Below are 137006 nucleotides of genomic sequence, written 5' to 3'. Positions count from 1 at the left end.
AGAAGATACCATTTTGTATCCATCTCCCTGCTTGGTCTTCTGTGTATTCTCGTTTTTTGTTGTCGTCAGCGATGTAGAAACGGGATGTTCTTGATGATGGGATGTGTAATGTAGCTCCACCTCTTACCTTTCCCTTTATTAAACACCAGGAGATACGTGAAACAGACAAGGGATGGAGGGAATCTTTGTGAAACAGGGATGGGTTCTTTTGATAACCCTCCAACCTGGCTTAGTGTGAGCAGGAGATGAGTACTGGGACCTGTTTTAAATCTGTAGACCCAACCGAGGAACCTGCTTGTTGGAATAACACAAAGGTGTCTTTGGTTCCCTGCTCAAAATGGCCATCATGACCACAAAGTGTGAAGGCTTCAGGGAATCCTATCCCTCCCATAGCGGGATGCAAAGAAGCAGAAAAACAATAAGAGTTCTTGCCAAGTACAGTGGTACTTCTGGTTACGAACTTAATTCATTCCAGAGGTCTGTTCTTAACCAGAAACCGTTCTTAACCTGAGGTACCACTTTAGCTAATGGGGCCTCCTGCTGCCTCCACGCCGTCGGCACACGATTTCTGTTCTCATCCTGAGGTCAAGTTCTTAACCCGAGGTACTACTTCCGGGTTAGCAGAGTTTGTAACCCGAGGTCTTTGTAACCCAAGGTACCAGTTTATTGAATATTCACAGAGAGAGGCAAAGGAAAGTGGTCTCTCTTAGATAATGGCATTTCCCCAAGTAAAGTCCCACATCCTCAGTCTCTCCTATACTACATCGTCACCCCTGCGTCGGTTGATCTGTGTTTTCTGCCTCTGAGCTTTCTGTTCTACTAGTCTCAGTGCATGCTGGGTCCTGGGAGAGGGGGGTCAGGAATTCTTTCAAGAGACACTGTGTCTGTCAGCTGTCTCTCCCCTGGTGCTTTTTCTTCCTGCTCTTGCTCACCCCCCAATATTTCCCAGCTTCTCCCCTCTGCAGCCTCTGAACTATGACCTTCTGCAAACCACAGTTCTAAATCTATACTGTCTCCCTCTTCTCTGGGAAGTGCAGGAGGAGGTGCAAGGGGCAGACTCCACCATTCCTCCTTTTCGGACCAGTCCCTGACATCAAGATTCTTGGAGAATGCTAGTACGAACTGCTTGCTTTAGGGCTGAAGTATGCAATACATTTATAGTATATTCCATGGGCATTTATAGTGCATGATGTCCCCCAAAGAATCCTGGGAACTGTTAGTTCCCCTTTACAAAGCTACCAGTTGCAGCACCTTTAGCGAACTACCATTTACAACAACTTACAATCACAAAAAAGCAGAGACATCACCTTGCCGACAAAGGTCCGTATAGTTAAAGCTATGGTTTTCCCAGTAGTAATGTATGGAAGTGAGAGCTGGACCATAAAGAAGACTGATCGCCAAATAATTGATGCTTTTGAATTATGGTGCTGGAGGAGACTCTTGAGAGTCCCATGGACTGCAAGTAGATCAAACCTATCCATTACGAAGGAAATCAGCCCCCCTGAGTGCTCACTGGAAGGACAGATGCTGAAGCTGAGGCTCCAATACTTTGGCCACCTCATGAGAAGAGAAGACTCCCTGGAAAAGACCCTGATGTTGGGAAAGATGGAGGGCACAAGGAGAAGGGGGCGACAGAGGATGAGATGGTTGGACAGTGTTCTCGAAGCTACCAACATGAATCTGACCAAACTGCGAGAGGCAGTGGGAGACAGGAGTGCCTGGCGTGCTCTGGTCCGTGGGGTCACAAAGAGTTGGACACGACTGAACGACTAAACAACAACAACAACAATCACAAAAATAAAGTGGGTCCTAAAAATATACACCCAGTGTCAAAAGGTCAAAGGGATGCTGTATAATGAAGACGCCAGACATAGCTCTGTGGGGAAGGAGGTTCCGCAATTTAGGGACTGCCACGGAGGGGGCTCTTTCCTGGGCTGCCACCCCCGAGTCTCTGTGGGTAGAGGAATCACCAAGAGGGCTCCCTCTGCCAATCTCAGCACCCAATAAAATCTGTAGGGAAGGAGGTATTTGCAGCCTATCAGGTATTTGGAGCTTATCAATTATGGCTTTAAACACAAACGTGAGCGGACTTCCGGCGGCGACGCCATCGCCGGGTGGTCGAAGGCTGCCTCGGTTCCGAGGCGCCTTGTCCATCCCGGGGGTTAGGAGCCGCGCTACCGCAGCGCGCGGCTCCGTTTGGGGTGCGGGAAGAGCGTCCCGCACCCTGGGCTCCCCGGCTGTGCCCGCGGAGGCTCCGAACCCTTCCCCTGCCCCCCCTGTAAAGGGGGAGTGGGGGTGAAGGGACAACCGGAGCCGGGCTTCAGGGGACATGCCCCAACCGGGATGCAAATGCGGCGACAAAGCCCGCGGTGAGCGTCCAAGTTCTACCTGCGAAGAATGGAGCTAAAAACCCGGTGGTCGTGAGTAAAGATTTGGATTAAAAATCGCGCTTTTGGAACGATCCGGGGGGAAGGGGAAAGGTAGCCTGCCTCCCTCCCTTCGAGCCGAAGAATGTAACCAAATGAGGGTTTACTGCTACAGAACTGGTTTCAATGTAGCTAAAATTGACACATGAGACTGGCAAACTCTTTTTTCGGGCAGTTAACTAGAGGAAAATATCTCCATTTAAAGTTGCGGTGTTTGCGCTTCAGCACAGAAAAATGGCGTTGAACAAAGAGGAGAGCAGAAATACAACACCCACTTCCTCCTCCTCTGCCAGTATGCTGGGTTTTGTCCTTGAACTGGTATTGAACTCTGGACTAACAGATGAACAGAGACTCACTGCCTTGAAGGTGGAACTTGTTTATAGAAAAGTCAAAGTCTTGTGTGGGGATCTGAAAGGGAACCAATTGCCCACAGAGGAGGCTTTTAAAACTTTTGACACTTATGAAGAATGTCTTGCTAATGAGCTGAGAGAGTGGATGGAAAGATGGAGAGAACTGAGTGAGCAACTTCGGAGAAGAAATTCGCTTTTTGGGGGTGGCAGCCCCAAGGCGACGTTAAGATTTGTTATATCCAGTCCCCGGGGTGTGAGCTCGGGGGCCAGGGACAGAGAATTAAGGTATTTACAAGAAGAAAAGGAACGTTACAAAGAACCGAAGAAGCAGGGAGATGATGAGATGGACACCTCTGAACTCGTGGCAAGAAGAGACATGGACTGTGCCTGGATCTGTGGACGTTGGGAGAGAGAAGTTACACGGATGTTCAGTGCCGATGCCACCAGGAGAAGAATAATGGACAGAGGGGGTGTGGGGTGAAGTCTTAAACAAAATTTAAAGTAGTCTAACACGGCAAATCGAAAGTGGAGGGTGAATACTGTCAACAATATTCTGTTATATTTTTATTTGTATATGAAAGGAGATATTTCAAGTTTTTATGTTATTAGCAGTAATCTTAAGGATAGAAGAATTAGATTTGATGCGAGGAGCAAGATTAAGACTTAGATTAAGTTAAGAAATTGATAAGATTGAATTAAGAAGAACTAGGATGAGGTATTATTATGGTGATGTATTTACTAGTAAGGTGTTGAAAAGATAATTTGATGTAAATATATAATTGAACCAATTTTTTTTTTTTTTTTTTTTTTTTCCAGAAGAAATGGTTATAAAATAGATTAAGGATATAAAATCGAAGGTGAAAAGGCAGGGGAAGTCAATGGTCAAGATATGGAAAAAGAAATTTTTCTTTTTAGAAAGATGCTATAAGAATCTTGATACCGTTTGTATTTGTCATATTTGTTTTGTATTTGTGGGTGTGGGTGAGGGTATATGTTGTTTGGAAAAATGCCAATAAATTCTTATAAAAAAAAAAAAAAAAAATAAACACAAACGTGAGCACATTGAATTAGGCCCAGAGACAAATTGGCAACTGGTATATTCTGTAGGTCTGATGAATCAATTTCAGATGGCCACCTAAATTCAGAATTTGTTAAAACAACAACAACAACAACAACAACAACAACAACAACAACAACAACAACAACAAGAAAAGGGAGAAATAGCCATCACTCATAAATTGCTGGTTTCTGCATTTTCAGAAGAGAACACCTTGGCCAACTTAAATATTGTTCCAAAACTCTTTTTAGTGACTTGATTATTTATGGAATTTTTAAACCATCATTTCACATTTCATCGGTGGTGAAAGCTAGAAATAAATATGCCATATGCTTACTTGCAGTTCCAGAGAATACTGGGTTTGATGCCACCATCGTCAGAGGCAGCAATGCTTATGAATCCCAGTTCTGGAAGCTGCAAGAGGGGAGAGGGCTCCTCTGCTCAGGTCCCGCTTGTGGGTTTCCTGCAGGCATCTGGTTGGCCACTGTGAGAACAGGACTAGATGGGCCACTGCCCTCATTCTGCAGGTTAATTTGGCTTTCATTTAAAAGAATAATAGATAAATAACAAAGAGAATTCCGTAGATGCCTAAGATCCAGGTTTAGGGCAAGTACTCTTTGGTGAGAGAACCCCAGCAGAGATTTAAAATCACAAAATATTCAGAAAAGTAAATCATGGAAATATAGGCTGTTAGACTTTTACAATATACCCCTTCCACCTTCCAAGTTGCTTTCAAAGTTCCCCTGTTCCCTTAGCATAGAAAAGGACCACACATTTGGAAAGTTAAAAATGGTTTACTTACAAACACTTCAAAGGTCAGGTTCATGTGCTTTTCCATACAGCAGTTAAAAAAACACAGGCAGTACAATTCTGTATCTATTTTTTATGGCTTCCCCCAAATAATATTGGGAACTGCGGCTCATTATCAGAGTGGCCAGATGGAAAGAAAGGAGAGGGCTTCTGAAACTTTAATAGCTGGAGGATTTAAGCAATGACAAAGTTCACTTGCTGAAGTCCCCTCTGAGAAGTGTAGTTCAGTGCAGGGAATAGGGGCATCCTAACAACTCTCAGCATCCTTAACAAACTACAGCTCCCATAATGCTTTGGGGTTAGCCATGTCTGTTTAAAGCGCTACCGTAGTGCTTTGAATGGAATCACAGTGCTTTAAACATGAATGTGGCCTTAGAGTCCCATAAGATCTGGGGGCCAGCATGTCAACCACCCCGGCCTCAGATTGCTCAGCAGTGATTTTTGAAACATATACACATACACCCCTCTGCCTTTAAGGCTGCAGGAGTGTGCGTGCATAAGCACTGCTACATCGCTATCATAAACACTGGCTGGGTGGTGGTGGGAAATAATTAAGTACCAATAATGGAAATGCTGACATCAGACCTTACCGTAACAGTACAAACAGAAGTGGCTGTCATTCAGTTGTAGCCTGCAAACTGCTTTCTTTGGAACGTAAAACATTTTACGGTGCCTAGGTTTAATCGGCTAAAGGTTCACCGGAAAGGCTTCGGAATCAGTCGCCTTGGTCCACCTAAATACTCAGAATTCTGTGCTGTTTCAGATGCTTCAGTGGTTCCCAAACTTTTTTGGACACGCCCTCCCATTTGTTCCATAAACTCATCCCCAGCACCCCCTTTCCCAACCCTATAAACAGCTTTATTCAGAACAGTGCTTTATACAACCCACTAAGGGGGACAACAACATTCAATTTATTGCGCATTTATTCAAAACCCTGTTAAAACTATTTAGTTTAATTAATTCAACAAAATCCATGAACTCGATTCTGTGATGCCAGCTTTTCAAAGCCTGATAGTTATTTAAATCTCGAACAGCCCCCTATTGCCCCCTTACCTCTTATTGCCCCTCTAGGTAATCCCACCCCCAGGGGGCACTACTGCTCCCATTGGGAAGCCCTGCCTTAGTCCATGTCTGGTTGTTCTACCTTCAAAGGAAGAATACTTCCTGATTCGCCTCTTTATTTATCCGTATCTACTCATTGGGTTGTCACAAAACAAGAGTTTAACAAAGGAATCTACATATCCATTTAAACTAAAGGTGCGGATATTCCGCCCCCCCCCCCCCAATTTGTCCCATTCAACTTTAGCTGAATTGAGGCCAAGGTGTTAAGTGCCTTCCCCTCCTCTGCAGCGGATAACTGCATCACCCAAAGTGATACCAAACGCAGGGGGACCAATGGATGAATGAATGGACTAATTCATACCAAAGGTTAAACAATGCTCCATGGAGAATAAACAAAACTTGAATCGGAAGAGGGTACATTGTCTTACAAAGATTTTTTTATTTTTTTATTTTTTTGAAGCGCAGCAAAAAGGCAAATGCTCCAATTAAAATGAAAGAGGAAATTTCCAGAGAGAGAAACACTTTTTGCAATCAAAGCATTGCACATCTGGAACCAATCGTCAAGTGTTTAGAAACCATCAAAGCGAATGTTATTAATAAATGCAAGGAGACATTAGCAGACAGGCAAGGAGGAGAGGCAGACTAAGGACAGAGGTGGGGCTGACATGAACCCTCAACACAAGCAGACTCATTAGCCTAAAAGGACTTTGTCTCCTGCCTTCGCAACTCCACATTCCTTTTCATCACGTCCGTGCGGTACTTACAAAGATTTTTTTGGCATCCAGACTACTTTAGGTAGGAGACAGCCCATCCAGACGGCACCTCCCATATGCTCAGCTCTCCCCCTAAGAAATCAATGCAAGCAGAAAATGCATAGGCAATTATTGGGCAAGAGATTGAAAAGAAAAATAGACAGCGCCGTAATGACTTTTTGTCCATTTAGGGTGTAGCCCAAGGGGAGCCAAAGTGGTGCCTTCCATCAGCCACAGCCAGCAGAGGTGGAAGTCCAATGACATGTGGAGGGATGCAGCTCCCCCACCTCTGCTTTGGAGCCTTCCGGAGGGTCCCGAAGTGATACTTTTGGGGAGGCGGAAGCAGAGAGAGCAGTAATGAAATGCTGAAAAAGAGTGACCTGAACACAGTGAAAACAGTGAAACAAAATGAAGACAGAGCGAAACAAAGTGAAGACAGAGTGACCTGAACAGTGTGAAAACAGGGTGAAGACAGTGTGAAACAAAGCGACCTGAAGTAATATTTCTAGGGAGCAGGGGAGCAGAGAGAACAGTTTCCTTAACAAAATGCTGACATGGAAAGTATGCTGCAGTGCAGAAATTGAGAGGGTCTTGTTCACCCCCTATTTTCTTTGGCCTCTGTTGCCCCGTATCCTGCCTCTTTTTAATAGGATAATTTAATTAACTTCTCAAGTTTGGTATCATTTGCTTGGTCCACCTTTTTTCTTCTTCTTAAAACCAGCTGAATAGATGGAGAGAGTATACATTTCAAAGCTTTCCTGCATTAAGATAATGAAATAAAATATACTGCAGCCTCCTGGATTTTGTTCTCTCTTTCTGTGTGTATTGGATGGAGGAATGGATGGTTGACTTATACAACTGAAACTTGGGGATGGGAAAACAACCTCTTCACTCAGATGTGCCCCCCCCCCACCTTCCAAGTATGTCTTAACCTTGAAAAAACAAACAGCCCAAAAAACATACACACAGAGGTTGGAACATAGGAAGCTGCCATACTTATAAGTAGAAATAGAAATGTTTTTTTCTCCCACTCTCGTAACATCCAATGAAACTGAGTGTTAGAAGATTCAGAACAGAGAAAATAAAGTACTTATTCACACACAGCTGAAAAGTTGTAAAAGGTGATACGATGTTATAATATTGTCAATTTTTTGGAAAATTAATAAAAAAATATTAGCTCAACATAAAAAACTAAGATTATGGCCACTGGTCCCATCACCTCCTGGCAAATAGAAGGGGAAGAAATGGAGGCAGTGAGAGATTTCACTTTCTTGGGTTCCATGATCACTGCAGATGGTGACAGCAGTCACGAAATTAGAAGACGCCTGCTTCTTGGGAGAAAAGCAATGACAAACCTAGACAGCATCTTAAAAAGCAAAGACATCACCCTGCCGACAAAGGTCCGTATAGTTAAAGCTATGGTTTTCCCAGTAGTGATGTATGGAAGTGAGAGCTGGACCATAAAGAAGACTGATCACCGAAGAATTGTTGCTTTTGAATTATGGTGCTGGAGGAGACTCTTGAGCAGTGTTTTTCAACCTTTTTTGGGCAAAGGCACACTTGTTTCATGAAAAAAATCACGAGGCACACCACCATTAGAAAATGTTAAAAAATTTAACTCTGTGCCTATATTGACTATATATAAAGTAATTCTTTTGAATTTTTGAATTTTTCCCACGGCACACCAGGCAACATCTCGCGGCACACTAGTGTGCCGCGGAACAGTGGTTGAAAAACACTGCTCTTGAGAGTCCCATGGACTGCAAGAAGATCAAACGTATCCATTCTTAAAGAAATCAGCTCTGAGTGCTCACTAAAAGGACAGATCCTGAAATTGAGGCTCCAGTACTTTGGCCACCTCATGAGAAGAGAAGACTCGCTGGAAAAGACCCTGATGTTGGGAAAGATGGAGGGCACAAGGAGAAGGGGAGGACAGAGGATGAGATGGTTGGACAGTGTTCTCGAAGCTACTAACATGAGTTTGGCCAAACTGCAAGAGGCAGTGAAGGATAGGCGTGCCTGGCGTGCTCTGGTCCATGGGGTCACGAAGAGTCGGACACGACTGAACGACTGAACAACAACAATTTATTCACACACAGCACATGGCTAAACTGTGGCGCTTGCTCCCACAGTTTGGAGGCAGTATTGCTTCTGAATACCAAATGCTAGAAACTGCAGGATGGGCTAGTGATCTCCGCATAATAAATGCTTATTTCCTATCTTCTCTGCTTTTGGCAAGGCATGCTCCCAATAGCTGACAGCCCTGGTGAAATAAAATACAAAATATTTATTTTATCAACAATTACTTTGATAAAATACATATTTTGTTATGTGCAAATGGCTTTAGATATCTATCAGGTCCATAAATTACCATATAGCATATAGGTAAAGGGACCCCTGACCATTAGGTCTAGTCATGTCCGTCTCTGGGGTTGCGGCGCTCATCTCGCTTTACTGGCCGAGGGAGCTGGCATACAGCTTCCGGGTCATGTGGCCAGCATGAGTAAGCTGCTTCTGGCGAACCAGAGCAGTGCACAGAAATGCCGTTTACCTTCCCGCCGGAGTGGTACCTATTTATCTACTTGCACTTTGACGTGTTTTCAAACTGCTAGGTGGGCAGTAGCTGGGACCAAGGAATGGGAGATCACCCCGTCGCAGGGATTCGAACCGCTGACCTTCTGATCAGCAAGCCCTAGGCTCTGTGGTTTAACCCAGTGTTCCTCAACCTTGGGTCCCCAGATGTTTTTGGCCTACAACTCCCATCATCCATAGCTAGCAGGACCAGTGGTCATGGATGATGGGAGGTGTAGGCCAAAAACATCTGGGGACCCAAGGTTGAGGAACACTGGTTTAACCCATAGCGCCACCCGCGTCCCATAATATAATATAATATAATATAATATAATATAATATAATATAATATAATATAATATAATATAATATAATATAATATAATATAATATAATATAATATAATATAATATAATATAATATAATATAATATAATATATAGAGAGTGAGTCCCATTATATATATAGTATATATTCAACACAAAAAACAGCGACAATTTGTTGTTGAGAAAGCACAGCAGGACATATAAAAGGCCCCATTACCTTCAGTAGCTTAGGGCCTCATCAAACCTAAATCCAGCCCTAAGTACATCAGAACGTTCTCAATCAAGCTGTTTAAGCTTTGCCCCTACCTAGCCGTTGTGCCCAGAATCCGTGATACACATCTAAAGATACACAGTCTGAGTTTTTGCAGGAAACTGGCAAGATCTCCATTTTCAGCTTAAGCCATCTCCGTGTGATTTACAGCCAAGGCATTTCTGTAGGTGTGGCTAATCTTCTTTTGGCATGGCTAGACTAGAGTGCCATGGCTGAGTGCCACGCAAATAAGGCTTGGACCTGGGTTAACGGTGGGTCAAGGAGACAGTGGGAAGAATTTGATTTTGGGGAAACTTTCCCAGACGTGAAAAAAGACAGCTTCTGCGGTTGATGTCTTCAGCTTTCCTGTTAAGAGTCCCATAGCTGTAGTCTTCACTCTTTTTAAAAATAAAAATAAAGATGTTTTATTGAAGTTTTCCAGTTTATTGAACAGTGAAGTCCATGCAACACACACAATACTATAAAACAAAAACTTTGCAAAGAAAAGGAAGAAGTCTACAAAATAATACCATACAATGGACAATGGTTATCACTCCTCACATTAATATGATAATAGTCGGTGCAATCTTAGGTAAAAGAGCTGAACTTGTCCCTGACAACCAGTTATGCTCCCTGTAGTTTGGGTGGGGCTAGGGTTAGACTACCCCACCCCATCGACTACACAAGATCTTTGGCTTTCAGGAAACTCTTGGATAAATCTTGAAAGTTGTGCTCCCAGCTGAAACAGTCGCTTTTGATGCAAAGCTTCCGGCAATCTCTGATTTCCAAATCATCAGCATAAATCACCAGTCCTCAAATTATTTCCTCTTGAATTGTGCCAGAATTGGTTTTGCAAGAGCTATTTCTGGTTTCACCCGGTTCAAGTAATGTTTACGGGTCAAGAATCGTAATCTCAGCAAGATAGACCACCGGCTAGATAGCGGATTGGCCAGATTTGCTGTCCTCACCAGCTGCCCATTTCCTTCGCAGAGTAGCTAGTTAAACGGGTTGTGCCTTGACCTTCACAAATACTTCCCTTTATCATGTCTTGGCTCAAGGTATTTAGGGCTAGATATTGTCATACACTACCCCAAATCTGAACGGTGAGAGATGCCAAGGGTTCCAGGAGCTTACACAGGGTTCAGTTTCCTTGGAATGAGGGACAGCAGAGACTGTCGTGTCTTGGGATATATGCTTTATTTACACGTATATACAAGCTGATCCTACGATGGAGGTGCTCACAGCATCGACACCCCAGAAGGCCCTGCTTCTCCATCGGTCGCAGCCTTGGTTTCTAGCAGAAATCAAGCACGTCTCTCTCCCAGCTTCTGCCTGCTGCCTCTGAAGACAGTTCAGAAACTTCAGCTAGTGTAGAATTCAGCAGCCAGGTTGCCCACTGGGTTTGAGCGTATTACACCATACCTGGTCCAACTGCACTGGCTACCAATCAGTTTCTGGGCCCAATTCAAAGTGCTGGTTTTGATCTATAAAGCCTTAAATGGCTCAGGTCCACAATACCTCAAGGACCGCCTCTTTCCATACGAATCTACCCTGACCCTGAGATCATCTTCTGAGGCCTACTTCATGGGCTTCCTCCATGAGAGGTCCGGTGGGCGGCAACACAAGAATGGGCCTTTTCTGCAGTGGTTCTCCATTTGTGGAATGCTCTTCCCAGGGAGGTTTGGCTGGCGCCTTCGTTATACACCTTTAGGTGCCAGGCAAAAACATTCCTCTTTAACCAGGCCTTTGGCTGATTGGCATCCAATACCCTTTTTAAATGTGTTGAGCAGGCACCCCCAAACTCAGCCCTCCAGATGTTTTGGGACTACAACTCCCATCATCCCTAGCTAACAGGACCAGGGATGATGGGAACTGTAGTCCCAAAACATCTGGAGGGCCGAGTTTGAGGGATGCCTGGTGTTGAGGGTAGGGATATTGAGTAGGTTGTTTTTTTAAAAAAAAATATTATGTATTTTGTGTTTTTATATTGTGATTTTATGTTGTAATCACCCTGAGCCATATTGCAGTATATGAAATAATAATTTGCCCTCTGGCACAGAGCAACTTCTTTTGCTACATTAATGATGGTACTTAGGTGGCAACTATGGCCATTATCACACAGAGAAACGTGCCAAATAGTCCAGCAATTGAACCCTCCATCAGACATTAACCATTAACCGGGACCCCAGGAATTAGAAGGGACTCAGACATCATGTAGACTGACACCCTGGCCAAGCTCACAACTATATATTCTGCGCCAGGGACAAGAACATCATACCTTCTTCCATCCCTGATATGTAAAGTCTGTCCAGGCCTTTGCATAAGGACCACACAACCATTGTCTCCTGTCTAACATCTGGAATGCTGAAGATGATTAAATAGTTGCTCTCTTGAAATTAACCAGCTGCGATGTACATACTGGAAATGCCTCCCTCTCAAATCCCATTAAATTGCCCATCCGGAGGGGTTTTGTATTCAATAATGATCTTCTGCTGGAATATCGCTGTCATCTTCATCACGGACCATTTAATTTCTTTAGATGATTTGACAAGTAGTCCCTGACCTTTAGGTGACAGTGGCTCTGGGGCATTTGACCTTTCAGGAAAGAGCTAGTTGGCATGTTCATAATGAGGTCATGCGTCCCATAGGTTCTGGCTGTACTTCCAGTAACCTGGACACTTGCAAATGCACACACACACACACACACACACACACACACCCCTCTACCTCCTCAGTCCAGAAGAGCAGGTATTTGGCACCCTCTGTTGATCTCTTTAGTAGCTAGTGCAAGCATGCAGTCCAAATGTCCTTACAGAATAAAAAAGAATAGAATCACAGAGTTGGAAGGGACCCTGAGGATCATCTAGTCCAACCCCCTGCAACCTTGGCATTATCAGCACCGTGCTCTAACCGACTGAGCTATCCAGCTGATATCGGGGTCAGTTTTTGCCTGTTCGTGTTCATCTCTTTGTTGGAATAACCAGTTTCTCCTAATGAAAGTTTCTGGCAATGTGTTTTAGGAATGTCCTTCCTGTAAACCAGTGTTTTTCAACCTTTTTTGGGCAAAGGCACACTTGTTTCATGAAAAAAATCACGAGGCACACCACCATTAGAAAATGTTAAAAAATTTAACTTTGTGCCTATATTGATTATATATAAAGTAATTCTCTTGAATTTTTCAATTTTTCCTGCGGCACACCAGGCAACATCTCGCGGCACACTAGTGTGCCGCGGAACAGTGGTTGAAAAACACTGCTGTAAACTGATGGAAATGTACCAGTGCCGCTCTCCAACACACCCTATGGAACCACAGTGAGACTTACTGCCAAGTAGATGTTCACAGGATTGGATTGCACCACACAGTGTGTAAGGACTGGGTGCTTTCAGAATGGGCTTCTCCCTGATGAACATGTCAAAATGCTGAGATCAGTATCAGGGGCTCTGGCTGGTGTTCCTGACAGAGCGTGGCAGGTGGGAGTGCGGGACAAGCACTCCCTCCCCCCCCCCCCGTGGCTCCAAGTCTCTTCCAAAGGAGGTACATACCTGGTCTACCCAAAGGCAGTCCATAGCTGGTCTCCTAGCCATGGTCTCTATGCTCTGCCTCCATGACTGGAGGCAGCAATGCTTCTGGGTACCAGTTGCTGGAAACCTCAGGAGGTGAGACTGCTCTTGTCGCTTGGGTCTTGCTTGCAGGTTCCCCACAGAACAAGTGAGCTCTGTTAACCACAGAAGCAAAGAGATGGGTCTTTTCACTCTTCCTGCTTCACCTGGCTGGATGCCGCTTCATCTAGGATGAAGGAAAACAGAAAATATGGTGGTGTACATGAGTTTTGGCTGATGCTAGAGACACGGAGGCTGGTCTTGCTCAGTGCCGGACACTGTTATACAGTGGTTCCGCTCCTTCCTCCTGGGCCGTGTCCAGAAAGTGGTGGTGGGGGATGAGTGCTCAGACCCCTGGGCCCTCACTTGTGGGGTGCCTCAGGGTTCCGTCCTCTCCCCCATGCTTTTTAACATCAACATGAAGCCACTGGGAGAGATCATCACAGGGTTTGGGCTGGGTGTCCATCAATATGCAGATGATACCCAGCTCTACCTCTCTTTCAAATCAGAACCAGTGAAGGCAGTGAAGTCCTGTGTGAGTGCCTGGAGGCAGTTGGAGGATGGATGGTGGCTAATGGATTGAGGTTGAATCCTGATAAGACAGAAGTACTGTTCTTGGGGCACAGGGGGAAGGCAGGTGTGGAGGATTCCCTGGTCCTGAATGGGGTAACTGTGCCCCTGAAGGACCAGGTGCGCAGCCTGGGAGTCATTTTGGACTCACAGCTGTCCATGGAGGCACAGGTCAATTCTGTGTCCAGGGCAGCTGTCTACCAGCTCCATCTGGTACGCAGGCTGAGACCCTACCTGCTCGTGGACTGTCTGGCCAGAGTGGTGCATGCTCTAGTTATCTTCCGCTTGGACTACTGCAATGCGCTTTACGTGGGGCTACCTTTGAAGGTGACCCGGAAACTACAACTAATCCAGAATGCAGCAGATAGACTGGTGACTGGGGGCGGCCGCCAAGACCATATAACACTGGTCCTGAAAGACCTACATTGGCTCCCAGTATGTTTCTGAGCACAATTAAAAGTGTTGGTGTTGACCTTTAAAGCGCTAAACGGCCTTGGCCCAGTATACCTGAAGGAGCGTCTAAACCCCCATCGTTCTGCCCGGACACTGAGGTCCAACGCTGAGGGCCTTCTGGTGGTTTCCTCACTTCAAGAAGCAAAGCTACAGGGAACCAGGCAGAGGGCCTTCTTGGCAGTGGCGTGCACCCTGTGGAACACCCTCCCATCAGATGTCAAAGAGATAAACAACTACCTGACATTTAGAAGACATCTGAAGGCAGCCCTGTTTAGGGAAATTTTTAATGTGTGACATTTTAATGTATTTTTAATATTTGTTGGAAGCCACCCAGAGTGGCTGGGGATACCCAACCAGATGGGCGGGGTACAAATAATAAATTATTATTATATTATTACTATTATTATAATGTCAGACTGCTGCCAGCAACTCTCACGGCCGGTTGCCCAGGAATGTACAAAGACAAGGAATGTTCTTACCGTCCACTTTTTATTCAGTATTTACAGAGAGAGGCTGTAGAACCCAGCCTCTTGGATAATGGCATTGTCCCGAGTGAATCTCCACCCCACCCCGTCTCTCCCATTTCCTTATCTCCTCTACATGTGCTGATAAGAGCCCTCTGCCTTTGAGGTCTTTGCTCTCCTACTTTTAAGGCTTGCCGGGTTCTGGGAGGGGGGTCTGGAATGCTTTCTAAAGACATTGTGTCCATCAACTTTTCCCCTCATCTGCCTCTGAGCTGTGACCTCCCTCAAACCCCTGTTGTAATTCTGAACTGTCTTATTCTTCTTCTGTGGAAGGGTCAAGCTGAGGAGGCAGTCTCCACCATTCCTCCTCTGCCCAGGCCCTGACACCCAAGAGCTGTGAGTCTAGGGCTTCCCTGGAACACAATGGAAAGCAAGATCTATCAGAATGGTGATGATTTGAGCCCCTTCCATCCTATGCTCAAGTTGTAAATATGTGTCAGTAAAACCATCGATCCTAAGGGTACCACGGTCTCCACCAACCTTCATTCTAAGGAAACCAAAGTCCTGATAAGCACAGGCACTCTTGGAATCTCTTGTCGTCCAGGATGCAAAAATATGAGCATTATTAGTTTGGGTGTTTTTAAAATAAGTAAATGTTTTAACCTAAAGAGCAAGCTTGCTCTCGATTTTTAAATCAGTAGGGACAGGTTATTGCAAAGGAAGTGAATGTGGAAGATCGCGAGAAGGGAAGAATCTTTAACCTTTTATTAGCAACAGAGGAGGGCTCAGTGCAGATCAGTTGATGTGTGATTGCGGATGTTTCAGGTATGCAAGTGTCCCTGTTTCCCCCTGCAAAATGTTGGGGGAATGCACAGGAACACAGAGAGCCAGCTCTCAGAGACCAGACCTGTGAGGTGCCCCTAAATGGATGTGTCCCACAGAGAGCCCAGATCCGAAGCTTTTAAAGGTATGTGCATTATTGATTTTGCAAAATGGGAACTTCGTGTTCTGCTGTGAATGCTCTTTATTTATTCATCCGGGTGCCAGTGTCCATCTTGCAACAGCGCCCCCAAGGGGCCCACCATGGGAATAGTTCACTTGTAATGTATTTATTAATGACCTCGAACAAAGAGGTGCATGTACGTGGGGTGGAAGAGAGCGTGGTGTCAAGTAATTATAGATGGCATAGAATTTGTTCACCCTAATGGAAATCACATAGGAAAGAGCTTTAAGAGAGAACGAGACCGCCAACATCAGGGCCTCTGCTAAGTAATCCATGATGTTGATTCATCTGATTACTGAACCCCCGGGGCTGGTTGACACATTCGCGTTCCCAACCAGTATCCTCTTCCCGTAGTCCGGTTAGCTCCCGCTTTGATTACTGCAATGTATCTTCTGTAGGACTGCCCTTGAAGATTGTTCAGAATCTTCAGCTAGTGCAGAAAATGGTAGCCTGTCTGCTGGGACTATATTTGAGCATATCTTAGGTCCAAACTAGGGACGCGGGTGGCGCTGTGGGTTAAACCACAGAGCCTAGGGCTTGCTGATCAGAAGGTTGGCGGTTCGAATCCCCGCAACAGGGTGAGCTCCCGTTGCTCGGTCCCAACTCCTGCCCACCTAGCAGTTCGAAAGCATGTCAAAGTTCAAGTAGATAAATAGTTACCACTCTGGCGGGAAGGTAAAATGGTGTTTCTGTGCACTGCTCTGGTTCAGCAGAAGCAGCTTAGTCATGCTGACCATATGACCCGGAAGCTGTCTGCAGATAAACGCCGGCTCCCTCAGCCTATAGAGCGAGATGAGCGCCGCAACCCCAGAGCCGGACACGACTGGACCTAATGGTTAGGGGTCCCTTTACCTTCACTCAGCTCCAAACTAGACATAGAATCCTAGAACTGCAGAGCTGGAAGGGACCCCAGCCTCATTTAGTCCCCCATCCCACCCCGCAATCCTTTATGTTAATTTCATCACTGCAATCACTAGGTCCAGTTTTAAATCTTTGAATAGCAGCTGTAAGTCCATTTGGGACCAAGAACACAATGTGCAGGATGCCAGGTTTAACAGTTTCCCTCTATATGAGTTTCTCTCCATGTGACCCCAGTGTAATAAATGAAGTTATTAGTCCTGGTAGCTATAGGGGAGGGGCTGTAACTCAGGGGAAGAGCATCTGTTTTGCATGCAGAAGATCCCAGGCTCAATTCCCGGCACCTCCAGATAGGACTAAGAAATATTCCCAGCCTGAAACCCTGGAATGCTGCAGCTAGTCAGTGGTCTGACTCTGTGTTCCGGTGCTTGGGGGGAAAGGGGTGAACCCCACTTAACACATGGCGCCCTGGTGAAATTCCAGCCTTTGGGGAAATAGCTCGCTGGTGTTTTTTTTTACCCCCTTTCCTTCTTCAATTTGAAAATTGTTGGATTGGAGAGTGGCTGCTCCCTGGTTTACCGACACTGCCGTGTAATTGTCGAAAATGTTTTGAAATACGTCTCTCAAGAAGAGACGTTTAGTGCAGTAATTAATAGTTTGTCTCTTGGAATCGCCCGGAGAAAAGTAACTAATGCATTTGACAGCAAACATGAATAAGCTTGTAAAAATTTAGGGGGAATTACTGAGCCTGTGCAAACTTGATCAGCGCAAGACGAACCTCAGGGAGGGAATGTTTGCCCACAGAGTCCCAGGGAAAGGACTTTTCTCCAGCTGGTTTTTCCGACCCTAATCATCCAAGAGGCCTTTGAGAATCAGAATCAGGGGGTACAACCCCAGTGTGGCTGTAGGGTGGCCTGCACCATGCAGGTGGGGCCTGCCACGTCTGAATTGTTGCATAGGAATGAGTGCATTTTTATTTTTTAAAAAGCACCCCCTCTCCCTCCTGTGTTAATGTTACCCTTCCAGGGGTTTTTGCTTCGTTGCTTTTGATGAAATTCTTTGCTTTTAATGCAGTGACAGATCTAGAGGCAGTAGTAGCTCAGTGACAGAGGGTCTTCTTTGGGCGCAGAAGGTCTCAAGTCCAACCCTCAACATCTCCAGGTGAGGCTGGGAGAGCCCCTCACCTGGGCTTCATAGAATTGGAAGGGACCCCCAAGGGTCATCCAGTCCAACCCCCTGCAATGTTCCAGATAGGGAATGTCTCCTGGATATACCATTGGGGATTGAACCTGGGGCCTTCTGCATGCAAGGTAGAAGCTCTACCTCTGAGCTATGGCCCTTTTCCACTTCACACTGCAGGGAAGACTGTGAGCCTACAGTTCACATGCTAAGCGTGGATGGACTTTGGGGTGTCTCTTGCTTTCTCTTTTGATGGCTCTTTATCTTGAAATCGGACTTGGACTGGACAGCCCTTCGGATTAGGGTTGCCAGACCTCCAGGGTTTACCTGAAGGCTCTAGGATTGCCTGGCTCACCTCAGAATTTCCACCTTGACAAAACTGCCTTAAAAAAATTAAGAAGGCTATGCATGCAGCTTGCAACCTTCAGCCCAGCAGGAGCCAGCTGTACGTTATTGCATAGCCTCTGCTCTCTCCTCCCCTCTCCCAATTAACCTCCATCTCCAGGTCTTAGTGATAGGAGCGCAGAAGAAGAATCACCAGGCACCGCCCCTGGGTCTCAGGTTTGGGCCCTGAAATATCAACTTCAGATAGAAGCTCTCCTTGGACACGTCAAATAAAGAGCTGCCCTCTGTAATGGATGACACATGGCCAACATACTGGAACCTAGGCTGTTTCACCAATTGCCAGGGCCCAGAATACTTCACTATGCAAACATCCCTTTCACAAATTATGACTTTTTGTGACTTTGAACTGTAAGATGCTCTGGGATCCAAACCTGGCTGAAAAGCGGGTTATTAAGCATAGCAAATCAGCCAATAAATAAAATCCACCTTGAGCAACAAGCTGTTGTTCAGTGGCTGTGGAAGACCAACCAGTCCCAGGATGGTTGCAAAATCCTGCCAAGCTGTGATCATTTTTTCCATCGGGCAAATGCCAACGACGTCTCTGTAATTATGCACCAGCAATTAAGCGGAGGCTTACACAAAACACAAGGTGTGAATAGTGAAAGATGAGATCTCCCCCTCCAGTTAACTCTTCTCAGAAGCTATAACCAATTCTCTGTGCTCGCCTTTGATATTTAATTAAGATTGCTGGAGATGCAATCCTGGTGCAGAGTCCCAGGCGGGGTGAAAGTGCTCTTGTGTTGCTCTTCCATGGATGGGGTAACACCAAGCAGGACTCTCTTGGTATGCGTTGAGGGGAGTGCCATAATCGCCAAAGACAGCCGCCAGCATCTTCAGGCCTGGAGTTGACTCAGGTCAGCGCAAAAGATCCAGGGCTCCGTTGTCAGTGAAGTTAACTCTATTCAAGGAAATGGCATACAACACAACAACACTTCCCATCAGGTCTTGTCCCTATGGGGCAGTTGCCAGGAATGAAGGTCACTGCCTTCCACGCTTTCTAAGGCTCCTCCTCGACCAGATGTTTCCCCAGCAGTCTCAAACTGCATCTGCACACCACTGGTCTCTCTTCTGCCCTCCTCATTATTCTCTGCGATCTTGGGGACAGGGAGGAGAGGAGTTTGTCTCAGCAGGAGAGGGAGATTCTCTGGGTTCTTCAGCAGCCTTTGAACCCTCCCCTCCGCTTCAGCCTCGGAGACTGTCCCTGTTCATCCTGCTCACTAAACCCTGCTGCCCCTTCAGCATCCAGCCCCTCCTCCCAATCTTCTCCCTCTGATCTCTCCTCAGTGTCCCGCCACTGATCCCCTGGCTCTGAGCCTTCCTCCTCTGGGGTTTCCTTTGGGGGGTTCCCCTGCTGGTGCCTCCCAGCATTCCTCTTCGTCCAGCCAGTCCCTGGGAAGCATGGACATGGTTTTGTGGATCTCTCAAGGGACCGTGGTAGTTAAGATGCAACCTCCACACTCATCCACTTCACCCGATTGAAGGGGACTGGATGAAATCGCAGAGCAGGGCAAAATCCAAGCAACACATGGATATCTTTGAATATCAATAGTTGGAATATGGACAGGAAGGCGTGTCGACTTCCTGTCTTGCTCATAGGCTTCCTGAAAATATCAGACTAGCCGCTGTTGGGAACAGGATGCTCGGCTGGCTAGACCCTTGGTCTGATCCTGCAGGATTCTACTTAAGTTGGGAGCTGCCCATTAGATTTTGCAAGCACCAGCACCTGAACTTTCAGGTTCTGATTCGGGGAGGTGAGCAGTCTTTTGCTATCGAAAGCTGACTCTAAAAAAGAGGAGACGAGACCAACTTTTCTTTCAAATTGTAACTTACAAACTACTTCTGGGGGAAAGCCACGAAACAAAACAAAACAATTGTGATGTCCCGTGATGAAAGAAGGTGACCAAACATTTTGAGTAGAGTCTTCACTTGGAGGGGAAATCTCTGGGAACAAGAGACCACCTGTGGTTCTGAGGACTCCTGAGGCAGGAATAAGAACAGAAGAAGAGGAGAAGAGTTTGCAGGGTCAAGCCAATGGCCCACCTAGTCCAGCATCCTCGTCTCACAGTGGCCAGCCAGATGCCTCCTTGGGAAACCTTGCAAGCAGGAACCAAACGCAGGAGCCTTCTCTCCTCCTGTGGCTTCCAGCAACTGGTATTCAGAAGCATTGCTGCCTCCAGCTGTGGAGACAGAGCAAAGTCACCAATAGACCTGCATGCACGTACCCTTCATATATGTTTGAGTGTGAGCATGTGATAATTAATTAACTCCAGATTAGTGCTTGGTAGCCTATTGAGAAACCACCCCAGACAAAATGTACCGTTCATATCCATCGTATCTCCAAAGCTGCAGAGCTATTGGCCCCCTGCCTTCCCCCACGCTCCCACTAACCCCGCAGACATAAATGCCACCTTATCTCATGGCATAGTCTGCAGTGACGCCAGAGAGCCTGAAAAAACCTGTCTGGCTCTCCCGTCGGAGACAGAGAAGTTGGAGCTCATTTGGCCTTGAGTTACCTGCCTGCTAGCGAATGGGCGTTGAGGGAAGTGAGGCTTTTAATCATTTTTAAGCACCAGGCAGATCAGCCAACTACCAAACCACAACTCTGGAAAACCTGTTTGCTTCTTGTCAAGTTCTCCATCTCCACCCCCTCGCTGTATTCCCTTCCTGGACCTCCTCCTTTTCATACGGCCTTCCCCCCCCCCCCAAGCCCCCGGCCCAGCCTTCACATGCTATCATTGCGCCCTGCAAACTGGCACGACGAAGAGGAGACGCTGCTTTATTGCAAGCCAAAGCATCAATCTAGCTCAAGGTTGTCTACGCTGAATGCCAACAGAACTCCAGGCATTCGGTCAGGAGCCACGACTGAGCTGCGCTTGCCAGAGTGGTTTAACAATCAATCCCTCTTCGCAGGGAACTCTGGGAATTGTAGCTCTCTGAGGGGAACAGGAGTCTCCTCATATACAACTCTCAGGACCCATAACGAACCACAGCTCCCAGAATTCTTTGCAGGAAGGCATGGCTGCTTAAAGTGGTACCACAGTGTCTTAAAGGTATGGTTACAGGTGGGTAGCCGTGTTGGTCTGCCATAGTCGAAACAAAATAGAAAATTCTTTTCAGTAGCACCTTAGAGACCAACTGTGTTTGTTCTTGGTATGAGCTTTCGTGTGCATGCACACTTCTTCAGATACACTGAATAATGCACTGAAGATACCACTGAAGATACACTGAATAAAGGTATGGTGTGAATGAGGCCCTAGTCCAGGATTTCACAAGTAAATAAATAAAAGTTTATTAGGTTTTCCATACTTTGGTATCCAGCTGTTTTTGGACTACAACTCCCATCATCCCTAGCAGGAGTGCCAACTTGGCCCCGCAACTGTGGGTGCCCAGGGCTGTGGGTGCCCTGGCACCAAAATTTGTGGGTGCCTGGCCCCTTCATGGGGAATTTTGTGGGTACTCAGGCACCCAGGGCCCCAGAGAGTTGGCACATATGATCCCTAGCTAGCAGGGCCAGTGGTGAGGGATGATGGGAGCTGTAATCCAAAAGCAGCTGGACTCCAGCTGTTTTTAGACTACAATTCCCATCATCCCTGGCTAGCAGGACCAATAGTCAGGAATGATGGGAATTGCCGTCCAAAAAAACTGCTGCAGACCCAAGTTTGGGAAACCTCGCCTTGTGAGAAGCAGGATGATGGAGTGGATGGGCCATTGGCTCGATCCAGCAGGGTTCATCTGACCCCCTTACGGATTGCATTCATTATCGATTTACGCACGCTGCCTGCCAACATCTCCACCAACTCCCCTCTGAGCATTGGACCAAAACGTCGCTGAGAATGATTTGCGCTTATCCAAACATCCACTCATCAAAAGGTTTTACAAGGCTCTGCGTGGGCAACTGCCCTGTTTTTCCATGCGGGTAACGCCTGGAAAAGACTCTGCAGGAACGGCACGATTCTTGAATAGCTCCCCTTGTTCTTCCCAAGCCTCCGGAGCGTCACGGCAAGTTGAAAGTGATGGCCGCATCATAAAATATGTACAGCAGCAACTGTAAAACCAACGATGGTGTAACCTTGCTGAGAGGTTCTGCCTTTTCCAGGTTCTTGTGTGCACATGTGCCAGAAAGGATTTTTGTGCCATGCTCAGGGGAATAGTACAAATTTTTTGTGTGTGTTTTGTTTTAAAAAGTTGGCATCTAGTCTGGCTGCCGGCTAAACGCAGAAACCCTGCACCTACAGCATCCTTGGCAAATGGCCACTCAAGACTCTTCCTCCAGCGAAAGCAGAGTCCAACACCACCTGAGGCAGCCTCTTCTGCTATCGTACATCTCTTCCCATTGTGAAGTTCCTCCCGAGGCTTCGCTGAAATCTTCTCCCATGCAAATTCCACCCACTGGATCTAGTCTTGGAGCCTTCTGAAGCCGCAGAGAGCAATTCTGCTCCATTGTCTGGGTGACAGCCCTTCAGTTATTTGAAGGCCCTTTTTGCACCTCGCCTTAATTTTAGCAAAACGGATGAATCCTCATACTTAGCGTTGCCAGGCCAGCAGCATCGCAGCTCCGGAGTCTTCGGGGCCTAAATCGAAGACATGGGGAGGCCCCTGGAGATTTCATGGAGGTGGGACCTGGAGACGGAAGTTAATTGGGAGAGGGGGTGAAGGAGCGCAGACTCCCACAGTTTCTATGCTATAATTTGCAGCCAGCTCCTGGGAGGCTGAAGCTTGCAAGCTGCACGCACAGTCTTCTTAATATTTTTATACTGTATTATTATTATTATCATTATTGTTGTTGTTGTTGTTACTTCAGATCAGATTTGGAGGTCTGGCAACCCTATACTTCTGGCCTAGTTGCACTGTCATATCTACCAAGTGCCCCGGGAAAAACAAGACATTGGGTGCGAGATTGCAGCAGCCATTTTCTGTGCCACAACCTCAAACTTCTGCTCTCAGTCTTGTGCAGCTCCCCAAAACGTGTGTTTTTTGGGGGCACAGCACATGATCTTGCTCAGAAAAATAGCTCTCTTTTTTTAGGGCAAAAAGGCAAGATGTGGGTCTTGTGACTCACCCGGGAGCAAATCCCAGAAAGAATTCTTTGGGGGTGGGTGGGCATGACTGTTTAAAGTAAGGTTGCCATATTTCAAAAAGTGACAATCCGGACACAAAGTTGTTGAGCTTTTTTCCTGCAAAATCTCTCTCCCATATGGGCTGCCATATGCCTGGGTTTTCCTGGACATTCTGTCTGCTTTCCGCAACTTCCACCCGGATGTCATTTTCGACGGCACTGTCCGCGAAAATCCAGACTCATGGCAGCCCTAGTTTAAAGTGGAACCATGGTGCTTAAAATGTAGGTCTTAAAACCCAAGCAGATTGGCAAGAAGGGGGAGGCGTTGTTTTGGATGTCTGGGGCCTACGTAGTTCAGCGCCCCCAAAAGTCAAGATTAGCACCTTCCATTGGGGCCAGAAGATAATTTATTATCATAATGCCGGTTAGTAGACCAGCTGCCATATTCTGCACGAACGGCTGTTTCTGGAGGCGGCACCATACAGAGCACATCGCAGCAGCCTAGTCTGGAAATTCACCAGTGCGCAGATTGACCTCCCCCCCCCCCAACTCAGAGCTTGGGTACCCAATGCATGTGCCATATTTATTTAAAAGTGACAGCCATCTTTAAAAGTGCCCATTGATCCAGTGTTTAGTTTCCGCATGCATAGCGCCCTAAGCTGGTGATCACGGAGCCGAGCAGAAGTGCGGCGATGGCGATTAGCACCATAGATCAAACACCATGGCCAGCCTATCAGGTGCAAGCAATTGAGCAACGCAGGCTTGAAGAGTTCCCCTGCTCCGAAGAATGAACCGCTGCCGCCCCCTGGTGGTGGAAGACTGAATTCCTCCCTGGTGGTGGAAAACTGAATGGCATCAATTGTTGCCAAGTAGTTAATTCAATCGAGAGTAGAAGTAGTGTCCATCGGATATAGGACTCCTACATGCATGCAGCTTGAGCGCAAAGACTTCAGGTGGACACTGGGTTTACCTGGCCAGCCTATGCGCAGTCCTAAAGCAATCTGCCCTTCCCATTTGCCTTATCTTGTAATCTGCGGCAAGCTCTATAACCTGTATGATTTGGCATTCAAATGGGAGGGGGACAGATGGTGATACGATTCAAACAAAGAGCAAAGGAGTGATGTGGGGGCTGATTAAAAGAGCATCCCACATCAGGGTTTGATGCCTGCTGGCCAGTGGCCAAATTGAAGTATTATTACTCCCCAGGAGCAAGGCTGAGAGGCAAGAAACTTGAGCTCCGACGTCTGCTCAATGTTGTGCCCGTCAAATGACTCACACATTTATAGCCTCAGACCAGATAGGTAAGTGTCCTTAAGGGCAGATTCCCACCTTCCACAAATCCGATCCACAAGTCCGATCCCATTTTAAAGCTCTCCAACTTGGTTACCATCGTTGCTGCCTGTGGGAGCAAGTTCAACATTTCTCTATCCACTTTAAGCATGCCGTGTGTAGTTTTGTAAATTTCTATCCTGTCACCTATCCTTACATGCCTTTTCTCTCTAGACTTAAAAAGTCCAGTCCCCCCCTCCCCCGCCGGGCAGCAAGCTTCATTCGAAGGGGAGTCACGCCAACCCGTTGATCGTCTTGGTAGCCTTAAACAAAATACCCAAGGCATAGTCTCTCCCTCCACCCCATGCAGGATGCTTTCAGCAGAGGAATTTGGTCTTGTCTTAAGTGACTCATAGGGGATTTTTTTTTGCTATAACGAAGAAGAAGAAGAAGAAGAGGAGGAGGAGGAGGAGGAGGAGGAGGAGGAGGAGTTTGGATTTGATATCCCGCTTTATCACTACCCGAAGGAGTCTCAAAGCGGCTAACATTCTCCTTTCCCTTCCTCCCCTACAACAAACACTCTGTGAGGTGAGTGGGGCTGAGAGACTTCAGAGAAGTGTGACTAGCCCAAGGTCACCCAGCAGCTGCATGTGGAGGAGTGGAGACGCGAACCCGGTTCACCAGATTACAAGTCTACCGCTCTTAACCACTACACCACACTGGCATTAAGCTTTAAGCTAAACCTAATAAAAACCTATGGCATGTCTAGTCCAGCATCCTATTCTCACAGCGCCTGCAGGAAACTCTCAAGTAGGATCCAAGCACAAGAAGAGCATCTCTCTCCTGTAGTTTCCAGCGACTGGTAGTCAGAAGCATTGCCGCCTTCGAATGTGGAGGCAGGCCTCATGGCTAGCAGCCATCGAAAGCCTCCTCCTCCTCCTCCTCCTCCTCCATGAATTAGTCTAATCCTCTTTTGAAGTCATCTAGGTTGGTGGCCATCACTGCCTCCTGTGGGAGCGAGTTCCATGGTTTAGCTGTGTGCTACGGAGCAAATGAAATTAGGAGCAACAGCTCTCCCAGCTGGCTTCCGTGCGAGATGCTTCCCTCTCCCTCCCGCCCTGCCGCCAGTGTCTCCCCACCCCACCCCACCCCCCAAAAAATGTTCCTTGAAACCCAGGTCCTAGTCAAGGAAACAGGAGCCACGTCAAGTATTTTGGCACTCGATGAGCAACACACCTATATTACCAGCTAATTATCTGATCAATCATTAGAGCTGTCAGATCTGTCTGAGATAAGAAAGGCTGCCTGCCAAGGTACTGAATCGAGGACGACTGTTTGATGTTATCATGCTACAATTAGGCTACAAGCACAGTTTCGTGGTGGAGGCCAAGAGAAAGACATTTACGAAGGGGGGGGGGCTTCCTAGGCCCAGAAGCAGCCAGGATTGGTCAGATCAGCAGGAATAAAACACTCCACCTCTTTACCAAGGACAGTTCCTATTGTTATAAAGGTAAAGGGACCCCTGGCCATTAGGTCCAGTCATGTCCGACTCTGGGGTTGCGGCGCTCATCTCGTGTTACTGGCCGAGGGAGCTGGCGTACAGCTTCCGGGTCATGTGTGGCCAGCATGACAAAGCCGCTTCTGGCGAACCAGAGCAGCGCACGGAAATGCCGTTTACCTTCCCACCAGAGCGGTACCTATTTATCTACTTGCACTTTGACGTGCTTTCGAACTGCTAGGTGGGCAGGAGCTGGGACCGAGCAATGGGAGCTCACCCCGTCGCGGGGATTCGAACCGCCGACCTTCTGATAAGCAACCCCTAGGCTCTGTGGTTTAACCCACAGCGCCACCTGCGCCCCTTCCTATTGTTATACACCACCACAATCTCTTAGTGGGTAGAGACCTCAGGGGTTCCAAGCGCTTAGCCCGGTTTGTTTTTCTTGGAACGATGATCAGCGGAGACCGTGGCGTCCTTAGGATGTATGGTTTTATTTACACATATATAGGACCTGAGCACAAGATGGAGGGGCTGACAGCATCAGCACCCCAACAGGTCTTGCTTCTTCATTAGTCACAGCTTTGGATCCAGCACAGAGCAAGCAGGTCTATGTGTCTCCAGCTCCCGGCCTGTTTCTAGCACACCTCTCACTCGCTCACAAACACGCTATCATAGGGTGCCAACTCCTAGGGGCCCCAGGTCACTTCGGGCCCCCCAATTTTGTTTTGATGGGCTGGGCTCCCCCCCCCCAATGGATGGGCATTGCTGCCTTCCTTTCTTTTCCACATTTGGACTTCATTTCCCAGCACGCCCTGTAAAGGAACTTGTAAAAGGGTTGCTGGGATTGGATAAAAACCTCTGGCATCATTTCTTACGGCCCTTGCAATTGGAACTATAAGGGGTATGTGAACTGCCCTGAGACCTCCAGGTATCTATAAATTCAATGAAGAAGAAGAAGGAGGAGGAGGAGGAGGAGGAGGAGGAGGAGGAGGAGGAGGTGTGCACAGGGGTAGCAGCAGAGTGGGCAGAAGAAATCCCGACCCCTCAATGTTCCAAACAAGAAGAGGAAACTGAGATTTGCATTCTCTGGCTACTTCTGCAGCATGTATGTGTGTTGGTTGCAAAGGCCGTGGGCCACACGTACTTCCAACAGCAAGAGAAGCTCCCATTGTCAGTCCCAGCTGCAGGCAGGCGCCTCTCAGCTAAATCCCTCCCAGACTAGCAACTGCAACTACAGAAGGTGCGCTGTAATTGGAGAGGGAGAAGGGGAGTGACATGGTCCAGAGCTTTGTCATTTACAGCGGTACGTTGGTTCTCGAACGTAATCCATTCCGGAAGTCCCTTCAACTTCCGAAACATTCGAAACCCAAGGCACAGCTTCCGATTGGCGCAAGTGCCCCGGAAACAATAGCCGACAGCCGCATTGGATGTTTGGCTTCTGAAAAACGTTGGAAAACCGGAACACTGTACTTCCAGGTTTTCGCAGTTCAGGAGCCGATTTGTTCATCAGCCGTTCGAGAACCAAGGTTCCACTGTACTTTCAAGTTTCTTTTCTGCCGTCCCTTCTCCCTCCCTCCCTCCTTCTCTCCCATATCACTATCCTTGTCTGTCCCCACCCCCAATATTTTCTTCAGGTTGGTGCCTCTGCTCAGTATTGTTTTCCCACCTAATAGCTACAGGTGAGGGGGATGGAGGAAAGACCCCAGCCATTAGTGTCTCCAGCTTCCAGCCTCCAATGAAGGAGAGCCCACCACTTTCCGTGAGAGTCCCTTCCACTGTCAAACAGCTTTTGCGGCCATATAGTTCTTCCCAAAGTTTAGTCAGAATCTCCTCTCTTGCCATTTGGGCCCAACACTCTGAAGCAGTAGAAAACAAACTTGCTCCGTCTTCCACATGACGACGCTTTAAGACAACTGAAGGTAGCTATTTGCACCGCTCCTCTGTTCAGGGCAGAGGGGAGGAAATTCAACAAATTCACTAGTCACAATGGCTATCTTCTGCCTCAAGTTTCAGAGGACTTTGAACAGCGGTTGCAGAGAATCACAAGTCGGAAGAGTTGCACTCAGATCCTCCGGAGGGGTATTTTTAACGAGGAATACAAACTGCATACCCCACAAGTGTCCCAGAAAAAAATGGGACATCCCGTTTTTTTCTCGTGAGAGAATGGCGGCCATTTTGGACACCATGATCTCATGCCATTTCACACTGCAATTTCCTTTCCCTCAAAAGCCTATTTCGGGGCCTCGATCTTGTGCGGTGCACCAAAATGGATGTTTTGAGGTGCCGTGCCTGAAAAGTTGCTTTTTTGAGGAAGAATTGCACGAGATCATAGCGTTGAGAATGGCTGCCATGATTTCGCTCAAGAAACATGGGGAAATGGCATCCCAGATTATGTCCCGGATTTTGCCGTTGATGTCTTGGAGAGTTTGAAAGTGTGCAGATCTTGATAGGACTATATTCTTCTATCCAAACTTTTTCTCTAACTGCTATATTATATAAAAAAATATTATGTGTATTTATTTCCATCAGTTAAATGATGGAGCACACAGAGACCAAGGGCATGTGTGTGCATTGGGATAGATTTAAACCTGTGCATTATATTTATTTATTGTTCCTCACAGACACACCCCTTTAGACGTTAGATAAGAGAGAGAAAGAGAAGATTATCTGAGCCCTCGGGGGCTTATTTTGGGGTGTACGAAAAAGAAGAAAGCTAAAGAAACTGTTATTCTCCAGCTGAATAAAATGCCAGGTGTAACATTTCACTAATTACGGCACTGGTTTTTTACAGCAGGGATCTTAAAAGCTTTTTTTTTAATTTTTCCAGAAAGGGGAGGGGAAGCGAATAGGGGGGAAATCAAAGGGGAAAGATTGACAAAAACACAGAGGAGAAGGTATAAAACAAGATTTATATCTACATAATTTCCTGTAATTGCTGATAGAAGATGTTAATATTCCTTTTGATGCTCTGTACTTAACGCCTGGGGTCTTTGGCGTAACTGCCAGGAATGGCAAGGAGTCAATGGGGATTAAATCAGAGGTTCCTTGGCGCTGTAGCCAAAAACTAAAAAAACTAAAAAAAACTTTAGGAATTGTTTGAGGAAAGAGTAAGAGGTGTTTAACTCAAAGTCAGATTATGTCCTCATGCCCCACTTCCTCCCATCCTCAGAAAAACTACAGAAGCATATTGAGTAAGACAAGAATCACATTCTGATTAAGAACATAAGAAGGACTGCTGGATCAGGCCAATGGCCCATCTAGTCCTGCATCCTGTTCTTACAGTGACCAGTCAGGTGCCTCTAGGAAACCTGAGCTTTCCCCCAAAGTTTCCACATTGCACCCCCACTTCTGTCTTGGAGCGCTACCTTCACATATCCGACACACTGCAACCTGGCCTGGTCCAACAAGCAATTCTCATGTTCTTAAACCCCCTCAGATTAATGGGCCTATGTTAGTTAGGTCCGTCAATTTCCAGGGATGTACTACGAGCAAGACTAATGTTGTGTGTTTTTTCAGCTTGAGCGTACCATAGCACAGTTCTGGCACCTCTCAGGTGGGCACCATTGTGGGCCAGCACTCCCCTTGCCCGCTTCATGCCTCCACGTACTTCCGAGAAGCCCAAAACAAACATTTCAAGTCAAAATGGAAGCTGGCTAGCGTGTGCAATACTCCTTTTCTTCAATCCATCTCCCATGTAGCAGTGAGGGCCTTTAAGCTTTCCAGCCAGGTGTCTACTGTTACATGCATGAACACTTGTGTGAGGGCCCTTCCAAGCTGCCCTAGACATCTGCCTGGATCTAAGAGAACAAGGAAGAAGAAGAAGAAGAAGAAAAAGAAGAAGAGGAGGAGGAGTTTGGATTTGATATCCCGCTTTATCACCACCCGAAGGAGTCTCAAAGCGGCTAACATTCTCCTTTCCCTTCCTCCCCCACAACAAACACTCTGTGAGGTAAGTGGGGCTGAGAGTCTTTAAAGAAGTGTGACTAGCCCAAGGTCACCCAGCAGCTGCATGTGGAGGAGCGGAGACGCGAACCCGGTTCCCCAGATTACAAGTCTACCGCTCTTAACCTCTACACCACACTGGCCTAATGGGAAGGCAGAGATGCATTTATTTGACCTATACCAGAACCTGGGGCAACCCCCAAACCACATAGGAAGGCAGCTTGCCATAGTTCTTACTCTGCAGGCAGTGAATGCAACTGTTGTCCAACCGAAATCTGGGCTGCCCTGAGTCGCCTGGCAACTTACTGTAACAACTTCCTGGTGAGTTCCTGCACCTATTTTTCTTGGGGGGGAAAGCACTTGCTATGACTAATATGGGGGAGGAGGATGGATTTTGACGATGATGTGAGAGTTAACAGGCTAAGAGGGGCAGCAGTGGAGTAAAATGCCACTTGCAGCACCCCTGAATTGTTGGTACTGTTACACACTGCCCCAGTCTCCAAGCGAAGACCCCAGGGGTTCCAGGCACTTACCCAGGGTTTAGTTTCATTGGGATTAAGGTCAGTGGAAACTCTGGTATATGAAGGATATATGGCTTCATTTATACGTATCTACAACCTGAGCATAGGATGTAGAGGCTCACAGCATTAACTCCCCCAACAGATCTTGGTTCTCAATTAGTCACAGTTTTGGATCCAGCACAGAGCAAGCAGGTCCCTGTGTGTCCGGCTCCCAGGCTGCTTCAAGCTCAGCTTGCTAACACACCACGGGCTATTGCTCTCCTTTCTTGCAGCTAGGTGTGAGGGTGAAAGAAAGGCTCACTCATGAGCACAGAGGGCGCCTTCACTTTGTTGCAACCTGACTCGTTCTTTTGGGGGGTGCTGATGAGGACACTGAAGTGGCCAGCTCAGGTCGCCGCCTTGCAAAGAAAGTTCTCTGACCTGGTTCAGCAACCTCCTCTTCTCTTAGATTCTAACCCTTACTGGGTACCGGACTATAAGAATTGGAAGCAACTCGGGGCAACATCCAGATGGACCCACAACAATGTCGTAGCAGCACGAAACCACAGTGCGAAGCAAACAAGCCCTCCAGGGAGCAGTGCTGCGCTGATGACTAATCTGCAAACGCTATCCGCACAAATTGACAGCCGTAAAATAAAACCCAACCACAATGAACACGCTATATGCTTAGAATGATTAAGTATGAATTACGCACCGAAGCTTCCAAAATGAATCAGCGGAGAGAGAGAGAGAGAGAGAGAGAAAGAGGAAGACCTGCATGCGGGTGAAAAAACATGAATGGCTGTGCTTGCACAGGGTAGAGATGGGGAAGAAATTCAGCTCACTTTGTTTTAGATGGTAAACTCCTGCACTTTCTAAAACAATAGCACTGAAACAGAACCCACCTTTGAAATCCAGATTTTCCTGAATTTTGCAATGCAGTTCTACAGCTGAGTAATGTGCACAATAATGATGTAAGGCAGGGGTCAGCAAACTATTTCAGCAGGGGGCTGGCCCACTGTCCCTCAGACCTTGGGGGGGGGCGGCGGACTATATTTTGAAAAAAATAATGAACGAATTCCTATGCCCCACAAATAACCCAGGGATGCATTTTAAATGAAAGCACACATTCTACTCATGTAAAAACACACTGATTCCCGGACCGTCCACGGGCTGGATTTAGAAGGCGATTGGGCCACAATATTAGTGAAAACATGCTAAACTCCATTATATCAAGGGAAATTGCCTTCAAAAATTGCTTTGCGTCTGGCAAAATTGCATCTAAACGTGTGCATTCACACCAAAATGATGAAGGAAGACTTAAAGAAAATAATAATACAATAGAATCACAAATTATGCGGTGGTTCAGTTCCAAGGGATCCACATATACTAAAAAATGTGTATACTTAAACCCAGGCATAGGCAAACTTGGCCCTCCAGATGTTTTTGGCCTACAACTCCCATGATCCCTAGCTAGCAGGACCAGTGGTCAGGGATGATGGGAATTGTAGTCTCAAAACATCTGGAGGGCCGAGGTTGAGGAAGCCTGGCTTAAAAGCTCTCTTTTGCAAGGTTTATCCATTCCCCTCACAGAGCTACAATTCCAGACAGGCTCAACAACCGATCCCTCTTTCCCATCGAACTCTGGCAATTGTAGCTCTGCTTGGGAGATATAGGGGTCTCTTAAGAACTCTCAGCACCCTTAAGGAACTACACATCCCAGGATTCTTTGGGGGAAGCAGTTAAAAATGTTTAAAGTGGCATAGCGCTGCTTAAAATGTATGCTGCAGATGTGGCCCAAATCTTTCCTGGCATTTCTCGATGACCTGGTGTTTCTATAGTGAATCTTTCACCAACTTGCAGGGACACACAAATATTTAAAGTGGGACATTGTATGTAAGACCATTCCATTCTTTCTATTCCCGAGTCAAATATTCCACGCTAAAACATTCGCACCCACAACACGAGGCGGGTGGCAAGGCAAAATGTTCAGGCTTTTAACTCCTTTCATAATTAAGGGCCATTTTAAATCCCCGGTGTTTTTTAGTAATGGCTTATTTTAGGCGTGTTGTGCCGATGAATGATTGTGGGGATGTATTATTCACGGAGCCCATGTCTAGTGAGAAATATTTTGACGGGTTAATGACTTTTGGTGGGGGAGACATTTGCGCTTTTATTAACTTTGGATACGATACCCCAAGGATACAAAGCGGCCAATTTTGTAGTTAAAAGTGTTTGGGTTTCTTTTCTTAATGACAATTTAATTGAAGTCACAATGCATTAAATACAATTGTGTTCATCCAGGTGCAGAAAGGAAGCAGGGGGGTCTAGTTAGATGAACAGATAAGTCCAACCAGATCCAGTGGCAGATTTGTGGCCTGTGGTCTGCAGAGTCCTTTTTGGGGGGGCGCACACACACACACACTCCCCCAAATACAGTGGTACCTCGGGTTGTTGTTGTTGTTGTTGTTGTTGTTGTTGTTGTTGTTGTTGTTAGGTTTACTTCTGTATCAACATATTCCTTCTCTTCATGTCCTTGGTGCTAGCAGTTGTGGACCCTGACTTCATTGTACTAAACCAGGCATAGGCAAACTCGGCCCTCCAGATGTTTCAGGACTACAACTCCCATCATCCCTGACTACTGGTCCTGTTAGCTAGGGATGATGGGAGTTGTAGTCCCAAAACATTTGGAGGGCCGAGTTTGCCTATGCCTGTACTAAGCATTGGTCGGGGCATATCCCTGCCGCCTTGCAACTCAACACTAGTCTCCTACCCCTGTGAAATCTGGTGGATAAGTTTGAATCCTTTTTTTTAGTGAATCCTTACCTGGGACCCTTTCCTATGTCTTCTTAGTTGGGCAGAAGGGAAGTGCAAAAAAATCCCAGACCAGGATAGTGGTCTGCAATAGTACTTTTTTTCATATTTCTTTTTCTTTTGTTTCAAGAGTCGAAGTTACATTTTATCACTCAAAAGTTATAATCCTTACTCTACAATCCTAACGACTTCCTGCTCATGCATCTTCAGTGTTTTTATGATCACGACTGCATACACTCGCCTCTCCAAAGCCCATCGATCGTACCCAATTTCATCCTCTTTAACAGGCTTCTTAAGATGTGCTGCTATTTTTTCTTGAAATTCAAACCTTGCTGTGGACTTTGCGTATAGGAAATTATTTCTTAAATAGATTCAAAGAAGTTTCCAGTCCTCCTTGAAAGTTTCTAAATTTGTGTCTCTTATCAGCGCCATCAGTTTTGCCGTCTCTGCATATTCCGTGATTTTCACCAGCCCATTCTTGCTTTGAGGGTATGCTTTCCTCCTTCCGCTTCTGTGCATAAATATTCCTTGCCATTGTGGTTCCACGCATAAACACAGTTAAAGCTTTGGAATTTCACTGTCCAGTATCCCCAGCAGGAAGACTTATGACTTCTTGGGGGGGGGGAAGGGCTGCAAGAGTACTTTGACACGGAACCTGCAGTCCAAAATTTGCTGCCCCCAGCTCTCATCCTGCCTCCCAACGAGGCCACTAGGCTTTGGGAAGGAGCCACGAGTCTCTGGCAGGGTCCTAGAGCTCCCCCATCTCCTTCCCAAAGCTGGGAAAGAGAAAACTAGGCTTTGGGAAGGAGGATGTAGGACTCTAGGACCCTGTCAGAGCCCTCATGCCTCCTTCCCAAAGCCCAGCACCTCTCCTACCTGGCATTACGAAGACAGCATGGGAGCATGGGGGCAGGTCATCAAATGTTGTCGAGGGCTGCCAAAATGGCCTTGATGGCCACATGTTGAACTATCCTGCCCCAGGCCCCCAGAAACCTGTTGCTAAGATACCTCTTATACTGAATAACCTATAGTCAAAATGATTTGGGAGGTGTCTATTAGGGCTGGGCGATATCTGTTTTTCAACTTTGTGATACATCATCAGCTAAACATCGCAATATACTGATATATCACAGCGTCTGAATTAAGGATGGAGCTATGTTGAGGCGTTGGCTGGCTTCACAGTTTTCCCCGCATTGTGATTTTTGCATAACACACACACACACACACACACACACACACACACACACAAAATGATTTGCAATATATTGCCAGGTCAAAAATTATGAAACCAATATTATGATAAGGACTTGAAACTGGTTTTGGACGATATATCACTCAGCCTCAACACAAACCATGATTTGCGATATACTGCTGAATCAAAAACTACTACACGGATATCACAATATGGACTTCAAACCGGTTTTGGTTGGTCTATCGATATATCAACCAGCCCTAGTGTCTATATGAACACGCGTCCCTGAATCGCTGCCTCTTCAAATTACTAACAGTAAGTTCTAATGGCAAGCACTGCCAACTGCCAACTGCCAACTGGCACTTCTTGCTGGGGCTTTCAGAGTGTGTTCTTGTTTAATATGGGGGTGAGCTGTTGAATAAAGGAAGTTGCATTGGGCTTCTGACTTTTCCTGAATATTTAATATACGTTTGTGTTTCATGCTATCGCTTGAGTGATAATTGCTTGAGTACCCGGTAATTTGTGAAAAAACTTGAGAAAAAATTTCCTTTCCTTTCACCGTAGTTTTTAATTGTCATTTTCAAGAACCACCATGAAAAACGTATGAGAAGAGTGCCGCTCTATAGAAGATTTAGCTATAGAAATACCAGAAGCCGCTCCTGATTTAGGTTCCCTGCTTAATACTGGAGTGTGAAATAATTGTTTCTTTCCTTCGTCCTTTAGGCAGTAGCTGCAGTTAAAGGAGCAAAGTCAATATAATTAGAAGGCGTTGCCGTTTGGATTGAGTTGGAGCCTGCCTGGGTGGGGAGAAAGCAGCCCTGTTAAATCCAGGCGCATCCATTGTTCCCGGAGATTACAGCTACAGTAATGCTTCCTGTTACCACCCATCTTGAAGAAATTAGCAGGTGGGCAAGTTCGGTATTGTAGGATGAGCGGCTGCGGTGCACTTTGCCTGCTTCTCAAAGTGTGCGACACATGCCGGAAAATGGTTGCTTGCAGGAATGTGTTGTAAAGGGAAGACATACCTATTGTACTTCTCTCTCATCCTGGAGAGAAGTGACTAGTGGGGTGCCACAGGGTTCTGTCTTGGGCCCAGTCTTATTCAACATCTTCATCAATGACTTGGATGATGGGCTTGAGGGCATCCTGATCAAGTTTGCAGATGACACCAAATTGGGAGGGGTGGCTAATACCCCAGAGGACAGGATCACAGATTAGACAACTGGGCCAAAGCAAAAAAGATGAATTTTAACAGGGAGAAATGTAAAGTACTATACTTGGGCAAAAAAAATGAAAGGCACAAATACAGGATGGGTGACACCTGGCTTGAGAGCAGTACATGTGAAAAGGATCTAGGAGTCTTGGTAGACCATAAACTTGACATGAGTCAACAGTGTGATGCAGCAGCTAAAAAACCCAATGCAATTCTGGGCTGCATCAATAGGAGTATAGCATCTAGATCAAGGGAAGTAATAGTACCACTGTATTCCGCTCTGGTCAGACCTCACCTGGAGTACTGTGTCCAGTTCTGGGCACCACAGTTCAAGAAGGATACTGACAAGCTGGAACGTGTCCAGAGGAGGGCAACCAAAATGGTCAAAGGCCTGGAAACAATGCCTTATGAGGAACGGCTTAGGGAGCTGGGTATGTTTAGCCTGGAGAAGAGAAGGTTAAGGGGTGATATGATAGCCATGTTGAAATATATAAAAGGATGTCGTATAGAGGAGGGATAAAGGTTGTTTTCTGCTGCTCCAGAGAAGCGGACACAGGGCAATGCAGGGGCGTCGCTAGGGGGGGCGCTGGGGGCGGTACGCCCCCGGGCGACAGGGGCCACAAGCGGCGGGTGGGGGCGACAAGCGGCGGGTGGGGACGACAAGCGGCGCCCCTCCCGCCACTCCCCAGGCAACGCCGGTCACCCCGGGAGCAGCAGCGCTGCACGGATGGGGTGCTCCCTCGGCCGTGCGCTGTTGCTCCTGGGGCGACCGGAGCGAGCGGCGGCGCATGGGGGTGACAAGCGGCAGCCCCTCCCGCCATTCCCAAGCGCTGCCGCTCCCTCCGTCACCCCAGGAGCAACAGCGCACGGCCGAGGGAGCACCCCGTCCGTGCAGCGCTGCTGCTCCCGGGGTGACCGGCAGCGTGGGGAGTGGCAGGAGGGGCCGGCGCTTGTCAGCCCCACGCGCTGCCGCTGGCTCCGTCCCCCCGGGAGCAGCAGCGCACGGTGTGTGCGGTGCTGCTGCTCCTGGGGCAACGGAGCGAACGGCGGCACGTGGGGGTGGCAGGAGGCAGCCCCTCCCACCATTCCCACGCGCTGCCGCTCCCTCCGTCACCCTGGGAGCGGCAGCGCACGGCCCGACGACGGAGTGCGCCTGCGCGCGCAGGCGCACTCTGTCATCGGATCGCCGCTTCCACAGCCTCCTTTTGAGCCGGAGAGCTTAAAAGCGAGCTCTTCGGCTTAAAAGAGGGCTGCAGAAGCGGCGCCGGCACCCCCGGAAACGCCCTGGGGGCGGAGCGTCATGACGTCACAATGTGATGTCACGACGCCCCGCCCCCGGGGCGTTTCCTTTGCCGCCCCGGGTACCGCGGAGCCTTACTCCGCCACTGGGGCAATGGATTCAAACTACAAGAAAGAAGATTCCACCTAAACATTAGGAAGAACTTCCTGACAGTAAGAGCTGTTCGGCAGTGGAATTTGCTGCCAAGGAGTGTGGTGGAGTCTCCTTCTTTGGAGGTCTTTAAGCAGAGGCTTGACAGCCATCTGTCAGGAATGCTTTGATGGTGTTTCCTGCTTGGCAGGGGGTTGGACTGGATGGCCCTTGTGGTCTCTTCCAACTCTAGGATTCTATGTTTCAGCAACCGGTACAAATCTGGGCAAAAAATACTGAATCACACCGAAGGCAATTTGTGGGTTTCTGCTTGAAGACAGAAAGGTGAATCTTGATAAGACTGTCACGATTTCTCCCAGGAGAGGGCAGTTCTCAAGCCAAAACCTTGTAGGTGAGTGGTCTGCAAGTATGTGAATTCCCTGTTCTGAACAGGGTTGCGTTCACTCTGAAGGAACGATTAAGTAACCTGGAGGTGTTCTTGGGGCTGCGGAGTCTGCTGTAGTTCAAGTGGGCTTGTTAGTGCCATCTAGTGGTTCCCGGTTTTTGGTTTCTGACAGCACAAAGCTGAAAATTCCCAAAGTTCAGGGAGCTTCAACGGTATTTGCCGGTGTCTGTGCTTTTCTTTCCTTGGAAAAATGTACATTGGCATGAGAGCCAGGCATTCTAGACCAGGGGTCAACAACCTTTTTAAGCCGTGGGCCGGTCCACTGTCCCTCAGACCTTGTGGGAGGCTGGACTATCTATCTATCTATCTATCTATCTATCTATCTATCTATCTATCTATCTATCTTTTAAATGAACGAATTCCTATACCCCACAAATAACCCAGAGATGCATTTTAAATAAAAGCAAAACATTCTACTCATGTAAAAACACGCTTATTCCTGGACCATCCACGGGCCGGATTTAGAAGGCGATTGGGACGCATCTGGCCCCTGGGCCTTAGGTTGCCTACCCCTGTTTTGGACTCCCAGGTGAAAAGAGACACATTGCTATCTTGATGATCGGAGCAGCGAGGAGCATAAAAGGGCAGTTTGGGCCAACTCACACCCACCCTTGCAAAAAAGTGAACAATATCAGAGTCGGAGGATCTCAACCCTCTTGACAGCAACGTTGGATGTGGCCATGACTCTGCTGCAGAAGGAACAGCGTCAAGAACTTCCCTGCTTTTCCTCCAAGCTTCTGGGATCACGACCAGTTCTCCACAAGCCCTCCGAAGCTTGCGGCTGCCATGGTGTGCTTTGCTTTTCAAAACAATTACAGGCCGAGGAAAGCAAATGAGATCAGAGCGGTGTTGTCAGAAGGCATCGAGGCAGAGGACATCTCCAAGGGGACCGAGCTTGACAGAGACTTTTTCTCTCCCCCCCCCCATATCATCGGCTGCTGAGGCATGAGCGCTCTCCTTGTTCCCATTGCCCTGAATCAAGTGTTGTCAGTGTCAGACCTCCTTCCTGAAAAAGGGAATTGAAAGGGAGGGAAGAGGGCAAGATTGGAGAATGGGGGAAACACTGGTTTGGAAAGCCATTTTTGACTCCAAGACCTGCCAGGCTAAGTTCTCCTTATTCGTGGAAATATCTTCTTCCTATCTACTGAATGTCACAAGTGTCAACCAGCTGTCCATGTCTTATTTCTTTCTTTTTTGGCAATGTTCTCCCCTATCCCATGATAGGTCCTGTAACACCCACAGACAGACCAGATTCAACATGGAACATGTAGGAAAACTCTACCTGGTAAGCGGGGTTCATATCATACAATGGGTCCATTGCCAATTATACTGATGTCCAATTCAGTCAATGCAGGTTTTCATGGCACTCACTAGACTGGGGGGGGGGGAGGACACCTCCAAACTGCAGGCCCATCTTGTCCCCCCAGTTTGGCCCACGAGGCCATTTCCCCCAAGCCATGACTCTCTGTCAATCAGCTGACACCATTGTGATGTCAGCTGATGGGTGGGACTGAATTCTAGGTCACTTGTCAAATTTGACCCACGGGGCCAATCCTGCTAAGGGCTAGATGGCCCTTGGGGTCCTTCCCAATGCTACAGTTCCATGCCCTCCAACATTTCTCTGGTGAAAATAGGGACATCCTATTCCATAATTGGGACGCGGGTGGTGCTGTGGTCTAAACCACAGAGCCTAGGGCTTGCCGATCTGAAGGTCGGTGGTTTGAATCCCCGCGACGGGGTGAACTCTCGTTGCTCGGGCCCTGCTCCTGCCAACCTAGCAGTTCGAAAGCACGTCAAAGTGCAAGTAGATAAATAGGTACCTCTCTGGCGGGAAGGTAAACGGCGTTTCCGTGCGCTGCTCTGGTTCGTCAGAGGTGGCTTAGTCATGCTGGCCACATGACCTGGAAGCTGTACGCCGTCTCCCTCGGCCAATAAAGCAAGATGAATGCCACAACCCCAGAGTCATCCACAACTGGACCTAATGGTCAGGGGTCCCTTTACCTTTTTATTCAATAATAATAATAATAATAATTCTAGTATTTATACCCTGCCCATTTGATTGAGCTGCCCCAGCCACTCTAGGCAGCTAGCAACATATATAAAAACACAAAACATTAAACATTTTAAAACTTCCCTATATTCGTCTCTGTCCAAGCAGTCCATGACAAGAGAGAACGCCCCTGGTTCAACCTCCAGTATCTGCAAGCTGGGCTTGCAATGTTCCTTGACTGCAACCCTGGAGAGCAACTGCAGATCAGTGTTGGCAATACTAAGCTTGATGGACAATGCCCGGGATCAGTATTTATTTACTATTTCAGGAAATTCATATGCCTCTTGATCGTAACAAACCTCCTAGCAGTATAGTGCTTCCTAGTTTGATCCAGCAGGACTCTGTGCTAAGAAACCCCCACATTGTGTAGTTTATATTTTGGGATGCAACTTTTGGCCAAAAAGCCGGACTTAATAGAGAAACAAAGGACAGAAGGCTCCACTTTTCGCTTACAGTATGTTTTATTTCTCAGTGCATTAAATAAGAAAGTTTTGGTATCTATGGGTTCTTTAATAGTGTCTCCAATAGTACAAAACATTTCATACACAGTAATGAAACCCATAGCAAATTGGGAGGGTGGGAGAAGATACAATTAACAGCTGGCAGGTCTGAACAGTAATGATGCACGATCTGTAGGCAAAAGCTTTCTTTTCCCTTTAGGGGAACTATTTCCCTTTAGGGGGTCAGCATATGGAAGCCTCCAGGCTGAACCAGGTTTCAAAACTGCCCTGCCCACATCTCAGACCCAAAGCGAGGTATGCAGGAAGCTGCAACACGAAGTTTTGAAAGCAAACGGCTTTGAGATGGGCAGACCCAAGCTGGTCTCCATGTCTGCCTGAAATCTACCTGCCAACCGGGGCTCACTGCTCTACAGCCTGATAGACCAATGGAGCTCATGAAATGGGGCAAAAGCTCGATGAAGCTTGGTAGCTGAACATCAGCGAGACCACACAACCAGTTGCGAAGGAAAGGGGTTTATAACAAGACGAGATATTTGCGAACATTTAAAACCACACAGAGATCCGGCCTAAACCGTCTTGCATAGCTCAAGACAGCTCAGAATGAGCTTTGCGGAAATTAATAGCACCTTTCCCGTTCGTTTGATTCCACAGCAAACGGCGGGTTTTGTGGACGTCCCTGTAAACACTAAAGCAGAAGGGGCGGGCACCTGCCTCTCCTCGAAAAGGATATTGCGGAGATGGAAACGTTTGTGAAAATGTTGAGAAAAACGACCAAGGGGCTGGAACAAGAAGAAGAAGAAGAGTTTGGATTTGATATTCCGCTTTTCACTACCCGAAGGAGTCTCAAAGCGGCTAACATTCTCCTTTCCCTTCCTCCCCCACAACAAACACTCTGTGAGGTGAGTGGGGCTGAGAGACTTCAGAGAAGTGTGACTAGCCCAAGGTCACCCAGCAGCTGCATGTGGAGGAGCGGAGACGCGAACCCGGTTCACCAGATAACGAGTCTACAGCTCTTAACCACTACACCACACAACTCCCCGATATGAGGAAAGCTCACCATATTTATGACTTTTAGTTTAGGGAGAAAGGCGAGTACGAAGCGAGGTTATAGAGATGTTTTTTTAAAAAGTATACATGGTGTGGAGACGTATTAATGCGGTGTAGTGTTTAGTCCGTTGAACATGGGAGAGCCGGGTTCAAATTTTCACTCATCCATGTAGCTCACTGGTGTAACCTAGGACCAGTCACTGCCTCTCAGCCCAAACTATCTTATGGTGGGTGGGGATTATATGAGAGGGAGAACCATGTGCACCATCTTGAGCTCCTGGAGAATCAGCTAGGATCTGAATGCAACAAATGCAAGTGTTAGGACAGGCATAAACATAAAGAATGGTATTGACAACCACAAGAGATGAGATGGCCGCCATCTTGGCTGGCTTTGAAAGAGGATTAAACCCTTAAAAGGCCTTTCTGATGTTCTTCTTGCACGCTGGAAGCAAGCCTATATACGTACTTGCAGAGGCAAAGAAGAGTGTAGGAATCCCCCGTTATTACTTCTCTCCTACAAAGTGGCATGAGATGGGGGAGGATTTCTGATTTATAGCAGAGATCAGGCTTTTCAACCCCTGTCCTGGGACTTATCTTAGGGGTTGGAATGCGGCTTTGAGTTCTCAGCTCAAAGAAAGGACCCAAATGTTTAAAATAACCACATTTCTAACGGGGTAGTCAGTCTTTTAACAGGGTGTGGGTAAACTCTGGCAGAACCAGTTCCTTACTGGCTTTGCATCCTGAGAGAGTGCACTTAGGATCATAGAACTGTAGCATTGGGAGGGTCCTGGAGGGTCCACCATTCCAACTGCCCGCAATCACTTTTATTGGTTGTGGACTAGTAAATACTGCTGGTTTATAAGCCTAGCTGAAACCGATGAACCAGAATTCCCCTGGTACACTCTTTTCACCAGTGCATGCGTTTGTAGGTGCGCTTTCTCCCAAGAGATGCATATATATATTTTTGTAAACACTGGTGGATGAGAGAACTGCCCTGCAGAGTATGGATAAGTGTGAATTTTGTAGGATGTCTGTGTTTCGCTTCTCATGCTGTGTGACGTCGATAAATTCGGCTTGAAATGCATGCCGTGTGCAATTTCTCCTGCATCCCGAGTGGAGAGAGAGAAAGAGAACTGTGCAAGAAGGAATACAGCAGTCTGCTTGGTGCGCATGAATTCTCTGGGAGCATACCCTTCCTCATATGTGAAATGTGATGATCTGGGACTCCAATCCCCACCACTGCTCTCCTGGAAAAGCTGAAATGTCTCCTTCCTTTGTTTCTTCATATACTTACATGGCTGTGTTTCATTCCCCCACCCCCACCCTTTCGAGTTTGCAGGAAGCTGCTGGGCTGCCTTTCAAACAAACTTTCTGCTAGATCTGTGATTTGTTCTGAAGTCTGTCTTGTACTAGTTCCCCGATCAAACATTTTGGTACCTAATAAAAAAACCCGCCTAAAATTAAATTGGTACAACAGCCACATCCAGCCATGAATTCACAGAGCCATAGGGTGGGGAGGAACTTGCAAACCCCTACAATGCAGGAACCACAGCTAAATATTCCATAATGCAGGCGGATTCCACCGCAGACACAGAAGGGTACCTCAGTAAGCAGGGGTCGATGCAAAGGCGTCCATGAAGGTGGGAAATTTGGGCAGCTCTTGCATCAATAGCACCCTCTAAGAAGTGTCTTTATCACACGTGGCCTTGGGGGTTTCTGGCCATGATTGTGGTCATCTGAGATGGACACTGACACAGGGGCAGAGATAGGGCAATGTAGTAACTGTGAAGTATACATTTTAAAGATCAAAGAGAGTTCAAGGAATGCCTTCCTATTCCGACGGGTTGATCCATCCTCCTGTCCTGCAGGGACCTCTGTGCCTAAATCTCTGGAAGATCTTCAGCCCTCGCTGTTGGACCTATCAATAAAAGGGCTCATTACAGTGGGACGCCTCCCAGATGCGGGGGAAAAATACACATATTGCAATTTTCTCTGACCTCGGCCCCTGCACAATTTTATTTCAAAAGAGGAAACTTTCCTCCTTGAGATGCAGCATCTCCTTGAGATTCAGCCTGGACACCAAAAATCCACCTCTGAGGGCCTTCTGGCAGTTCCCTCACTGCAAGAAATAAGGTTACAGGGAAGCAGGCAGAGGGCCTTCTTGGTGGTGGCACCCGCCCTGTAGAACTATTTGACTTTTTGTCTATGCTGGAAGCCGCCCAGAGTGGTTGGGGCAACCCAGACAGATGGGTGGGTGTCATTTGAAGCAAAAGGGTGATGAAAGCTGTACTGATCCAATCAGTGCAAAGAAAGCCTTCTGTGAAAAGCAGACCCACAAAATCAAGGAGGAAAAGGGTTTGAATAAACGGAAACTTTAAACTAGCAGGGCCCATCCTGATCTAGCAGCAGATCTCCAGGGATCCAGGACAGAGTCCTTCCCAGCCCTCACTGGAGCTGCTGGGGTGTGAGCCTGGGGCATTCTGCATATAAAACAACAGGAGTTAAGTTAAGGCACGACCAACTTGTCCCCTTGATTTCTATAGGCTCAAGGCATGGCCAGCCGAAGCTCAATGAGCACATGACGCAACTCAGTTCCCTTATAACCTGGCAATGGAGACGTCGCAGTCTTTCCCAGCGGTGCCACTGAGGATCGAACCTGCAGCCTTCTGCAGGGCAAACCAGATGCTCAACCCCTGAGCTATGAGCCCTTCCCCAGCACAGCCTCTGCATGCAATTTGTCATAGTGCTTAGACGGGTAGAGGATCAGGGCCCTTACTGGTGTCCTATTTCCTTCGGCTCCTTTTCCCTTTGCTCTCGCTGCCGTCCAAAAGCGAGGAAAGAATCTGGTTGGAGTGATGCCGCTTGGTTTTCACGTTTGCGCGGAGAGGGGCGCCCAGGATCACGTCTTGTCCCGAGCCTGGTTCAACGGAAGACAAAGAATCTGAAAACAAAGGAAAGCCAGGGACAGGGAGAGGCAGTCAGGCCTGGGGGCCAGATGTGGCCCTCAGGATCTCTCGATGCGGCCCTTGGGGTTCTCCCCTGTGCCACACCCCTCACTGGCCTCAATCTATCCCTTCCACAGGCGCTAATGCCTGGCTGGAACTCATCTCTGAACTGTGGCAATGCCTCGATGGAGAGAGATGTGATGTGGCAGGAATTGTGAGAAAGAAACCTCGTTTGCACAGTTGCAGAAGCTTACTGTACTGAAGGTAAGCATCATAGCCTTTGCATATCATCCACTTTTGCTTCTAGCCCTGCCTACCCTCTGCATGCAGTTTCCCCACGTCCAGCAAGGGAATTATTATTATTATTATTATTATTATTATTATTATTATTATTATTATTATTATTATACTATTTATTACTTACATTTCTATACTGCCCTTCACCCAATGATTGGAAATATGTATTTATTTCCCTTCTTTTTTCCTGGCCTGGGACTCAAGGCAGCTTACACAAATTAAAACAAGGCAGAAAGCTAAAAACATATCAAAGATCATGCTTAAAAAAGTGATTAAGCTGTAACAGGATTAAAACAATAGAAAAACAAATTTATTAAAATACAGATAACAAAAAGGAAAGCCCTTTCCTTAAAAAACAGTCCAATCCCAAAGCCTGTCGGAATAAAACAGTCTTCACTTGTCGGTGGAAGAATAAGGAGGGAGCCTGTCTGGTGTCTCTAGGGAGGGAGTTGCAGAGTCTGGGAGCAGCCACCGAGAAGTCTTGCTTACCGTGATTTGTAGGCTACTCAGGGAGCCTTTTCTGATGGAAGAGCTGCATAAATATTATTCAATAAAAGGAGCCTCCTCTCTCCCCGTAAGGGAAAGCTGAGCAGAACATTTCCCCATCACTCACCATGGATTCCAATCATATGCTCTAAAATTAACACCCTCTCTGCTAAAATCTTCAGGGCCTCCCGAAGCTGTTGGACACCTTCGCCCTACAAAAGAGAGGAGGTCTGGGTTTCTGGAGGCAAGGCATAGGTTCATGCATTCAAGGGACCCCCGTTACTTAGGGAAATTGCAACCACCCTGCTTAGGCTTCTTCCTCCCTTACTAAAACAGCCAACTTGTATCTGGACTGTACCACTGCAGACAGGAGGGGGAGGCGTCACATGGTAGAATATATATAGATGGTTGATGATAATTTATATATCCACGCACACTAGGGAGAAGGGAAGGCTGCCTTCGGTATAGGTCTCTAGAATATGTCCTTAGCACTCACTCGTTCCCATGTGCACAACTCTCAGTTAACAATGGTTAATTAACAACTAGCAGCCTGAAACCAGGAATTGCACGGAAATTGCAGTTTTGAAAGGTTCTGTGGGTCATCTTGACTCAAAATGGCACTCAAATGCGTCCAAGCATTGCTGAAAACCTGTTCAAAATTTGGTCATGATATCTTAAGAAGCATCCAAATGCATAGAGAACAAAGGACTTTCCAAAATATACAGCAGATTATTGGGTGGTTGTTGTGTGTGTGTTGTTTTTTTTAACATTGCCATTTTGGGAGAGTTTAGTGTTGCCTGGCCATTCTAGATTCTTATGTTTTCAGCCATTAAAACGTATCTCTTCTGGGGTCTACTTTAGCTGCAAGGCACTTCGCAGGGACTTTGCATACACAATACATAAAGGACCACAAGGCAAATCTTACGATATTAAGGAGCCTTCGCCAATGTGATACCCCTCTGGAGGTCGGCTCCCATTGGCGACAGCCAGCACAGCGCAGTTGCGCAGCCTGATGGAAGTTGTAGTCTGGAGAGCATCAGGCTGGCGAAGGCAGGTCTTAAATACCTACTAGCAAGGGAAGGGGGAAGAGTGTAGCAACAATAAAGAACTGGTTGTGCTCTTACATCTGCGCCTTTGTCTCCTTCGTCACCTTTTTTACCAGGTTCCCCCTAAAAAAATAAAGAACAGCGGGAAAGAATGAGGTACAGAAGCAGAAGAAGAATCCCAGTCGCTAACTAGGGGTGTTTCAAACCATCTGTTTACTGGACATTTAGCCTGATTTGTTTGCAAGGGGAACTGATGGTGTTGGCTGTTTGGGCGAGTTTTTACTTTGATTTGTTGGTGGGGAGGCTAGCAAGAGTTATCCTGCACTCCCAAACCAGCTTTCGTTCCAACTGGATCCCACTGGAAAACAGTGTTAGCTTACATGCATTGCCACAAGGGAACCCCTTGATTTTCACAGAACTTCCGTTGGAGCAAGTGGTTGTGGATGGCAGATTTTGCACAGGGATAGCTGACCCTAACTTGTTCCCCCAGGAGGCAGTGATGACCACCAACTTGGATGGGTTTAAAAGAGGACTGGACAAATTCTGAGGTGGAGGGTGGGGGATAAGGCTATCTGTGGCTACTAGCCATGATGGCTATGCTCTGCCTCCATGGTTGGAATATATTAGAAGTATGCTGGAGATATAATGAGGTAGAGGGTACGTTTTATCATATGTGGTGGACTTATAAAAGGGTAAAAGTATTGGGAAATGATATATAATGAATTGAAAAAAATGTTTTAAAGTACCTTTCCCAAAAAAAAAACCCAGAGTCCTTCCTGTTGGGGATAATTCAAAGGGAAATTCCCCAAAAAAGACTATTTATGTATGCTACTACTGCGGCCCGTGTTTCGCTAGCTCAAAAATGGAATATGAGCGAGGATGTGAGGGCAATCTGGCTTGCGACATCTGTCACCCCATTGATCGCCAGGGTTGATTCGGCTGATCTGACTGGCTAGGCGGGTGTCCCCTCCCTCCCTCACCGCTCCATGTGCGTCCCTCCTGAAGCTGCGCGCTCGGTGGAAGAGGACGACCATCCCAGATAGAAGGAGTGTGCTGTTCTTCGGTCAAGGGTATACGACAGCTGCGCTCCCCTGCTAGAACCTCCAAACAAGCTCAAAAATGGAATATGAGAGAAGTCCCAACCAAAGAAGAATGGCAACTTAAACTAATGGAATAAGCGCAGCTTGCAGATTTAACATATAGAATAAGAGAAAAAAGAAGAATATAGGTTTAAAGAAGACTGGAAAATGTTTACTGATTATATGGGTGAAAATTGTGTAGTGTTAAGATAAATTCAACAGTGCAAATAAGTTTTGATGGTGTAACAATGGATTACTGAATGGCTTAGTTCATTTAAAATATGTGCGATCAGGATGTTGGACTAGATGGACCACTGACCTGATCCAGCAGCGATCTTCTTAGGTGCTTATCATCCCTGATCATTGGTCATGCTGGCCGAGGCTGATGGGAGCGACAACTGGAGGGCCCAAAGTTCCCCATCTATGATTTCCTTGCAGTTGCCAAGCAAGGCCACCCAAATACATGAATGAAAGGAGCACCAGGTGATTTGCCATGCATGGACTTGAAGGTGAACTCACCCTTTCTCCTCGATCTCCTTTGGAGCCTTTTGATCCGGGCTGTCCAGGAGAACCAGGCATGCCCTGTAGGGAAGAAAGAGAAGGGGGTAGCCGCCAAGTGTAGGAATGCTTTGCCCCCATACAATATCTTGTGCGGTGGAATGAGACCTTGATCTGGGAGCGGTTAGAACTTCAGAAAAAGCAGCCCTCTCTTGAAAGGTATCTTCTGTTTATTAGGCAAACCTGCCCCACATCTGATGTGTGGGATATCAACGAGGGGCAGGTGGGTGTGGTTCAGCCTGGTGGGCCAAAGGAGGGGAGAGAACCATGGGCTGGAGGTTCCCAAGCCCTGAGATACACGGGGAGCCTTGGGCCTTTGGGAATGGGGGGAAGGTGTGAGTAGGGTTGAGGCAGGAGAAATAAGGCGGTTAAAAGATTGCCACTGTTTTCATCTGTGAGAGAGCTGGTTTGCTTACCTGCGGCCCAGGTGCGCCAATGGGTCCCAGGGCCCCTTTGGGACCTGAAGATCCAGGTGGCCCTAGTTGGGGGGTGAAAATAGATCATCAGCTGAGAATATTAGGAGCTAGTCTGGATTATTGGCACAAGAAAGTATAGGATATGGCCTTACTTGAACAACCAGCATTCGGATTAAGAGTCCTTAGAGGCCAAAGCAAAAAAAGATAAATTCTATTATGGTGTGGCATGGCTCTCCTTTTGTTCTTAAAAGACATTGGGTTATAGCCAATGCTAGTTGTACTCAGAGCAGACCCACTGAAATTGATGGCTACAACTATCTTAGGTCTATTAATCTCAGCGAATGAAATCTACTCTGAATGGAACATACAGTGGTACCTCGGGTTACAGACTCCGCTAACCCGGAAGCAGTACCTCAGGTTAAGAACTTTACCTCAGGATGAGAACAGGAATCGCGCGGCGGCGCCACGGCGGCAGCAGGAGGTCCCATTAGCTAAAGTGGTACATCAGGTTAAGAATGGTTTCAGGTTAAGAACGGACCTCTGGAACAAATTAAGTTCATAACCAGAGGCACCACTGTAGTTAGATAGAACCCAAAGCGCTCTAAGAAGAGGAGAACAGCCAATGGCCTATCTAGCCCAGCATCCTCTTCTCACAGTGGACAAGCAGATGCCTCCATGGCAAACCCTCAGGCAGGACTTGAGCGCAAGAGGCCTCTCCCCTCCTGTAGTTCCCAGCAACTGGTATTCAGAAGCATTGCGGCCTCCAGCTGTGAAGTCAGAGCATAGCCATCATGACTAGTAGCCATTGAAGAAAGCCAGCTTCCTGGATATTGTCCGCTAACACTTTACACGTGGACAACAACACCCAGCTAACCCGCTCGCATTCATCCCCAGAGATCTGCACAACCCACCAATTTTTATTTTTTGCTACGACCCTTGACCTTTTCCCAGCTCCAGAATCGGAAGTTTGCAACTCTGGAGGAGAAATTCTCTCCGTGTGTCTTTTTCTAACAAGGAAGCGTTTTATTTTTTTTAAGAGCATCTTCCTGGCATGGAGCTGAAGTGCTTGGCAGAATGAGAACACTCATTTGAACATATCTACTTGTTATGCTGCATTGTTAAGGAGATGTCTCCTAATGGCTTTATCCCACTTAGGGAGCGTGTGGGTGGGTGGGGGGATTATAATTTCTTCCAGACGCTGACTATTAATTACACTTGCAGTTCGTCGGGGAGAGGAGGGGACGGACGGATGAGGACTCCTTCCAAACTCAGCTTTTAATTGTTTCGGATGAAACCCCCACAAGCATCAGGCACCCACCAGGGCAATGGAATCAGCCTCCATAATTAATGCAGCCCTCATATATCAAAGTCAGGGATGAAATGAAATGAAGTCTAAATGGATGAACGTGGTAATAAGAACCGGGGGGGGGGGAGGGGGGAAGAGAGAGAGAGAGAGAGACGGGGGACCTCTTGCGCTGTTGACGGGAGGTCATTTCTGAGTGCCTCTCATGCAAAACCACTTAAGACTTTTCCCCTCTTCTTTAAATCAACATTTTTTTAAAAATGGAAGTGCACACTCAAGTCTAATAGCTGGGATTCTTCGTAGAATTGTAGAGTTGGAAGGTATCCCAAAGAGTAATCTAGCCCAACCTCCTGCAAAGCAGGAATCTCGGCTAAAGAATCCATGACAGAAGAAGAGAAGAAGAAGAGGAGTTTGGATTTGATATCCCGCTTTATCACTACCCGAAGGAGTCTCAAAGCGGCTAACATTCTCCTTTCCCTTCCTTCCCCACAACAAACACTCTGTGAGGTGAGTGGGGCTGAGAGACTTCAGAGAGAAGTGTGACTAGCCCAAGGTCACCCGGCAGCTGCATGTGGAGGAGCGGAGACACGAACCCGGTTCACCAGATTACGAGTCTACCGCTCTTAACCACTACACCACACTGACTCTCAGTGCCTGGTTTCATTGTTCCGGCTGCTGTCCCTGTTGCTTCCCACTCCCTGAGCCCACCTCTTTCAACCAGATCTATTTACCTGGAAGTCCAACGGGGCCAGGTGCGCCACGAGGTCCGGGCAAACCCGCCAGGATGGTGTCAATCACGGTGGATGCCAGCTGCGGCTCCCCATCTGCGTTAGAGAGAATCAAGGAGAGGAAACCGCTGTAACTGAGGAGCACGGGAATATGGTGAACGTTTCCCGACATCATGGTGAATGTTTGGTGACATTGTGGTGATTTGGGGCTAGTCCCCGCTTCCACTAGCCCCATGGGGAGGGTGTGTGTGTTTCCCAGCAGTTTTCTCCTTGTCTCGTTCCTTTCCCAGGAAAAACCTGGCCTTTAGCGAGAAATTGGAAAAAAAAACAGCAATCTGCGGGGAAAACCCCGAATTGCCATTTGCTCCAACTGAGTGCTAAATAGAGGCTTCCCCCCTGGGAAAAGCAGAGGAACAAGAGGTAAACCCTTTGTTAGCTGCCTTGAGCAAGTCAGTGAAAAATTATTACAGTGGTTACCTTGGTTCTCAAACGCCTTGGTACTCAAACAACTTGAAACCCAAACACAGCGAACCCGGAAGTAAGTGTTCCGGTTTATGAACTTTTTTCAGAAGCCGAACGTGCTCCATTTTGAGTGTTATGCTGAGGTCTGTCCGTTTTTGCTGTTTATTTTGCGTTTTTGCGGCTCTTTTTGTTTTGTTTTTGCGACTGTTTGGAACAACCCAGTTCAGCTACTGCTTGCTTGCTTGCTTGTGTGTGTGACTGTAGTACATTGTTTATGGCTTTCATTTTATGGATCAGTGGTCTCGTTAGATAGTAAAATCAATGTTAAATTGCTGTTTCAGGGGTTGTTTTTAAAAGTCTGGAACAGATTAATTCATTTTGCATTACTTTCTATGGGAAAGCACGCCTTGGTTTTGGAATACTTTGGTTTTGGAACGGACTTCCGGAACGGGTTAAGTTTGAGAACCAAGGTACCACTGTACGGAAGACTAACAATAATAATAATAGCAGCTGGAAAGTAATATACAAAAACAGGTCTCTTAAAACAGATATAACAGTACAGCACTATTTAAAAGTGGGACCTAATCTAACTGCTTCAGTAACTGCTTCCGCACCCTTATTCTGGAAGGTCCATCATTTGGATCCATGTGAGGCTAAGAGATCATAGTTGCGGCTTGCTCCAGAATGGAGCCTGCTTTCTTTACCACGGATGGCTGAAAAAGTGACAGGCGATTGCTGACAGCAGGAAGCTCTGGTGCATTGAAAGCATGCTGGATAGTCATAATCAGGCACGCCCACACCCCAAAATACCCCAAATAGGTCTGTTCCTCCCATAATTGTTTTGGGAGCGTGTGTCGTCCGTAAGCAGGGGTCTACTTCCCTCTGCTGTTGGCAGTTTGGAATCCCATGTCATCAGTTTTTGGGTGTGCTGCATTATGCAAAGGAATCTTTTATGCATTAGGTCTCCACAGCTTGAAGAACCGGCCTTTCCAGCCAGCCTCAGGCGAAGGGAACTTGTGCAAAAGCCAATAAACAAAACTGGCCAAGCTCCGATGTTTGCAAGTGCAAGGCCAGCTTTGATACAAGGCAGCATAGATCCCTGCAGGATCTGAACCAAGGACCATCTAGCCCAGTGTTTCCCGAACTCGGGTCTCCTGCTGTTTTGAACTAAAACTCCCATTATCTAGCAAGACCAGTGGTCAGGGATGATGGGAACTGTGGTCCCAAAACAGCTGGAGACCCAAGTTTGGGAAACCCTGATCTAGTCCAACATCCTGTTCCCCAAAGTGGCCAAGCGGATACTTATTGTGAAGCGCATGAGCAGGATGTGAGTGCAACAGCATTTCTCCACATTGCTGGTGTTCCAGCAAGTGGAATTCAAAGGTACCGTATCTCATCTGGAGGCAGCAACGCTTCTGAATACCAGTTGCTGAAAACCACAGGAAGGGAGAGGACTCCTGTGTCCGGATCCTGTTTGAGGGTTTGCCATGGGGGTCATTTGGTTGGCCACTGTGAGAACAGGATGCTGGACTGGCCATTGGCCTGATCCAGCAGGCTCTTAAGTTCTTATGAGAGCAAGCTATGTAGAGCCTGCTTGATGTGTCACACTTGCTTTATATATTTATTCTAAAAATGCACATTCCCGAGTTCTCAAAAGAAACCCAAGGCAGCTAGCAAGCCCAAACATCACACTCTGTTGAACCATATTGCTATCCCTGTGCCAAGTCCCAATCATATTGTCACCAAACACCAAGCTAAGAATTAGTGCCTGAGCGTGCTTCCCCCCTCTCCTCCCTCCCAGGGTTGTGCCTCTTAGATTTGTGAGCCTGAGAACAGGAGACCTCGCAGGGTCTTCTCACCGATCATTGTAAACCACTCTGGGAACCTTTTGGGGATGATCAGTTCCAGCCAGCATGACCAGTGGCCAAGCACGTTGTCCTAAAACATCTGGATGCAGCCAGATTCACCGCTGCCCAAGGATGGAGAAATGTGTCAGACTTGTCCCCTTCACGTTTGGTTTAAGAAGGCCTTACATATCACAATTTCAGAAAAGTTTGCTCATTTGATGCGTTTTCCATGAATGAACCACAGCCACGAGTTCTTCCGAAAACTATTTTGATATGGTGAAGTGATCAGGAGCTACTCTCTATTAAAGCGGTTCTCAAAAGGTGTGGCGTGCCTCGCTGGGGTAGCAGGAAAGGATGACAAGCGTGACAGGAAGATTTGAGGACAATCAAAGAAACATTGAAACATTTCAGTGTAGTATAGTCGTCTTGGACTGCGGGGACTGTGGGAGGTACCAGCTGGGGAAACCCCAAGGGAAGAAGGCTTAGAGCCTGGGGAGTGGTGGGAGGCCAACAGTGAGTGGTCCGAGGGAGAAGACGGGGGAAAGGAGGTGTCAGAAGATGAGGAGGCAACAGGATTTAGCGAGCTGGGAGAGTCTGTGGCAGAGAGAAATCCAGAAGCAGAAGAAGAAGCTGAAGCAGGAGAGGAGGAAGACCAAGAAGCAGAGATGAGTCAGGCTGGGGAAGAAGCTAGGGTGTCTCCCAATCCTATGGCGACATCCTATCCCCTCCCCCACTGGTCTCCTAAGACCAGAAGAGGTATTAAGAGGGAGGAGCAGAGACAGGCACGCCAGCGGAGTCTCAGATTGCTTGGGAAGGACCTGGGGGGAGGAGATATAGGCAGCGGTGGGAAGGCGGGCTTCTTCAACCTCTGCAACTGCCTCATAGGAGGAAGACCTACTGAGAAGAGTTGCTATGCTCATTAGGCCTGGCTCCCCTGCTAATAACAGGTTAACTTCGTGTTCTCTGTGTGATTTATTGCTGGCTTCCTGGCAATAGTACAGTATAGTATAAAAATAAAAGGGACGTGGGTGGCGCAGTGTTCTAAACCACTAAGCCTCCGGGGCTTGCCAATCAGAAGGTCAGCAGTTTGAGTCCGTGTAACAGGGTGAACGCCCATTGACCTGTCCCAACTCCTGCCAACTTGGCAGTTTGAAAACACACTAGTGCAAGTAGATAAATAGGTACTGCTGTGGGGGGGGGAGGTAAATGGTGTTTCCGTGCACTCTGGCTTCCGTCACGGTGTTCCATTGCACCAGAATCGGTCTAGTCATGCTGGCCACATGACACGGAAAGCTGTCTGTGGACAAACGCCGGCTCCCTCGGCCTGAAGCAAGATGAGCGCTGTACCCCATAGTCAAGTTTGACTGAACTTAACCATCCAGGGGTCCTTTACCTTTTTATACTATACAATTTTTTCATACATATAATTAAGATTACCCAGCAATAGCAAGCTCACACCTCTCACTGAGTTTGCATATAAACTTAAGGTACATATGTAAGAGGCTCATTTATCATTATATTTTGGGAATGATTCATGTTCTTACGTAGCTGCATGGTTTTTATACTTTCTGGATGTCCCATGATCATATTATAAAGTACAGGGGTACCTCTGGTTGCGAACGGGATCCGTTCTGGAGCCCCGTTCACAACATGAGCAGAGCGCAACCTGAAGCGCCACGTCTGCGCATGTGCGTGGCACGATTTGGTGCTTCTGTGCATGCACAAAGCGCCGAACCCGGAAGTACGTCCAGGTTTGGCGCGTTCGTATCCCATGACGAACGCAACCTGCAGCGAACATAACCAGAGGTATGACTGTAGTTTTGTTTTATAAATCAAGCACTGCTAGGGGTGGTTTCCTTTTGTTTTCCAATGTATTTCCTAGCAATACAAAAAAGATTGGCATGAGCAAGTTTTTATTCTGAAAGCGTGGCCCAGAGAAAAAGGTTTGAGGGCCACTGGGTTAAGCAGATGACAGGCTCTTGTGACTCCTCTTCAAAATGGAAGGAGACCTACTTTCTTTCTCAGGGTTGGGCTGCAGCGAGTACAGAACTCCTTGCTGGAAGGTTAACGGGAAGCCAGGAGATGCTGGTGGTCCTGGGGGTCCCGGAGGGCCAGGAATGCCGGTTTCACCTGGATATCCCCTGGGTCCCGGAGGTCCAAGCAGCCCTGCAAACCGGAACAAAGAAAAGTCAAGGATTACCCAGGTGTTTGTGAGAATCCTAGCACTGCATGCGCTTGAGATAGCAAGGTCCTGTTCCGGATGCCAAGGCATCACCCTGGAACACGAGGAGCGCTGATGGAGAGCCTCTCCCCCAGCACTAAAGCCTGGCTGGACATGCGCTGCTGTTCCATCGCCAAGTCACAGCCGCGCCACAGCTGGAACATCAAGCACCATGTGTTTACATTCAAGTTCCAGATGTTCCAGGAGGCAATCGTGGAGAATTAGGGAGCAAGAGATCCTCAGTATGTCAGCTTTGAGCCTCGGACGGGAGTCTGAGTTGAGCTGGGGACCAGGAAGAGTGACTACGAAGCCAGAAGTCAAGACCAGCGAGCAAGGGGAGAGCCACACCATAAATTTAAAGCACATCGAACACACATTTAAAGCACATGGTTTCTACCAAAGAATCCTGGGAAGCCGTTGTTTGTTAAGGGTTCTTGGGAATGGTTGTTGTTGTTGATGATGATTTCTACCCCACCCATCTGGCTGGCTTGCCCCAGCCACTCTTGGGCGGCTTCCAACAAAATATACAAAGACACAACAGAGCATTGCACATTAAAAACTTCCTGATACAGGGCTGCCTTCAGGTGTCTTCTAAAAGTTGTGTGGTTCTTTATCTCCTTGACATCTGATGGGAGGGCGTTCCACAGTGTGGGCACCACTACCAAAAAGGCCCTCTTCTTGGTTCCCTGTAACTTCCCTTCTTGCTGTGAGGAAACTGCCAGACGGCCATCAGAGCAGGACCTCAGTGTCTGGGCTGAACGATGGGGGTGGAGACACACCTTCAGGTAACCAGGGCCAAGGCTGGTTAGGGCTTTAAAAGTCAGCACCTGTCAGGGGCTGGGCAGAGGAGGAGGAGGAGGAATGTTGGAGACCGCCTCCTGATCCTGACCCTTCCAGGGAGGAGGAAGAGGAAGATAGTATAGACTTATAACAGTGGTTTGCGGGAGGTCAGGGGCAGATTAGGGGGAAAATTGGGAAATAATGGGATAGGAGGAGCAGACAGAGCCGGAGCAGCAGCTGGCTGACATGTTGTCACTAGAAAGCATTCCAGGCCCACCATCTCCCAGAACCTGGCGAGCCTCAAAAGTAGGAGAGCAAAGAGCTCAAAGACAGAGGGCACGTAGCAGCACCCCTAGAGGAGGTGATGATGACGATGAATGAGGAAGTGGGAGAGAATGGGATGGAGATTCACTTGGGACAACACCATTATCCAAGAGGCTGGGTTCTATAGCCTCTCTCTGTAACGTTTGAAATAAAGAAGGACTGCAAGAAACTTTTCCTTGTCTTTATACTTTCCTGGGCAACCAGCCCGGGGGGCCGCTGACAGCATCCTGACAGCACCAACACTTTGAATTGTGCTCGGAAATGTACTGGAAGCCAATGGAGATCTTTCAGGAATGGTGTTATATGGTCCCGACAGCAGCTCCCTGTCACCAGTGTGACAGTTGTGTTCTGGATTAGTTGTAGTTTCCGAGTCACCTTCAAGGGTAGCCCCACACAGAGCGCATTGCAGTAGTCCAAGCGGGAGATAACCAGGGCATGTCCCACTCTGGTGAGACAGCGCACAGGCAAGTAGGGTCTCAGCTGGCGTACCAGATGGAGCTGGTAGACAGCCACCTATAGGTCTGTGAGGGGGAAACTACATCCCTGCCTGGAAAAGCTGGGGATTGAACCCGGGATGTTCTGCTTGCAAGGAAGACACTCTACTACTGAGCTGTGGCCCTTCCTCCGGAGACTCACCTGGTGGTCCAGATGGGCCCCTCTCACCAGTCTCTCCCTTTTCACCTTTCGGGCCTTGTGGTCCTGGTTTCCCAGCTGGCCCCGGTAATCCTGAAAACATTGAGGGCACAAACAGTTTGGCAGAAAAGACGAGAAGCCGCACCCCTTTGCAGAGAAGATGTACTGTACGTGTGAAGCTGGAAACAAATATGCAACATGGAAGAGAGCACCTTGAGCAACAGATGAGTGCAATTCTCTCAGCTCAACCCAAGCGGTGGGCTTGGGTGGGAGTATTCCCAAAACAAAGGCTGCAGCCTTGTCAAGCGCTGCCTGGGCGAGGTGCAGGAAACTGCAACCATTTCAAGGCCTTCCCGTGTGGAGTGAGCCCATCAGGATCATCAGCTGGAGCATCAGGCGCTGCAGGTGACTGCAGTTAAGTACAGTGGTACCTTCCTTCCCAAACTCAATCTGTTGTGAAAGTCTGTTTGACTTCCAAAACGTCCGCAAACAAATGTGCAGCTTCTGATTGGATGATTGGCCCCGGAAACAATGCCGACAGCCGAAACGGACGTTTGGCTTCCAAAAAACGTTCGCAAACCGGGACACTTATGGTTTGTGGCATTCGGGAGCTGATTTGTTCAGAAGCCAAGCCGTTCAGGAACCAAGGTACCACTGCACTGCCATTTACATGTCTAAGGGGTAGCAATAGAGAAATAGCGAGTCTCCCCATGCAAATAATGTAATTTGCATTGAGAAGTTATTGTTTGCCACTGTCGTTTGGTTGCAAAAATCTTACCTAACGTCTTCTCGAGGTGCCTTGTTTTTCCAAAATTGCAATGTTTGCTTCTAAGACCTGGGGCATTGTGTCTTAAATGTAAAGAGGGAAAGAAAGGCTAGGGTATGAGGAGAGATGAGCCAGTAGGATTCAAAATGAAAACACACACAAACACACACTGGCAGACTCTGCAAGAAAATGCCTTCTGGATGAATGAATGAAAATGTCATCAAGCACCATCAAAAATGGGAAGAGGCTCTCTCCTGTCTCTGGAGAAGGAAGGTGATCTCCAATGCTAGTCATACCAGGGATTCAACTAAACAGCTGCAAATATAACATTTTAAGTGTGTTTTAAGTGCATTATACAGATGTAACACCAGATGGCGCTGATGAGCTAATGACAAATTCCATATATATTTTACAACTTAAAAAAAAACCACAATCACAGTGTTTTTTATATCTGTTTAGATTCAGCTGAGGGCTGTATGCTGCCTTTGTAACTTCCTGGTTCATCACTACAGTAAACAATATACTAAACTCAAAGGTCCTCTGTTGGTTTATCAGAGCTTTCCCTATGGTCTAACTCGGGCGACAACCCTATAAGCGAAATGTCAACCAATTAAATGAATCTATTGAACTAAGAGCGGCTTTTGCAAAACATCCGGGTATAAATGCTGCAAGTGAATAAATGAAATGCAGATAATCGCATGCAAAAGTGACACAGATCAGCTGCAGTCTGATCGGGTCCTCCTTCGCACAGCATGATGGGCAGGAAAAGGATTCTCTGCAGTTTGCTCACCGATGGGTCCTGTTGCTTTCCTCAGGATGGTCCCTGGATTAGCCAGGGGAATGGCATCTGGCACCAAGTCATCGTACCACGAGGGGACCGTCGTCTTTGCCATCGGCAGGTCGTTTTCTGACGGTGGAGCCTGCTCTGCAGCCTCGAGCAGAAGGATCTGGATTCAAGTCACAACAATCAATGCGGAGCCCCCAAACAGCTTGAGAGACCGGTTTAACCGTGAGGCAGCCTTACCCTGCAAACACCTGCTCCAACATATCTGATCTGCAGAACTGGGACTGTTACAGAGTCCACACGATACTCGCTCAGCCAAACCCCTCTGCTCCTCACAGCAACCCTATCACTACTTTATTTCAAACCTCTGCTGCTGTTTAAAACTACCATTTAAAAACCTGCCTTCTCTTTTTGCTCCCAACTTCAGAAGCACCAGCTTCTGAAAAAAGGTTGCAGGAGCCCAACACAACGTCCTGACATGACCACCATCATCATATATTACCTGTACTTATACCCCACCTATCCGGCCAGGCCTCCCCAGCCACTCTGGGCGGCTCCCCACAGAATATAAAAAATACGATAAAACATCAAACATTAAAAACTTCCTTAAACACGGCTGACTTCAGATGTCTTCTAAAAGTCAGATAGTTGTTTATTTCCTTGACATCTGATGGGAGGGCGTTCCACAGGGCGGGCGCCACCACCGAGAAGGCCCTCTGCCTGGTTCCCCATAACCTCACTTCTCACAGTGAGGGAACCGCCAGAAGGCCCTCCTTGGAGCTGGACCTAAGTGTCCAGGCAGAATGATGGGGGTGGAGACGCTCTTTCACAACATCGCGAGGAGCCAGGCGTGGACCCGAACACAGCAGCAGCATGGCCCCACAGGCCAGCGGCCTCCACTCTCCAACTCCCCCTGCCTCACAAGTGAAAGATGGGGGAAGTCACTGTTGGTCAGTGGTGGCGGCAGCAGCAGCAGGAGCCGCCAGCCACCGAAGCCAAGCCGCACTCGGCTCTGTGTTCGCCCTCTTCCACCCTCTGAATAATGGGGATGGCGGCCCCCTCCTAAAATAACATTGGAAGGCCCCAAAGTGCCTCGGCCTTAGGAGTTGTTGCCTATGCCTATGCAAATCAAGGATTGTGGTGAGCCAATCCTCCAATGAGGGCTGTGTGATGACAGCCTTACATTTGTATGTATATAGGAAGAAAAGAATTCATTTTTTCCATTTTGGAACCCATTGGAAGGGTGGGACCGAGTTATAGGAAACTGCAGCCATGCAGAAATGATGTGGGTCATTCTATCAATCCCTTGCGGAATCAAACGTATCTATGATTTGTGTCATGTTATTTTGTGACGTTCCGATCATCCTGGCCTGCTTCTTCCACTGGACTGGGTGACACCAGCTCCGAGTCAAATACTGCAAGGTCTGAGAAGGAGTGCCTGGAAGCTGGGATTTATAGCAGACATCTAATCCACACTCTGGAGGGTTTTTGTTAAAAGATGTGGGCGGGTTTCACAATAACAGGCTAGGGAATGTGGTCGTGCGAGGAATCTAGTCATTAAATGGGGCTTCAAAGAGTGTGTGTGGATCAGGGCTGTCCTCACAGCCAGATGAAGGACACCCGCTGCCTGCATGCAAAGCCACGGAGAAGGATGGATCAGGTGCAGAGGGGCAAAAACAGAGGAGATGCATCACCAAAAGGAAGAGGTGAAAGAGGACCCGGTTTGCACATGTGTTAATTTGTAGGAATGGGTGCAAATTTACAAAAAAATAAAATAAAAAATACTAGAACTGCCTATCTCACTAAACACAGAATCTTCAGATATCTTGGCTCACTCTGCCCAACAAGATGATTCTGGGGACCCCACAAGCAGGACCCGAGTCCAGTAGCCCTTGCCTCCTTGTGTTCCTCAGAAACTGGGCCTCTGGGTGGACACTGTACAGCAGGGATGGGGATTGCCTGCAGCCCTCCAGATGACGATGGACTCCCCCAATGCCCATCAGCCTCACCTGACATAGGGAGGGAGGATGGAAGTTGCAGTCCAATAACATCTGGAAAGCTACCAGGTTTGGGGGAAGCTGGTCTAAGAAATAGGAAGCCCACCCCACAGTCTCCCATTGAACAAAATCTTGCTGGCTGTATGGAGCAAGCTTTGAATGTTCAGCCTGCAAAAGAGGAGACTAAGAGGAGGTATGATAGCCAGCTTCAGATATCTACAGAGCTGTTGAATGGAAGAGAGAGCAAGCTTGTTTTACCCTTCTCCAGAGGGTAGGACATGAACCAATGGCTTCAAGTGAGAAGAAAGGAGATTCTGACTAAACATTTGAAAGAACTTTCTGACAGGAAGAGCTGTTCGATAATGGAATGGAGGTGGTGGACTCTCCTTCACTGCAGATATTTAAACAGGGGTTGGATGGCCATTCTTTGGCTGTGACTCCATCATTGCAGGGGTTTGGACTCGATGACCCCCCTGGGGTCCCTTCCAATTCTAAGATTCTATATTCTAGGGCATAAGAGCTCTTAGCCATTCCAACTCTTCCTTGAGAAGCTTATTGTTTTAAACTGTTTGAAATATAGTGTAATATTGTATTTTAATATTAATGAGTTTTAATTGTTGTAGCCCACCCTGGGACCTTGGGGTGAAGGGCAGGTAATAGAGAGTAGTAGTAGTAGTAGTAGTAGTAGTAGTAGTAGTAAAGGAAAGAGTAATAATACTTTACCTTGGCTTCAAGGGTGTTCAGCCTCTCAGTCATTTCTGTGAGTCTCGTACAATTCATACATTCTAAAAAAGGGGACAGGGGAAACACAGTTAAAAACAAATTAACATCATTTGGAAATATTTGCTATTATTTTCATTTTCATGTATTTATTAACATTTATTGTTTGCTTCTGCCCTGCTGTTCAGCCAAAAAAGACTTTCTGTGTGGCAGATTCTAACAAGTTATTTGTATTTGGCGCAACTAAATGTCAAGAGGCGCAAGTGGCGCTGTGGTCTAAACCACAGGGCCTAGGGCTTGCCGATCAGAAGGTCGGCAGTTTGAATCCCTGAGACGGGGTGAGCTCCCGTTGCTTGGTTCCTGCTCCTGCCCACCTAGCAGTTCAAAAGCACGCCAAAGTGCAAGTAGATAAATAGGTACCGCTCCGGCGGGATGGTAAACGGCGTTTCCGTGCGCTGCTCTGGTTCGCCAGAAGCGGCTTTGTCATGCTGGCCACACGACCCGGAAGCTGTACATGGCTCCCTTGGTCAGTAAAGCGAGATGAGCGCTGCAACCCCAGAGTCATCCGCGACTGGACCTAACAGTCAGGGGTCCCTTTACCTTTTACCTTTAAATGTCAAGAAATACCCTCTTTCCTAGGTTGAATATGAAAATAAATAAGTAGTTGGCTTCTAGATGCTATTCCCTTCCCCTCAGGGGGAATTGTAACGGCCGGGGGGGGGGCAGGGAACATGGCTGCCTCCAGTGTTTACATGGGGCTGCCATGTTTCTTCTCTATACAGTTCCCCCTGACAGCAACAGAATGTCATTAAGGCTACATTTGCACCATAAATTTAAAGCACTATGGCACAACTTTAAACAGTCATGACTTCCCCCAAAGAATTCTGCGAACTGTAGTTCATTCGCCGGCTCGCAGCAGCGCCGGCCGGATCCACTACGCATGCCCGGAAATTCCTGGCATGCGCAGTGCATTCGTGACGCCCCGCTCCCAGGGGGGTGCCTCCACGCTGCCGCCCTGGGCGGCGAAAAGGCTTCCTACGCCACTGCAGTAAGGGCCACTGCTTGCGGACTCACACGTGTTATGATATCATCCACTTGGACCAAGGCAATAGCAACGATACTATATATCACGCCACTAGATGGCAGCATTGGCAAAGCTATGGCCACAGCATAGACCATCCTTCTCCATCCTTCTCCTAACAACAATCTTACTATTATTAGCTGTTCTCTCTACCCTGATTTTTTTTTTTTGGGGGGGGGTGATCAGGACTAAAGGCTGATGGGAACTGTAGTGCAAAGGAGCCGGGGGGGAGGACAACAGGTTGGAGGAGAGTCCACCAGAGAAGAAAAAGAGGACAGGGTTAACGTGAGCCTCCTACTGCAGGTTCTTCAGCAGCAATATTTTAAACGGCAGCAACAAATCATTCCCTCTCCCTCCTTAATGCCAAAACTCATGGACATTCATTGAAGAGGAATGGAGGAAGATTCAGCAAACTAGAACAAATAATTCCTTCAGGGCAGTGCATGGTTAATCTACGGAACTACCTCCCACAGGATTGTCACTGTTGCCGGAGCATGCCAGCCAGTAATCACACTGTTCAAAGTTGAACTCTTTATTAGCAAAAACATGAACCCCACAGATTCATTTCCAGTGGTCTTATGCCATGAAAATCAGTTGCCAGTACTGAAAGTCCCTTCCTCTCCAGGGCTTTCCCCAAGCAATCAGTCATGTTACGCAGGGCCAGGAGAACCTTCCCAGCCCCCCGGGACCACTTGAAAATTGTTTGGTGTCTTGGCAGACCACTTAATGATTTTTCTGAATGCCTGCAGCCATCATAACACACTGTGCTAGGGGCTGTATGATATCAAGCTGTGTTTTTACACCAAGTTTCCTTTTATTGTAGTGTTTTTATCGAGGTGTGTTTCGTGCCCATCAGGACTTCAGTGGGAGGAAAATGTGAATGAACTGTAAACTGAAGAAATGACTGCAAACTTCTATGACTGCAAACTGAAGAAATACGGGCCAATTGGGGGGGGGGGTTTCCTAAGGCATTGGTTTCACTCTGGAAAAAGTCAGGTAATTCCATATGTCAAAACAATCACACGTTTAAAAGCAGTTCTTCCAAAATTCTCTTCATTGCAAATTTCAGAAAGATTCTGAGAGAATCCCTGCAAGTAGAAAACCAGGTCTTCAGGGAAAGAGCTACTAATCCAGTCATTTGGCTGGTTTTCTACTAGCAGGGATTTTTTAAAAATGAAAGGCATTCCAATGCGCCATCGATTCAGCTGCCTCATTCTTATATCTGTGTTGGCCAGATTTCAGGACAGAGAACTTCCCAGAGAGTTCCCCTTTTGTGCATCTTAACAGCCTTTGCAAAAACCCCAACAGCATCCCCCAAGGAGTTCATCTAGCTGCTAGCAACCAGAGGATCTATCACTTATGGTTTCTTTCTGCCTACCCATTCCTTGGTGACGGCTATCATTGTTGCCATTTCCAAGCTTACCATTTCAAGATAAATACAGTGATACCTTGGTTCTCAAACTTAATCCGTTCCAGAAGTCCGTTCCAAAACCAAAGTGTTCCAATACCAAGGTGTGCTTTCCCATAGAAAGTCATGCAAAACGGATTAATCTGTTCCAGACTTTTTTTAAAAAACAACAACCCCTAAAACAGCAATTTAGCATGAATTTTACTATCTAACGAGACCATTGATCCATAAAACGAAAGCAATAAGTATTGTAGATGATAAAAATCAAAATTAAAAAAAAATTCCGCAGTCACATAATCAATCAGTAGCTGAACTGGGTTCCACACAGTCACACACACACAAAAATGAACCGAAAAAGCCTCAAAAACAAAAACGCAAAATAAATAGCAAAAACAAAAAGTGCCAAACTTAATCCATTCCGGAAGTCCGTTTGACTTCTGAAATGTTTGAAAATCAAGGCGCAGCTTCCGATTGGTGCAGGCACCCCAGAAACAATAGCCAACAGCCACATCGGACGTTCGGCTTCTAAAACCCGGAACACTTACTTCTGGGTTTTCGGCGTTTGAGAACCAAGGCATTTGAGTACCAAGGCACCACTGAATCTTCTTTGTGGAGGCAGGTCCGTCCCAAGGAGCCCAGCCCTTGAGCCTCTACTTTCTTTCAGCACCGCAACCCATCTGCAGCTGTGGGACTCCTCTGGAGTAAATGGCATGTGTGCACACCGCAGCTGGATTTCAGTTCCTTCCAAGCCTGCTTTATCCCTTCTCTCTCTCCCCCCCACCCCCGGCGCTTTTCTTTTTTCCAAGGGTGGCAAAAGGCAGGCATCGAAGCCTCCCTCTCCCCAGATGTGCCATTCACAAAAGCCCCTCTTGTGTGCGCGCTTTTAGGTAGCTCATCTGCCAAGCAGATGTGCGGCTCCCAAGGCTTTCCCTTACAACAAATCTGCAGATGTTAATCGAGGTACAAAGCTGCTTCCTAAGCAACCTTTTACCTCCTCTGGAAATCCCCGGAGCTTCCTGATTAGCCTTCGCAGGAGACCTGAAATCTATTTTCAAATCTGAGCTCAGATTCTTTTCTTTCTTTCTTTCTTTCTTTCTTTCTTTCTTTCTTTCTTTCTTTCTTCTTTTTCTTTTTTTTTAGTGTGTGCACACCGAAGCAATTTCCAACCGCATGCATTTACCAGCTTGGGAAAAGCAAGTGTTTCACAGTCCAGGGGGAAGAGGGACAGAATGCTACAGCTTTGGTATTATGGGTTGGCGGTGTTATAAGAATTTAAGGCAGGGGTCAGCAAACTTTTTCAGCAAGGGGCCGGTCCACTGTCCCTCAAGACCTTGTGGGGGGGCCGGACTATATTTTGAAAAAATATATATGAACGAATTCCTATGACCCACAAATAACCCAGAGATGCATTTTAAATAAAAGCACACATTCTACTCATGTAAAAATACCAAGCAGGCCCCACAAATAACCCAGAAATGCATTTTAAATAAAAGGACATTCTACTCATGTAAAAACACACTGATTCCCGGACCATCTGCGGGCTGGATTTAGAAGGTGATTGGGCCGGATCTGGCCCCTGGGCCTTAGTATGCCTACCCATGATTTAAGGTCTCAAATATATAAATTAAATGTTCAAAAATGTACAAGGCGAACACATACATACATATAAACCATGTGTCTGAAATAGTATAGGAGAACAAGCCAGAAATCATTTTGACTCTCTCAGTGACCTCAAATATCCCTCTGCAGTTTTGATGGAAATTGGAAAACCCTCCCCCATTGGTTTGGGTTCTTCCCTCCAGAGCAGGAGAAAACAAGCATGTTCCCTCTTCCATGCAACAACCCTTAAGATATTTTAAGAAGGCTATCATATCTGTTCTCAGTCTCCTCTTTTGCAGGCTAAACATACTCAGCTCCTTCAAGCGCTGCTCATATGGCTTAGTTTCCCCGATCCTCGATCATCTTGGTTGCCCTCCTCTGCAGGAGGAGTTTTCTTGCAGGAAAACTGGTCCCAAGTTCTAGTTACAGGTAGGTAGCTGTGTTGGTCTGCCGTAGTCGAAACAAAATAAAAAATAAAATTCCTTCCAGTAGCACCTTAGATGCCAACTAAGTTTGTTATTGCACAAAGTTGTTAAACTGGTCCCAAGTTATTTTAATTGCGATGACTTGTTCTGGAATATACTCCTCTGCCTTTGGCTCCCCCCCCTTTTTTTTTACATTGACATTTTTACTTTTCTCATGTGGCCCCTGTAAGCCTGCCCAGAAGGGAACGTGGCCCCCAAGCTGGAAAAGAGCAGCAAAAAGTTCTTACTCTCCCCATTGGGGACTGTGCTGTAATGTAAGCAATGTGTATTCCACAAGGAGGACATTTCTGCAAAGGAAAACCCTCTCCGTCCAGCTTCCTATGGCTCAGAGAAAACTAGGCTTGGCAAGGAATCTAGAAAGCTGGTTGGAAAGAAGGACTTATGTTTTATATGTTTCATAAATATTTCCTTCTTTGAAAAAAGAAAAAGAGCCCTGGATTATGAGAGAATCCTGTAGGGCAAGTGCCAAAGTAGAAATATGTTTTTACATGGAAACAGAGGTTCCACCTGCTTGGGACGAGGACTTTTTAAATCCTTGATTTATATGACTTTCTGGGCCAAATACAATATATTTAGAGGCAGACAATTAATGCAGGTTGATCTAATTTAACCTGAAGGATTCATGCAGAGCTGCTTCCAGGGAGTATGTCTCGGGGCCGGGGAAGGATAGCAATATTTATCCGTTTATTTTTCTATCTGTCCATGTTGCTCAGGGGTGACATATTGGGCGTCACCCCCATTTTAACCTCGCAAATGACCCTGCTGTTCCCTCCAAGGAGCTCAAGGTGGGGTACATGGCTCTGTTCCCATTTCCGCTCACAGCAGCCCACAGACAGTTTATTTTTTTATTTCGCGACTGCGTTTATAGCCATCTTCCTCCTGGCTAAGGAGCTCAAGGTGGGGTGCACAACTCTCCCTCTCCTGGTTTTATCCACACAACAACCCCCAGAACTTCCAAGGGTCCCTATTTTCTGGATTTACAGAAGCTGTCCCGGTTTCTGATTTGATCCCGGAATGTCCCCCTTTCCCTTAGGTAAAGGGACCCCTGACCATTAGGTCCAGTCGCGGATGACTCTGGGGTTGCGGTGCTCATCTCGCTTTATTGGCCGAGGGAGCCGGCGTACAGCTTCCAGGTCATGTGGCCAGCATGGCTAAGCCGCTTCTGGCAAACCAGAGCAGCGCACGGAAACGCTGTTTACCTTCCCGCCAGAGCAGTACCTATTCATCTACTTGCACTGTGTGCTTTCGAACTGCTAGGTGGGCAAGAGCAGGGACCGAGCAACGGGAGCTCACCCCGTCGCAGGGATTCGAACCGCTGGACCTTCTGTCGGCAAGCCCTAGGCTCTGTGTTTTAACCCACAGCGCCACCCACGTCCCTCCTCTTTCCCTTAGGACGTCCCTATTTTCATCAGAGAAATGTTGGAGGGTATCTTCCCCAAGCCAAGCTTTAGAATACATCTGAAGGCAGTCCTGTAAGGGAAAGTTGTTTTTCTTTTAATGTCAAATGGTTTATTATGTTTTTATATATGTTGGAAGCTGCCAAGATTGGCCAGGGCAATCCAGTCAGATTGGCGAATTATTATTATTATTATTATTATTATTATTATTATTATTATTATTATTATTATTAAAAAGGACGTCCCTATTTTAATTGGAGAAATGTTGGAGGCTATGCAACCCTGTGAAGGTGGGTTAGGGTTGGGAGTTTGTAACTGGCTCAGTCTCACCCAGTAAGTTTCGTGGCAGAACAAAGTCTTAGCCCGATGCTCCATCCACTAAAACTCTTCACCACAGTGGTTAATAGAGGTTTCCACTCATTATAAGGCCTGAATTGATGACACAACAGTCTGTGCCCTCTTGTTTGTTTCTTGCATTTACACCCCACCCCAAGGAGCTCATAGTTCTCCCCCTCTTCATATAACCCCCAGAACAGCAACCTTGTGAGTCTGGGCTGAGAGGCAGTGATGGGCCTCCAAGATCACCCAGTGAGCTTCATGGCTGAGTGTGGGATTTGAACCCTGGTCTCCCAGGTCCTAGTCCAAAACACTAACCACTGTACCACATTGGTAGTCAGAGCACCTTCAGAGTATAAATCCTTCCATTCTGGACAATGATTTGTCAAGAGATTACCCAAACATCCTGTTCCAATTTCACAACAGTTTTGTTTACTAAATCTATGGGACAATCAGCTGAAAGGTTTCAGCTCTCGGGAACTCTTGACGGGGACGGTGGTGGCTGCCAGAACCTCAAAATTGACCCAAAATGGAAAACCTTACAGAACTTGAAACTTTCACTTTTGTATTTTATTTTTTCCCAAAGTGGAGTTTAGCATTGGCTTGGCGGCGGGGGGGGGGGGGGGGGGGGGACTCGTAAATTACGTGTTGCCAAAAGCTTGGAATACCCTGAAAAATTATATGCTTTTTGGTAGGGTTTTGTTGTGTATACAACAAATGCAGACCCACAGGACTCCCTCTGTACAGCAAAACATGACATTTGGCTTTCCTCGTGGTCTAAAGTTGTCTACCAACCTAATATTAAGTTTTTTTCTGGGTATACCGCACTGCTTTTTTGTACCTCCCTTATTTTTATTGCATCAATTTGTTTGAATTACTGCAATGGAATGTTTTTTAAAAAAACAAAATCCAAACCCGTCCCCAGCATAGATGCAGGTTGCCAAGCCCAATTTCACATTTGTAACCCCTTGCTCAAGTCTAGAGGCATTAGCAAAACAACAACAACAACAACAACCCCAAAACAAATGCAAATAAATAAAATGAAAATTCAGTTCTGTGTGAAGCCATATAGGTTGCATCTTCAGGTCAATGAGAGGTTGACTCCATTGGGCCCCTGGTTTGGCCCTTCTGCCAAACCTCGCTGCCTGCAGGCCTTTCTGCAGCCTCTCCTCTTCCTCCTGGATGCAGTTGCCTGTTCAACCAGACCTCTCTGCTAGGAGCCCCTAGCAATTGGCTTCTATGTTTGGAACAAACCTGAACTTTTTTTGCACCCCATGGCTACTGCTGGAAACACAATACTGGGGTGGACTAGTAGACTAGAGATTCAGTTTGATCTGGCCAGGCAGTTCTTATTGCGCTCCTCTCGCTACTAAGCACACAGAGGTGAGATGCAATGCTAGCACAAGTGGGTTTTTTTTTTTTTAATTTAAAAACAAAACCAAACCAGAATATCGCCTTCCTCCGCTTTAGTCATTGAGAGTTGTCTTATAATCCTCACTCAGGCAACTGATCTCTCTCTTTTTGCTTCTGTGCTGCTGCCAGTTCGGATCCTGCTGTCAGCCTGCATCACTCCTAGCAGGCTAACAAGCTTGCAAGAGGCAGCTAGATAAGCCTTAGCCAAATGCTTGGGAAAAGATGCACGAAGATAGGGATCAAATGCCACCTGCTAAAATGCAGAGGGAGGCTGCCTAATCTAATCTCCCATTGCCAAACGCCACTTCTTAAGTAACGCGGCTAAATCTAAGAATCTCTGCGAAATAAAACTGCTCGCTTCTTTGTCCGAAAGACTGATGGGCTCGTTCCACAAACTGTTGCGCCCACAATGCTTTCCTACCCTAGCTAATGCAGATCCACAGCACCAGATATCTATCTGCTTCTGATAAAATATTAGCTGCTCGCTATCGCCCTCCAATCTTACAGGAAGCCATGTTCGAGAAGACGTATTGTCTGCGTTCGGGGGTTGTTGTTGTTTCATTGAAACCATATGAGCACAGAGTCTCAGGTCCTGGCCTGCAGCCAAAACACATCAGCAGAAAATTACGAGAGTGTAAAATGGTGAACTGGGTTAAAGAAATGAAGGAGGGGGTGTTACCTTTAAATAGGAGCCCAGAAATCTGCCTTATGCCATCAGATCACTGGTGCTTCTAGCTCGGTATTGTCTATACCAGGCATAGGCAAACTCGGCCCTCCAGATGTTTTGGGATTACAAATTCCATGATCCCTAGCTAACAGGACCAGTGGTCAGGGATGATGGGAATTGTAGTCCCAAAACATCTGGAGGGCCGAGTTTGCCTATGCCTGGTCTACACACTGACTGGCATTGGCTCCCCAAGGTTTCAGGCATTCTCAGCACCGCCTGGGGATTCCAGGAATTGAACTCAGGGCCTTCTACATGCAAGCCAGATGTTCTATCACAGCCCTTCTCCAGTAGAATTTTAATCGACGAGTGGATTAAAATTAAACCTGGGATAGCTGGGATAGCCCAGTCAGTAGAGCATGAGAGTCTTAATCTTGGGGTCATGTGTTCAAGCCCCACTTTGGGCAAAAGATTCTTGCATTGCAGGGGGATGACCCCCAGGGTCCCTTCCAGCTCTACAGTTTTATGATTCTATGAAAATATTTCTACCTTACCACCCAACCAAAGACTGGCCCAAAGACGGCTCATGGGAACTCGTGGATTGTCTCACAATTGTGCATCCTAGAGTCGGGCTTGTCCCCAGCAAGCAAGCTCTTCCCATGGCAGGTAACCCCCAAGCAGACATGGCGCAAAAAAAAAACCCAGGTTTTAAATTCTCTTGCATTTATCTTGCACAATTTGAACCAGCCTCCCTTCGACGGAATGCAGTCAAAACCGCACAAGTTTAATGTTTATTATTATTAAAATGTGTGTTTAAGAATGTAGGTTAAATTCTGTAATTACAGTCGTACCTTGGATCCTCAATGCCTTGCGAGCCGAACGTTTTGGAACCCCAACATCCGACACTGCTTCCGCAGCTTCCGATTGGCAGCCAATCGGAAGCCGCGCTTTGGTTTCTGAACGTTTTGGAAGTCGAGCGGACTTCCGGAACAGATTCCGCTCGACTTCCGAGGTACCACTGTATTAAGCACAAAGGAAGCGGCCTTTTCTAAGTCAGGCCAGTGGTCCATTGAGCTCAGCAGTGTCAATGAATGGCAGTGGCTTCCCAGGGCTTCAGATAAGGAATTACCGTATTTTTTGCTCCATAAGACACACTTTTTTCCTTCTAAAAAGTAAGGGGAAATGTCTGTGCGTCTTATGGAGCGAATGCATGGTCCATGGAGCCCAGGGGGGAAAGGCAGATCCTGCTTTTTCTGTTTTAGAAAGAGCTAAAGGCTAACAAGAGGGAAAGAGAGTGTTGAAAGGAACCCGCTCAACAGCTGATTGCAGGAGATCGGGAGGAAGATAAGGGAGCTAGCTCCCTTCCTGCCCCGCCCAGGCCCCTTGCACAGTAGGATCCTGGGAAATTGAGGATCCTGGGAAATTGAGTTTTTCAGCCATTTGGGGCTGTTACTTTTCCTCTTGCTTTCTATTACTTGCTGGTGCTTACTGATTTGCTTTCTTCTTGCTTCCTATTACCTACTGGTGCTTACTGGTTTGTACTGGTTTGCTTTCCTTTTGCTTTCTATTACTTGCTGGTGCCTACTGGTCTGTACTGGTTTGTACTGGTGCTTACTGGTTTGTACTGGTTCGCTTTCCTCTTGCTTCCTATTACTTGCTGGTGCGTACTGGTTTCTACTGGTGCTTACTGGTCTGTACTGGTTTGTACTGGTGCTTACTGGTTTGTACTGGTTTACTTTCCTCTTGCTTCCTATTACCTGCTGGTGCTTACTGGTCTGTACTGGTGCGTACTGGTTTGTACTGGTGCTTACTGGTTTGTATTGGTTCGTTTTCCTCTTGCTTCCTATTACTTGCTGGTGCGTACTGGTTTGTACTGGTGCTTACTGGTCTGTACTGGTTTGTACTGGTGCTTACTGGTTTGTAAGCAATGCTTTTCCCCCTTTACAATAGCTGCACAAATCTGAACTAATCCTCAAAAAGCAGGGCTTTTCCCTTTGCAAAAAAGCTGCAAAACTTTGAGCTGATTCTAAAAAAAACAAACAACCATGCGTTTTAGAGGAGGGAAACCAGAAAAATATTTTTTCCCTGGTTTCCTTCTCTGAAAACGAGGTGCGCCCTATGGTCCGGAGCGTCCTATGGAGCGAAAAATACGGTACATCCAGCCCTATATGTAGAGATGCCAGGGATTTAACCCGAGACCGTCTCTGTACAAATCAGCTTCTCTGCCCACTGAGTCACATTGTACAACAGGCAGTGAGCTGAATGCAGAACATCTGCGAAAGCAGAGCCCTTAGGTTTCAAACTGTCCCCAGGGAAAAGTAGCCAAGATTGCTTTCTAAAAATAAAACGAAAGACTGTCTAGAGGAACTACCACAGCACAACCCGCCGTTTGCTTTAAACTTTTACGGATGCCCGAGTCCCCCATTTCCCTTCCCAGGGCCTATAATTTTTTTTTACGGGCAAGCTGGAATTACTGAAGTGCTTTGCACTTAACTATGTCATTCCGGGAGGAGCTGGTGAGCCTCGGCTCAAAGTACACACAGCCACATTCTCTCGGGATGTGCCTGCCCTTTGCAACAAGAAAGGGAAAGGAAAGGAAAGAAGTGCACTGAGGAGGATCACGCTGCAGACCGGAGAGTGGAGGGGCTGCCTTGACGTTGAGTGACTAAGATAAATTACAACCTTTGTGTTATTGCTCAGCCTTCAAACAGGAAACTCCAAAGTCGGTGAACCCTAGGAAAGAACAACACACGCAAGATGTGCTCTGTAATTTGCTCTGGATGCTACCCGCTCCCAAATCCCACTCCCCTCCCCAATTGTTTTTGGAAGGACAACTGCATTTCCGCCCACGTTCAACCCTTCTCCCCAACACGGAGCCCGGCACTCTAATCACAGAATCGCAATGTTGGAAGGTACCCCCAAGGGTCGTCTAGTCCAACCCCCTGCGATGATGGACTCACAGCCAAAGAATCCCTGGCATACCTAGGTTATATGTGCTTCTCAAATCCAGCTTGGTGAATAATGCTGGAGGTGCTGCTTCGTGAGTCCTGGCATCAGAGGGAATGGGTAGTGGTTGGGCACAGTGATGAGGTTGAGATCACAGAAGGCAAGTTAAGTCGGCCGAGATTTCAATGTTTAGAAGACATCTGAAGGCTGCCCTCTTTAGGGAAGTTTGTAATGACTGATGTTTTAATGTATTTTTAATCTTTTGTTGGAAGCTGCCCAGAGTGGCTGGGAAAATCCAGCCAGATGGGCGGAGTATAAATAAATATTAACAACAACAACAACAACAACAACAACAACTGTTGTTGTTGTTGTTGTTGTTGTTGTTGTTGTTGTTGTTGTTATTCAGAGCCTCCTCATTAGTTATGTGAATGATCCCAGCCAACCAGGGATGACAAATGAATGCTAGGCAGCCAATCAATGAAGGCAAATGTTGGAGAGAGAGAGAGAGAGAGAGAGAGAGAGAGAGAGAGAGAGAGAGAGAGAAAGAAAGGGAAATGCAAATAGACTGGCAAATGCTTCTGGAAAGCAAACAATCGTTGAAAACCTTGGGGTGGATTTTAGACACGCCTGAAAATGTTCCCAGTGAACAGCAGGTGATTTTGTCTCAGTCGTGATCAGAACAGTGTATCAAATGATAACTGAAGATTAATAGCATGAAACAAGAACCACCAGCCCAAGTGGAGTAACATATGTGAAGTTAATCTCCTTTCTCCCTCCCACTGCCCCCCTCCCACCTGCAATGGCGGCATCTGAAAGGGGATGCCATCTTTCTCCTCTAGCAAAATTCCCCAGAATTCCCACTGGCTAACTCTGGAAGGATGGCAATCCCTTAAGCGGAGCTAAAACGTTTACACATTTTCCTTTGACTGAACTTCCAGATCTCAGCTGTGGCAGCAGAGCCATCCCCGGGAACAGTTTTCAACAGGATACTGTTTTAACTCAAAACTTTGCAAGTTGCCCAAAAATGATTTCCCCTGCTGGTTTCTTTGCTTGTCAAGAGCAAAATAAACTTACTGCATTTGTTGTCTTGCTAGAAAACAAAGAGGTGCATCTTCAGCGTTCGCTGACAGCTGAAGACACCAGATGCACCTTTGCAAGGAGGGAGCTCCACAACTTAGGGGCTTTTAAGGATGGTGGAACAACCAAGAGCCCCCCCCCCCCCCAGCACATATCTTAGCACCCAAGTGGACCTGTAGGAAAGGAGGCAGTCTTTCAGGTATTAGGGGCACGAATCACTTAAGAGTTTAAACATTAACGTGAGCAACTTGGAACAGGCCTGGAAACAAACTGGCAGCCTGTGGGTGCAAGATCTCTGCTCTATATGCCTATAATCCTTGTTTCTTCATGTGTCAGTCGCTGGGAGGGCAAACAGCCTGTCATGAGCCCAGAGTCTAGCAGCAACCAAGATTCAGCATGAGAGACAGCAGAATCCCCAGCTATAAATCCAGATCAAGTTCAGGAGCTGAGCATCGAGTTTGGGAGGTTCCTGAGCTCGAGGTTGACAAGAGCCCATGGAGCAATCTCCTATACTGCCAGGCCTGTAGGGGCAGAGCTGGGATCACCTTTATCTGTTTGGTTGTTGATACTCTCAAATAACTTTTGATAGGTCAGTGAGACAGGGCTCACCTTTGCTGAAGCCATGCTGGCTCAGCTTCAGCAAGGCTTGTTCTTCCTTAAGACACACCTTCCTGTAAGCCTGGGGAACCCAATGCCTCCCAAGGCACCCGGTGGTACAGGGAGCATACCAGGCTATGGGACAGAGGAGGAGTGCCTGTCTTCTTCAGGCCACAGGGTTGGCCTTTTAGGACTCTAAAGTTATCCACAAGAGGGCAGAGCCTGGGAAAGGCAATCTGCAAGCAGAGACTTTTCAAAGGCTCAGTTGGCTCTCTGCCTTCATTAGAGCAAGTTGCTCACTTGGAGCTATCCATGGTCCTGACCACTACTAGCACCCTGGATCCCCATGGGAGCCAGAATCAGATCTGAACACAACACAGCCAGTGGTAACCCCAGACATTTTGGGTAGTAGTTAACGCTAATCCTGCTCAGAGTAGGCCCACCGAAATCAATGAAGCTAAGTTAGTTATGTCCATTAATTCCAATAGGTCTACTCTGAGTAGGACTAGAGTTGACTGTCACCCTTTGCTTTGAAGCAGGCGCTCAAATGGTGACCCAACAAAGTCTTATGGCATGTCTCAGGCATCTTTTTGTGTGCACACAATGTTGAGGTTTTGTAACAATCAAGCACTATATGAATTTTGTAAAATAGAAAAATAAAATAAAATAAAATAAATCCTTGCTCCTACCTACCACCGACACCTGTCAGAAGGAAGTCACTTCACCCTGCCATAGCAGGCTCAATATTCTTTAAGTGTTTAAATCTATTGGGTATGGCTCATTTAAAAACTGTTTGCTTTTCCAGCCAAATATAGAGGAGTTAAAAATAGGGGGGACGGGACACAACCTGCTATATATTATTTGAACACCACTTCAGATATCATAGCCAAATTTTACATTATGGTTTTCATCTGTGATTCGATAGATGCCATCTTGATTCAGACTGATTTTTTCAAAACTGCACTGGCTTCAACTAAATTTCTCATGCTACTTTCTGAGATCAAGGAGCAGTCCCACCCCATCCCACCCCACCCCCCCAAGTTTGGAAACAACTGAATACCATTTTGGATCAAGATTGTGGATTGAACCTTTCACAACTGCACTGATTTTAACCACTACTTTCAAAACTGATTTTGTTTCTTGGAATACCCAAGCAAAGCCGGGCAACGATGAAAAACTGAACAGCTGTTTAAAATCCAGGGCATCGTTATGCGCCTTCAAGTCGATGCTCGGCATCCCCAATGAAAGCCACGGGTGGTGCAAAACGCCAGCCAGTTAATGCAACTTGCTTCTCATTCCCCACTTCTGACACCATGTAACGTTTCTGGGTCCAATAACAGGTACCAAGAATGAGGAATAGTTTATTCAAAGCTTTATAACTCAAAACTAAAAGCCTATGGAACTGCCCAGGTCATGTGACTCAGTGTATAACACTAAAGGAATATCAATAAATGACAGACTTGGTCTTTACAGATGGTGCCCTCTGTTTAAAAAAAAAATGAAACATTTTCCATTTCAAAATCTGGGAAAACACACTCACACACACACACTCCAATTGTTTTCCCACCCACCGGACCTCAAGCACACAAAATCATATTCTAGCCAGCAACTGCAAGGAATAATATTTGCCTGGTGTATCGGATTTCCAGCTGACAAACATATAGCCATGGAAGAGGAAGTAAAGATTTAATTCCCTTTTTATGCTCCCCACCGTAGAACATTATTTTAAGCAGATGTTTATGACTTGGGCCATGAACTAGACCTTATGAACCATCTGGGTGTATCTGTTTTGTCTCAGCGAATGCCCCCCCCCCAGACTCATGTTGTATCCCAACACATTTGAAGTATAAGGTAAGTAAAACAATGGAACATTAACCATTCAACCTCTCATCATCCGCTGTAAGATGTCCCATGTTTTAGGGATAGACGGATCAGGTCAGAGCCAGTGTGGTTTAGAGTGTCAAACTATGACCTGGGAAACCAAGGTTCAAATCCCCAGTCAGCCACAAAACTCACTGGGTGACCTTAGGGGGGCTGTCCCTGCCTCTCAGCCTAACCTCACAGGGTTGTTGTGGGGATTAGGGAGAGAACCACTAACATCATCTTGAGCTCCTTGTAGGAAAATGTGGTCTATAAATGCAATGAATGAATGAATGAATGAATGAATGAATGAATGAATGAATATTTCCGATCTGTGTCTTTCCATAGTGCCATTCTGCCCCGTTTCCACATAAATCTGGGATTATGCATTTTTATCACAAAGCACCCTCCCAAAACTCTAACCACTACACCCTGCTGGCTTTCTCAAACCCCCATTTCCCCATCCCTCTCCTCCACTTCTATGAATCCTCTCTGCTGTACTTCCACTTCTTCCAATCCCGTTTCCCAATTCCACCCCCTAACTCAAAATATTCCCTCCCCCATTATACCTGTGGATTCCTGTGGAATGCATTCAGTGCATCCTAATAGTAGATGTACAATGGCCTCAAGCACACTTGAAAAATACATTTTCTTGTCCTTGCGTACGGATAAATTTCTTCACCTCTGGGAAGAGGAAGTGGGAGGCAGCAAAGGTGGCCCTTTGCAAGATGCAGGCAAACAGAATTCTGCTTGCAAGCTGAAAGCAAGGCTGTGCGTGCCCCCATCCTGATACTGAGCACCCCTGATAGCATGTTCAAGGCGTAACCGTTCTACATATTTCAAGGAATCCAGCTAGTTTTGCTGGCAACACCCAAGGGTATTGCCAGCTGGCCTCCATCTCTCATGACAACAGATATGTGTTTCTCAAAGTCATGAGAAATGCGGCAAAACCCAAGACTCCATGGGTGTCAGCCGATATGTTTTTGGACTTATGTCATGGTTGGCGGGTGAGCTGGGTGATGACCAAATGTTGAGGGCAGCAAAGCCAGGAGGGGCCGTTATGGCTAAGGTTACCTGCGGTTACTGCGGAAATCTTGACCGAGTTTCCATTGTGGATGCAGATAACCTTGTGGGACTGCAGATAGAGATGGGCAAGCCTGTCCATTTCAGCCTCTCTCAGAGAAGAGCAACCAAAATGATTGAGGGAATAGCACAACTTGGCATGGAGAGAGAAAGGGTTTTCTAGGTTTAGAGATGGAGTTCATGCTCTTGGCTATCGGGCATCTCTTGGCCCACCCAGGACTTTAATGAACTTGTTCCTTTGCTATCTGCCTGGGGCTGAAAAAAGCAAAGGAGTCCATCGAGCCCCAGCAGGCCATAAAAAATATGTAGTGAATTGATTTTGGCATGGTGGTTCCCATGGTGTGCTGGCTTGCAGCAGAACCTCCCCTGCATGCAACACACCAAATCTCGACACACACGGAATGCCAACAAACATTTCCAAGTCTGACCGCCGAACAAGGAAACATAACATGGAAATTACAGAAGAGCAAATTCTAAACAGACCTCTGGGAGCTCGCTCCAGTTTCCATCCCAAAAGCAATACATGTGAGAAGCACTTAGTAGCATATTATCCCAACGCAAATAGCTTGATTCAGCAAATTGCTGTAATGATGGCAATGGTTTCTGGGGGGTCATCTGAGAGGGAATTAGATGCTATTTTGAAACCAATGGCTTCTTTAAAAAAAAAAAGAGTTAAAAAATAAATGGCTCTTTTCTCTATTTTTGGTCAGGTGCCTCTTTTCCTCATTTGATTATTCAGTGCAATTGCATCTTAGAATCATAGAGTCATAGAGTTGGAAGGGACCTCAAGGGTCACCTAGTCAAACCCCCTGCAATGCAGGGATATTTGCACTTCTTCACGTGCAACTTTCCAACGTGTGTGCACATTAGGAGGAAGTGTATAGAAAAATGCATTTGTTCATGAAAATAATGTACAACACTGAGGAAACTGTTTTACCAAAATGTGTCTATCAGGCAACACTGCATGCAAAAAGGTGGTGTATATTCAGAGAAATGGACACTAAAATGCTGGTGAATTTTCTCCATGGACCTTAAAAAAACAAAATACAAAACTGCAAACTGATACGGGGAAATGTGGTGCACTGAGCTCAAGATTGGAAAAACGAGAGACCAAAATTGACAGATTTGTCTATCCCCAGGTGCAGATGTATCCTTGCACACAGCTGGGATGGCCATTCGAAAGTGACGTCCCTTCCCTAAGCAACTGGGATTGGAAAGTTATGGCTTCTTCCTTATGAACCAGACAGAGGTCAAAGATTCCTCTCAAACACGCTGAGTCAACGTCAAGCGTGAACCTGGGGTTGATATACTGTCCAGACATCTGGGGTGATCTGCTGTCCGCATTCTCTTGTCTTGAAAGCATTAAGGAAAGGGGGAAACAGCAAGACTATAACCCTCCTCCCTGGTCCGACTTGCACAAAGTCTGCATTCATTTCAGACACCTGGATCCAGGGCTCCGCATTCTGGAGACATGTCAAGAGCGCTCCAGAGGGGGTGGGGGTGGGAAGCAAGGGGATGGGAGGAAACCAGCAGGAAGAGGCAGCTGGATATTCTCTAAGTGCATTCAGTCTTTTGCTCCAGGATTTTGTGAAGCAGGGCCTGCCCAAGATATTTTGCCGCCTGAGGCAAAAGACAAGACCCCTTTTCCATGCTCTGAAGCTGATCGGACTAGTCACAATGCACATTTTTTTGTTTTGTTTGCAAAGAGCTACATGTGCCCCTCTGTGTGTGATTCTTCTCCCCCTGAATGCAATTAGGCTGATGTTTGCTTGGACAGTTTCATAGGAGCCAACCCCCAGGGGCCGAGGAGTCTTTGGACCCCCCCCCAATAAAATATTTGAGGGACTCCCACAAATTTGATGGGTTGTTGTTGTTCAGTCGTTCAGTCGTGTCCGACTCTTCGTGACCCCATGGACCAGAGGACGCCAGGCACGCCTATCCTTCACTACCTCTCGCAATTTGATGGGTATTGCCATTCAAATGGTGTTCGTGCACCATGCCATGTGATCAATTATGCAGGTCGGGGCTTACCTGGCCAACTTTGGGGGAGTCTGGCCCCCTCAAAAGTTTATTGGGGGGCCAGAAGGGACCTCGGGCCCTAGGAGTTGCCTCCTATGCAGGGGACACAACCATGGCTTGCTCTTTGCAACATAACACACTGAGAGCCAGTGTGGTGTAGTGGTTAAGTGCAGTAGACTCGTAATCTGGTGAACCGGGTTCGCCTCTCCGCTCCTCCACATGCAGCTGCTGGGTGACCTTGGGCTAGTCACACTTCTCTGAAGTCTCTCAGCCCCACTCACCTCACAGAGTGTTTGTTGTGGGGGAGGAAGGGAAAGGAGAATGTGAGCCGCTTTTAGACTCCTTCGAGGTAGTGAAAAGTGGGATATCAAATCCAAACTCTTCTTCTTCTTCTTCTTCTTCTTCTTCTTCTTCTTCTTCTTCTTCTTCTTCTTCATTCTGGTTCATAATGACTTCTCTGCATACAACGCCATGCCAAACAGCAGAGAAACCACTTTTCATTTACCCAAAGCAGAGAGAATCAGATCCAGATGAGAGCATGAATACAGGCCAGCCAGGCTTCCATAAGTCCCACAGTCCTTCCAGCATATCCCAATAAAAGAGCTTTGATTTAGGGAAGAGGTAAGGCCCTCCAAACTGCAGGGTCCAGCATTCATCTCCTTTCTGTAAAATATTGTTTGCTGAGGTGCGTCACAGCAGAGAGCTGAAAAGCCAACCCCATTAAATCAAGACTGCTAAACAATTCAGAGGCCGTGAGATGTAAACCTCAAGGTGGACAGAAGAAACAAACGCTGGTGGAAAAGAGTTATTTGAAGCGTAGTGAGAAATGGTCGTGGTTTTAGGTCTGGTTGGTTGACATTCATTAACCCAAGGGAGGGATTCCCCAACAATGGTGCAAAAATAAGGTACCTGAAGATTGGAATTTATGGGAAGGAGCTACTGATCAGTGGCAGAGTTCATGCTTAGAATCATAGAATTGTAGAGTTGGAAGGGACCCCCAAGGGTCATCTAATCCAACCACCTCCAACGCGGGAATCTCAACCAAAGCATCCATGACAGATGGCCATCCACCCTCTGCTTAAAAACCTCCAAGGAAGGAGAGTCCACCACCTCCCAAGGTAGTCCATTCTACTGTCAGGACTGCAATACCTCAAGGACAGCCTCTCCCTAAATGAACAGACCCAGACCCTGCGATCATCATGTGAGGCCCTTCTTCATGTGACTCCTCCATGAGAACAGGCCTTTTCTGTGGTGGCTCCCCGCTTGTGGAATGCTCTCCCCAGGGAGACTCGCCTGGCGCCTTCGCTGCACATCCTTAGGCACCAGGCAAAAACATTCCTCTTCTCCCAGGCTTTTGGCTAATTAAATCACCTATGGCCTTTTAAAACTGCGGCCAGGGGGTTGTTTTTGTTTGTTACTGTCAGGGAAAGAGGGACTACTCGGGAGGAGCAGGGAGAGAGAGAGAGAGGAGCAAGCTAGAGCTGGGAGAGAAGATAGTGATTCATCCAGGAAAGGGGGGTCGCTGGGTTATAGAGAACAGCCACCCATAATCTCCACCCATAATCTCATGAGAGCCAGTGTGGTGTAGTGGTTAAGAGTGATAGACTCGTAATCTGGGGAACCGGGTTAGCGTCTCCACTCCTCCACATGCAGCTGCTGGGTGACCTTGGGCTAGTCACACTTCTTTGAAGTCTCTCAGCCCCACTCACCTCACAGAGTGTTTGTTGTGGGGGAGGAAGGGAAAGGAGAATGTTAGCCACTTTGAGACTCCTTCGGGTAGTGAAAAGCGGGATAACAAATCCAAACTCTTCTTCTTCTTCTACAGATTCATCCTCCTCCTCCAGAATGTCTCCGGAAGAGAGGGAGATGCCAGGCTTGGGGATGACAGAGGAGAGACCCAGCACCGTCAGTCACAGACAGGAAGATGAGCTGGGGGGGGCGGGAGGAGACGCAGACGCAGACGCCATTGTAGACTGCCGAGCCGTTAGTTGTGTTGGCGGGCGAGAGGAAGCCCGCCACTCCGAGGAACTGAAACTGACTGAGCAGTCATGGCTGCAGAGACTCTGTAATTCCATTATGGACAATAAATAGTTTTAGCTTACCTAAAGGCTTGCCGTTACTCATGAGCAACATCCAAGGGAAGGAGTAAATCCCTGACAGTTACTATGGTGTGTATTTTTGTGGTTTTACACTGTAAACCTTCCTGTGATCTTTGGATGAAGGGCGCTATCGAAATGTAATAAATAATCATAATAAATAATAAAGCACGCAGGCAAGATTGGAGGACAGGAGCCCTCTCCCCTCCTGTGGTTTCCAGCAACTGGTGCTCAGTCGCTGTCTCCAACTGTGAAGGCAGAGCAAAGCCCCTGGCAAATTGGGGAGTGGGTGGAACGGCCAGTCCACCACATCAGATAGTTTGGGTGCAGATAATAATGAGCTGGGAGGATTAATGGCCTAACTCAGGCCATTTTCCTATGTCCCTGGGTTGAATTGCATTGCTCTGAGGGTGCTGGAAAAAAGTTATACATTTGTGTTATTAAGAGCATGCCTGTTCTCTGGCTAGTGGCCAGAATGCCTTCTTCCACCTCTTTAAACAAAACAACAACAATGAAAGCTCTGAACCATTAGCGAAAGAGTAACCTCACACACACACACCCTCGCCCCACACATTTTCTAATGTGGTTTTCAGCTTTTAGGTTTGCTTGTTATGCATAGCAGGATTTGGAAATGCAGGGGGGGGGGTTTAAAAATATCCCATGCCAAGAACATGTGCTTGCAATATGTTTGCAACATTTCAACGGCGAAAATAAAAATAAAAACAGGCCGAAAAAGGACATGAGATCCGTGGGTGCCCTCAGCCAGCGTGCCTGACCCACCTCAAGCATGAAGCATGAAGGAATCATTACGTCAAATGGTACCTGGGCCAAAAGTTCCATGTGCAACCATGTGATGCCCATAAAAGAGCAAGGAATGTCACACGAAAATGTCTTGTCACTTTCCCCCTTTACTGCTCTTAAGAACCAACCCCCCCCCCGCACTCCATGACACAGCTACTGCATAAAATTCTCATCTTTATTTCTTTTTATACTCAGTTGATCAATCGTGCCTGATTAAGTTGTTCAATCATACCTGCATATGTTGGCATGTACATTCAGCAATGTTACTTAACCCAGGGGTGGGCGGCGAGGGAGGATACTTGACACATGCAGATGTCTCTGAAGGCAATACAGTGATACCTTGGTTCTCGACTTGGTTTGACTTCCGAAAACGTTCGGAAACCAAGGCGCGGCTTCCGGTTGGCTGCAGGAGCATCCTGCACTCAAATCGGAAGCCACAGAAGCCACGTCAGACATCGAGTTCCAAAGAACGTTCGAAAACCGGAACACTTACTTCCAGGTTTTCAGCGTTCAGGAGTCAAAACGTACGAGTACCAAGGCGTTCGAGAACCAAGCTATGACTGTTCTTCCAAAGATGTGACCCTAAGACAGGTGTGATGGCCTGGGACTCCGGCTTGGGCTCAGACTCAGAACCGGAGGAGGCTCTGTCCGCACTGGATCCTCTGCCGCAGGCACCAGCTGAACCTAGTCTGGGGCCTGATCCTGAAGAGCCTCAGTCTCCTCAGGTTCCCCTGCAACAAGCACCAGCTGGGCCGAGTCAGGGGCCTGAGCCTGCCCTAGCTCCAGGTGCTGAGGATACCTTATTGCCGTCAGCTGGTCCATCAGAGGCTGAGGCGGCCCCTGGGTCCAGTAACCCTCTGGCGTCTCCTGAGCTGCAGAGACTCAGGGCTGAGAGAAGGAGGGAACTGAGTACTCGCAGGATGAGTGCTCGCCTCCAGGTGAGACAGGGTGGTGAGTCATCGGGGGATCGGGACCGGCCATTGCCTTGGCAGAGATAAAAGGGCAGTCAGATCCTGCCCCAGGTTGCAGGAGCAACATTGCTGCTTGCCATATCTTGCCTGTGTTCCTGTTCCTGACCCTGCCTCAACTACATTGGACTGACCCCCCGTTGACTCCTTGGACTCCGGACCGGACTTGGACCTCGCCACTTGTATCACCCTCGGGACCAGCACAACAGGAATATAACTTCTAAGAAGGTGAAGATCATTTATGGTCTTGTAATTCTTTTTTTTAAAGTATTTTTAAAATCAATTTTCAGATAAGTTAGCAAGGATTTAAAAAGCAGAAAAGAAAGGGAAACCTCAGAAATTGAGAAAAATTATCAAAGATAATAGATCGAATGGACATCTGAAACGCATCAAACTTTTTCAGTTTGTGTAAAAGCTTATTAATAGAGAAGTTAGCATTGATATCAGGGGAGATAGCAGGTGCCCCCTCCCCCCCAAAAAAGTGAGAAAATGTTTCTGGAAGGGCAAGTCTTTGAGAAATTTTGGCTTAGCTATATATCTTCCTATACGCATAAAAACGCAAGTCTGTCATCACACAGTCCACATTTGAATGTTGGTAAGGACAGATCCTGAAGTTGAGGCTCCAGTACTTTGGCCACCTCATGAGAAGAGAAGACTCCCTAGAAAAGACCCTGATGTTGGGAAAGATGGAGGGCACAAGGAGAAGGGGACGACAGAGGGCGAGACGGTTGGACAGTGTTCTCGAAGCTACTAACATGAGTTTGGCCAAACTGCGGGAGGCAGTGAAAGATAGGCGTGCCTGGCGTGCTCTGGTCCATGGGGTCATGAAGAGTCAGACACGACTGAACAACTCAACAACAACAACAAAGTGCTACATCACAGTCCTGGATTTTAATGATGCTAGAAAGCAGCTCTCAACAGCAGCAAAGATTAGAATGAAGCAGGGATGAGCTGTACAGATATGGGGGTGGGGGTGGGGCTTGACAGAGCTGGGAGGGGATGAGGGGTTTGGTGAGGTGTAAAGGGGAGACAAGATAGGGGATGGGAGGAGGTGGGGTTGGCCAGCTGTGCAAGCAGGGGTGGCAGCCCCCAGTATATATAACCAGATTTATTGAAAATAATTCCTCATTAGAAAACTAACCAACGAATGAACTGAACACTGCAGCCCCAGTTCTGTGGGTGGATCTGAGTAGCTCAGCAACACATGTCAAAGCTCTGAACCTGTTCACCTCGAGAAGAACAGGTTCACTGTCTACCCACCCAAAGCTATGAAGTGTCAGAAGCATGGAACAAAACGCCCTTTCCTCACACCTCTCCCACATCAGCAGAGCCAGGGAACAGATACAACTTTGCTGATGTTTTTATTATTCTGGTTTGGCGATAAATTCATGAGCTGCCAGAGAGGATCAGAAGGGGAAACACCCCATGAATCAGCCAGGGTGTAGCTAAAGGGGAAGTGGGCTCCCCTCCTTGGCCACCGAGTTGACACAGGATCAGCATCTCGTTTCCAATGATCTCTGGCCAAGTTGACACTCCAGATTGCACAAGAGTGCCTTTGTCCTTCCAGGTGCGGGAAGCGGGGGTGGGGGGAACAGTTCCCAAGCAAAGGACACACAGGCCGGTCATTTGCAGGTGAATAAGGATGGAGCCACATAGAATCGCAACGGTCACAGGGTACCTGGAAGGTGATCTGCCCACTGTAGGTTCTGCAGTGCAGGATGCGACCAATGGTGTACTGTTTCAGAGCGGCGGGGCATTGAAGGCCCGTTAATATTTCTGCAGCAGGGTCTCAAAGGGGTTCCTGTCTCCAGAGTTCTGGAGCCGCCCCATGAGCATAAAAAAGGAAGCATCGCTGCCAACTCTATAGGGCTGAGGTGTCTCCACCCCACACAATGTCTGTTGGGATGGGGCTGAACCACCCAATCTTGAGGGGGCAGAGCAGGCCAAGGATGGAGCCAGATGGACGGCCTCCTTCAACCAGTGCTCTTCTCACAATGGGGTGACCAGGACTGTCTGGAGGTTCTCAGGGGCATTTCACTGTGGGGGGTCCCACAAGGTCACCTGGAGTAGCGGCAAAAGGACTTCACAGCCCTGCGGTTGCGCTGTCTCCCAATGGGTAGCCGCCTCTGCTGCGCCTCCCAGTCCAGCCTCCAGGGCAGGGCAAGCAGGGACCACGCATCCCATCATGCCTCCACCGCCTTCACCAAGCTCACTTCCTCTGCAGGGCCAGTGAGACAGGAACTGAGCGCAACGCATGCCATGCGGTGGGTATTGGCCTCCTCTCGCTATCGACCTCCCAGTGCGGCAGTCACGCATGCGTTGTGCGTAGCCAGAAGCGCATGTCGCGCATCAAGCATGTAACAGCGTGCAACAGCGCGCGCACACACACACACGCCAATATAGCTACTGAGAAGACGTCTTCTCATCCTTTGAGCTGATTAGAGCCAAGCTGAGTACAGTATAAGGACATGAATCAGCCACTGAGGATTGGCTTCCAGGGTTGCTCTGAAGAAGGCACACAGGAAGAACATCTGTATGCTCCAAAGCTAAGCAATTAAATGTGCTTGGGGGGGGGGTCATTGGTTCACTTTTATTTTATCACGTATTTTGTACTCTTTTTGTATTTTTTCTGTTGTGTACTGTCCTGGGATCTTCAGGTGGAGGGCAGTGTACAAATTTAAATAATAATAATAATAATAATAATAATAATAATAATAATAATAATAAATAAGTTGGGAGCACTGAAAACACAAGAAGCTTCCGTTTCAAGAGAATGGCATGCAACACATGGAGATCGGCCTTCATTGTTGAAATGCATTCCTAATTATTATTATCATCATCATCATTATTGTTGCATAATTATTTCATTTATTTCTTTTGCAACATTTATACACCGCTCAGTTGCAAAAAAAAAAAAAAACCAACCCGACCCTCAAAGCGGTTTACAAAAAAGATAAAAGAGTAAAATTAGCTGTAAGAGAAATAAGCTAAGTCTTTCAAAAAGTTGAATTAACAAAAGACCAAAAAAAGATTAAAACTTGTGTCAGCTTTCTAAACATCTGGGTTTTAAACAGGTGCCCGAAAGACTGCAGTAAAGGCACCTGCCTGCTATCAATTGGCAGGGAGTTCCAAAGTATGCGTGCTGCCACACCGAAAAGTCACTTTCTTGCAAACACGGAATGGATATTAGGTGGCACCTGTAAGAGTGCAAATTATAAAACTTGTCTAATCAGGGAAGGTGGTATAATCTTGGGGGATGCAGGGTGGCTGTGACGATTATGAAGGGACTCTGGACTTCTGGATTTAGCATGACACTACTGCATTCTTGACAAATGGCACATCCAGTCCCTCCTTAAACACTTCCGGCAAGGGTGAGGCAACAGCCAGTCCAATTCACAAACAGATCACTCCTAACTTTGGCTGGGAAAGAGAGAGGGGAAAAAAGATGGCAACCCTGTCTGAGCCTGGTTGTAGGATGAGTAAATTCCCTATTTGTATCCAAGTGAAATATGTCCCTGCCCACCATTTTATTTGCCATTTGACGGAGGGCAAATTGCCCTGTCCAGCAAACTGAGGATCATCCTGACATATTTCCACAGCTGCTGCTGCTGAGTTTCTGATATCACAGGGAGCCAAGGGAGCTGCTTTGGAAGCGAGGAAGGGGGTCGCCATTGCCTGTGTCCTGAGTCACGCAGCAGTTGCTATAGCACTGCAAGTATTTTTCTGTTTTCCTATGACTATTTAATCTACCGTTAGTAACGATGATTAAACCACACATTGAATTACTCCCAGGGAGGGCTTAAATTACCAAAGAGGCTTTCTGGAGAACTTAATGAAGCTTTACACTATAAAAAGGCGAGAGAGAGAGAGCAGAATTTGCATTTCAAGGAACAGGCCTGTTGCCCATTCTAAATGCAATTCTAGGCTTCAAATACCTGAAGGGCTGCAAAAATGGAAGACGGAGCAAGCTTGCCGTCTGCTGCTCCAGAGGGGAGGACTCGAACCAATGGATTCAAACTATTTAAAAAGGAGATTCTGGCTAAACATCAGGAAGAACTTTCTGACAGTAAGAGCTGTTCAACAGCAGAACGGACTCCCTCAGGAGGTGGTGGACTCTTCTTCCTTGGAGGTTTTCAAGCAGAGGTTGGATGGCAGTGTGTATGGAGGTCCTGGGCTGCCCAGACCACAATACCCCCCTCTCGGTCTCCCTGAGCAATACGTTTGGCACCAGCTTGGCTGCAGGAGTTGCCGGAAGGAGGGATACAAGGCGCCTTCCAACAGTCTTAGGGATTCCACTCCGGATTTGTATAGGGTTTACTCCTTTGTTGTTGTTGTTCAGTCGTTCAGTCATGTCCAACTCTTCGTGACCCCATGGACCGGAGCACGCCAGGCACGCCTATCCTTCACTGCCTCTCGCAGTTTGGCCAAACTCATGTTAGTAGCTTCGAGAACACTGTCCAACCATCTCATTCTCTGTCGTCCCCTTCTCCTTGTGCCTTCCATCTTTCCCAACATCAGGGTCTTTTCTAGGGAGTCTTCTCTTCTCATGAGGTGGCCAAAGTACTGGAGCCTCAACTTCAGGATCTGCCCTTCTAGTGAGCACTCAGGGCTGATTTCTTTAAGAATGGATAGGTTTGATCTTCTTGCAGTCCATGGGACTCTCAAGAGTCTCCTCCAGCACCATAATTCAAAAGCATCAATTCTTCGGCGCTCAGCCTTCTTTATGGTCCAGCTCTCACTTCCGTACATTACTACTGGGAAAACCATAGCTTTAACTATATGGACGTTTGTCGGCAAGGTGATGTCTTTGCTTTACTCCTTAGCCTTTTCTTTTGAAGATATCTTGCAAGGCAGCGGAGCTTTAGAATTAGAGTTTTCTTTCTCCTGTATTGTATTGTATTGTATTCCATTATTTATAAATTAATTCTATTAACTGTTAACTACTTCCTTGGCCTGTTTTTCTGCTGCTGTGTAATATGACGAAGACTATAATACTTGGAACCATCAAGTCTATTAGTTTCCGCAGGCGGGGAGCAGTTGCCTATTTGCTGTCGTCTTTTAAATTTCCAAGGGCGGAATTAAGTTACTGTAAAGCAAGCGTACCTGTTGCTTTTACTGAACAACCGTGTTCCTCTATGTGAATAGGTTTCGTTATTTACTACAGAAAAAAATTAAAAAATGTATTTTGAATTTTTTTTTTAAAAAAAAGACATGCAGCTCCATAATTCGGGAGCTGCTGCACTAAAAGGTGGTGGTTGTTGCTGCACAAATGCAGGATAGTTTTTATTGCTGTAACAGAAGCACAGAGGTCCTGTAGAAAGACATTGTTGTGCTCAATATCTAACGAGCCATCCATTTTAATCAAAAAAAGGAAGGACAGCAATTGTCAGCTACTTTTCACTTTCTGCCCCCGCCAACCTATTTTTACCACCGCGCAGTCAAATGGAAATAAAAGGTATTATTCGGATTTCACTCTCTGCTGCGTTTTGGCACCAGCTGCCAATAGGTTACATACCAAAAAGCTAAACGTTAATGTTTAAGCCAATTAACTCAAGCCCATCACAAGGTGCCTGGGCATATAGACAGTCATAGGGTCCACGAGCACAGCTAATGATGTCTGATGGAAGAGCAAAGCCAGTGGGGAAGTTATAGCTTGCTGGGTAGAGAACGTGCCCCACATGTAAATAAAAGGGTCCCAGGCTCAATCCCCAGCATCTCCAGTTGGATTGCAGCCTGAGAGACCTTGGAGAGCAGGCGCTGGTCAGAGGCAAAGGAGTGAGACCGTCACCTTGCTTTTCCCAATACTATGGCCGGCCCTGTGGCCGCAGAATGGTGCATGCTCTGGTTATCTCCCGCTTGGATTACTGCAATGCGCTCTACGTGGGGCTACCTTTGAAGGTGACCCAGAAACTACAACTAATCCAGAATGTGGCAGCTAGACTGCTGACTGGGAGCAGAAGCCGAGACCATATAACACCGATCCTGACCTACATCGGCTTCCAGTACACTTCTGGGCACAATTCAAAGTGTTGGTGCTGACCTCTGAAGACCTAAACGGCCTCGGCCCAGTATACCTGAAGAAGCGTCTCCACCCCTATCGTTCAGGTCCAGCGCCAACAGCCTTCTGGCAGTTCCCTCCCTGTGAGGGAACCAGGCAGAGGGCCTTCTCGGTGGTGGCGCCCACCCTGTGGAACACCCTCCCGTCAGATGTCAAGGAAATAAACAACTATCTGACTTTTAGAAGTCATCTGAAGGCAGCCCTGTTTAAGGAAGTTTTTAATGTTTGGTGGCGGGGTCCAAATAAATAATTATTATTATTATTATTATTATTATTATTATTATTATTAATTATTTATTTATTTGGGAGGCACTAGATTGGGGAAGCCTGGCTCTACACTGTGTCATGAGTCCCAAAGAGACAATGTGGAGGGGTTGGTTGGACCAAGGCAGGGGGCTGGAGGCACTGCCCATTGACAACTCTGGGGAGGAGCCCAGTGGGTTGGAATGGGCTGTTTTGGGGGAGGAGGGTGTCACAGGAGAGGAGTCAGATCTCAAGGTGGGTCCCAGTGAGGAAGAAGAGGAGTTTGGATTTGATATCCCGCTTTATCACTACCCAAAGGAGTCTCAAAGCGGCTCACATTCTCCTTTCCCTTCCTCTCCCACAACAAACACTCTGTGAGGTGAGTGGGGCTGAGAGCATTCAAAGAAGTGTGACTAGCCCAAGGTCACCCAGCAGCTGCATGTGGAGGAGCGGAGAAACGAACCCGGTTGCCCAGATTACGAGTCTACTGCTCTTAACCACTACACCACACTGGCTCTGTGTGGTGTAGTGGCACAGACTTCCAGCACACTGTTCCAAATCCTCCTCATCACCCAGAGGTGCTGCACCCACTTTCCCACCTCTTTTTTGTGCCAGCTTCACCTCCAATCTTGATACCCCCTGCCAGAGCCCGCCCCAGCCCATCCTCTCAAATTCACAGCAAAAGAATCCTGGACAGGTGGCCTTCCAAAAACCTCCAACGCAAGAGTCTTCTGAGGCAGCCTGTTCCACTGTCGAGCAGCTGCTAACCATCTGAAAGTTCTTCCTAAGGTTCAGTCGAAATCTCCTTTATTGTCATTTGAATTAGCTCAGGTGGTTAGAGTGTGGTGCTACGGCCAAGGCTTGATCCCTGTGTGGTTGCATAGGTCCTGCATGGTAGATGATCCATGGGGTCAATTCCAACTCTATGATTCTATCAATCCATTGGTTCAGGTTCTGCAATCTGGAGCTGCTTCCTTGCTCTGTCTTCCATGTGGCAGCCCTTCAGATATTTGGAGCTGGCTCTCATTCCGCCTCTTCATTCTTCTCTTCTCTAGGTTGAGCATACCCAGCTCCCTCAACTGTTCCTTAGAAAGCTCGGTTTCCAGACCCTTGATCATTTTGGCTGTCCCCGAACATATTTTTATTGTCAGAAACGACCATCAAGCACCAGCTGCCCAATAAGTCAAGGCAAATAGAAACAACAATCAATTCCTCATGAAACAATAAACAAGAAATTAAACCACCCTGTGATCTAATTATGCTACTCAGCCTCCCATTTTATACACAGGCTCCCCTCCGCAAAAGGAAACATTTCCATTTCTGCAGAAGAACTGGTGCCAGAGCCTTTAACCGAGGTTGTGCGTACACTGTTTATCTTTTGACATGACACCTTCAATTCAATTAAGCTCAGAGATTAACTCACTTCTAAACTATTAAGCCAAGTAACAAACTGGTGCCAGGGCAATGCGTCACACCGGTCTCCTAGTTTTGAGTCTTTAGATCCTTTTAATTGTCGAGCAAAGGTTTGCACACTCAATGGCAGATGATGGGAAACAATTTTGGCATGCGTGGCAAAGGTCTTCTGTCTGAGGTTCAAACTATACATTACACAGAACGGTGTGATTCATTCCTCTGTTTGCTTTCTAGCTATATTACACACACACACACACCAGACACAGGCAGGCAGCATCTGAGTAAATGAGCAGGCGGAGGCCAGCACGGCTGGGTGAAGGGGCAGCTCTGCCATTCTAACCAACAACCCCCCCCACCTGCCTTGCACATAGGAAGTTTGGATTGCATCCTAAAATTATTTCTGAGGGGGCCATCAAATCCCACTGCCAGCCAGTGTAAGCAGTACTGAACTAGGTGGGCCAACTGTATGACATTTTGGAAGGCAGTTTCCTATGTTCCTATGTCTTCTTACCTTAATATGAGGTTGCTAGGGTTTCCCCTCACCTTTTTAATTTTTTTTAAAATGCTACATCTTAAGGGGGGGGAAAGATGGCTGCTCCTGATTTGAACTGGGGGGTGTTTTTACATTGCACCCCCAATCCCCATAAAATGATGGAGAAAGCATGGGCACTGCCGCACTGTGTGTGTGTGTGCGCGCACGCATTTAGGAAAATGGTTTGTCTGTCCATCTGTTCTCTATGCATTCGGATGACTCTTGGGATATCATCGCCTAATTTGGGATGACAGTGCCTGAGATGGAATAACAGGCTTTCTTCTATGTTTGCAGACCATCGGACGCCATTTGGAATCAAGATGGTGGAACAAAGCAATCAGAACTGTACTGATTTTAATACTGCACTTGTTTCTTAGATTTCCCAAGCAATGCCAGACACTTCCCCCCCCCCCCATATACAGACACATATGTCTTCATAGTTAACTTAGCAACGAAAAGTCTCTGTGGCTTCTTTAGTTGGCAAATTCTCCAAAACGCTGGCCAGATGAACATGCACTGATTGAGCAGAAGCCTTTTATGTCGGGGATATAGCGCCGTTATCTGCCTCAACTAAAAAACAACAACCCAAAAACCCTGTATATCCTTCTTTCAGACAGGGCCTGTTCGCCAGAGACATCTGAACACAAGGAAAAAATAAATATAACATTATGTCAAACCTAATAATTCACTAGTCTGGGTTTATCCAGCCTAACTGAGTCAGCAGTTTATTTGATTAGGGCTATTCCCAGATGTCTAACATCATAGTAACCGTTAGCAACCAGTTCACGAACTCCATTGAGAGATCAAATGTAAAAAGTTTCGGGTTGTCGGCTGAAGTTGCGACTTTAAAGAGGAGGAACAGAGGGAGTGGGTGGGGTTGGGGCTTTAAACTCTTATTAACAAATAAAAAGCCGCAAAATGGGGTGGAGGGGGTTGCTTAACATCCAACCCTGTTTTCCCATCGGTTCTTTTCTTCCTGCCTGCCCCTCGGTACTCCCCAATGGCTTGAACCCACACCCAGCAGGTGGAGAAGGAAGAGTAACAGCGTGAGGTAAATTAAGTTGCATTATGCAGCTCCCTTCAAGATGAAAAGGCAGGGGAAGCAAAAGGAATAAAGGTTGTACAAATCGGGAGGAAGAGGCGAGACAGCTATAAATCTGTCAGATGTTTCTAGAACAGAATCGATAACCTGTTGGGCCTCTTCACATGATACATTTATATTTTTTTTCTTTAAAACAAGGAGAGGGAGGTAGACAGTATAGTACCTTCCAGATGTTGCCGAACTATTTATTTATTAAATTCACATCCTACCTTTTTTCTCCGAGGAGTTCAAGATGGGCATGCATCATGGGTAGGCAAACTAAAGCCCAGGGGCTGGATCCGGCCCAATCGCCTTCTAAATGCAGCCCGTGGACGGTCCAGGAATCAGTGTGTTTTTACATGAGTAAAATGTGTCCTTTTATTTAAAATGCATCTCTGGGTTATTTGTGGGGAATAGGAATTCGTTCATTTATTTATTTTTTCCAAAATATAGCCCGACCCCCCACAAGGTCTGAGGGACAGTGGGGGGACAGGGACCCTGCTGAAAAAGTTTGCTGACCGCTGGCATACATGGTTCTCCCTCTCCTCGCTGAATTCCCACCACAACCCTGTGAGGTAGGTTAAACTGAGAGGCAGCAACTGGTCCAGGGTCACACAAAATGAGCTTCATGGCTTGAACCCTGGCCTCTCAAATTCTAGTCCAACACTAACCACTCTAACCACTACACCACACTGGCTCTCTCCCTCCATGCGTGGCAGCCATCATGGGCAATGATCAGGACTGATGATCAAATGGCAGGCAGGCAGGCAAGCAGCGCGGGTGGCAGGCAGCCCAGGCAAGATGTTTAATGATGGAGAGGAGGTGCTATAGAAAGCAGTTTGTCAAAGTGCTCTCCAAAGCTCCTCCCAGCCTCCTTTAAAGGGGAAGAAGCTTAGAGACAACTGTGAAAGGATAGGGAAAGGGATGGGGCAGCTGTAAAGGGTGGGGAAGGTCTGGTCAGGTGTAAAGAGAGGAGAAGTTAGCTAGGTGTGAAGGATGGGGAGCCACCAAATAAGTTGTCAGGTAGGCGGGTTTGGTGCATGGAGTGAATGTGGGATGTAATCCACTGGGAGCAGTCAAATACAACATTCCTTGTTTTGCTAGAGTGGACATGCAAGGGAATGTTTGATCCAGCCAGTGGAAACTTCCTGTTCCTCCTGGCCTGGAACATCCTTCCTTGCATGTGACTAGTGGTTGGGCGTGACCTTTCCAGACCTGGTAAAAGGGCAAGGCATGCTGCCACTCTTCTCCATCTTCTTTTTGTCCTGCAAACTTCCTGGAATGAACTGCTGGCTGCCAGCCAAGCAGTCCCCCAGGTCATCTCCCTTATAGGGTAAACCTGTTAGTATAAATTTGTAACTTTTAAGCCTAAAGCCTGCCTTCAGGGATTACAATGTGCTCTGCTTGATTGCGAGTATACTTTCCTTTTATCGCTTATGAAGAAGACTGTGGTGTCTTTATTCTTTTAGGAGGGATTCAAGGGTCTTACCAGGAAAATATTAGAACACATTTCAGTCTGGACAAGCCAGATTGAATTGCGTATTGTCTTAAGAAACTCACATGAGTTTGCAACTAGTTTTCTGCTGTGTAAAGGGGAATGCACTCTGCTAAGTAAAGGAACATGCTAGTCCAAGTTAGGAAGGATATTAATATATATCCTCTCCTGCCACCCTGAACATTCCCACAGTGAACAGGGGTGGCAGCCCCTAGTACTGCAGGGAGCTGGCTTCCGGCATCAGGCCAACTGGCACACCAACCATGTGTTACAAAGATTTCTGCAAACATGACATAAAGGCTGGCAACATGAACCCTTCCCATGTGGGAAACCCTTACTGGAGGCAGTCAAGCATTCACAGCAGTGACCAGAGGAGAAATGACTGCTGGGAGAAGCACAACAGGACCAGGGGTGGAGGAAGGGGGTGCAGTGGGTGTGGATCGCCCCAAGTGTCACCACTGAGGGGCGTGACAAATGCGGGGTGGCGCTCCTGGGAGAGATGTGGGGGTTTGGGCGTGCGCTGTCCAAATGGTCCACCCACTGCCTCCCCCCCCAACAGCTGTAGAGTGGCTTGAGTGGGAGGAGGCAGGCAGATTCCGGAGGCCCCGCGATACACCCCACCCCCATAGGTAGCTCGCTCCACCCTCGCCCCACCCCTATGGGCAGCTCCGCCGCTGAACAGGACACCTTCATCTGCCCAGCTGCAACAAAACATGTCTCTCCCGTTTCGGTCTCTAATGTCAATGCAGGCGCTGCAACCTTGCAACAGTTTGACTTCAGCCCCAAAGGGACACTCCTCCATTGTCTCCCAAGACAGACGGATGCCAACTACTTAAGTTGACGGCATACCTTAACAGCATACCTGATCCTTCAGAGGAGTCCAACCCTGTCCAGATACGTTGTTCAGGTGGGTATCCTTAATGGGCTAGACCCAGAGAAACTAGCAGGTATTTCCAGAGTTATTTGACATCTCTTAAAATCGGGACACACCATTGAACTAGGTGTGGGCTGTCTAAGCTATTGGCGACATGTGTTGTTGACTCAGGGAACATCGTCTGACTCTCAGTTATGAAACGAAGTGTTGAAGCTACAGTGCTGCTTAACTGACAAGTACAAATTCATAATTTGGGGGGGGGGGTTGTCTTATGTCCTCTGCCGCAATTGGGGATGGGCAGAATTGGATTCAGATTGCGGTTTCAAAAACCATAGGAAAACTGAATCACAGCCATCCTTTAAAGGTTATACTTGTCTGAATTCTGCGGTATGTTTCTGCAACCAAACAATGTTTGCAGAAATGCATATATTAGGGGAAAGCTTGCATATAAATTAATACATTAGGGAAAATAACATACACAACTGTGTTATGTTAGGAGATAACTGCTTGAAGAAAGCATGTACATTCCTCAAAACTGCCTACAAAAATGTGTTTATTATGATAAATTCAATGCTGGAGAATTTCCATGAGGATTTTTTTTTTAATGCAAATGGTTGCAGAGATATGGAGACCTGAATTTAAGACTGGGAAAAGGAGAAATGGAAAGGATTACATTGACCAATCCTTCCATCCCCACCCTCCATCTGACTTCATTTCCCCAACTTTGGGAACCTCCCCCAACATAATGCCCAGTCCAGTTGTTTTGGACTACAATGCCCATCAGCCACTGCTTGCATAGCTGTGAATGATGGGAGTTGTAGTCCAGAACATATGGAGGGTACAATGTTGTGGAAGGCTGTCCTAGAAGCAGAATCAATATGGGGGGGGGGGTGAGGAGTGAAGTTGGAGGGAGTTGAATATACAGAATTCTTGTCCGTAACAGCAATGCAGTTGTTTTAGATTAACGTATAAATAGACATTAGTGTAATACATCTGTTGTTAATCCACGTCTTGGTGGAAGAAGGATGCCAACACTTCATTTATTAGACCCGTCGATCCTATAACATCCTTCCCTGTGTTCCTTTTGTCTTTTTCTCAGAGAGTATAATAGGTTCCAGGATGTCTTTTATTTCACTATATAGACCGTGTTTCCTCCTGTCGAACAAGAGCAAGACATAATGGATTCCAGGATGTAATTTATGCGGGTTTTTTGGAATCGGACACTACGCCATTAATTCTGAAACTTTCTGACAGTGAGCTGATTCTCTTGCGCTACCCTTACTTGTTAGCTGTTAAGCACCAGGGAGGTTGCGAGGGGGAAATTAGGAGAGGGGGAAGCAATCAAGTCTAAGATTGTAGTCCAAGGCATTTTGCCTGCCTGTCACCCATTTCAGTCTTCCTGGGAAAGGATGGTTAGGGAAACCACTTCCCCTCTTAAGCAGCAGAATCTTAAGAAGAGCTCTAATATAGCCCCATCTGCACTATAGATTTAAAGCACACCACGTTAAGCAATCGTGGCTTCTCCTAATCCTGGGAACTATGATTTGTAAAGGATGCAGAGTTTTGTTAGGAGACCCCTATTTCCCTCACTCAGCCATGATGGCTATGCTCTGCCTCCACTGTCAGAGGCAGTACATCTCTGAATGCCAGTTGCTAGGAACGATAAGCATCAATCAGACAAAGAAAGTTAGAAAGCAAAATGTGGAGGCAAAATTCTAAGGGTTATTAGGCAGCTATGATGAGAAACAGGATGCCAGTGTGATGGGCCTTTGCTCAGACTTAGGAACCATCTGCATTACACATTTAAAGCAGTATCATGCCCCTTTAAGCAGTCATGGCATCCCTCAAAGAATCCTGGAGACCCCATTCCTCTCACAAAGCTATAATTCTCAGAGTTTCCTGGAAAGAGAAATTGGTTGTTAGAGGGTGTATATACATATATAAAACTCAAACTAAGTCTCAGTGTGAGTGAGTCTACACATCCTTAGTACACATAAAGGCAAATGTGTGTGTATGAACACAAGGTGCACAGCTTGCCAATTTTTTGTGTGTTTACTGTATATATTGCAGCCGGTGAGACATATTTTGTACTGAAATGAAATGTTAGAGTGGGCAAGTCAACATATATTTAGTGTGAAAATGGAGGTACTTGAACCCTAAGGCACCACAACTGCTGATTTATCTATCTATCTATCTATCTATCTATCTATCTATCTATCTATCTATTTTCTATCTACCAACACTGCAGCTGGGGAATTTTTAATTATTATTATTTTTTACTGTTGATAACCTATTTCAGGGCAGCCATGCTTTTCTAAAATACTGCCAATTACCGGTACATGTCCAAAGAGGTTGCCACAGAGATAAATGGGTGGGCCTTTTCCCACCTTACCTGGCTGGAGGATGGAGACCAACAGGCCAAGAAGGGGTGAATATTGCTGGATGCTAGAAGCTGGAGACACAGAGACATGTCTTGTTCTGTGCTGGAACCAAGAACTGTGGTTTGCAGCTTCCCTGGAAACCCAATGGGGAAGCAAGATCTGTTGGGGTGTTAATGCTGTGAGCACCTCTGTCTTATACTCAGGTTGAATATATGTGTAAACAAAACCAGTTATCATAACGACACCATAGCCTCCATTTTTTTTTTTAATTCCAAGGAAACCAAACGCTGGGAAAGCGCAGGAGATTGGGGTGCCCTTCTGGCGTCTAAAGTGATGGGCTACGGGGCAAAACCTGTAGCTTTCCTGTGCTGGAGAAGTGCTTCAACTCTTTGCTCTATTCAGCTGCCTCATTCTGTGCCTTCTCCCAACACCTTTTGGGGATGGTGCATACACAGCAAATTGGCAGAATCCCCTGTACAGAGCATTCCAAGGCAAAATAGTCCATCTGTACTCCCCAAATGCCCTTTAGACTCTCTGGCAGAGTTAACGAATCAGGCTTTAGAAACAACCAGCGCTTATTTTGCATCTGGAAACAGAAGCATTAGTCCCTGTTATGTATTGGGTTTAACACATGTTATGATTCTAACCAATCGTAGAAGCGTAGGTGGACGAAAGTTCTAATGGCAAGCTCTGTCAACTGTCAACTGGCAGTTCTTGTTGGGGCTTTCAGAGTGTGTTCTTGTTTAAAATGGGATTGAGCTGTTGAATAAACGAAGTTACATTGGGCTTCTGACTTTTCCTGAATATTTAATATTGGCGACGAGGATGGGATTCATGAGCTCCCGCTAGATACCAGAGGCCTGAGACTGCAACGCAGCACAGCCGACTGCGAAGCCCCGGAAACGAGACCGTGCCTGCCGCGTCTTCGCAACCACCCATAATCGCACAAGCGACTACTTCAGGTCTGAGGATGGCCACCAGTCATAGTCGGCCGCCACCAGACATCGATATGAGCCATCCTGCAGAATGGCCACAGTGGCTCCGCCGAATAAGGAGCTACGTCCGACTACAAGGCTTCACTAGGGAGGCAGACAAGGTGGATGTGCTATTGACAGTGCTGGGAAGTTCCGCCATCACTCTACTGGAAGGTCTGATGGCACCCAGGGACATAGAGGCCTGCACTTTCGATGAGCTGACACAGGCTATGACAAGACACCTCGCGCCTCAGCCAACTAAGAACCACCGCCGCTACGACTTGGCGCACAGAGTGCAACAAGCGCAAGAGTCAGTGAGTGAATACATCACCGCGCTCCGGGCAATTACGATGTATTGCCAATTCACTGACATCGAGGAACGACTTCTCGAAAGATTCATCACTGGCGTGCGAGGCAGCCGTCTCCGCCGCAAGCTGCTGGCAAAAGATGACATCACAATGATGGAAGCAATAAATATGGCCACAGCCTTTGAGAAGGATAACGCCCATGAGGCGGCCTACAGCCTTCATGCCAAAGCGAGAACTCACCGCATACAGCGAGACCGGTCATCTTCTGTAGATTCCCACAATGAGCTTTGTCCTGACGGCGGTCCTCCTCTCCGCCCGGCCCCCATAGTGCTGCGGGACTTCCAGAGGAAAAGTCAGAAGCCCAATGTAACTTCCTTTATTCAACAGCTCAATCCCATATTAAACAAGAACACACTCTGAAAGCCCCAACAAGAACTGCCAGTTGGCAGTTGACAGTTGACAGAGCTTGCCATTAGAACTTTCGTCCACCTACGCTTCTACGATTGGTTAGAATCATAACATGTGTTAAACCCAATACATAACAGTCCCTAAAGCACAAAAGCTCTAAAAATAAAAAAAATAAAAACACAGAGGGAAAAGGTATTGAAATTCCTTCGGGGGCCATTGGTGCATCCTGCAATGCAATCTCCTTCCCCCTCTCCTTTCCTCAGAGTTCTCCTAGAAAGGTATCAGCAGATAGCTAAAAATGTGATGTAGGAAACTGGAGGATGAACTGCGGTGGTAGAACTGACTAGGTCCCTTTTGCAGCAAGTGCATTTAAGATGGTAATAATAATAATAATAATAATAATAATAATAATAATAATAATACCCAAATAAGAGTGCCAATAAAAGCTGGGGAGGCTGCAAGTGTTTCTCAAGGTGGGTGGTACCATGGGGGGGGGAGACAGGGGGCAGCAGGGAGACCCTGGATCTGAAATGAAGATCAGGCTTTGGAAAGCTGGTATCACTGGATCAAGTTCACAGATTTTGTTGAAATAATTAAACTAACGAGTTCTAACTGGATTTCGAATAAATGTGCAATTGTTATCATTTTGGATTTTATTGTGTTATATTATCTTCCTTAGTGTATTACGCAGCGGGTGATGCTTTTTATAGGGTAGGGTGGGGGCAGAGGGGGTGAGTTTATGGAACCAAAAAAGGGAAGCGCTGGTAGAGGACTGTCTTCTGAAGTGGCCACTTCCTTCTGGCTTATAGAAGATTCAGCCCACCTTCGTATACACAGGTTTCTCATGCCTCTACCCCACCCCGAAACTCTGCACTAACAGGAAATGAGACAGGGTTGTTTCGGCAGGGAGGAAGGAAAAAAAAAACAGAGGAAGAACTCTCCAATTTCACAAAGTCAACCCTCATTGTCAAACCAAGAGGCAGCTGAGAATTCTCCCAGTCCAAAGGCACGGTACAGCGTTCGAGAGACGACACACAAGAGAAACACAAAATATCTCGTTAACTTTTTTTTTTTTTACAATTCTAACCACTGAACAAGCTACTCCCCCCCCCCCTTCTCTCTCAATAATTTATACCTGAATGGCTCGTCTAGACATGACATCATTTTAAGGTATGCCTGGTGTTCTGTGGTCCGTTTACAATAACCAGGATGTATAATTGCCTTCGTTCAGGTCAGCAAAAGGGGCGATTAGTGGGCTGGGAAGCAGAGGGGGGCAGTGGCGGTGGTGGTGGAGGAATATCACAAAGGCCTTTCTCTCCACAGCTGTTCTGGAGAGCGGTTTTTATAGCCTGTTGTTTTCTGCCAAGGAGACAAGAGCCCTAACAATGCTCTCCAATCCACACTGAACCTCTATCCTTTGCAGGGAAGCAAAAGGGAGAGTGCAGGAGAATGACACATACCGCAGATAATCTCCAATTCGCAGATGGTTTTGTTGTGAACAGTTCCTATTAAAGCCACGAAGGAAAACCAGCTGTGGATGGCGGCCAGGATCTACCCGCATGGGTGAAGGCTGAAAGGCAAGACCCTTGATTCCTTTGCAAAACAGGAGATCGTGGAGCTGCTGTGGGACTTGAGCAAAAGGCTCTCTCTATTAAATGGACAACCCTCTTATAAAGGACAACTGCTATAAAAGTTCAATCACATCTTGTGTGTGGGTTTGGTTCCAAGGATTCCACATACAGTTATACCTTGGCTTTTGAAATGCCTATTTCTCGAACGTTTTGGCTCCCGAACGATTGAAACCCGGAAGTGACTGTTCTGGTTTCCGAACGTTCTTTTGGAAGCCAAACACCCAACGGGGCTTCCGTGACTACTGATTGGCTGCAGGAGCTTCCTGCGGCCCATCAGAAACCACGCTTTGGAATGGACTTCCGGAACAGATTCTGTTTGACTTCCAAGATACGACTGTATATGACTGGGAGCGGCCACCAAGAACACATAACACTGGTCTTGAAAGACCTACATTAGCTCCCAGTACGTTTCCGAGCACAATTCAAAGTGTTGGTGCTGACCTTTAAAGCCCTAAACGGCCTTGGTCCAGTATATCTGAAGGAGCGTCTCCCCCCCCGCCCCTCATCATTCAGCCCGGACACTGAGGTCCAGTGCTGAGGGCCTTCTGGCGGTTCCCTCACTGCGAGAAGCCAAGTTACAGGGAACCAGGCAGAGGGCCTTCTCGGTAGTGGCACCCACCCTGTGGAATGCCCTCCCACCAGATGTCAGAGAGAACAACAACTACCAGACTTTTAGAAGACATCTGAAGGCAGCCCTGTTTAGGGAAGCTTTTAATGTTTGATTGATTATTGTATTTTAATATTTTGTTGGAAGCCGCCCAGAGTTGCTGGGGAAGCCCGGCCAGATTGCAGGGTATAAATAAATTATTGTTTTTGTTGTTGTTTTTGTTTGTTTGCTCGGTGCTATTTTTCCAGAAAAGGAGGTGCCAGAACTCACCTTCAGCGCCTCCCTTGTTCTCTTTTAATTGCAATGACGCACACCTGAGAGGTGCCGGAACTGAGTTCCAGCGAATTCTGGCTGGAAAAATAACTTGCATATACTCAAACCCTTGGAGTAACCCCCGCACAAGCATCTCAAGGCTTCTGGAGGCAGCATGCAGAAATTCTTGCCCCACCCTCAGCAAGGCAGAGAGCTTAAAGACTCTTTTTCTGCTGTGCTTTCAAAAGAGGTTTTGAACTCTTTGCCTTGCTTGCATTTAACTTGCAGGATTTCAACCAGTGGCCTCCAAACTCATATGGTTGAAATCGTGCAAGCTAAATGCACGTACGATGCATCCATACTGTTATCTAATTTGTGCCCATTGCTACCTTTGAAGGATTTCAAACTTTTAAAAACTGAGTCGTACCAGCTGATAGCCTTCCAGGTTCAGCTCCTAACCTCAGAGGGTTTGCAGAAGTTAAATCTCAGGCGCAAACTACGTGCTACAGGAAACATGTGTACATGTGTGAGATGTGCATGCATGATTATGCAAGCCATTTTTATTTTGAAGGAAAAACAGCTGGCCAGGCTCTATATCGGCCTTCCAATCAAGAGCAGGGTCCAGCATTGGGTTTCCTGCCAAAAAATCACCCCCCGCTGCCCCCAAAGGCGCAGTAGAAAGCATATTTAGGGGTCAAATAGCAGTTGGGAGGTGGGCAGGAAATCGGGGGCCCACACAGCTGCATTTCATTCAAAATAAGAGTAGTTAGGTGGCTTTAAAAGTGGGGGGGGGGAGTTAATATAGTGTACTTCTTGCTCCTCAACGTATGATGGGAGCGAGGACACGTTCTCTTTAGTAGAGCACATGACTGTAAGCCAGAGGTGGGAAGATCTGTAGCCCTCCTCCAGATGTTGACGGACTCCAAATCCCATCAGCTCCAGCCAGCATGGCCAATGGTTTCCTGTCTCTGTAAACTAATCCCGAGAAACCTGCAGTTAACCTGTAGAGTTTAATCTTCCCTCTCAGCCCTTTTTAGCAGGCCAGCCAGATGATTTTAAGATCATGTAGCTGCTGGATGAGGCAGGTAAGTATATCAGCCGTAGGGTAGCGTCATCTGTGTTTGCTGCAGAAAAGGTAGGATAAGCCTTTCTGAACCGTGCAAGTGCTAAATGTTAAGAGTAGCTTGAATGTTTTAAATCCTATTTATTTGAATTCCTGGGGTTTATTCCCAACTTATTGGTTTGATGATCCTTTAGCTTCCCCCCCCCTTGTTGTTGTTGTGTGTGTTTTTACACATTAGTGTTTTGCACTTATATCGTAATGTCCTACAGCCATTATCATCATCATCATCATCGTCATCGTAATTTATTTATAGCCCGCCCATCTGGCTGGGTTTCCCCAGCCACTCTGGGCAGCCCCCAACAGAAAATTAAAAGCACGCTAAAACATAAAACATTAAAAACTTCCCTAAACAGGGCTGCCTTCAGGTATCTTCTAAAAGTCAGATAGTTGTTAGATGATAGATCTTGAACAAGACCTGTATAATTTGTGACATTGCCTGCCTTTTTAAACATATACAGCTAAGGTGTCTTACCCTCCCCACCCCCATTCTTCCAATTGCACCTTGTAAGCTTTCCAATGGCACATTTTGATATTTGAATACCTGAAAGGCCACCTCCTCCCCTACAGACTCTTTCGGGTACAGCGGGGGCCCTCTTGGTAGTTCCTCTTCCCTCAGAGGCTGTTGGGGGGGCACAGGACAGGGCCTTCCCTGTGATGGCCCCTAAGTTGCAGAGCTTCCTCCCCACAGAGGTGTGTCTGGCGCCTTCATTGAACAGCTTCCGGAGAATGCTGAACACTCACCCCTTTACCTCGGTTTCTGACACATGCGGCGCAAATCTATAGGAACCATCTTATTTTGATAATTTTAAGTTGTTTTATGCTGCTTTTAACATTGTGCTTTAATGTTGTAACACACCCTGGAACCTTAGGGTGGAGGATGGGAAACAAACAAACAAACAAACAAACACTTCCTACTGCCACTAACTTACAAATCCACACCATACGTTTAAAACAGATGGCTCCCCCCACCCCAATAATCCTGTGCACTGTAGTTTTCTAAGGGTGCTGGGAATTGTAGTTTTGTGTGGAATAAACTACATTGTCCAGTATTCTTTTGTGGGGAGGGTAGCATTCTGCTTTAAATGTATGGTGTGCATATAACAAAAGTAAATTTAGCCTGGAGTAGGGACACCTTGATAAACCTACGAGATGCTGTCGTTTCTTAAGATTTCACCCCCATAAAATGCTGCTTCTTTTTTTGAGCTTGAGGTATACAGCGTATTTCTCTTCTTCATACAGTCCCTGCCCCACCCCCACGCCAATCTCTTGGTAGTCCCAAGCAGAGAGCAATTGTGTGCTTTTAGCTAAAAACACAGCATTTGAGAAACCAGATCTTGCTCCAATATAAAGGGAAAACTCCTGGATCATTTTTGGAAGTTGTACAGACAAAAGAAGCCCATCTCTTGGGGAGCTGGCTTACCAAATGCATTCAGGGCCTCTTGCAGAAATAAATCTGGTGTTGTTCAACTCAGTCTTCCCAAGCGGACTGTTCTTTGTGGGTTTGAGGAGGGGAGGGGGAATGCCAGGGGGTAGCCTGGAGATGTAAATGGTTTTATTTAAGAGCAAAACGCACAGAATGGTCCACTTGATAGACGATTCCTTTAAGAACCAGTAAAAGGAAACATTAAAATAAATTATGGTAAAGCTATAGGAGATTTTCGAAGTGGTTTTTTCAGATGAATAATTGCTTTCTTTAAGGTACAGGCATTTTCTTTGCCTCAAAAACAAACGGGTTCGGCAGGTTTTTTTAAACATCGCAAAACCTGCAAGGCCTGTTTGACCAGCAATGATCCAAGTCCATTTCAAACTAACAAAACAAACCAACACCAACAGCCTAACTCAGTATAAAGCAGCTACCTCTGTTCCTATGTTCCTCACTATGATGTGATGGATTGAACTTCTATTCAAATCTGTCATTCTTTTTCCAAATTTGCATTAACCCATTGTAATTTTAAATGTATTTTAATGTTTGGTGGAAGCCGCCCAGAGTGGCTGGGGAGACCCGGCCAGATGGGCGGGGTACAAATAAATTATTATTATTATTATTATTATTATTATTATTATTATTATTATTAAATATGAAAATCATGTGCAAATCTGTGTCGTCGACACAAGGGGTTGATAGTTGTTTTCATTGTTTATTATCAATTGTATTTTGTTGTTGTTTATAATGAGGTAAACTGCCCTGGGACTTTTGGTGAAAAGGAGGTCATATATACGCTAAACAAGATAAATAAAGATAAGTGGCCACCCTAACTTTAGCACCGCTCCCCCTACACCTGAGAAAACTACCTCCAATTGTACATGGAAGTACTGAATTTTTGAAGGCACTCTGAGAGGATTTTTGCCTAAATGGTGGGATTTAAATGCCTTAAAGAAACAAACAAATGGGGAACAAGGGGAAAAAATGAGGTAAATCCCCTGGGAATTCCTGCCAAATGCACATTCTCAGCTTGTCATTACCGACGTTAAACAAATGAGAAAGAAAGGAAATGAATGTGAGAATCGGCATGGTCAGCAAGGAGTTACTTGATCCCAGACCAGAACCAGCTCTTTTTCCCATATAGCTTGCACCCTTTGACTTGTATCTCTGTTTTATTTTTTTTTTAAAGAAGGCTTTCCAAAAAGACACAAAAACTGAAAAATTCAGAGAGAAGGCCTAGTTCATTTCAGGAGTCTCATCTCACCTCCTTTGGTGTGTGTGGGGGAGGGGAACCAAACAAACTACAGTTCCCAGAATGCTCTGGGAGAAGCCGCGGCAGTTGAAGCTGTTTTGTGTAACCAAGGAAGCAGACAAATACCTAACAGCAGAGAGCTGGGGAGAGAGAAAAATGAACCAGACACAAAGTATGCTGATAGACAGCCTGACTAGGACCAAGCATGTTGCCAACGCCGCTCTCATCAGAATAGTGGACGGCAACATCCTGGCAACGACTCCGGGCTTCAACATCCAAAGCCAAGCCCTGGTCTTCCTCCAAGCTTTTTTTAAGGAGTTGCTCCAAGTCAGAAGAGACGGGCTCTACTTCAAAGACCGGTACTACAAGTGCGTCCGAGCGGACGACCACTCCATCTACCTCAAAGGGAAAGACAACGGGGTGATCTTGGCCAAAACGGGGACCTTCATCGTGGTCGGCACTTACGCCCAAGGCATGTATCCCAGCGTGTGTGTGGAAGCCGTGGAGAAGCTGGCAGACTACTTCAGAGCAAAGGAAAACTGAAAAGGGTATGGAGATGGAGCCATTTCGCTCAGAGACCCCAGCAAGAGAAGGGCTCGCCATCGAAGGGCTGCCGATGAAAAGACCATGGGGGGCTCTGAATCGTTTCCACAAGCGTGCTACTTGTGGGGTTGGAGGGGAGAAAAATTAAACGCATGAGAAGTAAATCCAAATACCTTGGTGGTTAATTGATATATGTGTATAGTTTCAGGTTCTCCCTGGCCTGAAGCCTTGATGGGTTTGAGGCTGGCTGCAATTCCTGGCTTCTAAAAAAGGGGTGGGAAGTTGTGGCCCTCCAGTCCTCTCTGCTTGGCCCTCAGGACTTTTCACGCTCCAGGCCATGCCTTCTCCCCAGGCCACAGCCACCAGCAGCCCTGCTCCCGACCCTCTCTCAAGTGTTGGGATGGTGGTTCTTGCTTTACTGGGTGGAGGGGTGTGGGCAGTGTTAGAAATTCCCCAGGTGCCAGGCACATTTTGCGACTGGCACGAGTCCAGTTGTGACCACACGGAGATCTCTGGGTGTCAGGTTGGCGTCTAACATCTCCATCTAGCTGGCCGCTCCAGCTTTCTTAAGCAGGTAAGCAGAAAAGCTTATTTATTGCATTTATATCCCACTTTTTTCCCCAAGGAGTACATGGTTCCCTCCCCCTCCTCGGTTAATCCCTACAACGACCCTGTGAGGGAGGTTAAGAGGCTGTGACTGACTCCAAGGTCACTCAGTGAGCTTCCTGACTGAGTGGGAATTTGAACCCTGATCTCCCAGGTCCTAGTCCGACACTCTAACCACTACACCATTCTTCCTAGAGTCCTTCTGCTATGGGGCAGCTCTATAAATTAAGCAGGCAAATAAATATGGGGAAAGCAAAATGTTACTTGGAGAAGGATCTGAAATATTTCCCTTGAAGCCTGAATGTGATTCGTTCTGGTTTGTTTAATTTGGTGTTTTAATGTGTTGTAAACTGCTTTGAGAATTTTTTTCCTTTAAAATATAAAGAGGTATAGAAATGAAAATCATCATCAATATCATCGGGGGGGGGGGGTGTCACCTAAACATTCCATTGTGGCAACCAGGTTTAAGGTACCACTTGATGATTAGCTTATATATCTGAGTTTCTAACACTGATGTGGGCACAGAAATTTGGGGGTAATAATAATAATAATAATAATAATAATAATTTATTTGTACCCTGCCCATGTGGCTGGGTCTCCCCAGCCACTCTGGGAGGCTTCCAACAAATAATAAAATACATTAAAATATCACAGATTAAAAACTTCCCTAAACAGGGTAGACTGGCTGAGGGAGCCGGCGTACACCTTCTGGGTCATGTGGCCAGCATGACTAAGCTGCTTCTGGTGAACCAGAGCAGTGCACAGAAATGCCGTTTACCTTTCTGCCGGAGCGGTACCTATTTATCTACTTGCACTTTGACGTCCTTTCAAACTGCTAGGTTGGCAGGAGCTGGGACCGAGCAATGGGAGCTCACCCGGTCACGGGGATTCGAACCACCGACCTTCTGATCAGCAAGCCCTAGGCTCTGTGGTTTAGACCACAGCGCCACCTGCGTCCCCTTAGCTTACAAAGGTAAGAGTCATCATATCCATTGCTCCGCCAATGTTTATCTCTGGACCCATCCACTTTTGATTCCGAGCATGCCCACCACTGGCATGTGGACCCCAAAAGATTCTCCCTGAGGGAATATAGCCCTTGGGGCTAATTATTTCCCCTTCCTTGTGTTCTACAACATTCTGTATAAGACAATATACCTGCAATGGCAAGGTATATATAATTTGATTCAGTTCTCCTTTAAAAGCAAACTGACCTAATTTATACTTACTATTATTTATTATTTGTACAATTTATATATCGCTTATATTAAAAAAACCCAACAACCTCTAAATGGATAGCAAAACAGGTTAAAACATCTAAAATAAAAATCAATAATGATGGCAGCCCACCAATGATGATGATGATGGGACAAATCTGTAGTTTTTAAGGGTTCTATCTTATGTCATAAATAGGTCATCTAGTGATCATCGGCAAAGAAACATTTCACCACTTCTCCTTCCTTGTACCCATATGGCTTATTTCTCCAAAATGTACACCTGTGCATGTATATGGTGTTAAAAAAGAGAGATAGATGAAATTCAGAACTTATCGGAAGTTAGAGGAAACACAACTCAGTCAGCTGGATTCAATCAGCTGGGAGGCATGATGCTCTTATGGGTCCAGGAACCCACCTGTCACCACTGGCCCTAATGGTTCCCCTACCCAAAAAAAAATCACTGCACCCCACTGCCTGCAACCCTAGAAAGCTGCTGCCAGCCAGTGTTAGCAATACTGAGATGGAAAGCTCAGTGGTCTGTCTTGGTCTAAGGATGATTCAGAATGCATTACACAACCATAAGAACTTGAGACACTTTTTTTTTTTTAACAATGTGAGTCGTAGGAACAGAGTTTCGACACTGCCACAGAATCACAGAATGCAAACTGCCCTTCCCATTATCAGCCAGGCAGAGGGGGCAATTTTGTTTCCCGGATTTGCACCGTTCCGTTTAAAGAAAAGAAAACTTGGGTCTAAAGACGGGAGAAGAGAGAGATGACGTCTGATATTAGCAAAAGTAAAACAAGGTTGTCATTTGCTGGCTGCCCTCAAATTGGCGCCAAGTTTCCCGGGTTGGTGGGGGGACACACATTTGCCTCCCAGGAGAGGGACCCTGGGCTTTGAACTTCGAAGCGTATGAGAGGAGGGGGAAGAGTCTAGTTGGAGGTGCCAGCATCATCTTGGATTGAAATCAATCAGACTGATGCATGATTGCAATAACTAGCCCACATCACCTCTGCACTGCCCCTTTCCATATGGTCTTTATATCAGGATTCCGCAGGCTGGGTGGCTCATTTCCTGCTGCAGCTAAAAAAATTCCCCCTCGCTCCAAAAAGAGAGAAAGAAAACAAAGCAAAGTGAGACTGATCGTCCAGCAGAACTGTTTGACTAAAGTCCCTCCAAAGCTGAAGCAACAGCCCCGATTAAGTTCTTTGTTATCTTATCAACTTAGCTAGATGCAGAGAGAAGCCCAAACAAGGCAGGAATTAACTTAAGACTCACTCCAAATGTCAAGGAATCTGACATGTTCCATCACTTGGGGTTTACCTGAGACTTCTTTGGGCCCAGGCAGGGGTGTCGCAAGGGGGGGCGGTAGGGGCAGTGCGCCCCGGGTGAAAGGGGAGGGGGGTGACAAGCGGCGGTCCCTCCCGCCACTCCCACGCGCCGCCGCTCCCTCCATCACCCCAGGAGCAGCAGCGCACGGCCGAGCGAGCACCCCGCCCGTGCAGCGCTGCTGTTCCTGGGGTGACCAGTGGTGTGTGGGGAGTGGCGGGAGGGGCCGCCGCTTGTCACCCCCATGCGCCGCCGCTCGCTACGTCGGCCTGGGAGCAGCAGCGCACGGTGTGTGCGGTGCTGCTGCTCCCGGGGCAACGGAGCGAACAGCGGTGCGTGGGGGTGACAAGTGGCAGCCCCTCCCACCATTACCCCGCGCTGCCACTCCCTCCGTCACCCTGGGAGCAGCAGCGCACGGCCTGATGACGGAGTGCACCTGTGCGACATTTCGTGCAGACGCACTCTGTCATCGGACCGCCGCTTCCGCAGCCCCCTTTTGAGCTGCAGAGCGAAAAGGCGGCTTGTGGGGCTGCCGTGCATGATCGGCGGGGAGCCACCGATAGCGCTCGGCAGCCCCACAAGCTGCCTTTTCGCTCTGCGGCTTAAAAGGGGGCTGCAGAAGCGGTGGTGGTCCGCCGATCGTGGCGTCACAATGTGACGTCACGACACCCCACCCCGGGGCGTTTTCATTCGCCGCCCCAGGTAGCGTGGAGCCTTCCTCCGCCACTGGGCCCAGGGAGACATAGGAATAAAACCATAAAGCATTGGAGGCCTCAGAACAGAAGCACACCCTCCAACATTTCTCCAATGAAAATAGAGACAACCGATTCTAGTACTAGTATTAGTAGCACCCTGCCCATCTGACTGGGTTAGCCCGGTCATTCTGGGCTACTTCCAACATATATAAAAACATAACAAAACATTACACATTAAAAAATGTCCCTGTACAGGCCTGCCTTCAGGTGCCTTCTAAAGGTTGTAGAGTTACTTACATCCTTGGCTGGGGGGGGTGGGGGTGCCGCATAACTACATACCCTCCAGCATTTCTCTGATGGAAAAAGGGACGTTCTAAGGACATTCCAGGATCAAATCAGAAACCGGTACGGCTTCTGTAATTCTGGGACTGTCCCCAAAAAATAGGAACACTTGGAAGTAGCTAGACCCAAATTAGTCATTTAATGACTGCTTGGGGCCTGCACAAGACATTCTGTGCTGCCCAGGATGAAGATGGTGTCCCCACCAGAGAGCGGCTGCACTGGCAACCGAATCTTGCAGCAACCCTGGCGATGGAATAGAGCCCCCCGCTGCACCTGAGAGTTGCAGCCCAGCTTAGGGAGTTCAGGGTCAGCCTTGGATGTTGGACCATATCAGGTGAGCAAGAGGCATCATCAAGAGTTCAAGGACACATTCCAGCCAAGGAGGGTGTGAAGCAGGGCTGGTGAGGGTGGCCTGGGAAAGGGCCTTCTCTGTGGCAGCCCCTCAGTTGTGGAACTCCCATGCCACCTTCATTATACAGCTTCTGGCAAATCCTGAAGAGACACCTCTTCGCCCTACCCTTTCGACACTTGAGGTGTATGTTTTTAGGACTCCCCCTATTTCTCTAATTGAAAGATGTTTTAAACTGTTTTTTTAATATTTTGTTGCATGGTTGTGCTTCAGTGTCGTAACCTGCCCAGGGACCCAATAATAAATAATGAATAATTCCGCTCAGAACAAATCAGAAGCATGAAGTCTCGCGCAGGGAAGCCTGCGGTTCGGATGCAAGGATCCCGAACGGTGCTTCCCGGGGAGCACAAACCGTCTCCAAATCCCCCACGTAAACACAGCCGTGGTGCATATCAAATGACAGGCAGCCCGTGAAGAAGGCAAGCCGTTTTCTTCCAAAAGATAAAATCTAAAAGCGAAGGTTTAAAGCCCGCAATATTGCACAGCGGAGTTGAGCTAGCTGCCAGCAAGACTTCCTCGCAGGCTGGAGACCTTCCTCGTCGGCTGCCTGGTTAAGAGTTAAAATTCCTCAGATAATTCTAATTTAAACAATCTGTAGCCATCAGCACTAAGGAGGTGCCCGCCAGCTGGTGATGGTTAAGTGGTTCCTTTTCTTTTTTTTCCAGAAACCTGAACCTATTAGCAAAGGGTCAAGACATTCTGTTATACTCCGTAGCAAGTTTCAACAATGGTTGAAACCCTCTCGTAGAATGCAAGTGTCTTCCAGGGATGGGGAGAAAGAGAGAGAGAGAAGATTTCATTTCAAGAGAAGCTTGGGAAAGGAACTCCCACAGATCTGTGATTTCCAACTTTGAACAGTGCAACTGGAAGGTCCTGCAAACTCGGAGTATTGGGGGACCGGACAGGAAGGAACCTCCACACACTTTCACTCACAGACGCTTACCTTCCTCGCAGTTCCTTCCCGTGAAGCCAGGACAGCATCGCCATTCCAGGGCAGTCAGTGTTCTATAGGAGATCTTGTACATGGGTCTGATGAGAGTCCTGTAACTAACACAAGCAAGAGGTCACGCAGGCTGCTCTGCCCCCAAACCTGCCAACCTTGCAAATATCAAAAGCTGCACGTTTGCAAGTAAGCTCAGGTATGCTTTAATGCAAGGTCGACACACAGCACAAAACACTAAGTGCTCGTCCACACTTCCCACTGGTCCTAGGCCTAGGAAGCATGGGTCCATGCAGTTTCCTATTTGTCCTGCTCCTTTCCCAGGGAAAATCCACTCTTTAGTGCTAAATAAGAGCAAAAGCTTCCCAGGCTTTGGGGGTGAGGACCAGGCTTTAATACTTTAATACTCCTAATTTACCCTGAACATTTAGGGGACTAGTTTAGTCCACTGGCTGCACACCACTGCTGTTTATTCTGACTGACTGTGTGCTAAAAAAAACAGTTTCCCCCAAGGGGAAAGTGGAAGTTTGGGACAAGAGGAAGTGTGGATGGACTCTAACAAGGGTACGGACTCCCAGGTAAGCGAGTACAGGTGCAGCCTCACCGCAGTTTCACGGGAACGTAAGAACCTCCTACTGTACAAGGCCAAGCTTTCTCCCTCTTCCACGTGACAGCCCTCTAGATATTTGAAGATGGCTGTCCTCTCGCCTCTCGGTCTTCTCTCCTCCAAGCTAAACCTGCCTAATTCCCTCAACTGTCAACACACACAAATGGACTCGAAAGGGCCCCAGATGAGCCTGTCAACTTCCTGCCGGCACAATCGAGAAAGGAGACTTGCAAGTTTGATCCCAGTCTGCAAGGCAATTGTGTGCTCAAACGGCTTCTTTGCAAAACTGATACGCATTGCAGGGCAAATGCGTTAAACACACAGGAGGAAGACATTTCCTGTCTGGTCCATTTGGGTCCCAGGATGCTCTTTTTTTGTCCTGACCAGCTCCCGGTCTTGAAAACGTACTTGTTTCTGAAGAATTAGCCTTTGGTACCAAATGTGGAAACTGATGTTCTGCATTTGGAATCGTTGCATGCTTGAAATCCCCTTAAAACAAACAAACAACCCCCCCCCCACCCCAAAAAAGTAAAGTTCAAACATTCCAGCCATGACTATTTACCAGTGACAGTTTCGATTTCCTGGTCCCTGGTGATTCCTTGCCCTTATCTTTGCCTTGTTAAAATCAGGGTGAGTTGCTAGATGCTAACCCAGAGTCTGTACATCAGGAGTGGCAACCCCCCTTTTTTGCCTTCAAGAGCAATGTGTGACGGGGGGTGGATAGTCGAGAGCCACATGTCAGTGGGTGTGCCCAGTCAGCAGTGGGTGGAGCCTAGAATGGTGGTGGGCAGGGCCATTGATACAAATTGACACACACACACACACACACACGTGTGTCATTGGAAAGTCAAATCCACTAATGGAGGCCCAGATTAATGATGTCTGGGACGGAGCTCCCTCTGGTTGCCTTAAACATAGAAGGAGGGCTATCAGGTTTCTGTGCTTCTCCTCCATAAATAAGGAGCAGCATACTCTAGATGTTCCTTGTTTGTAAGAACTTGATCTTCTCCAGTGGCAGCTTTGGAACTCCCTGCCTATTGATACCAAGGCTGGGACCTTCACTGTACCCTTTTTGGCACCTGCTAAATCATTTTCTCTTTAGGCAAGCCTGCCCAGATGTTTAGAACATTGATAGTTATTTTAACTTTTAGAAAGTCTTAAATTATTATTCATTTTTCATATTGTTTTGTTGTTTTAACTTTTGGTAAACCGCTTTGAGGCTTTTTAGTTTCTTACACTCAAGCAGTATATAAATTTAACGAGACAGATAAACAAAACAAAGGAAGAAACATCTCCTGGTTTCCCAACCCCTTTTGTAGAGAGGGCATATGTGGGTCCACTGAAAGGGGGCTAACGCACAAGGCACAGGATCCCTGCAATATGACGAATCTTCACATGCATGGGAGCAGAGTGCTCACCAGGCCCATGGGTAGGGGAAACCAGGTACCCTTGCCCCAGGCCTTGGAGGGCTAAGGTTGTTGGGGGTCTGACCAGGGAACAGCTGCTTTTTTGTTTGAGCTTATAACTTTTATTCTAACAAGACCTCAAACATCCCCATATGAGACAGCCGCATATTCATTCCTGCATTGCAGGGGGCTGGACTAGAATGATCCTCAGGGTCCCTTCCAGCTCTACAATTCTATGATTCCAAGACCCCCAGGCCTCAGACAAACTTGGTGTTCACAGTATTACATGGGTGAATACTTTCCTTCCTTTGGTACTCTGCTTTGCTAGGTACAAGCTTGAAACTGAAATAACTTTGTGCGGTTCCATTTGGCATTTGTAATGTTTGATGAAAATTTTAAAAAATTTTAAATATACACAACACACACACACACACACGTGCGTGCGTATTTATACACACATTCTATACATGCTAATGCACATTCCAACACAAAGACAACCACACATTAATACAAATACACTTGTGTATTGGGCCTGATCCAGCAGCAAAGATCTTCTTTTGCTGCATGCCTCTGAATACTGAATATAGTACAGAATATCAGTTGCTGGTAATCGCAAGTGAGAAGTGTACTGTTGCGTTCAGGATCTGTTTGCAGGCTTCCTATAGGTATCTGGCTAGCCTCTATGAGAACTGGAAAATGGACTATAACTGTGATTCCTCCATTGCAAAGGGTTGTACTAGATGACCCTTTGGGTCCCTTCCAATTCTATGGTTCTGCTTTTTAACATGTTGGGAGGGCAGACAGAAAAGGACACTGCCCCCCCCCACCGCAGAAAAAGAAGAAATCATAATCTGACCCAAGCTTGCGCACATACTATCCCCAACAGTCACCTTGGCACACCTTGGTAAAAGCTGGAAGCTGATCCTGACACTAGCTTGCCTAATACCCTCTTAAAGCCATCTAAGCCAGTCATCCCCGCATTGTGTGGCCAGTGAAATTTGCAGAGTTAATTATCTGTTGCCTGAAAAAGCACTTCCTTCTGTCAGTCCAGCAAACCGATTGCCAAACAGTTCCACTGGGTGAAACAGAGTTTATCCTTTATCCTTCCCTTTAAGTCGTCTTCTGTTTCACGACAAAAAAGTTCCAAATGTTTCATCCTCCCTTTATCAGAAAGATGGATCAGTTCCTTTAAAAAATAAATAAATCATAGAATCCTGAGAGTTTGAAGTGGCCTCAAAAGTCATCCAGCCTAAGCCCGCCCACTTCCGATACAGCCTGTTCAAGATCATGCACCGTCCTTAAAAGCGCTTCCAAATGCCCAACTGAAATGCCCTTCCTTACAATTTAGACTCTGGAGCAACAGAAAGCAAATTTACTCCATTGTCTGTTTGACAGCCCTTCAGGATATTTAAAGTTGCATGGCCTCTTGATCATTTCCCCTGCTTGGCTCATTGTGTTTGCCCTGTCTGTACCTTCCTCTTTTTAACTCTGTGCTATTCTTTCCTTAAGGGGTGCTGGTGGCACTGTGGGTTAAACCACAGAGCCTAGGGCTTGCCGATCAGGAGGTCGGCGGTTCAAATCCCCGCGACAGGGTGAGCGCCCGTTGCTCGGTCCCAGCTCCTGCCAACCTAGCAGTTCAAAAGCATGTCAAAGTGCAAGTAGATAAATAGGTACCACTCCGGAAGGAAGGTAAATGGCGTTTCCGTGCACTGCTCTGGTTCGCCAGAAGCGGCTTAGTCATGCTGGCCACATGACCCGGAAGCTGTACACCAGCTCCCTCAGCCAATTAAGTGAGATGAGCGCTGTAACCCCAGAGTCGTCAGCAACTGGACCTAACGGCCAGGGGTCCCTTTACCTTTATTCTTTCCTTGCCTGCTGCCTCCAGATGTTTTGGATGCCTACTCCCACCATCTGAATCTCAGTCTTTAGCTGCGATCCCTGCATTGCAGGGTGTTAAGTCTAGTTGACCCCTGAGGTCCTTTCCAACTCTACAGTTCTATGATTCTATGATGTGTCATGTACACTCAACATGCTGTGTCAGATCTGCTTTCTTATCCATTTTCACAGCACACAGGTAATCTGTGGCATTCATTCCCACAGGATGGGGTGAGGACCCACCAACTTGAATGGCTTTAAAAGATCAGACAAATCTGTGCCTGTCAGTGGGTACTGTCAGGGCTGGAGTCAGACACTGGTCAGAATGAAAGACGTGGGGCTCCGTTGTCTATGCAGTTAACTTTGTATTCTGCTGGGTATCGTAAGTGGAGAGAGCGCTGTTGCTTGTGGGCTTCCACTGTGAGAATGGCCTTTGGCCTGAAGTAGCAGGGCTTTTTACACACTCTTAACTTCTTCACCGCCTTTAGAAGCACTATTATTATTACAGTCATACCTCTCGTTACGCTTGCTTCAGGTTGCGTTCATCACAGGATACGAATGCGCCGAACCCGGAAGTACCAGAACGGGTTACTTCCGGGTTTGGCAATTTGCACATGCGCAGAAGCACTGAATCGCGCCGCACACATGCGCAGACGCGGCGCTTCAGGTTGCAGACCTTTCAGGTTGCGAACGGGGCTCCGGAATGGATCCCGTTCGCAACCAGAGGTACCACTGTATTACTATTATTATTATTATTATTATTATTATTATTACAATTAATTTATTAATCACCTTCCAAGCCACCATCTCAAGGCAATATGCCTATAAGATTATCAAAAATAGGGCGGGGGGGAGAGACAACCAATACATTGAAAACAAAGACTAAAACCTTAACAAGTGGACACTTGTGGTAAAGACATATTTATCCAGTTGGGAAAGACCGTCAAAACAACAAAGTTTCCAACTGTTTCCGGAAAGTGCAGCTAGAGGTGACTATCATATCTTGACAGGGATGCGATTCCACAGGACAGGGGCAGCCACCCTGAAGGCCCTGCTCTGAGCTCCTGCAGAGAGGGCTTCTGAGATCTTTGCAGGTGAAACTCTCCCACAGACTGCAGTGATCTGGTGGGTTTACAAGGCAGCCTCTCAACTACGTGGGTCCTTCTTTGTGACTGCGAGCAGCCTGCCTCTACAACCCTGGGAAGAAAACTCGGCCTTCCAACCAAGCCAGGAGAAGTTATCAGACGGCGGTTACCTCACTAAGTTGGCACAAGGTCCCGGCCACCGGCAGCTTTGATAAACCCTCTGGATCACAGTCTCCGAGCCATTCTGCACCTGGCAGGAAACAGTCCGGGTGACCGTGTGTTGACACCAGTGCCTGCGGAGAGGAACAGAAGGCAAACTCGATGTCATTAAGGCCGAATCACTGACTGCTGCAAATCAAGAAGGTGGGACAACTAGCACAGAACAGAGAGGGGAATAGGTATTATTAAAAATTCCAGTACTGGCTGGTCCACTAGGGCTGCTGGGACAGAACCCTCCCAAGGAGTCCAGCGCAGAGGCCATAGCTAAGTCACAGCCACCCCCACACTGCCAGAATGCATGGCTCCTGAAATAGTCTGGGCCCCTTTAAGAGCAGAGGCTCCGCCCATTAGGGAGGAGCTAGCTGCCCAATTTAAGGCTCTGCCTAAGTTTGCTGGTTGTTAGAAGGACATTCAAGCCTGCCTCCACTGCGAGTGTAGGCTCCCCTTGGGGCTGTCCAAGGTGCTACCTTTCCATGCTTTTCACTGCAAGAAGTGGAGTTACTGGGAACCAAGCAGATAGCCTTCTCTCTCTCTCTCTCTGCAATGCTTTTTATTAGTTTCTTTAGATATTACAAGTACACAAAACACACACAAAAAGATCATGAAGGAACACCCAGAGTTAATGAAAATGTTCAACACCATATGTCTCCAGGATCTTACATCATGATTAGATAGTCTTCTACTTTTTAAAGGTGACTTCTGTCTACCTCACTGCGGGTCTTTTCCCCCCTTTTTCCAAGCAGAGGGACTTCTCAGTAGTGGCACCCACCCTGTGGAATGCCCTCCCATCAAAGAGATAAATTATACAACCTTCCGTAGACATCTGAAGGCAGCCCTGTTATCAGAAGGTTTTTAATGTGTGGTGTTTTACTGTGTTCTGTCGGAAGCCACCCAGAGCGGCTGGGGCAACCCAGTCAGATGGGTCGGGTACAAATAATAAAATTATTGTTGTTGTTGTTGTTATTAAAGGTGTCACATGTTCTCAGCCTGAAGCCCCCCTCAGCAATCTGGCAGCCGCAATCTGCGCCAGCTGGAGCTTCCGAACCAGGTCGAAGGGCAGCCCCACAAAGACTGCATTTGGGAAACAAGTTTGTTTCAGCTCTCCCTGGAGATAGGATGAGCATCCAAATAAATATAATGTTGGCCAGCCCTGCTTCAGATGCTAGGGAATGCGCAGAGCTACTGGGAGGAAACCACAGAACCGATGTCTAGCACTACCTCTACTGAGAGGGCGGCTATCATTTTTGTGCCAATGAACCTGGAGGAAAGGAAACAAGGTGGAACGTCATCTAAGCAGAATTAAACTCCATGAAAAGATTTACCGCTGGAGGGGACGGCACTCAAGCATTGTTTACATTGCCCAATGCGCTTCAAAGCCTGCATCCCAGGATAAAGGATTTCCTAGCAATAAAGCAAGCCACCTAATTAAAAAGCTCTTCTCAGTCTGTCAGATGCACCCTCTAATCTTTATGGGAGTGACATGGCTTTGACCAGACAGAGCTGTAATTTTAAGACTAAGAGAGAGGCTTTTTTTTTTTGTAACAACAACTTTCAAGTGAATAATGGAGTCTGCTGAATTTTCACGAAGCACATGGAAGAGGCGTCCTTTATGTTAGATTTTTGTGTGCCCCAGATGTTCCTGTGTGATTCTGAGAGTCCTATCTAGGCACACTTGCAAACCTGGAGGTCTCCGGTCAGACCTGGAGTTCAGGCAACCCTAATCAATGTCCAGGATTCCAAGGAGCCATGGATATGGAAGTTCCCATGACTCTCAGGGTCTGTGCATGATACCATGGTTCCCTACCTACATATGGCCTGATTGTTGCATCCTGGTATGTAAGAGGGAAAGAGCAGGATTTCACAGTAGAGTCTCAATGTGCAGCCAATCCAATTTTGGACCTGTATTGTTTTTCAATATCTGGAGTGTGCTTGGCATACCTTCTTGGGGTTCTTTAAACCAGACAGCCTTATAGATAGAAAACCCCTTCACAGAGAGAACTTGTCCTTTGCATAGTAGGACATACGATCACCCAGCTCACAGTCGTACTATCAGGAGCTGTGTAGACTTAATGCATTATAAGCAAGTATTCTTCATGCACTTGTAATTCTGGCATGCCCGAAAAATAAAAAAAAATCAGACAGACAATGTCACTGGGTAGAGAAAATGAGACTGTTTAATTCAGCTAAGAGCTACTCAAGTCTTTGTTGTGTCGCCTCACATCAAAAAGGATACTGAAGAGTTCAAAAAGGTTGAGAAAAGAGCAGCTCAAATGATAAAGGGAATGGAGTGACCATCTTATAAGGAAAGGCTGCAGGTGTCTGCGACTTCTTAGTTTAGAGAAAAGATGAGAAAGAGATGACATGATATAAGCTTATAAAATTATGTATGGCATGGAGAAAGTGGATAGAGAAAATGTTTCTCCCTCTCTCATAGCACTAGGACTTGTGGCAATCCAAAGAAGTTAGAGGGACGCGGGTGGCACTGTTGTCAAACCCACAGAGCCTAGGGCTTGCAATCAAAAGGTCAGCAGTTCGAATCCCTGCAACGGGGTGAGCTCCCGTTGCTCAGTCCCAGCTCCTGCCAACCTAGCAATTCGAAAGCATACCACTACAAGTAGATAAATAGGTACCGCTCTGGTGGGAAGGTAAATGGCGTTTCCGTGTGCTGCTCTGGTTCGCCAGAAGTGGCTTAGTCATGCTGGCCACATGAACCGGAAGCTGTCTGCAGACAAACGCCGGCTCCCTCGGCCTACAGAGCGAGAAAAGTGCCGCAACCCCAGAGTCGTCCGTGACTGGACCTAACAGTCGGGGGTAGTACCTTTACCTTTTAAAGAATTTAGAACAATTCAGGACAGGTGAAAAATAGGGACTTCTTCATGCAGCACATAGTTAAACTATGGAACTCCCTCCCACAGGAGGCAGGGATGGCCACCAACTTGAATGGTTTTAAAAGCCAGATTAGACAGTTTCATGGGGGATATGGTTACTGGCAGCTATTAGCCATGATGGCTATGCTCTAACCTCCACAGTTGGAGGCAATAATGCTTCTGAATACCAGCAGCTGGAAACCACGGGAGGCCAGAGAGTGCGCTTTAGCTTGACTCCTGCTTGCATGTTTCCCAAAGGCATCTGTGAGAACAGGATGGCGGACGATATGGACCACCGGCCTGACCTAGCAGGCTCTTCTTAAGTTCTTATAGTGGACTTTGGGTCAAGATGATGCAGCTATACATCTGAATAATCCCACTTACGGCCCATCCGAAAGATACCTAGCTGTAAGGGAAGGGAGAAGGGTTAGAGTTGTCAGTGGCAGCTAGCTTTCTATATGCAAGGAATCTTTTTGTCTGGGGTGGGAGGAATGGTGCAGATCACAATCACATGAGCTACACAGTCTGAAGTGGTACAGGCAAGATACTGGTTGACGTCTGTGGATGTGGGGGGAGGTACGAGACTCCTTTCTTTTAAGCCAATATCTTAAACAGCCCCACTGATGTGCAAAAGCGTTCCAAAGCCCTAAGACGAAACGGTAATGAAAAGACCTCCATCTTAGGTTTTAGAGATTATAGATGCCCCCCCACCCCCGTCAACTCTATTACATACAGATGTACTGGTGCAAGAAAGTTAGGAACGCAGCTGGCCCGAGCCCAGGATAGCAACAGATACACTGAGCAAAATGTAACAGCTCAGATTTCAACTCCCCAAGTGCACAAGCCTGCTGCGTCTTTCAAAACTATGTCCATCAGCAACTGATTTAACAAAAGCTTTACAAAAAAATGCCTTACAGGGTTCACTCTCTGCTCAGTGTTTGGATTTATGGACTGGGCTACTTCAGTATAAGTGGGAGGGCTGCCAAGTTTTTTGGGGGAGGGGTTCTCAGTACCGTGCCCCCCTGGGGGTTCTCTGCTTCACCTGGGCCACTGCAGGAGCAGAGGAAGGAATTCGGTCCAGTTCACATTTAATGGTGAATCTGCCTCATTCACTTTTCCAGAAACAATTCACGAACCAAAGCATGGCCAAAATTCACCCCTTTTCCAAATTTTGCAGCGCAGTTCCCCGATCAAGCAACGTGCACTGAAATGCTTACACTAGGGTAAAGCGTTGTTACAATTAAATGCATTGTTATTGTTTTGATTGTTAAATCCTGTAGTAAATCACTGGTAGAGAGCATTTGTGTGATAAACAGACATATGAGCCACTTCCTGCAAAAGGAAAAGTCCCATAAAAAGGTAAAGGTACCCCTGACTGTTAGGTCCAGTTGCGGACAACTCTGGGGTTGCGGTGCTCATCTCGCTCTATAGGCTGAGGGAGCCAGCGTTTGTCCGCAGACAGCTTCCGGGTCATGTGGCCATCATGACTAAGCCACTTCTGGCGAACCAGAGCAGCGCACGGAAACACCGTTTACCTTCCCGCCAGAGCGGTCCCTATTTATCTACTTGCACTTGACGTGCTTTCGAACTGCTAGGTGGGCAGGAGCTGGGACCGAACAACGGGAGCTCACCCCGTCACGGGGATTCAAACAGCCAACCTTCTGATCGGCAAGCCCTAGGCTCTGTGTTTTAACCCACAGCACCACCCACGTCCCTGAAAAGTCCCATAGCAATTCAGAACAAGAGTGATATACTGTTATAGGGATGGTGGGAGGTCGTCTGGATGGTATCTTGTGTCCCTTCCAAACCTGTGACCCTGTAACAGGGGATAGGATCTAAAAGAGTACAGTGGTGAACCGGTCAGACCAATTCCTTTGTTAAGGCATTTGTTAAGTAAATGTCCAGTAAAGTACTAAAAGTATGGAGTGATGGGGGGGACAGCATACCACAAGCAGGCAGCCACCATAGAAAAGGCCTGTTCTCATATTGCCACCCTCCAGACCCCCCGTGGAGGGGGCACACAGAGATTCTGGGCCTCAGATGCTGAACGCATTGGGTCCAAAATTGGGTGTGTAAACAGGACAATGAGAATAGGTCTGTTCCATCAAGCAGATGGAGAGATGGGGATGCAGGACCACTCCATCCAAGAAGGGTAAAGATCCTTGAAATAAATGGAAAGATAAATAATATCAGGATCTGTTGCTCAAAGAAGCACATCTCTGTGACTCTGCACGGCTGGAATGGATCTCAGAGCTGTGGGCTGCCTGTAAAGCTTTTGTTATCAGCCCAAACAACTGCACCGAATTATCTCCTTGTTTTCCTAAGGAGGAAAGGTCTCTGTGCGATATTTAATGGAGATCAGCTCTGAGAGCACAGAAAATAGTGGGAGTGTTTTGATAAGGAGAGGGTCTCTCTCCCCCCCCCCCACCCACAACCACACCCAAGCTTCTCCATAGTGTTTCATTCCAGAGAGATCTCATTTCTCTTCAAGAGGGGAGAGGAATTTCAATAAAAACTCAAAGGTCATTGCTTCTGAGAGGGGAAAGGGGGCTGGCTGAATTCAACAAAGACGTTTTGAACTTTTGCTTTAAAAATGCAGGGTGGAGGGAGTGGGAATATGGAGCTAGTGGCGGGAACACCGATTGTGCAGCTGAACAGGCTTGCACTACACCCAGCTTAATAGCCTTGGTCCTTTAAATGCAGGAAAGTTAAGTACAGTGGTGCCACGCTAGATGAAAATAATTCGTTCCGCGAGTATTTTCGTCTAGCGATTTTTTCGTCTAGCGAAGCACCAATGCAAACCGCGGTTTTCGCTAGACAAAAAAAAAATTGTCTTGCGAGGCAGCCCCATTGACAAATTCGTCTTGCGGGGCAGCCTTCCGCTAGACGAATGCCTTCGTCTAGCGAGTTTTTCGTCTAGCAAGGCATTCGTCTAGCGGGGCACCACTGTACAATGTACAGCAGTCTTTTCAGCCTTTCTTAAATTGTGGCAGTAGTTGGGTATGCAGTTAGATATGAGGGTACGGATTGGTGTAAAACATGACAGCTCTTGCTGCCAACTTGCGGAGAGGCCCTCAAGCAGTGATATTGCACTTGAACTCTCTTGCTGGACAAAAAAATCTGTGCAAACACCCCTCCCCCCAAGAGCAGTGGTTCTCAAAGTGAATGATACCGCTGGAGGTATAAATGACTATCAGACTTTGAAAAACTGGCAGTGCTTTTTTTCTTTAAAAAAAATGTCTAGGGGTACTCCCATTTCGGATTTGATATCCCGCTTTATCACTACCCGAAGGAGTCTCCAAGCGGCTAACATTCTCCTTTCCCTTCCTCCCCCACAACAAACACTCTGTGAGGTGAGTGAGGCAGAGAGACTTCAGAGAAGTGTGACTAGCCCAAGGTCACCCAGCAGCTGCATGTGGAGGAGCGAAGGTGCGAACCCGGTTCACCAGATTACGAGTCTACCGCTCTTAACCACTACACCACACTGGCCAAACTGAGATTCACAAAATGTTTAGGGGTATGTGTACACTGAAAACTGGTATCACCGGATCACATTCATCGATTTTGTTGAATTAATTCAACCAAATAGTTTGAATGGGACTTTATATAAATGTGCAATTAATTGTTCCTGTTCTGAATTTTATTACTATCTTCCTTAATATGGGTGGTGCAAATTGTTTCCCGGATAATGCTTTTCATAGGGTGGCATAGAGTACCTTGGAGATGGGTTTATGGAACCAAGGGAGCAGTGGCCCAGAAAAGTTTGGGGACCACTGCTACAAACAAACAAACAAACAAACAAACAAACAAACAAACCATCTAAGCCAATGGCTATTGCTATCCTGCTGAAACAACCGAGAGAGCCCTTGATTCTTTTAAAATCCCTGGTCACAAGGCATGACTATGCTCCCCTTCACACTCACCGCAGGGTAACAAAGAGGAGCAAGGCCGAATGGAAAAGTGTCCCACACACCAGCACAACACACTGAAACACACCCACAAACACACATACTGACAGGCATCGTAGGAAGAACCCTTGCCAAAAAGCAGCGGTTCTTCCCAAAGTGAGGAGGGGGGGATGGCAGGCCCCACAATTGTTTCTCGCAATACCCGAGACACACCAGGGAACGCAGCGCTTGTGCTAAAAGCAAGTGTTTTATTTCAGACATCAAGTGCTAGTGAAGGTCTGCGTGAGTGTATGGGAGAAGTTACAGCCTCTCGAAAAGACCCTGGAGCTGGAGAAAGGTAATAATAATAAAGAAAAGATCCTAGAGCTGGGAAAAGGGGCAGAAAGGGGCAATTAAAAATATCAGGTGGGATGGGGGAGTGGGTACCCGTTTTAGTTTAGGAAGAAAAATCAGCCAAATTTGTTTAGTCCAAAATAAAAATAAAAATCAGGCATTGTGGGGGAAGGGGGATATTTTTGCCCTCCCTTTCTTAACACTAAGCCAGGGTGGGTGCCCCCAAATGTTGCTGAATTGGAGGCAGCAAAGCTTCTGAATACCAGTTGCTGGAAACTTCAGGAGCTTGAATGATGCTTATGGGTTTCCTCCAGGCATTTGTTTGGCCAATGTGAGAACAGGATGCTGGACTAGGTGGGCCATTGGCCTGATCCAGCAGGCTGCTCTTATGTTCTTATGGATTCCAACTCCCATCATGCTTGAATGCTGGTCGTGTTGGCAGAGGCTGGCTGGAGTTGAGAGACCAACAACATCTGGGGTGGGGGTGGGGTTTACAATATTGCCTATCTGTCTCCAAGAACTTGGGATCACGCACTTAAATCCATTAGTAGCAGATTTAAGAGAGGCAAGGAAAAAGCTCTGGATTGTTGTTGTTTACTACCCAGACTAGATGTGATGTAGTGGTTAGCGTGTCTGACTCAGAGTGGGGAGACCCAGACTACAATCCTTGGTCAGCCATGAAATACACCCTGTGTTACTAAGAAACCAGAGGCCTTCTTTCGTTTGTCCTTTGACCCTCTTTTTAGGATTATTCTTTTAATATTGTTAAATTATGTACGGGTTGTATATAGAGGTGTGTGTGTTTCCTTTCTGTGTGTGTTTTGAAATTGTTATGTATTCTGTTGAGTTATGTGTATGATTTTGCTGTATAATAAAATTTAATAAATAAAATAATAATAATAATAATAATAATAATAAAAGAAACCAGAGGCCTTCCTGTTGGGCATGACCAACTATGAAATCCCCAACAAAGATAGAACATTTTTTATGTATGCCACAACAGCTGCTAGGATTCTGATAGCTAAAAACTGGAAAACTGAACAATTACCAACAGTGGAAGATTGGCAGATGAAGTTGATTGAATACATGGAACTCGCAGAACTGACCGCAAAACTCCGAGACCAGAGGGAAGAAACGGTGCAGGAGGATTGGAAGAAATTTAAAGACTATTTGAAACGACGTGAAAAGATAGACATTTGAATTTGAAATCAGAGGACATTTAAGGCTACAGTAATGTCAGAAGTTAGATTAAAATAGGATATAAGAAGTAGTTAGAAATATGTTATGTTTATTCTTATTAGGATTAAGATTATAGTTATGATTATTGGTTATAAAGATTAAGATTAGATGAGAATGAGGATTATATAATGTTACAAAGTTACTAAAGAAGATTAGAAATGAACGCAGAAGAGAGGATGTGAGGAGGTCCCAATATAATGTTATGAATAAGTTAAGGATAGTTAGATTTTTGTAGTTTTGTAGTATTTTGTATTTTTGTAGTTTTTTGTTGTTGTTGTTTTTTGGTGTATTGTGTATTGTTTGTTTTATTGGCAAAATTTAATAAATTCCTTATTTAAAAAAAGAAAGAAATACACCCTGTGACGTTGGAGCCAGTCAACAATTTATCAGATGGAAATACCTCACAGGGTTGTTGCAAGCCCTGAATTCCCAGGTGGCCTCCCATCCAAGTACTAACCAAGCCTGACTCTGCTTAGCTTCCGAGATCAGACAAGAACGGGAGCGTTCAGAATGGTATGGCCGTAGACAGCTGTGGAGAGTATGGAATAGGGCCGGAGAGGAAAGCCATTCAGAAACAATTCTGCCTTCAGTCAAACGCCGGAGAAAGACTGTCACCATCGTGGCTAATAGTAGCCATTGGAAAGCCTTGCCCTCCATAAATTTGCCCAATCCTCTTTCAAAGCCATCCAAATTGGTGGCCATCGCCGCTTCCTGTGGGAGGGAGTTCCATAGTTTAATTATACGCTGCATGGAGAAGTAACTTCTTTTATCTGTCCTGAATCTTCCAACATTCAGCTTCATGAGATGTCCGCGTGTTCTTAGTATTATGAGAAAGAGAAACTATTCTCTCCCCACTTCCTCCATGCCATGCATAATTGTTTACGCTTCTATCATATCACTTCTTACTTACTAAGCTAAAAAAAACCCAAATCTGCAACTTTTCCTCCAGGGAGAATGGCTCCGTCCGCTTGACGATTCTGGTTGCCCTTCTTCGAAACTCCCCCCCCCCCAATTCTTCAATACCTTTTTTGAGGTGAGTTCATTGTTGGGAAGGTGGGACGGAAATCAAACAAGCAGACAATACTGGCTTTCAAAGAGGATTTGACGTGTTCACGGGGGGAGAGGACAGATCTATCAAGCAGCGCCCGTAGTGAAATGAAACCTCCATAGTCTGAGGCACTGTACCTCTGAATACCGTTTGCTGCGTAGCAACAGCAGGGGAAGCACCAAAATCATTCCCCAGGTTTCTTGTGGAGGGAAACATCTTTCCCATTCCCTGCAGTCCTGACAAAAAACAGGGTCTCCTAGCAGCTGTTTATGGTTGTAAAGGGAAAAAAGAGGAGATACAGCACTTTCTGAAGGAGAATGTGGTTTTTACCAGGAATGGACTGCAAAACATAAGAGATGCTTGGATCAAATACGATGAGACTTTTTTTTGTTAAAGTGCCATTTTATATTCCTGGTTCTATATTTGATGAAGACCCTGCCATCTGGCTGAGGATGGCCTGTGACGCCTGCTTACCTTGGAGTAAGAACCACCAAACTCCAAGCAGGGACTTCTAAGCAGGAATGTATAGGATTCCACAGTGATTTCTGTTTTTCAGGACATTTTATACAGAACCAGGAAACAGCATTCCTTCACAGTGCCCAGGAATTCCCAACTCCTGAAGCTGGACGGATTCAGAAGCCAAGTTCGTTTGTATGCTGCCCTTCCGATAATTTGCTTTTTGGCTCAGCCTGAGCAACTGATCCATTTAACTTGGCTCACGGTCCGGTTGAAAGTGTGTTTCCATGCAGTTCTTAAAAAAAAAAAAATGAATCCCAGGGTGTTGCGGGGAAGGTGCTGTATTTCTTCAAACAGTTGCTCCCCTCGCTTTTTCTTCTTGGCCTGGCTTGCTCAAATGCTGTCCAGCCCACATTTCTGCACTATGTAATAAATGCATTTTTTTAAAGAAAAAGAAAGAAAGGTTTGCTCGGAGCTTACGGGCAATCAAGAGCAGCTTATCTCTGTAAATGTGAAGTGAGGGGCACTGGCTTGTGTAAAAGCAAGTTCCCATCCTGTATTTCTTCATGCTGCTGAGTTATGAGGTGATTTGGTTCACAAGTTCATGGCATCTCTGAGGTTAAGCGCTTGGGTTAAAACCGCATCTGCCTATTCCGCTCTGCTTCTCCCATCTACTGGGTCCCGCTCAGGACAAACTTCTTAAAACAAAAACTCCCAGTTAACAGAATAAAAGGCCTACACCAGGGGCACCAGGGGGGGGGGAGAGAGAGCTAAGGACCCCCCCCCAACAAAATTCAAGGAGAGGGCCAGGCCCCCTCCGTATTCTGCGGCAGGCCTCCCCGTGGCTGTGCTAGGCCTTGCCAGGCCTACCCATAGCTGTGGCAGGCCCTGCCAGACCTCCTCCTAATGCGTGACATCAAATGTGTGTGCCATGTGCATGACATCACACGCGCACGCTGCCCCCCCCCCCGCAAAAAAGTTGGACAGAGCCCAGCGACTGTGGCCCACATCTTATGCTCTCCTTAAGCCTCAGCTACACATAGGTCAGGGACGCAGGTGGCACTGTGGGTTAAACCACAGAGCCTAGGGCTTGCCGATCAGAAGGTGGGTGGTTCAAATCCCCGTGACGGGATGAGCTCCTGTTGCTCGGTCCCTGCTCCTGCCAACCTAGCAGTTCGTAAGAACGTCAAAAGTGCAAGTAGATAAATACAGGTAGGTACCGCTCTGGCAGGAAGGTAAATGGCGTTTCCGTGTGCTGCTCTGGTTCTCCAGAAGCGGCTTTGTCATGCTGGCCACATGACCTGGAAGATGTACACCGGCTCCCTCGCCCAATAAAGCGAGATGAGCGCCGCAACCCCAGAATCGTCCGTGACTGGGCCTAATGGTCAGGGGTACCTTTACCTTTTACAAATAGGTCTCTGCAATATGGAGATGGCAGCACTAGTCTACCTTGAACTGCATTTGTAAAAATGGAAACAAAGCTGTATTTGAAATGAGTTCTGAACGCTCAAAAGCATTATCTAAAGGCTATGTTTTCACCCTCTTTAGGACATGGCTGTATTACTAATGGGGCGTTTAATAATGAATGCATTGTTTGTTTGTTTGGTGCATTTATATCCCACCTTTCCTCCAAGGAGCTTAAAGCAATGTACATGGTTCTCCCCCTTCCCATTTTGTCATCACAACAACCCTGTAAAGTATTCTATGCTGGAATGAGAGATAGTGGTGTGTCCAAGGTCACTGAGTGAGCTGCATAATTGAAGGGGAACTAGAATCCTGGTTTCACCACACTGGATCTCTTTATTTATTTTTTTAACATACTTTACTTTTAATTTAATTTAATTTAAATATAGAATGTTGTTTGCCTGGAGACTGTTAGGGTTGCCAAACCAGCAGGGCTGAACTGAAATATCCAGCATTGCCTGGCCCCCTCACCTGGAGTCAAGCCCTCCCCCTGCCACATATAGTCTCCAGCCTTTAATTAATTCACTTTTTAATTAAGAAGACTATATGTGGAGCTTGCAAGCTTCAGCCCACCAGGAGCTGGCTGCAAATTTTTGTATAGGCTCCTTGGAAGATCTGCTTTCCTCTACTCCCTCCTCCCAATTAACCCCCATCTCCAGGGCTCAGTGGTGGGAGGGAGCACAGAGGAGGGGAGAGAGCTGTTGCGCTCAGGTCCCACTTGTGAGTTGGCCACTTTGAGAACAGGATGCGGAGCTAGATGGGCCCTTCGCCTGATCCAGAAGGGCTCATCTTACATACCCTCCAATATTTCTCTGGTGAAAATAGGGGCATCCTAAGGGAAAGCAGGACATTCCGGGATCAAATCAGAAACTGGGACAGCTTCTGTAAATCCAGAACTGTCCCATGAAAATAGGGATACTTGGAGGGTTTGCAACAGGGGTCAGCAAACTTTTTCAGCAGGGGGCCAGTTCACTGTCCCTCAGACCTTGTGGGGTGCTGGACTATATTTTTTGGGGAAAAGAACGAAAAGAACGAATTCCTATACCCCCACAAATAACCCAGAGATGAACCCTCTATAATAAAGTGCAAGTGTCTCTGCGTCCAGTCCCTGTGTCCGTGGGATTGCGCTACTGCGCATGTGCTCCATGGACAGCCGTTGGAACTTGGAGTGCAGAGACTTCGGGCGGCCGGGCGAAACTGTTGAAGCGGCGGGTGTGCGTGGGTGCGCACTCGCGTGGACTTACTTCTGAGCGGCAGCGGCTGTTACAAGTGGTGGCGGGCGAGCGATGTCAAGTGAGAGCTGCTCGGTTGTTAGAAAAAAAAACCTAGATAAGCGAGAGCCACTCAGTCAGCTCTGCGCATGTCCCCGACGTTGCTAGGACAACAGTTTGACCACATATGTTCTAGCGCCCGTTAATTTAACGGGGTTAATGTACTAGTTTTTAAATAAAGGCACACATTCTACTCATGTAAAAACAGCAGGCAGGCCCCACAAATAACCCAGAGATGCATTTGAAATGAAAGGACACATTCTACTCATGTAAAAACACGCTGATTCCCGGACCGTCCGCGGGCCGCATTTAGAAGGCGATTGAGCCGCATCCGGCCCCCGGGCCTTAGTTTGGGGACCCTTGGTTTGCATCATATAGTGTTTTCTTCTTATGTTAATGACTTGAGAGGGATGCAGGAAAATCAGCAGAGATTGGCAGAACCCCAACACGACAAATTCCCAGGATAAAGCCGCCCAGGAGGCCAAGCCACTGCTCCCCATCAGGTCCGCGCAGCCACCGCGCCCGTTCAGACAGAGCCGCCCCCCAAAGCAGCAGCTCCTAATGTTTCCCTCGCTGCCCCCGCCCCGACCTCCCTCTCCATCTCCTGACATGCTCAGCTTGACCCACTAACTCAAGCCAACTGTGGAAAGGTCAAATGCAAAGACTGACTCCCAGAAGGGAGAAACCACATCAAGGAACTGGAAAGGAAAGGAGGGAAGGGGGGGGAGGAAAGAAAAGAAACAGCAGGTCTCTCCCCTAGGCCCACCACCCCGCAAGCCTTCAAGTCTGGCAGGCGCAGATGGGGGGGAGAAGGAAACGAGGCGAGCTTTACGTTTATTTATTCTGGAGCCAGACCTGAACAGGAGCCAAGCAGTCCCGTGCCAGCATATAATAAGAGCTCTGAATTGGGTTAGGTGGGTCTCTCACACACAGACACACGCTAACTTTTTGTCAAAAAGTATCATGTTTCTAGACCTTTTGGTTATGAGATTTCTGGCAGGGCCCATTCCCCCCCCCCGCCCCCCGGGATAGTCAAGTGGTTTTCTTCCTTTTTTTATTTTTAGGAGAGTTCTTAGGAAAAACCCCTATTCTCCTCACAGGGTTACAATTCCCAGAATTCCCTGTGAAGAGGGATCGACTGCTTAAACCAGGTATGTCCAAAGTCCATTTCGGGGGCCTTATTTGGCCCGCCAATCGATTTAAGCTGGACCCCGTAGTAGTATATGTCTGGGGGTAAAATCCTAAAAGCAGCACAGCAACTTCAATCCTAAAAAAAAAAGCTCAACAACTTGGGTCAGCCCTCACGCACATTCACTTCATCAAATCTGGCCCTCTTTGGAAAAAGTTTGGGCACCCCTGGCTTAAACCATTCTGGTAATGATAGCTTTGGGAGGGGAATAGGGGGGTCTCCGTGCAACTCTCACCGCCCTCGACAAGCGACAGCTCCCAGAATTCTTTGGGGGAAGCTATGACTCTTTAAACTGGTTGGAAGAGTGCAGTAAATGTATGGTTCAGATGTGGTCAATGGCACAAAATCCTTGGCTTGCGCTTGCCGGCTTCTCCCTTCCCTCCGGTGCATAGCTGTTAACTTTTCACTTTTCTTGCGAGGAATCCTATTCGGAATAAGGGAATTTCCCTTAAAAAAGGGGAAAAGTTGACAGCTATGCTCCGGTGATACAGGCCTCATTTGTATTTAAAGATGGAAGATTCGTACATTTGTACAATCAGTTTGTACTTTCGATTCTTGTCTTTTCCTCCCAAAGCGGGTCAGCCTTAGGGCTGATTTCTACGAGACTGCCTCAGCTCCAGGTCACTGACAACTTAAGATCTCTTCTGAAGCAAGGTATGGGGTCCAGATTCACAGCTGTTCTCCGAAATGTTGGTAATGCTTGCTCTGGAAATTAGAAGCGCTCCCTCTACTGGAAGAAATGATATTCCAGGCTTGTGACTTCCACTACAGCGACGTCCACATTTTTCAACTTGGAGAAACTTTTTCCAGCTCACATTCAGGCCCACGACAACACCCAGCACCCTCGAATGCACCTCACGATGGCCCATCAGTATTGAAAACTGCCCATCCTCCAGCAGATGGCTATAAGCCACCATTTTAAAATTCCCATAATGCCTTGGGACATTGGCACACTGGGAAACTTAGAAATACTTGAGTGAGTGACTGAGTAAATCATATATAATTGTGGAGTTGGAAGGGACCCAAACCTGTGAGTAGTATATAAATCTGTATAAATATATTGCTTATAAATATATAAATTACAGTCTTCGTCAATGTGTTGCCCTTCAGCTGTTTTGGATTACAACTCCAATCAGTCCCAAAATACCTGGAGGTCACCAGGTTGGCAAAGGCTGCCCTAGCAGATTGAAAGTCACTGATCTAAAGGAAAGAACCTGTGTGCAGATCTGTTATCGGCGGGTCTGGCTGATTGATTCCCTGTGTTTTAAAACAGAAGCTGCCCCCATGCTTGGCACTAACAGGCCAGGAACAATGACATTACTAATCTCCTCCATGCCTCCTAGCTGAGAGTTAAAAAAAAAAAAGTTACATTTTTGTTCTCCTTTAAATAGGGGGGTGTGTGTGACACAAATGTATTTAATATCAATTTATATATTTTATTTTTTACTAAGTTAATGACCCTGATAATGTAATTTGTTAGTTTTTCTGCCTGCTGCCACCACCCCGAACAACCAGTTCAGCCCCATCTTATCCATAGAGGCTACTGGCGTGGTGCGCCAGGGCGCCGGCCCCCCTATGGGCCCCCGCGAGCCCGCCAACATACCGTGCGCCCCCTCCCCAACCCGCCGCTGCCCCCATGGGCGGGCGGGCGCTCACGCGCTGCCGGCGCAGCCGCTGCTGCCCATGCCGCAGCTGGAGCACTGGAAGGGCGCGCAGAGTCCCGCGCCGCTCCAGCGTCACGCCCCTCATCCCCCGCTCGCCCCCTCCCCCTCCCTAGGGGCAGGCAGCGTGGGATGGAGGTGGCCCCAGAGGCGGCACGCCGGGGGCACCGGAGGGATCGCTGCGCCATGGCGGCCAATCTGCCTAAGACGGCCCTGATACTAGTTATATCCAAATAAAAAACATATCCCCCATATTCAACCTCAGAAACCACCATGCCAAATTTGACGATGGTCTATTCATGGGACACGGGTGGTGCTGTGGGTGCCTAGGTCTTGCTGATCAGAAGGTCGGCGGTTCAAATCCCCACGACAGGGTCAGCTCCTGTTGCTCGGTCCCTGCTCCTGCCAAACTAGCAGTTCAAAAGCATGTCAAAGTGCAAGTGAATAAATAGGTACCACTCCAGCAGGAAGGTAAATGGCATTTCCATGCACTGCTCTGGTTCGCAAGAAGCGGCTTAGTCATGCTGGCCACATGACCTGGAAGCTGTACGCCGGCTCCCTTGGCCAGTAAAGTGGGATGAGTGCCGCAACCCCAAAGTCGTTCGCGACTGGACCTAACAGTCAGGGGTCCCTTTACCTTTACTTATTCAGAGGTGTCCAAGGCAGCACAATTTGGTGCCCCATCTTGATTCAAAATGGCCTCCCACAGTTTCCAAATGTAGGGGAAGAATCATGTGGTCTTGGGGACCATCATGCCAAATTGGGCAACCATACCTTCAGAGATGTCCAAATCAGTGCAGTTTGAAATGGTTTGGTAAGCCATTTTGATTCAGAATGGCACCCATTGGTACCCAAACATAGATGAAAACCAGTTCCTCCATCTTGGGAAATGCCACACCAAAATAGGCACCAAAAAGTGTCCAAATGCATAGCAAACAAACACATGGATGATAACAACAACAACAATTTATTATTTATACCCCGCCCATCTGGCTGGGTTTCCCCAAACACTCTGGGCGGCTCCCAACAGAATATTAAAAACACGATAAAACATCAAACATTAAAAACCTCCTTAAACAGAGCTGCCTTCAGATGTCTTCTGAAAGTCAGATAGTTGTTTATTTCCTTGACATCTGGTGGAAGGGCGTTCCACAGGGTAGGCGCCACAACCAAGAAGGCCCTCTGCCTCTGCCTGGTTCCCTGTAACCTCACTTCTTGCAGTGAGGGAACCACCAGAAGGCCCTCAGAGCTGGACCTCAGTGTCTGGGCAGAACGATGGGGGTGGAGACGCTTCTTCAGGTATACTGGGCCGAGACAATGCACAGACAAAGCATATGCCTGCAACCAGGAAGATTCCATCCTGCTCAGTTTGACTGTGCACGTGTGTTACCCTGCTGGGAACAGGCATGCACAGCCAAAGTACAGTGCAGGGTTGTTTGAAAGTCCTCTTGGACACTGACCAGGAATAATCTGGGGCTGTCTCAACCCCACTTGGTCAGAGCCCGGATCCACTTGATCCATTTTGTTTTGGGAATCAGGCTTTGGCTGAATCCAGTGCACAACCCTATTCATTTGCTGCCAAATTTGCTTAAAATCAAAATGGCATTTGACGGTATCCTAGCCTAGCCCACAACCTGCTCCTCTGTCTCAGGAACTGTCACGCCAAACTGAGTGGCGATATCTTCAGAGGTGTCCCAATCGGCACAGGTTGGAACAGTTTAGTCCACCATATTGATCCAACATGGCACCCGATGATTTCCAAACGTAGGACAAAACCCACTCCTCCATCTGTAGAACACCAAATTGGGTGACACTATCTTCAGAGACCTCTTGAGCAGCACAATTTGGAATGATATGGTCCGCCATCTTGATTCAAAATTGTGCCCAATGAAATCCAAAGTTAAGACGAAAACTAGGTCCCCCATCTCGAGCACTGTTGGGCCAAGTTTGGGGGTGATATTTCAAGAGGCCTTGGAATCCATAGAAAGCAGATGAGTAGACAGACCACTTTCCAAAGTAGGGATAGGGATGGAGGAGAAACTTGACCCATCTCACATTTCAAGGAGAATCTATCTAATCTGACATTTCCAAAAGGTTATGCGAACCTAAACCCAGCCATCCTCCAAAATTCATGCTTCTCCAGTCAAAAATGCATATACCACAAAACAGTGTGCGCAACAATACTGTACATGCATTTGTGTAAACAACATTTTAAAATCCACTGGATTCCTGTATTGCAGGGGGTTGGACTAGATGTCCCTTGAGGTCGCTTCCAACTCTACAATGCTATGATTCTGTGATTATATAAAGGGAAATTGTTCTGTGAAAGAGCTCATATTCTAGGCAAAATTGTATCTAAAAATGTGTGTATTGGGAGAAATTAACACTAACACACTGATGAATTCTTTATGAGGACTTCAAATATATATATAAAATCTCACAGACTGATGCAGAAATGAAAAGGACTTGAATTTAGGACTGGAAAAACAGAGAAACTTAGATAATCAAAAATGGACAGAGCCACCCATCCCTAATAAATAATGACCAGGCCCTTAAAACATGGCATCATTCACACTTTTTACAGCACAAAAATAACTCCACCTCTACTGTTCTTAGCCAATTGAAGGTCACCTGCTCCTATAAAACCCCGCCCATTCTCCTTTGTCACTCCCTGTGCCTGGAACTCCCCACTGTTTCCTCCAGGAATTGAAATGAATGAGTGGAGAGGGTCGAATGATCATGGAGGTAAGACCTGGGCGCTTTTGCTCTTGACAAAGATGGACACTGGTGGTGGTTCAATACAGAGACTCACAAAGCAACAACAGCATCCCCATCCCTGATTGGGCAGTTTAGGAGCAAAGCCTTCTTTATGATCTATTTGAATTGAGATAAGATTCACAACACAACCCCCTTCAGGTTTATTGAGAGACAGCGTGGTGTAGTGGTTGGAGTGCCAGACAGACTAGGAACCCTGGGAGAGGAGAATTCATATCCTGCTTTCTCTCAAAGCCAGAAAGCTCACTGGGTGAACTCTGGCCAATCAGTGCCTCTCAGTCTAGTCTACCTCAAAGGGTTGCTGTAAGAATTAAAATAGAGAGGGGGAGAACCACTGGATAATTAACAACAATAATAATACAGTGCACTTCTAAGTTTATCTACTGCAGGCTTGTCCAACTGACAATACACATGTTGTTTTCTCCTGCAAGTTTTTTATGTTCATGGTTTTGCTAGTTTTAAAAAATCAAACTACACAAAGCTATCTCCTCATCACCAAAAGAAAAGTCACCATGAAAGTTAATGCAATCTTATATATATATGTCTGCACAGAAGTAAGTCGCACTTCAATGGAGTTCTGGAGCTTACTCCTCAGTAAACTACAATAGCAGCCTCCCATCCCCAGCGGTGCTCCTGAACTTCGCCTTTACTCGCTCCTACAGACCACCCTGGGATTTGCTGGGAGGGGAAGCTTGAGTCACTCACCGGCGATTGGCAAAGCCATTGCCCGACGGCCCTCCGGAATTCGGCTCCGGGTAGTTGTGCTGCAAGGCCGACGCTGGGAACTGGTAGAGGAATCCCGTCCCGAGGGTACATCCCCAAAAGGAGAAGCAGAAGCAGCACCAAAAGAACGCCAACGGCATTTTGGGAAGGGCCGCTCGGCTTGGAGAAGCGCTTTGGACGGCTGCAACCTGGGCGCGCAAAAGTGGCGAGGAGGTCTCCCAAAACCGAGCCACTCAGAGGCGCATCGTCCCCAGGCTGCGGAGGGCCCCGCGCGGGAACGGGGCTGAGAGAGAAAGAAACCAGAGACAGGACAGGGATTTGCCGTCGGGGGCTCTTGGTTGTTTGGGGGAGCAGCCGGAGAAGAGACGGAGACTTCCCAGTGGCCAAAGCGCGAGCTCCGTGCGCCCTGGGCGCACAAGCAGCCTGCGGGTGCGTTTTCAAACCAGAGCGAGGTTGCTTCGCAGCGGCTCTCTCCGAAAGGGGCGGGAGGTGGGGACGTGAGTGGGGGGGCTTCGGATTAACCCTTCAAGGGCGTCGTCGTCGCGGCTACTCCAGCAGCAGCTGTCTTGGAACAAGCCAAGAGTGGCGAGGCGGCACAGCAGCTCCGGGTAACTTTGGAGTGAAATTTGCCTGAAGGCGCAAGTCAAGTCTCTTGCTCCTTTTGGGGGAGGGTGGCCTTTCCCTCTCTCGCCTGTATGTACACACTGTTCTTCTGCCACTCAGTAACCTCAAAGTAGCTGACAGTCAATCATTAATAGACAGTCAATCATCTCCCAAGTGCAAAACAGATCAATTAATATAGTGCCTTGAAAATTGCACATATTTTGAGATTTCCACAAGGAGCAGAACCTCAAAGTGCTTTTTATATGATCTGGCATTTGTTGATTACATATCCCATCACCTCCTGGCAAATAGAAGGAGAAGAAATGGAGGCAGTGAGAGATTTCACTTTCTTGGGCTCCATGATCACTGCTGATGGTGACAGCAGTCACGAAATTAAAAGACGCCTGCTTCTTGGGAGGAAAGCAATGACAAACCTAGACAGCATCTTAAAAGCAGAGACATCACCTTGCTGACAAAGGTCCGTATAGTTAAAGCTATGGTTTTCCCAGTAGTAATGTATGGAAGTGAGAGCTGGACCATAAAGAAGGCTGATTGCCGAAGAATTGATGCTTTTGAATTATGGTGCTGGAGGAGACTCTTGAGAGTCCCATGGACTGCAAAAAGATCAAACTTATCCATCCTTAAAGAAATCAGGCCTGGGTGCTCACTGGAAGGGGCAGATCCTGAAGTTGAGACTCCAGTACTTTGGCCACCTCATGAGAAGAGAAGACTCCCTGGAAAAGACCCTGATGTTGGGAAAGATGGAGGGCACAAGGAGAAGAGGACGACAGAGGATGAGATGGTTGGACAGTGTTCTCGAAGTGACTGGCATGAGTTTGGCCAAACTGCGGGAGGCAGTGAAAGATAGGGGTGCCTGGCGTGCTCTGGTCCATGGGGTCACAAAGAGTCGGACACGACTGAACGACTGAACAACAACGATTACATATACAGTGGAAGCATCATTTTCATCACATGCCTGGCAAATCTGGAAGTACACCTGATTATCAAATAGCACACATATTCCTTGTTGATGTGTAGAAAACTTTTATCCTCGCTTTTCCCCTTTCACGACTGGAATACAATAAAGTTACGTTGCAGGGGGTTGGACTAGATGACCCTCAGGGTCCCTTCCAACTCTATGATTCTATGATTAACTTCCATAATAAAACAACAACCAAAATTTAGAAGAAAAGAATCGAAGCAGGGGATCATTAAGCATCTAAAACAAGGAGCCTTGTGGCCCTTAAAGCAGAGCTTTCCAAACTTTTCGTGTTGGCGACACACTTTTTAGACCTGCATCATTTCGTGACACAGTAATTCAGTTTTACTAGCAAACTAGAAGTTGAACTAACCCCTTTCTAGCCCTGGGTGGAGCGCAGGGGGCAGTCACGTGACACACCTACACACTGCAGCTGACACACTGACATGTCGCGACACACAGTTTGGAAAGCTCTGCCTTCAAGACTAACAAATTCCTGATGGCCAGGGCCAGCCCACCCATGAAGCAGGGGGAAGCAAACACCTCATGTGGTGGAATCCCCTGAGATGGACATCCCACCCACACTACTAGCAGAGAAGCGACATTGGCACCGACTTTCTACGAGATCTCGCGAGATTTCATCGAGTGCATGAGAACTTGTGAGATTTTGGTGAATTCTCGTGAGATCTCACCAGAAGTTGGCATCAATGCCAGTGCTGCTTCTCCACCAATGGTGGAGGTGGCACAGTGGGCAGTGCTTGTGGAGGCAGGCTGCACATCAGGGATACTGGTGGAGGTAGGCAGTGCAGTGGCAGTGCTGGTGATGGAGATGGTAGGGAGGGTGGCATGGCAGAGTATGGCAGCACTTCCCATTTCATCTCACATGGCAGAACAGGAATTGCCACCACTGGTGAGAGCAAAAGCTTTCA

The 137006-nt window shown here is 47.0% G+C and overlaps 3 protein-coding genes across 6 annotated transcripts in view; 2 read left to right on the top strand and 1 right to left on the bottom strand.

Moving 5' to 3' along the window:
• The window catches only part of MYL10 (myosin light chain 10), a 23409-nt gene extending 23393 nt beyond the window's left edge, over positions 1-16 (top strand). The window contains exon 7 of the mRNA XM_033172365.1: positions 1-16. This exon is cut by the window's left edge and continues 333 nt beyond it. The gene's annotated coding sequence lies outside the window, so the exon portion shown is untranslated.
• A 42635-nt stretch (positions 17-42651) lies between these two features.
• COL26A1 (collagen type XXVI alpha 1 chain) lies at positions 42652-135078 on the bottom strand. Of its 4 annotated transcripts, none has more exons than XM_033171896.1 (14): positions 134478-135077; positions 115513-115635; positions 110373-110476; positions 60407-60468; positions 57693-57849; positions 56140-56229; positions 54192-54344; positions 49873-49965; positions 47839-47900; positions 47384-47446; positions 45864-45908; positions 44867-44951; positions 43788-43928; positions 42652-42929 (listed from the first exon to the last, which is right to left on the bottom strand). In XM_033171896.1, exons 1-13 carry the CDS (start codon positions 134633-134635, stop codon positions 43795-43797), a joined length of 1329 nt encoding a protein of 442 aa, XP_033027787.1. In that variant the 5' UTR covers positions 134636-135077; the 3' UTR covers positions 42652-42929; positions 43788-43794. The 4 variants fall into 4 exon arrangements, with proteins under 4 accessions (XP_033027787.1, XP_033027788.1, XP_033027785.1 ...); XM_033171894.1 differs by having other exon boundaries at positions 42653-42929; positions 43788-43952; positions 134478-135075; XM_033171895.1 differs by having other exon boundaries at positions 42653-42929; positions 43788-43952; positions 110373-110470; positions 134478-135073.
• On the top strand, positions 104399-104863 carry PFN4 (profilin family member 4). The gene has a single exon (XM_033171898.1). It carries the CDS (start codon positions 104445-104447, stop codon positions 104829-104831), a length of 387 nt encoding a protein of 128 aa, XP_033027789.1. The 5' UTR covers positions 104399-104444; the 3' UTR covers positions 104832-104863.
• Positions 135079-137006: the final 1928 nt, after the last annotated feature.

Source organism: Lacerta agilis, chromosome 15 (genome assembly GCF_009819535.1).
Source record: "Lacerta agilis isolate rLacAgi1 chromosome 15, rLacAgi1.pri, whole genome shotgun sequence".
In the NCBI taxonomy this organism is placed as follows: Eukaryota; Metazoa; Chordata; class Lepidosauria; order Squamata; family Lacertidae; genus Lacerta; species Lacerta agilis.
This window is presented reverse-complemented; position numbering and strand designations above follow the sequence as displayed.

Bases quoted from the DNA above. Each gene is read 5' to 3' on its own strand.
- PFN4 (XM_033171898.1), top strand. From the start codon at position 104,445: ATGAACCAGACACAAAGTATGCTGATAGACAGCCTGACTAGGACCAAG.
- COL26A1 (XM_033171894.1), bottom strand. From the start codon at position 134,635: ATGCCGTTGGCGTTCTTTTGGTGCTGCTTCTGCTTCTCCTTTTGGGGA. The intron at 49,966-54,191 runs GTAGGTCTCCTT...TCTCTAACGCAG, and splicing joins GCCCAACCCTGAGAAAGAAA to ATGGGGAGCCGCAGCTGGCA. The intron at 47,447-47,838 runs GTAAGCAAACCA...TCTTCCCTACAG, and splicing joins TTGGCGCACCTGGGCCGCAG to GGCATGCCTGGTTCTCCTGG.